The sequence below is a fragment of the Primulina huaijiensis genome, chromosome 8 (assembly GCF_012295235.1).
Source record: "Primulina huaijiensis isolate GDHJ02 chromosome 8, ASM1229523v2, whole genome shotgun sequence".
NCBI classification, from domain to species: domain Eukaryota; kingdom Viridiplantae; phylum Streptophyta; class Magnoliopsida; order Lamiales; family Gesneriaceae; genus Primulina; species Primulina huaijiensis.
In genome coordinates, this window is record NC_133313.1 from 19966885 (window position 1) to 20105645 (window position 138761).

The following is a 138761-nucleotide window of genomic DNA, read 5'->3' on the forward strand; positions in this document are numbered from 1 at the left end:
CATTATCTTTACAACTGAAAAATAAATAAATTGCGGAAACGTCTTACATGAAATTTTAAACACTAAAATTCGAAAATAATGAGAACATGGCCAAGACTAAATCTCGAAATCACCATCCCCAAAATTGTTCCGACTCTTCTTCCTCGACGTGTTCTTCTGATTTATCTGGGGAGGGGAGAGGAAGGGGTGAGTATTTTGGGAAATACTCAGCAAGTGGGGGCCGTTCGAGTACAATATATCAACATGCAAACTTCGAAACACATCATTTTCATAACATCACATGCATAACATTTATCAGACACTGAGATTCCTCAACTTTCTATGGTTTACTGATATCAGTCCCTAATTTTTATTCCTCTAAGGGGGCGAGGCCGAATCGGTTATATCCCCACCGTATGAGGGTCATGTCATGGTTGGGATTCCCTCCCATATCTAGTCGAATCATCACAGTGTCCAAAACCACATGACAACTAACACAAGAATGGAGTAGAAGAAGAAGGTGTACTCGATCGTATATATATATATATATATATTTTTAACAAAACGAAAATACATGCACCGAAAATTAAATGATTTAAAACAAGCCCACTTACCTGATCTTTGATGAGAAAAACGTGAATAGAGGGGAATCCTGCACTGGAATTTCGAACCCTAGCTTCGGGTTTGGACTGCAGCAGCGCTTCGCTTCTTCGCATACGGAGAGAACAAGCTCTCAAAAATCCTAAGAAAACTATGAGAGAAACTCGAAAATTTGGAGTAGAAAATGGTGTGAATTTTCGAGTTATAGGCCCTCCTATTTATAGGGGTTGGCTGCTATCTCGATCCAGTTTATCCGCCCGTTTGAATTTGAATCAAATCTTCATCTAGAATCGTGATCTAATCTAAATATTTATCCCTCATCCTGGATAATAATTTCGAAATTTGGATATCTTCCTTGTATAAATTTCGAAATTATGCCTTGTCCAGGCTGCAAAAATTTTGACTTTTGTGTCTAATTTTCAATATTCGGTAGACTTTTTATTTCCCAATTATATTTCTTAAATCCAAAAAATTTCCCTACCTAAATTCGAAATTTAGTGGTATTTTTTTCCAAGATAAGATTTTGATATTTTTCTCTTAAAAATCCTGGTAGTTAAACTTTTAAATTTTTCCCAAGCCTGTATTTTATCGTGCAGACTTTTCCCTATATCTCATAAGTTTCGAAAATCCTCCCTAAATCCTTCAATATTTTTCGAAAATCCTATGATATCCACTTCAAGATTTTGAAATCCAAGATTGAGTTATCTTCCTGCTTAAATCTTTATCCATGTATTTTTCTGCATATCTCCAATTACGAAAAATATACACGATATTAATTAAATTCTTGAGTTCCAAATAATGCTCAGATAAAATTATTCATTCCATTTTCAAAAATCTTGCAAATCTTGGTACAAAATATTATCATGATAAAATCTAAAATCCTGGATTTTACATGAACAACCGTGAAGTTCTTTACTCCTTCCATGGAGAAACGCTTTTAACTCTTTGATCCCTCATTTTGCTTACAAATTATACAATAATGACAAAAGTTTAGACAGAAAAACATAAGTCTTGTATCTTAATAATGATCGTTACAGCTATTTATATACAATAATAATCAAGGTCTAATTAAAGAATATTAAATAATAGAGAATATTTACTGTAATCTAAATCACACAAAATCTGAAAATACATTGCTAAATTACACAAAATAATCTTTGATTGGGAGGAGGTTTTCCAACACTCTCCCTCAAGCTGGGGAATGAATGTCGTTCATTACAAGCTTGTTTATCAGTCTATGGAAAACGGTCACGATCAATCTTTTTGGTGAGTATATCTGCAAGTTACTCCTTTGTGGAAATGAAAGGAATGAAAATCAGTCCACTATCCAGCTTTTCTTTTGTGAAGTGTTTGTCCAATCATCCTTCTTGTGCCTTGTTCCTGGAAAGCACAATGAGAACCATCGAAAACAGCACCGCAATTAGAATCAATGGGTGATCCTTGAGGGTTATTTTCTCCAACTTGTTGATCGCTGGAAGTTGTATGTCTTTTTTTGTCTCTTTGAATGTGCACATTTGTCTGTCCAATTTTTATTTGATCTTGGTGGCCGACCTTGGATTTTCCGGCATTTGTCCTCCCCCTCTTACAGTGAGGGCACCACAAAATTCGCCCGATTTCAATGAAAAATCAGGTTGTTCAAAGTTCTTCTCTTTTGTGGTTGCAAGGCTGAATTATTCAATGCGATTGACCAACTTATTTGTTTAGTTGATGAAATATTTGTCTTGATTCCATATATATTTGCATCATCTCGGACTTTGGAGTATGTTTGCTTCGGAGTCTCCGATATGTCAGCTGCAGTGGTGAGGAACATGCATGTGTCACTGATTTCAGGCAGTATGGAGTTCCATAACCAGGGCATCACCATCGAGTCTTCATCCCATGCTTGAAATTGAGGATCTCCCTCTTTTGTGCAGTACCAAGGTCCAAGTAGATGATTTAGTTTACCTTTTCCCTTCAAGAATGTGCGAACCAATTTAGACCATTTGAGGAAGTTCCCATTCAGCCTATATGTTGAGTGAATGCTATTTTTAGCTCACCGGTTTAAGTCAGATTGCTGCCCTCATTCGATGATATCTCTTTGGTGGCCTTAGCGTTGTATTACCAGGCACTACACATTTGCTTGACAACTGGTTACTTGATTGAGGGAAATAAAGAGATCAGTGATCTAACGGTGACAGAAAAAAATCACAATTTTGACCTGAAACTCTAAGATGATTAAAGCGGTTTATACACACAATTATCAAGATCTATTTGGGAATATTAAATCCTTGAGAATATTTACTCTAGTATAACACAATCTGGAAATACATCCACTAAATAAACACACAATTTTCTTTGATTGGGAGGAGATTTTCCCACAAATAACACAAGTCATTAGGAAATCGACATAAATTACAACCCCACAGCAAAAAAATCACAGCTTCTCCCCCAAACTTTTGACAGATTATTTCTGTATTCCCATCAAATACAACAAATACATAGCTCTTCTCAAATTTTACATGTAGAATTCTTCTAATCAAAACTATATTAAAAAATGGATTCTGCAACTGTTCACAAAAACTATAATACAGAGCGACAAAAAACATGTGATTTTGCCGCAGAGGGCGTTCAAGCTCTGCTACGACTACCTGCCTACATCCCCTTTACTTCTCCATGTATCATCGTCTTTGGTGATGTTTCCGGCTTGCAAATTGAACTGTTCAGTTTTGGCATAGTGCATTTTGATGGCAACCACAGGGTCTGAGATGGTGGAACACTGGCCGCCAACAATAACCCCTCTTCCAATGTTCATTTCAGCAAGCCCCCTTGACTGCTGCTGCATCCCAGGGATGATATGGTAAACATTCTGTCTTTGCATCTCAGGGAATAATGTGGGTTGTGGGTTTTTCATATTTATGGTGAAAGGCTTCTGACCTTGATTCTTTAGATAATCTGCTATTCCATTGCTGCTACATAGGTCCTTAGCTGGATAAATAGAGACACCGTTCAAAGTGCGGTCATTGCACGTAACAATTCCATGCAAGGGTGGATGCTCGATTTTCACAGCAGGAATAGAATAATTACTAAACGCAGCTGGATACTTGGACAATAAAAGGGTAGAGTCGGGTATCGGAGGGAGCCCTGCCTTCATCCCGTTTACATCCCAAAAGCTGAAATTTCTTGCCTGAATATTATCGGAACCAAGATATTTATGACGATCAAACTTCGACACAGAGGAATCAAAGCTGACATTTTGTTCATTATTAAATTTCAGACCCGACAAGGGGGAATCTGATTTGTGGTTCTGGCCATTATTGTCATCAGTTTGTTGTCCGCAAGAATTTTGTTTCTGTCGGGACGATACTAAAATCTTACCAAACAATTTCACATCACCATTCCCGGAAGGTTTTTCAAAGCTAGATGAGCAACTGGGCTGGGGTCTAGGCTGATCACACGTCTGGTCATGAACTGGATGTGGAACCTCAAACATTTTAATATGATGTCCTGAAGTATCACACTTTTTAAGCAAGGGCTCTGCATGATGGCCAGTATGTAAATTTCCATCTGGCAGAGAGGCATCTTGAGGCAGGACTGTTTTTTGGCAACCTACGCACCCATTTACCTCCTCATTCATCATTGGCACAGAAACTGGGTATCCTCTGAGAATCTGAGAGTATTCAACATGATCTGACAATGAGCGACCGGAGATATGCTGCTGCTGGCAATCACAATGGTCATCGTCGGCGCCATTAATACCAACAGATGGTAATGCATTATGATAGGACAGCTTTTGATATTTAATTGGAACGGAAAACAAGGTTGACGACCTCAAGGATGCCATGTGACCATCCTGTGGGACGGAGCGGATGTGAGATGTGTCTTCAGTAGTGCTTACAAGATCAGCTTTCTTTTGGCACCCAGAAACATTATCAACTTGCATGGAAGAATGCACATCAACAGAAGGACGAGAGGCGCTCTCAGTGTGCTGTGATACAGATTTCATCTTAGTCACTGACCATTCTGTGCCACTAACTTCAGTGGAATCAGGTTCTTTTTCTTCAACTTTCTGATAGGCCGATATATCTTCAGCTAACAAAAGATCCGACCCTTCATTCTCTTTCCCTCGATGCCCATCTGAAATCTGAATCAAAGTCATTTTCTCAGTCGTAGTTGATCCATAAGGTAGATCATGGTCATCTGCCTCTTCAACTCCTGGCAATGATTCTGTAACAGAGGATACACCCATTATTCCAATTTCTTTCACAGGCACAGTAACATCAGTCGCACCATTCTGTCCATTGAAACCTGAAAAATGTTTATCATCCAATTGAGGATTATCCAACAGCAAACTATTCACACCAAGTTCAGCATCCATGGGATCAGGGGAGTTCAACCCATTTAATTCCTCGCACCTCTTGGAATCAGGCTTCAAACTCGGTGTCCCCGATTTAACATTAGATGCAAGACTTGACTTCCAGCCGGGAGATGGGAGATTCTCTTCTCTCTTGCCCCCGGATCCCTCATTGTAAATAATGGAGCCGGTCTCCACAACACTAGCATCTTCAATGTCACTGCCACCTCCGTTAACGTCACCAGAAACTGCATTATGAAATCCAGGCAGAATCAGATCCAAACCAAGACACTTCCGGGACTTGCTAAAGAATACCTTGCACTGGTCCCTGGATCTTGTTCTGACACAGCGTGATATCATTCCAAAATCTTTGCCATAAGATGACACAGCCTGAATAAAGATTGATTTCTCCACATCAGTCCAATCATTAGGATCCATTTCCCCGCAGCTCTCATCTGAGCACTCATCATCAACAATCTGGGTAATCTCGGGATTCAAAGACCGCTTTACCGAAAAACCAGCTCTCTGACACCTTGAATCCTGATATCCATCCCCAGGGTCAAAAGAACTCGTGATGCAAGAACTCATAGCCTCAGACGATAAAGAACCACAAATACCAGCCAAAACATCAGCAGCCACCGCTTCTCTCTCATTCCCGTAAAAATCCAGACTGTTTGATCTCTGTGCTTGATCATCGTAACACCTAGATGCTTTATAGGCACTAGATGCACCCAAAGAAAATCTAGATGAGCCTTTCTGGTTCTCAATGCCATCGGCATTAGCCGCAATTGCTGAAGCTTCACCAAGTATATCTAGGGAAGCTGCCACTGCCTCACGATTCCATCTTTTCCCTGAAGCAACCAAGTATCTAGTGGATTGGGACTTGTGTTGTTTCACAGCTTCAGGCTTCTTTCTAGCTTTCTCGAAGCTATCCGATTTGTGGCTCTTGTAGTAGAACTCAACACAATCGGCTATTGTCTTATGATCCAAAAAAGATGCAATCTTCCTGAAATCTTTCCCAAAGGTGGCAAGCTTGTCAATGAAGATCTCTCTCTCTGCAGGTGTCCACGTGTTGATCATAAACCTTTCTTTTTCAACAGCACAAGGATCTTCCACCAGACCATTACTTGTGATAAACCTTGACATCCGCATCTCCTTCTTGTCCAAAATCAAAGCAGGCATCTTCAGAGCATTTCTACAGGGTTTAAACGAGGATTCAGAAAGCAACCCACTAACAAAATCAACTATATCTTCTGCAGGAACAGTTCGAGAACTACCAGCTGCAAAAATAATCAAGGAGAAACATTGGAATGTTAGGAAAAATTTGCCTAAGCATAATCAATTTTGAATCCCAATGTATCTGTAATTAGAGAAAATGAGAACAGAACATCTAAAGAATTAAAGTAACAAATCACCCCAAGCTAGACACCATCTCACGCTCAACTCATCAAGAGAATCACAAAAAAGACAAGTGTACATAACACTGTCGAGGAAGGTGAGATTAATCAGCATTCATTCCCATTAAGGAGGAAAAATTATACATGTCATATCAANTAAAAGAACTTAATTTCGACGATTAATTAAAATCTCACCTAAAAGCAGCATAAAAGGTATAAAGAAACACAACCAAATCCCCCAAAAGTGCTAGATTTTTGGGACAAATCCCCCTCACACCGCTTTTGGGTCAAAAATTCTCAACAAATTTCAGTAAAGGAATAAAAGTGAAAACAGAAATCTTTTAACATTCACATAAAGTCATACTCAGACAAACCAAATCACGCAACTATGACAAATATCTTTCCAAATGTGGGATTGGAAGTGGATAAAAACTCCACCCTGCAACAGCCAACAGATTGACTCCAATAGTGAAGTGAATTTTCGTAAAATAAATTCCTGAATAATTGGGAAGAAGCTTCTAGAGAACTTTTGACCCAAAAAAATTGTTATTTATTTATTTATTTTATTTATTTATTTATTTTTGTTTGGGGGGGTTTGGGGGGGGGGGGGTGTTCTCCTTCCTCCACCACACAAGAGAAAGATAACTTAGTTCAAAATTTCATTAAAGACTAAAACTGAACATAATACAAAAAATCTTTCCAAGTTATAGAACGACTGAAAAAAATTGAAAATTCCAGGTACTTTATAGCAGCAAGAGTGTGATAAGTGGAGAAAGCAGCCAGCATATGAAAGATTGGAAATAGATCATAACATGAGGAAAAGCACCGAAGAATAAAGAAAACAAAAGGCAAAAGGTATAAAATAATTACCAGGAGAACAAATTCGAGAGCGACCATAACGATGCTTTTTATGCCCAATCAGATCTAACTTCTTGTGAGACTTTGCTCGAAGTTTCCATGCAGAAAGTAGTCGACCTTCAATCCAAAAATGCTGAAATAGCTTATACTTAATTGTAAGAACCTTCTCCTTGAATCTGAGAAATTGCTTCTTCATAAAATATTTCTTTTTAACTGATGGAGGAATGCTTGGTCGGCAAGAGACTTCGGATCCAGCCATACACTGTTTGGAGGGCAGCAACTTATTTAAGACTTCTGAAGCTCCATTGGCATTTACTCTATTTGATGCCAATATTGAATCATAAATATCGCATATATCATCATCCATAACTCTAGCAAGATCACTGCAACTATTAATGCAAGTAGGTCCACAGTACTCCGCACAATCAATGTTTTCCTCATCACAGAGGCCAATACCTACATATTTCTCATTCAAAGTAATAGGATTCTTGACATCCAAATTCACAAAACCCTGAGTAGTCTGAGAAGGGTAGACATCATCCCCAGACGGTGACACCTCAACATAATTGGAGGTAGCACTGCTTGGGCTATCAAAATTCTCAGATTTTAACCTCACATACTCATCTTCAACTGCACCAGGTGTATTTTCAACAATCATGTCCCCAGATGAAACAAGGCGCAAAGGAGTCAGCCTTTGAGAAAAATTGGAAGCTGTACCTTGCTCCTTGCAAGGTTTCAAGTGGAATTTTCGTGGCTGCAAGCAGGATGCATCTAGGTGAGGACAGCTAACTCCAGGACGGGGTATCAATGACTTCAGTTCAGTTTCAAGTGAATCTATCTCTGTTTCCGTGATCTCAAGTGCCTTTAATGCATCAACCTTCCATAACAACAACTTGTTCATCGAGTTAGCTCCAAGATAATTGGAACTCCTGGAACTTAAATCATCTGATTGTAACAAATCACAAATCAAAGAGCTGACACTAGCAAAAGATGTAAGCTCTAACTTTTCTAGGTTAAAAATCGGTCCCTCGTCTGGAGTCTGGGACACAATACAAGGTGAGCAGCTTAAATTAGCTGTGTCATGATCTACATTGACAGCCCTACAAGATTCTTTCTCCTCAATACCTGTAATATTGAAGAAAAAGAGTTAGTTAGCCAAAAAAGAAGATAGCCATCACCAAATGAGATAATACCATTGATGATATAACCACAACCAAAAAAAATCCACACTATTCCGGTATTCCTCTGTCAAAAAATAACATGCTCAAAATAAAAGAAAATACTGTGCCTTTCACCCGCAATGCAAATTCTCTTGACAAGGAGATGAAACACAAATTACTGTTCGTATAGATAACATCAAAAATCAACTTCTCTCAAGAAAAAAAATCAAATAACGTTGAACGCACATGTTATCACAAATTCAGTAACCACACTGGTGGCCAATAGCATCACATAATGACAAGATAGGCACCACGCCCCACTCCCAGAGAGAGTAAATCTCATTAGAATGGTTGCAGTTTGCACCATAAACTATAAATATTAGCAATTTAATCATTCTCCAGAGTCCAGCTACAAGAAGTTAATTTTCCTAAACTTAGCCAATCGAAATTCAGACAAAACAGCATGAATCAACAAAAGAAAAACATGTATAACAGAACATGAAGCACAAGTGATAAGAAACAACAATGTTACGAACCTAGGAATTGCGCTTAGGCAAAATTGGACAGAAGCCCATTAACAGAAATGTTTACTCTAGAGGGTTTGGGCAAGGCCCTGGAGAAAGAGAAATAAAACGTGAAGGATGGGAGAACTGTTAGACATCGGATTATTTTGTTTTCTTGAGTTGGAGTACTAGCATAGGCTAGGGAAAAGAGAGTGAAATCTCTTTGTACAGAGGATCTCCTCTGGTAAGGAACTATATTTCCAGTTTATGATATCAATTTGCAGCTTCATTTCTTTCTTTGTTTTGTTGAATATGGTTAATTTATTGAAGAAATTTATGGTTCTAACAAACAAAACCGAGCAATAAAATTAACAATCACAGAGCAAGAAGTAATCGACATGGCCTCCAATCACAAGAAATTGATTTTTCAACGCAATTTTCGGAGGGAAATCAAATATGTCCAATTCAAGACAAAAAACAAATGACCATTGTGTTTTACTTCTTTGAACATACATGAACACCATTCTTTGTCAATTTCTAATCCCATTACATGCCTCCTATTGATGCATACCCTTTATATTGTTTTTGCAGTAACAACCATAAAACAAAAGGGTGGACAGGAAAAAAAACCAAAAAATAGCAAACTAAAGAAGAAACAGACATGTGCATAGCAATGAAAAACACATTACCTGTAGATGAGCTACAACCAACTGAAGATGGAGTGGCAGGTGAAGCATAATCAAGAAAACCTGCAACCCTGGGACTCTTATCAAGCAAGTTCATGTCATGACACTGGACTGTTTCTTCTATGTTACTGAGACCAATAACCAGTCCATTTTTTGCTGCACTGTCTTCAGGGCTATCTACTTTTTTCTTCTCATACTTAGCCAGTCCCTCGCCCCAGCCAAGCCGTGGTTTCTTCCTGGAACTAGTCTCTTCCGATGAATCTGGAGCAGCGGTCATTACACAAGCAGCAGCCTCTGCGGTAGGAGATTGAACAGGCGCCATTTTCTTTTCATGTACCTCGGCCACTGTCTCAACAGAATCCACGGCCATACTCTTTGAGCTACTTGAGCAACTGAGACTAGATCCTCTCGAAGATAAGCTGCCAGACCTCGACCATTTCAGAGGTTTCCAATCAATTGAATCCAAGGAGTTTCCTTTCTCCAATTTCCGTGTGCTTTCCAATCCATTAGAGCACAGTTCATCAGAATTGCCACCCTTCTTATCCTGCCGTTCTTTCTTTACATGGCAAGATGGCTCCAAAGGGTTTAGAGAATCGGAAGGCTGAGAGAGATTTTCGCTCTTTGGGCAGTTGGTAACACTATTTCTCTCATGACTAGTTTTGTTGTTCTCCACAAGCCTCTGATCATTAGTCTCAGTGTTAAGTCTACCAGGAGTTGATGCAGTAAAAGGTTCCCAAGAGATTGCTTTCCAGTCTTTCTGCCTGAAGGACATCCTATATTCTCTACTATTTCTCACATACCTTCCTGCATCACTGCAAGATCTGTAAGGCCGAAAATTCTCTTCTTCAAAGTTCCTGTCAATGAATCTAGACCCAAAAGGCAGAAACGCATGACTACCCTCGTCAGGATGCGTGCTCCAACCAGCTTGCCTACCATGAGCTTCAGCAGAAAACATTCAAACCCACAAAAAGGGCAAAAAATATCAATACGAGAAAAAGATGAACTTTAGCCATCAGAAAGATTAAATTTTTCCTCATAAAATATTCCTAAATAGCAAAGCGTGTTCAAATCCATCCAACACATTAAACATCCAAATCGTTTAAAATGTTTCTAGCCATATCAGATCTACTCCAAGTAATCCACCTAAACCCACCCACAGATTCTTGATGCCCATAAAACAGTCATCTCTTTTAAAAATTACTGACAAATATAACAACGTGAAAATTCATTTTTCATCGAAATATTGTCAATCACCAAAAAATCCCCAAACCCACTTCAACTAGCTAAATAGGATTTTTTTTAAAAACCTAACTTCAACTTAATTAAAGAGAATACAAATCTGTTGTTATTACCGTAAAACAAGACACCTGAGAGACATCTCTCTTAAAAAATTAAATAAAATGAAAAAGAAAAACCTACTTGGTTGCAGAATCGATAACTCACCAGGTGGTAGAGAACGAGTCCGGAAATCAGAGTACCAACGCTGCTGCTGCTGCTGCTGCTGCTGATGGTGATGGTTTTGGTGGTATGACGGCGGGTGAGCGGGCAGCGCGTTGTGATGATGTTGGTCTCGCCATCTGGGAGGCCCACCGCCTCCAAACCCGCCTCCAAAACGATTGTCCGACGCGGATCTTTCGTGCTTACGGAAATCTCTCCGATCCTGATAAGGCTCCGGCGGCATCAAATTCTACTCTACTTCTGCAGCTCCACTTAATCTCCTCCACGAACTTACACAACAAAAGGAAAATGGCAACTGGAGTCAATTGAAGGATAAAAAAGAAACTAGAAAAATGGCAAGGCAATTATCGTCAATTCCAGGGTCCAAAAGCAGATTTAAAAAAGAGCTCGCGAGCACACCCAACAACGTTAATGCACAGATTTCCCCCCCTCAAATTCTGGACTTCACAAAAGATGAAATCTTGAGGCGATAAGATTATATACTAGGTTAGAAAGGTGACAGAGAGGGGTGTTGAAGAGAAGAGAGGAATTTCTCTTTTTAGTGTGTGAGTTGTTTCTTTAATTTTTTGTGAGAGAGGAAAGAGACGAGGGTGACCGGGTGAGGAGAGAATGGAGGCCGTGCCATTAGGGTTACAATCATGTGTGCTGCTCCAGGCTTGTACGGTTGGCGCATGTACAGACATTACCCTTGATTCATGTAATATGACATTACCTTAACCAACAGTTTTATCTAATAATATATTATTTCAAAAATAGTAATAATATATTATATGTATAAATAAAAAAAATAAACTATTTGAAAATTTAATAATCATAATGTAAATACCAAAAATTTTCTTTAATTTATTATATCTGGTCCTAAATTAAGATGTCCACGATTCTTTAAAAGAAAAAATGACAAATTTACGAGAAGAAGAAGGGTTATACAATGGTCACATTGTGTTCTTAAAATAATGAGTAAGTCTTTTGTGAGACAGTCTCACGAATCTTTATCTGTGAGACGGGTCAACCCTATCGATATTCACAATAAAAAGTAACACTCTTAACATAAAAAGTAATATTTTTTCATGGATGATTCAAATAAGAGATTCGTCTCATAAAATACGACTCGTGAAACCGTCTCACACAAATTTTTGTCTAAAATAATTTGGTTTGATTTGATTTTGAATGTTTACATAATTCGGTCCCTTTCAATATTAAAAACTTCATGAACTGATAGAAAAATTTTAATGTTTTATAAAATTAAAAGCATCCAAATCGAACCTAATTTAAATTTTTAATTTTCTTTTAATTAATAAATTTATTTCAAATCCTTGAAATCTTAAGATTACTTAAATATTTTAAATGTCCTAATATGAATAAAGGTGAATAAGGTAAGGGCGGATTTTCTTTAACAGAATGAAACAAAGAAACAAGTTTGTTACATTAATTTACGGAATTTATGTCTGAAAGAATTGTGAAGGAATTATTATTTTAAAAAGAAAAAGGAAAAATAGTAACGAATTTTAAGACAAGGGTTTGACTTGAAGATATTATCTTATGTTTCGTTAGATTGGGCCCAACGTACAATGCTCCATAGCGTGGCGCAATGTAGTGTGTTGCAGAGGAGAATAGCCTCGTACGTGTGCGTGCTCGTGTGGGTTTTCGGATCTCAGCGTTATCTATCAAAGTGGAATTTAATTTATTTTGAAGTCCACGATTTATTTTTTTCTCCGGTTTTCCTCGTTTTTCAACTTTTACTTTTGCTTTCATTTTCTTACTGTTAGTGGCCGGTCCGAGCGGACCTGATGGATTAGAGTCGAGATTTGTAACCAGTCAGGATTCTGAACTCCGCGGTTCAGGTTCGGGTTCGGGTTCAAGGTCAAGTCCAACTCAAGTCTTTTGTCTTTTTTTTAAAAAATATTATTAATTATTATATTTAAATAATAATAACAAAAAAATTGTTGAAATTTGTAAGTTTAATGAATGTAAATTAAGTAAAAAAAGTTAAAGAAAACTCGAAATGATAGAATTGAGGTCGAACTCAGACTTAAAGCACACGAGAGGCATTGCTTGGAAAATCCAGGCAGCATGGTTCGCGCTAGGGGAGGCCGATTTTGGCTCTGGATTTGACCCGACGAGTGACATCAAGTGTATTTCAAGTGCTGCCCACCCATGACGGGGTTGTTGAGGTCAGGTCAATCGTTTTTTATTTTTAACATCCATCGCTTTTATTTCTTGGTTTTTTTTTTATTACCTTGTTTATTTTCCCTCTTTGTTTTGGTTTAAAAAATAAGCTCATCTTTTTTTCTCCAAAATATTTAAGTGGAGGTTTTTGTGAGATGATATTACAATTTTCGTGAGACGGATCGACTTAATTCACACTTAAAGTAAAAGTAATATATTTAATAAAAAAATAATATTTTTTATTAATTGAGTCAGGTTTGAGATTCGCTGTTTTCCATGAGTTTTTTTTTTTTTTTATATTTAATTGTCTCTTTTTGTTGCGGCAATGATTCGTTACTCCTCCAGCTACTTTCTGGAGCTTCCATCCTTTCGCAATGTACATCATGCTAATACAACGGCTCATTGTCTTGCTAGTCATGTCGTTTTGTTCGGAGTCTAGCTTCGAGTGGTTTAACTCTCATTTACCTGCTTGGTTTACCAATATTGTAATTGGAGACTCTGTTCACCATTAATAAATGATCAAGAATCAAATCGACAAAAAACAAATAATTGTTTTTGCTAAAGTTTCAATATTTATTGAATTAATAAAAATTTTAATAAAAAAATTTGGTGTGGTTCCAAATTTAGATTAAAAAAGACCCAAGAAAACGAATCAAATCGATTCTATAAATATAAAAATTGTATAATAGTCATTGTAAAAAATTAATTTACTATGAATTTTAAAATTGTAGAAATCTTTTTAATTTGTTTTGTTTTGCGTAATATTGTATTAATAGTAATATGATAGTAGAACCTTATTTTAAGAATAATCAAAATATTTATTTTTAAAAAAAAATATAGTTTAAAAATATTGTATGATTCTCCTCTTTGACAATGTCCAGCAAAATTCAATTATCCATCGGAAAATCAATCGGGATCACATAACTTATACTTATAATTTATTGAAAATTAAAGTTTATAAACTATTTTGTAACATATTTGCAAGTTTTTTTTATTAATTTCCTAAAAAAAAATATGTAACAGTAACGTTCATAAATTAGATAACAAGATCACATTACTTTTTTTTAAAAAAAATGTAGATGCATGTGGATATCAACATACATTCATATTTTGGAACATCGAGTTTTCAAAAACTGTATCTCTGATTGCTGTGTTTTCTTGCCATGACCTATATAGCTCGTCTACGGCTGCTCGCTGGTGGCCGGTTTCTCCTCGACCTATCCAGGCTTCCAATATAACAAACGGCGGAATCGACATCGAATCTCTCTCAAAATCACTTCTCAACAAAGGGACTGCTAAGTTGACAAAGTTGTATAAAAATGTATAATTAATTATTACTTGTATGTACATGTGACTGCTAAGTTGACAAAGTTTTATAAAAACGTATAATTAATTATTACTTGTATGTATATGTGTATAATTAATTATTACTTGTATATATATATATAAAATTGCTCACGAAATTTAAAGCATACTGCAGATCATGAAATTTAATCAAGCATACACAGACTTTAGACTTTCTTGTATGGAATCTGGCGTAATTTTAATGTTCCCATGTGTTTGGATTTGAAAGATTTGTTTGGCATAAAAGTACTAAATAGATGGAGATTGTGTGAATTAGACGTATGTGTTGTAACATCTTAACACAACATGCGGTGGAATAATATAATTTATCACACAATTAAAATTTGATGAATAAAATATGATATAATTAATCATGCATAAGCGTGTAATGCACAAACGTACGTACACACACTTGTGATTTGGCTTAGGACAAAAAATTCACTAAAAAAATTTGTCAGTTTACAAAATCAATACTAGTAAATAAAGAAAAACTAACTCTATTAACGAAGTGAGGGGATAAAGTGCATCAAAAACACTTATCAAACCAAATAACAAAAACTATGGATGCAAAGTTTGTGAAGACGAAATTATGTTTGATGAACAGCACATTAATCAACACTGGGAATATATGTTGTGTCTATGTCTTCAACACTCCACAACTACATGTACAGCAATACGTTTTAGCTTGATCTCTTCAAAGTAAATCATCAACTCCCGTGTTTGCTCTCTTGCGTCGTCTATATTCATCTCTTAGTCTCGACATCTATTTTTGATTATTTATAATTTTATTTTGCTCTAAAGTTTATTCCTGGAATATAATTCTATTAGATATGAAAACCAGAGTTTCATTAGAAAAAAATTATTTTAAATAAATATGTTATATCTAGAGTTTATCAAAGATCTCAATAATATAGAAATGCAAAAAATATTCATTTAAATGTGTACAATATTATAAAAAGGAAAATATAATTAAAGAATAATTATATTCCTTTCAGAATTAATGTGTCTAATTAAGTTACGAAGAATAATATAACTCGGAATACATTTATTTATCAAGGAACAAANTATATATATACATTTTTACCGATTATAGAATCCCAATATATGTTTGGTCCGCCAAAATCTTCATTAATTACAACTCACATGCATATAATTAATGAGGTAATGGTCTTGATCTTCCCATATTCTATTCAAATGTTTCTTGTAACTCACATGATGTGTTCCTTAAGTTACGATCCACAAGAACCGGTGACCATTTCCTATATAAAAAAAAAAAACTGGCGAGGCTACGTAATTAATCTAAAATTAATCGAGTCGAGCTCGAACTTGTTGAAATCATGAGAGGTGATGCTTACGACATGATCATACGTGTTTGCGGGCTTTATGTCCTATACTGGCTACTATTTCTACCTTATGTTGCTACTTCGATTAGTTTCCCATACCATAAACAGCAAGAGAGGGATAGGATCCTCAGGCTTCCCGGTCAACCCCGAAATGTCGATTTCAGACAATATTCGGGATATGTCACAGTGGATCAGACAGCGAAACGGGCTTTATTTTACTGGTTGATCGAGTCGAGCATGGAGCCCGATTCAAAGCCTCTTGTTTTGTGGCTTAATGGTGGTCCGGGATGCTCGTCCATCGCGTATGGGGCATGGGAGGAGATCGGGCCTTTTCGAGTGAGGCGCAATGGGCAGTCACTCTACTTGAGCCAACATGCATGGAACAAAGGTGGGTGGATGTTACTATAAGATCTTTTATTGTTTGAAAAGTTGAAACAAATTCTATAACACGACTCAATTTGGTTCATGCAGAAGCCAACTTACTATTTCTAGATTCACCGGCGGGGGTTGGATTCTCCTATGCAAACGCTTCATTTGATCAAACAATTGGCGACCATAGAACAGGTAATTAATTTTTTTTTTTTTTTACATATCCTAATCATTTATAAATAATTTAATAATATTTTAGATGCACTCAAAAACCTAAATATCCACATTTCAAAAAAAATAATAATAATAATTTTGGGTTATAATTATAATTCCAATCTTTTCAGTAAAAGATGCCTATGAATTCCTTACAAGATGGTTTGGAAGGTTTCCACAGTTCAAGCGTAGACCATTTTACATAGCTGGTGAAAGTTACGCAGGTACGGGTATTTAGTCAAGTAAATCAAACTTTAAAATTTCAAAATCACCCCTCATTTTCCACATAATCAAACTCTTGACCCTCATTCTTTCTTTTTTTAGGCCATTACATACCTCAACTTTCTAAAGTCATTGTTAAAAGCAACAAGGGAGTCAAGAATCCCATCATCAACTTTCAAGGTTTCTTGGTTAGTACTAGTATATCAATAGAGTTTTTACAAATAATAGACGATTCGTTCGTTCGATCAATCATAAGTACTAATCGAAAAACGAACATTTCCCTTGGGGAGATTTGATAAAAAATAAGTATTTTTGGCTAATGATACAAAATCGCATAATCCCAAATCATATCATATTTAATTATTTGCTAATTTTTTCCTAATTTATGGTCACTCTAAATATGGATGCACATGCATGCATGTTAGCTTGGAAATCCACTTATTGATGACTTCCACGACAACATTGGAGCATTTGAATTTTGGTGGAATCATGGGTTGATCGGAGACTCAACATATGAAGCATTGAACAAGTCTTGCCCAAACGACACGTTTCTATTTCCAAAAGACGAATGCTCTCAAGCTCTATCTGCTGCATTTTTAGAGTTTGGACTTATCAATCCTTACGCCATTAACCAAAAACCATGTCCCGAGCTTGGGACCCTTCCCAAAAACTTGAAATTCCCCCGGGTAAGATTGATAAATCATACATAAATACTTGTAATCATGTATATATATACATAGGTGGGATCTTACCCGGCCGCATCAATCGGTTTCGAGTATTTTGGTAAATATTGAAAATCAGATGGATCCCATATTTCTTATATATTAACCAGTTTATTTATTTATTTATTTTAGCCTTGGATATATAGAGGAAACGATCAATGCATTGTCAAGTATACAAAATTGTATATGAATCGTCCGGAGGTGCAAAAGGCTTTTCATGCCAATATTCTTGAAATCTCTCATCCTTGGGTGACTTGCAGGTATCCAAATTTGTTTACTAAATATTAACGAAAGGAAATATGTATGGTGTTCTTCTTCATATATATTTGCAGTGATATTATAAGAGAGAGCTGGGCAGATTCACCCAAATCCATGCTACCAATTTTGAAAGAACTAATAGCTGCTGGACTCAGGATATGGGTGTTTAGGTAATTGCACTCGAGTATAATCTTCTTGATTTACTCACTCGAAAAATATAATATCTAGTATATATATAATGTAAATATATTAGAAAATGAGTATTATTTCCAATTTGTAAATTTGGCAGCGGGGACAACGACGCCGTCCTGCCGCTAACTGGAACTCGTTATTCCCTCAAAGCTCTAAACCTAAAGACAAATATCAGCTGGTATGCTTGGTACGACAAACAAAAGGTCGGTAGTTTTTTGCAATCACCTCCTCGATATTTTATGTATTTTATTNATTTTTTTTTTTTTTTTTTGTTGCAATTCGAACGGTTCCATAAGTTCAAAAATAAAAATCAAACTGGCATGTGAAGTGTTTTTTTTATTACTAGCTATTGGCCACCTTTACATATATCNTTATGTCCTATACTGGCTACTATTTCTACCTTATGTTGCTACTTCGATTAGTTTCCCATACCATAAACAGCAAGAGAGGGATAGGATCCTCAGGCTTCCCGGTCAACCCCGAAATGTCGATTTCAGACAATATTCGGGATATGTCACAGTGGATCAGACAGCGAAACGGGCTTTATTTTACTGGTTGATCGAGTCGAGCATGGAGCCCGATTCAAAGCCTCTTGTTTTGTGGCTTAATGGTGGTCCGGGATGCTCGTCCATCGCGTATGGGGCATGGGAGGAGATCGGGCCTTTTCGAGTGAGGCGCAATGGGCAGTCACTCTACTTGAGCCAACATGCATGGAACAAAGGTGGGTGGATGTTACTATAAGATCTTTTATTGTTTGAAAAGTTGAAACAAATTCTATAACACGACTCAATTTGGTTCATGCAGAAGCCAACTTACTATTTCTAGATTCACCGGCGGGGGTTGGATTCTCCTATGCAAACGCTTCATTTGATCAAACAATTGGCGACCATAGAACAGGTAATTAATTTTTTTTTTTTTTTACATATCCTAATCATTTATAAATAATTTAATAATATTTTAGATGCACTCAAAAACCTAAATATCCACATTTCAAAAAAAATAATAATAATAATTTTGGGTTATAATTATAATTCCAATCTTTTCAGTAAAAGATGCCTATGAATTCCTTACAAGATGGTTTGGAAGGTTTCCACAGTTCAAGCGTAGACCATTTTACATAGCTGGTGAAAGTTACGCAGGTACGGGTATTTAGTCAAGTAAATCAAACTTTAAAATTTCAAAATCACCCCTCATTTTCCACATAATCAAACTCTTGACCCTCATTCTTTCTTTTTTTAGGCCATTACATACCTCAACTTTCTAAAGTCATTGTTAAAAGCAACAAGGGAGTCAAGAATCCCATCATCAACTTTCAAGGTTTCTTGGTTAGTACTAGTATATCAATAGAGTTTTTACAAATAATAGACGATTCGTTCGTTCGATCAATCATAAGTACTAATCGAAAAACGAACATTTCCCTTGGGGAGATTTGATAAAAAATAAGTATTTTTGGCTAATGATACAAAATCGCATAATCCCAAATCATATCATATTTAATTATTTGCTAATTTTTTCCTAATTTATGGTCACTCTAAATATGGATGCACATGCATGCATGTTAGCTTGGAAATCCACTTATTGATGACTTCCACGACAACATTGGAGCATTTGAATTTTGGTGGAATCATGGGTTGATCGGAGACTCAACATATGAAGCATTGAACAAGTCTTGCCCAAACGACACGTTTCTATTTCCAAAAGACGAATGCTCTCAAGCTCTATCTGCTGCATTTTTAGAGTTTGGACTTATCAATCCTTACGCCATTAACCAAAAACCATGTCCCGAGCTTGGGACCCTTCCCAAAAACTTGAAATTCCCCCGGGTAAGATTGATAAATCATACATAAATACTTGTAATCATGTATATATATACATAGGTGGGATCTTACCCGGCCGCATCAATCGGTTTCGAGTATTTTGGTAAATATTGAAAATCAGATGGATCCCATATTTCTTATATATTAACCAGTTTATTTATTTATTTATTTTAGCCTTGGATATATAGAGGAAACGATCAATGCATTGTCAAGTATACAAAATTGTATATGAATCGTCCGGAGGTGCAAAAGGCTTTTCATGCCAATATTCTTGAAATCTCTCATCCTTGGGTGACTTGCAGGTATCCAAATTTGTTTACTAAATATTAACGAAAGGAAATATGTATGGTGTTCTTCTTCATATATATTTGCAGTGATATTATAAGAGAGAGCTGGGCAGATTCACCCAAATCCATGCTACCAATTTTGAAAGAACTAATAGCTGCTGGACTCAGGATATGGGTGTTTAGGTAATTGCACTCGAGTATAATCTTCTTGATTTACTCACTCGAAAAATATAATATCTAGTATATATATAATGTAAATATATTAGAAAATGAGTATTATTTCCAATTTGTAAATTTGGCAGCGGGGACAACGACGCCGTCCTGCCGCTAACTGGAACTCGTTATTCCCTCAAAGCTCTAAACCTAAAGACAAATATCAGCTGGTATGCTTGGTACGACAAACAAAAGGTCGGTAGTTTTTTGCAATCACCTCCTCGATATTTTATGTATTTTATTTAGAGTAGGTCTTTTGTGAGACGGTTTCACGAATCTTTATTTGTGACACGGGTCAACCCTACCGATATTCACAATAAAAAGTAATATTCTTAGCATAAAAAATAATATTTTTTTATGTATGACCCAAATAAGATATTAGTCTCACAGAATACGACACGTAAGACCGTCTTACACAAGTTTTTGTCTTTTATTTAATTTATACTAACATACTTTAGTCAAATACTGTACTAGAATTTAATAATTTAACTTTAGATAAAAATGATTATGTGATCTATTCCGCACGTCGTTTATAGAATTTTCAGTCACAATTCATTATTTATTATATATATGATTATGCACATTTTTTAGTTCGTTCCAATTATGTTATTAGATTAGATTAAATTAAATTAAATGCATTTTTTTAATTTATTCAAAAAAATATAGGTAGGTGGATGGAGCGAAGTGTACGAAGGATTGACGTATGTGACGGTGCGAGGGGCAGGCCACGAAGTTCCATTAACAAGTCCTAAGCTCGCTTTGGTTTTATTTAGGAATTTCTTGACCAATCAGATCATGTCATCATTTCCAAATTAACTTCAGTTTTTAAATAAATTTCTGTTACTTGTGGAAACATTATAATAACTTTTCTTCTAACTAAGAATTAAGTTTAGCATGTAGGAATTCATGTTGGTGTATGTTGTGTGTCAAATAAATTTTAAATTTGTTTTATATATACATATATATTTGATGTCGTACTAAGAATCTACATACGTTACTTTACATTGAGTAAACCAACGCAATAACTTATAAACAACGTTAGTCAAGTAAATCATACAGACAACTTCGTGTGAGAAGTTCTTCCAGGAAGGTGTTGATAAGGTAATTGAACTCTTGACTATTGATCTAACGTTCATCTATAACACCAATTCGAACACTCCAAGAATGTATATTTTATTTGTGTGTGTGTGTCGCAATACTATTTTGGAATTGAAAATATATACTATATATATAAGTGAATTCTTGGAGTGGACTAAATGATGAATTGTTGGAATAAGTGAATAAGTACTAATTAAATATCTCAATTTGTCAAATACCGCGTACTTTTATAATATAGTTATGTTAAAAAAAAGCTATAATATAATACAATGAACAAGTGAATATTTAAAATTAAATAATATTATCTTTATAAGATAAGAATAAAGGCAATTAATGGAGAGCACTTGATTTAAAAAAAAAGTGGCAAAATTGTGGTTTAGATAAGGGGCAAAAGGACATTTTATTGTGATAAATTACTTTCATACATTAGAGCTAGGGTTGAGAACATCAACATGCTTAGAAAAGAAGCAAAATTGGGGTCCATTTTTTTTTTATTACACAAATTGCCCTCTGTTCTTTGCTTGCCTTGCCACATTAACTGAGAATTTGATACGTTTATTCAACTAGCTAGCTACAAGAATATATCGTCTCCAATCAAGTGGTACTCAAGATTCTTTTGACGGTATAATTGGAGCTATGAGTGAGTCTTGATCGATCACATGATCAAAACTAACGAATTTTTTTCTTCTTTTACAGAATATTTATAAAAAAATTAACATGTCGGACTAATCTTATATCTTTTTGTTATGAAAAAATTAACATAGTTTAAGAAAATTATTTGAAAATTTTATAGTTGAAAAATTCCCACCAAAGTTTCCTTAGTCTCCAATTAAGGACACTTTTGTCATTATAATCAAATGGGTGGATATCGATGATCATCAATAGTGATGTGTTAGTGTACCTTATTCATATCAAAAGCAATCCACAAAGCACAAAAAGCATAAAGTAATAAGCTTGAGTTACATTATTTCAAGAACCCATGCAGAAAAATGATAAAGCAAAAAAAAATTAAAAATTAAAAACACCATTCTCACTCACACCAATGCTATAAAAAGTAAATCAAAAAAGCTTGGTAGACCATTTAGTATTTCATTTTGTGTTCCTTGTTTGTCTTAGAAAAAATATAATTATCATACATATGAAAAATTGCGTTTCCGGCTCTATATATGTACTCATCTGCAATTTTAGTCATCTATTTTATCAAATTTTAGTGTTACTCATATAAGTTTCGGTTTTTGGCAAATTTAACCATTTTTCATTGTGAATGCTGACGTAGAAGAGCAAATGTGTTCTCATTCATATGTCACTACAAGAATAAATGCTTATGGTGACATTTATAAATGTCATCATATTCAATATTTAGTGACATTCAAGTTTTAGTGACACCTCCAACAAATATATTCTATTCCAATGTCGTCTTAAACTTCCTGATATTTTTTAATATCATTATAAGATGATAATGACAACTTTATATGTGTTACTAATTATTCATATAATGACAATTTTAAATGTCAGAAAAACTCGTGTTTTAAATACATTTATACATGTCTTGTTATTATAGTAATAATGACAAATTTATATGTCAGTTAAAATCATTTATAATGACAACTAAAAGTATCGTGTATGTTATATATAGTGACAATAACAAATGTGGGGAATATTTGGGTTGGATAAATATTGGAGGAGGAAAAATAGATAAAATAAATGTGAGAATAAAAAAACATATTAGATTAGTTATCCTGACATTTTTAATTGATGTCATTTTTTATATGGACGGAAACAATTATTTTTCTTCCTCCAATATTTATCCAACCCAAATATTCACACATTTATTTATAGTGACAAATTTTAGTTTTTTAATGATTTTTTACGATGTGGGAAAAATAATTGTTTCCTTCCATATAAAAAATGACATCAATTAAAAATGTCAGGATAACTAATCTAATATGTTTTTATAGTTTACACATTATTAATTTTTTACAAGTGTCATTAGTAAGTATTTGTAACAACATTTAATTAAAATTGTCTACAAAAAAGTGTCACAATAGTCACTTATTGTTGTAGTGTGTGTGTCGTGTCAGAAAAATGATTAAAATTGTGGGAAAAAAAATAACGGAGTAAAAAAAATTTGTCGACACAAAATACCACAATCGAGAAGAGTAAAAATATAGACAAAATGCAATTTCCTCTTTTAATTAATATTATAATTAAAATATATATTATAAATTTTTCAATACATTTATTCACAAGATTTTTGTTTAATTTGGTTATTTTACGTGAATAAAAAAATGTTTTATTTTTTTATTTTTATAAAAAAAAAAAAACAGTGAGAATAATTTTTGTTGATTGATCGATTTGAAAAGGAGAAGCCGTGGTATGCAAATATGATTCTATGAACTCTATATATACAAATGATTCTAACGTATAGGTAAAATATAGAAATTCTTTAATTTGCAAAAAATATCAGCTCTACCCTTCAACTGCGATAAAGCCATGATCATTAAAGATAAAGCTAGCAAAGCAAACAAATCATACAAGAACCAGAACACCAAAACCACCCACTAAAATCCAGGCAAATTAAACAACTACACAAGCCATGTACAGATTCAGCAACACAGTGATAGGATTTCTCAACCTCTTCACCCTCTTAGCCTCGATACCGATAATCGGAGCCGGGTTATGGATGGCAAGAAGCAGTACAACTTGTGAAAACTTCCTCCAAACGCCCCTTTTGGTGGTGGGATTCATAGTCCTGATAATATCATTAGCAGGATTCATAGGTGCATGCTTCCATGTTGCGTGGGCACTTTGGGTTTATTTAGTTATCATGCTGCTGATCATAGCAACTTTGATGGGATTAACAATCTTTGGATTCGTCGTTACAAGCCCCGGAGGCGGGATTGAAGTGCCTGGAAGGATATATAAGGAGTATCATCTGGATAAGTATTCGGGATGGTTAAGGAAAAGGATTGAGGATCCCAAGTATTGGATGACTGTTAGGAGCTGTATTTTGGGGTCCAAGACTTGTGGCCAGGTTGTTTCGTGGACTCCTTATGATTATTTGACTAAAGATATGTCTCCAGTTCAGGTAATAAATTTATTTTTTTTTTGGTTAAAGATTTCCTGATCTACGACTGCTTGGAAGCTAAATTTATTATTCCAACATAAAGCTATATTTTTAACTTTCCCCATAAACCATGTTTATAATTTGTATTCCTGATGAACATAAACTGTTTCCAATAAAACCAAGGAATTTTATTGATTTATAGTTTTAGCTTATGAACACAATCAATAAAAATATGGATGCAGTCTGGTTGTTGCAAACCCCCGACATCATGCGACTACACAACCACAACAACAGCGCAGGACGCAGACTGCTACCGATGGAACAATGCCCCGAACGTGCTGTGCTACGAGTGTGACTCATGCAAGGCCGGTGTGCTCGAAAATGTTCGTAGGGATTGGCACAAACTCGCGGTGTTGAGCATCGTGATGCTTGTTTTCCTCATCGGTATCTACTCCATCGGATGTTGTGCCTTTCAGAACGCCAAGAGGGCGGAGACCGACTACCCTTACGGCCATAATCGCATGTCCAAAGTGCGACCTAGATGGGATTTCCATTGGTAAGTCTTGCACGTGGAAACATTTTTTACAATGATACTTTTTAAAACTTAACATGCCAGCCAATTAGTGTCCCCATTCCTACCTCCTTTTATACTTCTCCCGGAATATATATAAATCCCCACAAAAAATTTACTCGAAATAGATCCCATAAATTCGAATTTTGTATGAAAAAAAGTGACATGTGGTTGCATTTTGTAGGTGGAGATGGTTGGATGACAGAAGGAACCAACTTTATTAGCCAACTAAATTGTAATTTTTTTCTTGCTTTATTTTCTAGTATGCATCCTAGCTCACCACTGTATTAGAAAAACAAAGGCCAAATATTTCTATCTGTTGTCACAATCTTTGCTAGCTTTTGTATGATAGATTGATAGATATCCACCTACTTTTTTTCTAACTGCCGTAATATTTTATTTTATTTTGAATGGAAAAATTAACCAGTTCACTAACATTCGAATAATAATTCTAATTAATATCTGAATTTAAACAGAGTTTAAATCGACGAGGCTCGTAAAGCTCGCAAGCCGGCCTCGCCTTGTTTTGGTAGGATTATGCACACACACACATATTCTCCCCAAATTAAAATGCAAATCCATACAATGAGATGCTTTCAAATATTGTTTATAAGCCTCTTTGCATGTTTCTGCACACTGAGCTTCGTCACATGTAAGGATGTTTATGTTACCATATCCAAAGCTTGGCAAAGAAATCAGCACCAAGAAAATTATTGCCCACGTACACATGGATTTCATGGTGATTTCTGCATGAACTTTGAAATTATTTATAGAAAATATTGACTTTCATGCAATTCGTTAATGAAGAAAAGTATTATCGCTATGAAATACGAAATATAATTATGAAAATGAGTAATGAAGTACATGTGCTTGCATACAATGAGGATGATTTAATGACTAGCTATATGTGGTTTTCTTTCACTTTTTAGTGGTGATTCAGGGCGCTGAAAATGAAATTAAATGATTTAATGACCATATTAATCAACACCACGAATCCGGAATCACTTCTGGTATCAATTTCATTCTTCAAACGTAAAAGAGTAAGTTTTTTGTAAGACAATCTTACATATCTTTGTTCGTGAAACGGGTCAACTATATTCATATTTACAATAAATAAATAATACTTTTGGCATGAAAAATAATATTTTTTTACGAGTGACCCAAATAGAATATATGTATCACAAAATTGACTTATGAAAACGTCTCAAAAGAGTTTTATTTTTGTGAAATTATATTTTAATATGTCACAATCCTTTGAATTGAGAGTTCTAACATCTTATTAAATTTGGTTTAAAAAAACATCTTATAAAATGTTACTATGTTACATGCATGATATTCATTACCTTATCATAGAATATCTAACGACCAAGAGAGATTTCCCATCACATTTTGATTATAGTATGTCATATTACTTACCTTGAATTCTTAATAATATTTTTACGGACATCATAGAAAAATTCGGCTCGGTATATATTATTTATATGAGTAGTGATTCATCTACTGAGACACGTGTCATCTACTGAGACGCGTGTCATTATTCATCTACGGAGTACATATGTCATGTGTTGAGTAAATAAAAACACTACTCATATAAATAACATGAAAAAACCGGAAAAATCCATAAACCATCCTCCCAAATATAGGTGAAAAAATCCATTTTTATATAGAAATTTGGAGTGGTTGGCGGAGCCTTTGGTGTCCCTGAATATTCAGCCTACCAAATCCTGCACCAACCACCTCTACAATAGCCACCACACTATTATATATGTATATTGAGCAAAGAACCCCCTTTTAACGTCTGAACTCAATCTCAACGTCAGCAAACCACCAGGCCCGACGTCGGAGACATGGCGGCGTCCCTTGCCAAGTACTTCCTCGGAGCTCCATCTGCTTCCGAGGCCTCCGCCCATCTCGGATCCCTCCACTCGTCGTCCATTCTTCCGTCTCAGAACCTCCAGCTTCCAGCTCGCAGATCCCTACCCAAACGCCTCGGTATCTGGATTACTCACATGCTTTCACTGCTTTTCTTCTCTTTTTCTTGAATTCGCTATCCAACTTTGCTGATCGCCTTTCTTGTTATTCAATCGCGCATTAAAATATTTGAACTATTGTTCGAAAACTTTTGGAGGGATGAAAGTCTTAATTGGTGTAAAGGTGTAACATGAGCTCGATTAAGATTTCGTTCTAGCTTGTGAGTTAGCTATAACTTTCCTATTTTATTTGATATGGGAAATTTTAAAATAAGTTGGTTGTGCCGACTGCTGAGGCTAATTAACTATCTTGATTCTAGATGGATTAATTAGATGTTTGGTTGGGAAATGCCTAAGCTCGACGTTTAATATCCTATATTATAAGCTAACTGAGACAAGTTTGATGCCAAGTGAAATACGTGATGTTGAATGATTTGCAAGGCCATAAAAAATGGTAATTTAAAACATTAAAACTTTGATGCGGTGAAGTCCATGGTCTTCCAATCAAATCCGTGGGTGATTGTTTCTACAGAAATGGTTTACTACGTGTTGGTCCATTTTGATTGACAGTACTTCGTTTCAAAACGAGTCAATGATTTGTTTTATTGGAAATTTATGAACATCGAAGATAGATCAATGAGTTGAGTATTTACTCATGGAAACCTTATTGTTTCTAATTGTTGCATGAAGAGAATAAGATAGATTCAAAGCAAACATTAATGTTTACCTAGAAGGTGCATTTTCAGGTGTCGTGAATTTGTTAAGGTATTAAGTTAAAAATTTTAGTCTATAAATTTTCATTTCATTTACGGATTTTTTTTGAGGATTTAATTGATTTCTGATTGATGCCAATCCTCATATGATGATCATTTGAAGATACTTTAGTTCTCCTTGTGCACTCTCTCCCACTGCCAGGGAAAAAAAACATCTATTTCATATTCATATTGTCTCTGGATACTTCTTACAACATGCTTTGAATTTTTTTATAGAAATACAGGCGTCCGGTAGCACATTTGGAACTTACTTCCGTGTTACTACATTCGGAGAATCTCATGGTGGTGGTGTGGGGTGTGTGATTGATGGATGCCCTCCTAGAATTCCCCTCACGGTAGCGGATCTTCAAGTTGATCTGGATAGGAGGTACATTTTTAGCTACTTTGTTGTTTTTTCCGGCACGATTCCAAGTTCCAACCTACTTTTGTATAAACGTAGAAAAGGGAACTACTTCTTTTGGCTCTTCTAGTCCTGTTTGTTTGTTCGCTTTTCTTGATTTTACAAGTACTATGAAACCACCGGTAACCAAGACAGGTTTTAGCTCACCCACAATAAAATGCATGTAGCTGGGTGTGATAGATGACAAAAACAGAGATAACAGTTCTTAAATCATTAAAGAATTGGAGATAAGATATGCTAGCCGTAAATTTCTTTTGCCATGTTTTGTTTCTTTTGAAATCACAGAGTTACATTCAGATCCAATTGGCTAATCTTTATTAATGAAATCAATGTCTTTAGGAGGCCTGGTCAGAGCAGAATAACTACTCCTAGAAAAGAGACCGACACATGCAAAATAGCTTCTGGAATTGCTGATGGTTAGTTCTTCATTAGGCTCCTTGAACTCTATGTTTTTCTTTCTGTGCCCTTACTGTTTTTTAGACGTGTAATACTTGTAATGTTCTGGAAAATTTAGTAACATATACTGTACTTACTGCAGGGGTAACCACTGGAGCTCCAATCAAGGTAGAAGTGCCCAATACGGATCAAAGAGGGCATGTAAGTACATGAATAGGTCTTCATTGATTGTCTAGTTTAGAACTTAATGGTACAGTTTCGACTATTTACACATGAAGATATTGAAATCTACCTAGAATTGATTCTCAAAAAGACTGTCCCATATGCAGACCCGTAGAGTGGGAAACTTTTTTACATTCTTTTTCTGAAGTAACAATTATTAATGGGTTAACTTTTGTAGTTTGCTAAAAGCTTCAAAGGATTTTTTTTCAACTGATAAATGCATTTATATGCATTATTAAAAGTTTGTTATTTCATGTTTCAGGACTACAGTGAAATGTCCCAAGCTTATAGACCATCTCATGCAGATGCAACTTATGATTTCAAATATGGCGTGAGATCAATACAGGTAACATTTCTTACAATCAAGTAATAGTAGTAACATTAGCAGCCTATTGAAGATTACTTGAAAAGTTAATCTTCACGTGCTCATGAATTATTGTTAAGTCTTAGCTCTTGCTCACACTTTCCTTTTACTTGACTGTGCCTCTGGAAATACAGGGTGGCGGGAGATCTTCTGCCAGAGAAACAATTGGAAGAGTTGCTGCTGGAGCTCTAGCAAAGAAGATTTTAAAACTTTATGCAGGAACTGAAGTCTGTCTTGCATTCACATACTTATTTGATTATGCAGCTGTGTTTCCTTTGTTTACCATGTTTTGTCCTGATAATGTTTCCTACAGGTTCTTGCTTATGTTTCACAAGTACACAAGGTTGTACTTCCAGAAGATTTGGTTGATCATGACACTGTGACACTTGATCAGGTATTCCTCTACATATTGTATGATATTGGATAAACTCTTGCAACGGTGTCTCATTTATAAATTTTGACAATAGAGTAATTTTTTTCCTTTTAATTTCATGTGGTCAGCTTTCAGGCCATTTTGGCGCAATAATGTTTTTTCAAATGTTGACAGATAGAGAATAATATTGTAAGGTGCCCAAATCCGGAGTATGCTGAGAAAATGATTGCTGCTATTGATGCTGTTAGAGTGAGAGGTGATTCCATTGGAGGTGTTGTCACCTGCATTGCTCGGAATGTTCCACGGGTAACCCCTGTATCCTACCCTGTCAAGCGACCCATTTATTTGTGTTGCATAATTTGCTGCAATACTTTCTTCTTGTAGATTTGAAAAATTCACCAAAAAGTGTCTGAACACCTGTTTGTATTTTTGTAGGGGCTTGGTTCTCCAGTCTTTGACAAACTTGAAGCAGAGCTGGCCAAAGCTGTTTTGTCGCTACCTGCGACGAAGGCCTTTGAGTTTGGCAGTGGATTTGGAGGTGCAAAATTATATGTATTTATGATTTAGAGTTTCCTTTATTTGATGACCGGCTGATAGTTTGTTAGTGTGTATAATAACTAACACGAAGAACATACATTTTTATCCCAAGTTTAATCTTCTTTTGTTGAAACTCTACCAGGTACTTTCATGACTGGCAGTGAGCATAATGATGAGTTCTACATGGATGACTCTGGCCGAATGAGGACTAAAACCAACCGATCTGGTGGGATACAGGTATAGAGTGTTTTTTTCAATGGACCACATGTATAGGTTATACCTGTCATCTTTCCAAGTTTCCTGTTTTTCATGATTCTGCTATACATTTCAGGGTGGGATATCAAATGGAGAAATCATTAACATGAGAATAGCTTTCAAGCCCACAGCCACAATCTCTGTATGTCATCTCTTTCTCTCTCTCTGGTTTCCCTGCTTTGGCTCCATCTTCTTGGGCATGCCTTCGGATCTTTTTTCTGCATGTGTCTTTGTCATCCTCTTGAAAACTAAGAATTCTTGAACAGTTTATATCACGAGGTACCGAGCCTGCATTTTTTTAGGTCAAAGTGAGCCAGGCTAGCAACCTGTGAGTCTAAATTTTACGCTACAGGACCATGCTATCAAGCAGCCGAGTCTAAATTTATTTTTATCATATCAAATTTATGAATTGCTATGCCAACAACAGTTTCCATTTACAATGTAAGCCTGATTGAACTGCATCTAAATACATGGGAAATATTAACCTACTTCGGGTATGCTATATGATATCGCCTTGTCGATGTAATAACTGGTATTTGAAAATGAAACTGCCTGTTGTGCCAAAGAGATAACAAATTTATGTTTTAAGCTATCTCATCATTTGACTGGAATCATGTTTTATATTAACCAAACCTTTGTTTTGCAATTCTCATCAATAATTTTTGCATGTTTCATGTGGGCCTGTGGACACTTTATTCAATGCTCTTTGTGAAGCCATAATCTCTTGAGCATGTGCTTGACTTATTTTGATTGATATTCGGTGTTCTGTCTATGCAGAGGAAACAGAATACTGTGAGTAGGGATAAACACGAGATGGAACTTATAGCTCGAGGACGCCATGATCCATGTGTTGTTCCTCGAGGTTACTCACTCTTTTTCAAATTTTTGTTTTTAAATATTTTTGTTCTTATTCAAACAAGGTTTCCCTTGTATTTACTTGTTTTGACCGTGGTCTCTATGTCCCAATTCGATCTCAAATTTCTCTTGGTTCTGATAAATTCTCTGCTATGCTTTCCTAATGCAGCTGTTCCCATGGTGGAAGCAATGGTGGCACTGGTGCTTGTTGATCAATTAATGGCACAACATGCACAATGTATGCTGTTTCCGATTAATCCTGCGTTACAGGAACCCCTTGAATCGACCGAAACTACGAAGGCACAGATTCCCCTTCAATAATGGCTATTGGTCTGCATTGCTTAGCTCATCACGGCACGTCAAATTCTACACTTCCCCCCCCCTAATATTGATGAATATCTTATGGAGCTGAAAGTTTTATTTGCTGCTTTACTTCTGGCGTGAGCATGCTTTTGAAAAAGATTTTGGACTTTTTGGGCGGCTCTTGTTGTGCAAACAGACACTTCATACAGTATTTTGCTATGTTATTGGTTCAAAATTTCAAAACTAAACTGCCCCCAAATTGTAATAATAATAAATAAATAAATAAAAAGTTTAAAGCTTGGCATGATATATATATATATATATATATATATATATGACAAAAACTTGTGTGAAACGATGTCACGGGTCGTATTCTGTGAGACAGATATCTTATTTGGGTCATCCATGAAAAATTATTACTTTTTATGCTAAGAATATTACTTTTTATTGTGAAGATCGGTAGAGTTGACCCGTGTGATCATCTCACAAGAGACCTACTATATATATATATATATATATATATCAAGTTAACAGTGCCACCGTGATATTTTCTGATAAGATGATTATTTTTTTTGGAATTTATATCATTTTATTTGTAAAATATTATGTAGAATTTGAATAGAAAGTTAGTGAATGATTTGATATGAAAAATCAATAAAATAAATAGGGATAGAAATTGTATTTTAATTGGATATTCGTCCAATAATTCGGAACCTCACTTTTAGAAAATCTGTGATACAATCTCTGATCCTTCGACGACTTTTTGTGCAATTGCAAGCAATCAACAAATTTTCTTTTAAAGCTTAAATCATTTCAATAGCAGGTCTATACTGTGGTCTATATTTATATTAATATTTTTGAAAAAAAAAATGATATTTTTTATTAGTGACTTAAATAAAATATTTATCTTACAAAACTGATTCGTGAGATCGTGTAACAAAATTTTTCGTGCCATTTCAACATAGGGAGGTTTTCTTAAATTAAAATTTGTATAAGATAATTCATCTAATTTTCCCAATACATACATACCATCGTGAAATTTGTTGATATGTTGGGCCAATTTAGAATGTGAGATTGATGTTACCTAAAATGGCTTCAATTCAATTCCATAGCCATTTCGTTTAGGTATCCCCATCAATGAATCGACCAGTCCAGGATTTTTATATATCCAGCTTTTTTTGATGTGAAATTTGACCAAATGAAACTAGTCTTGTAACGTATAAATAAATAATATGTCTTTTATAAGACGATCTCACGTATTTTTATTCGTAAGACGGATCAATCATGTCCATATTTACAATAAAATTAATATATTTGACTTAAAAAGTAATACTTTTTCGTAGATGACTCATATAGAATATATGTTTCACAAAATTGATCCGTGAGACCGTCTCACAAGAATTTTTGTGATAAATAAAACAATAATACAACATTCTGTATACTGCTGTTCTTTCAATGAATTATTGACCCTTATGCTTTATGTCCTTTTTCTATTAGTCTTTCTCAATTATTTTAAAGTTAATATGTTAATTATCCTATAAAAAAAATATATAATAATAATTGAGTGAAGCAAATATAGAGTCTAAAAGTGCTTATAATAAATAAACGTGTTCAAAAGATAAGCCCCTGTCTAAGCAAAGATAAAGCTGAAGTTTATTCCATTGTTTTCTATTAAAGTACAAACAAATTTGGAGTTTATAAATGCCCTAACTCATGTCATGACTGTTACGTTGTAACAATAACATTTATGTATTCTTTTAATGTTTTTTAACAGATCTCTTGTGAGATGGATCAACCTTAATGATATTCACAATAAAAAGTAATACTCTTAGCATAAAAAGTAATACTTTTTCATGAATGACCCAAATAAGATATATGTCTCACAAAATATGACCTGTGAGACCGTCTCAAACAAGTTTTTGTCTTTTTTTTAATACGAGATATAGGTTCGCCGACCCACGAAATCATTGATTAAAAGAAATTTTAAAAATAAAGTTGGACATTGGACATAGTATTTTTTTTTTTTTTTCAATAGTAGACTTTTTGTGAGACAGTTTAACTGATCTTGTTTCTTGATATGAGTTAATTCGATCTATATTTAAATTGAAAAATAATACTTTTAGTATAAAATGTAATATTTTATCATAAATTTTGTCGGGTTAAAGATATGTCTCGTAAAATTAGTATGTGTGACGATTTTACATAAATTTTTGTTTGTTTTTTTTTTCAATTGTATATATTATTTGGAAGGTATAAAGTGTAGGCCATTAGCAGCAAAGGAAAAGGAGAATTAGAGGACGCAAGTGGTTGGATGTGATTAATCTTGAAAATAGCAAGACAACAAAATTGATTAAATAAATCTGTCATTAATTTTAATGGAATAAACAATTGGCTAAGGTTTGTTCCAACATCATCTTCTTACTCGATTATTCGATGGGAAGTGGACATTATTAATTATCAAATCACCCATTAAATGTGACGAATATTAGAAAATTGGCGATTCCCCATTTTGATTATGTTTTTGAGAATGATGTATATCCATCTATATGCATAATTGTATTATTATTCAGATATATATTCACCACCAGCTTTTGTTTAATTCTAAACGTTGACTTTTGACTTGAAATGAATTTTTTTTAGCAAATTCAATTAAATTAGAATGTCTCACGTATCAATTTTACAAATTTCAATATCAAAATTTTAGCATTGATAAAATTATTGCAATTGCTAACTGGTTTTAAAAAATCATAAATCTGAAACCAATTATTACAAAATATATATATATATATATATATATATATGTGTGTGTGTGTGTGTGTGTGTGTGTTATAGCGTGTTTTGTGTAGCATAGCTTAAGCTACGAGAGTTGGATTATTTAATTAAATGTCACTGTTACATATAATAAAAAAATTCTTTCATTTTTTTTTTATAAAAACATAAGTCTCACGTAAAATATATTATAACCCCCAATTTTTAAATAACATATTGATATATTTATCTTATTTTTTTAGCTAGAGGAATGTTTTATTTGTTGCATTTCTTTGATTTATGTGAAATTATAACGGAAGAAGTACAAAAATAAATACAAGATTAAGAGATATAATAATTAAGGATTTCTTCAAATTATAATCAAGAAATTCTAACAAGAAAAAGTTTGAATAGGTCTCTTGTGAGACGGTATCATGAATCTTTATCTGTGAAACAGGTCAACCCTATCGATATTCACAATAAAAAGTAATATTCTTAGCATAAAAAGTAATATTTTTTAATGGATGACCCAAATAAGATATCTGTCTCACAAAATACGACCCGTGATACCGTCTCACACAAGTTTTTATCAAAAAATTCCCCCTAAATAATGGACCACTCCTAAAATCGTCCGTCCAAAAAATTTCCAAGAAAATATGTTCGATTAGAAAATACAGTCAAAATTGTATATCCAAAAAATAAAAATAAAAATAAAAAAATTTCCTATCTCAAAAACCCATCCCATCAATTTTTAATTTTTTTTTTTTAAAAAAAAGCACTCAATAAGTCGAAAATATTCTAAATCTAATGGGAAAAGAGTACAAACTCTGAATTGTTGGGCTTTTAGTTCGAAAATTTAGTCATTTGGGTTTTTGACAGTTTTCCTGATTTCCTATTCTTGATTCTCAATTCTTGAATCATCGCCAAACATATTCTCTTTTATTCACTATAATATAATCTGATATTCAATGTACATATATGATAATATGTAGGTATAAAAATAAAAATTGACTGCAAACAAATTACACCACCAAAATGAAAAAATTAAAAAGTACACCTCCAAGAATTTGAATGAAATGAGGAGTTTTCAAATGGGCAACTAATCTTTAAATTGATACAGAAATACAAATTGACCACCATGCCAATCAAGAATCTCACAAAGTCCACACCTTTATGCTGCACTTTCCTCCAATCTTTGCCAATTTCTCAAAAGGAAAAGCTTTCCTAAACTTTTACCTTTTTTGAAATTTGTTTCCCTACAGCAACATAAATCTTCATTTACCTGCATCCAAGATACACCCCAACATCAATAAGAAATTGGACCAAAGTTTTCCACATAAATGACACTAATAAATAATGACCATTTGGCTAATAACTCATCGGAATAAATTTCTAATTTATATATTTTTTTTAACAAAGACCATTTTGACTCCCACATGGGAAATCTTGTCAGCCCATTAAATTTTGCAGGTAAGAAGGTCCCTCCAGTCTGGGATTGTCTTGATGCACCGACAAGGATTTGATCATCTCCCAAAGTTGTAAAATGACTAAAATACACACATTCTCCTCCAAGAATCGGTGTCGGCCAGCAGACAAAATGGTTAATAGTTGTATCCCCACATCTTATTTGGCTATAAATTTCATCTCTCTGCTGTACTTGAAAGAGAGAAAAGTATGCCAACAGCCAAAAGATGGTTGTAAACATTGTTGTGTAAGTAACTATCAGAACTAGACAACATTAGAGCCCACGGGTGGTGCTGAAAATACAACACCTATATCTTGAAGTGGTTAGGATTTACAAAAATCTTGATGTGTTTTATAAGGAAAATACATTTTCTTTACGCATAAACTTATGAGTGAAAACTGAAAATACATCTTTAGTTCAAAACTCCGTATATCTTACAACGGGAGGATCCAAAAAACATTGAGATTTTTTATATATAACTTTTTGAAATTTCAAGTTCCACCTGATGCCATACTGAGAAACCTAATTCACATAATCAACTACTTAAAGTAATAAAATGGTTCTACCTTTACTGTTTTCGAGTGTAGGAAAGCACATGGGGGCCTCATAGATATAAGCAGGCAAAATAATGCAAGTAATAAATATAAAGTAAAGTGACAATTTAATACTAGTGATAAAGAATGATAAAATAGTCAAAGAGGGTGGGGCTTACCTTTATTTGACTCTTCTGGAAAGAGTGAAATTGTTCAAGAAGCTTTTGGGGTAACTTGCTTGAATGCAACAGTGGGAGCTATTCCACAACTCCTCCTCTGATGTTCAAGCACTAGCTGTTCAGCAAACCATTCGAGTTTCTCAAAATTGCTCCTCTCTCCTATCCTCTTACCCTTGAAGAGGACCGATTCGACATTTTTCTGGTTCAGCATATCATCAGCCGCGCAGATCAGCATTTTCAGTTTGCTAGGAGTAGGGTGCGACTCGATCTTCAACCCATGTTGAACCAAGTTTGTTCCATTAGCCTGCTACTCGTAAAATCAGACAAAGTATTAGCAAACACGATACCATAGATGGGATGTAAACTAGAAAGTATAGCTCAAAACCAAATAGAGATCCTTGTATAACTTTTTTTAAAAAAAAGAAAACGATATCAACAATTCAACATAGTAGTAGATCAGAACCAAGATTTTGATTATGGGCAAGACAAGTTCCATGGCAAAAAAAACGAGTAAAATAAAAAAGAATAAGGGGTTACTCATCATGCCAGGTCCCATTCCTTAATATGTTATATCAAAAGATGGACCAAGCATAATTTTTAAGTTTTCGTGAACTGCGAAGAACTAGCCACTAACACGAGGAGCCACTTCTCAACAACCTAATCAACAACTTGCAGTATACTCACAATTCAAGAAGACAAATAGGTTTTAATTAGCTTTTCCTTCCCATAGTTGTCCGATCCCCTAACCGTTCATATGGTTTAACAGTACAATATCTTTTTTTTGTCAAGTCCGTGTTATGTCAGATCATACAAATCACATATAAATAAAGGTTAGCAAGATCACAGTCACCAATATGCATATATTATAGTACACCTGGAAAAAATATCGACAGATAAAACCAATAATCTTACTATGGCCTGGACCATGAAAGAAAACGAGTAAATAGACCGCACACTATGCCGGTGATCCGAACAATCAGGCGAAGTAGAAGATTAGGAAGAACCTATTGTGGTTGGAACACTCCACTGGTTGGAAAACAGTACTGAGTTAAGGTAACAAAGTCCGTAAATGTTTAGAACACTCCATTTTGGTTGGCATAGAGGACACCAGGTTCAACCTATTGTGACCATGTTGGGAGATGAACTCTCTATCTATTACATATTATCGGATGTATGAATCTCATATATTACTTCTACATGTAAGAGTGAGTACTCCAAAGTATATTTATGCATCCAATGGTACATACTACAAATGTAGTGCTTCTTCTTGAATATGATATATGTACCACCCAATTCATTAATCAATTACAAGGACGGAACTAGAAAAGAAAAGTAATTAAGACGATTGAAGGAGATTCATTTGACTTGTTTGTTTTCTAAAAAATTAGAGTATTTTGTCTTCAGCAGATGCTGCTGGTCACTACTCTTTGGCCCGTTTGCTTCCTTCACTCAAGTGCACGTAATAAGCACACGGAAATAAATTGCATGCTCACAAAATGTCTACCTTTAGCCCATCCTCGTCCCCAACCCCCCAGCCTGCCTCATCTCACCAAAAGCTCCAAACAAAATCCCTTAATAAAATTTGTTATCGTTCACATTTCAAAAGTAAACACAGAGCTCGAAAGATACTATCATTTAGATATGTTCGATTAAAAGTTTTTCTACTCGTCACAAATCCAAATATACAATATGTTTTATTAAGATTTGGAAGAAATAAAAATTTGATTTGAAATTATAATTGAAATTCAAAATATCATTTTAACTCAAATCCCATGAAAACATTAATTTTATTTAGTTATATCAAATCAAATCAAATATCAATTCTCATTTTAAAATTGTATTATATCAAATACTCAAAATTACCAAATTTCATGGAACAAACACACCGTAAGTGTAAATGGAATATGACGGGTGAAAAGAAATTACGTTTGGAGCTCAAGATACGTAATTTCAGCACCCAAAAGGCGAAGGGCCGTACCTGAATGCGGACGTAATTGCTGCTGCGGCTCTGACCGAAAGCTAAAGCTACGGCTTGGTCAACGAACTCAGACGAGCCGTCGGCGGAAATCCTAGCCGACGGCCGAGCCCAATCTTTAGACTTCCATTTCTTGACTTCCTCATAGTCAAAGCTGCCCTCGAGAACCTGGCAGCCGCCCAGTGAAAGTACCAAAATATCCTCAACCCCTCTCACAAAAGGGAATTCCTGTTTGTTATGAAGCACGTGGGTAATAGCCGCCGCCGTGGGGTTGTTCATTGCCAACCCTCCGTCCACGCCGAAGCAACGTGTCGACCCATTAACCGACTTCATGCAAACCGGGCCGAATGACCCGGGTTCTGCTGCTGTGGCGACACACACCTCACAGAGGTTAAAATCGAAGCTGTCTGATTCCAGAGCATCTGCTCGGGAGAACAGGAACGGCGCCATACTGGCAAGGTCGTAGCAAGGAATCAAAATCGGTTTCAAAGTATTTTTCAACGTTAAGCTGCGCCCGGTTTTTTCATCCTTAAAAGCTTCCTTTATCGCCTTCTCTAAACCGAAGGTGGCAAAATCGGCGCCGCCGGTTTTCCTGAAAAGTCGCTTGAGTAGATTGCCCTTGCGATTGCGTGTTTTTGCGGGGTGGCAGATTTTATCACCCTCCGCCTCCAGAAACTTCCACGTGTCATCGGCGTGGAAAATCGGGCGGCTTTGATCGTTGGTGGCAAAAAGCATTGCCGTGAAAATACCACCTACTCCGGCCCCGGCGGCGACGTCGAAATAATCGGCGATTCTGGCGTTGGGATTGCCAGACTTACTCTTCAACGCCATTTCCAAAAACGACAGCGCTTTAGCCGATAGAACGTTCTGCATCCCACCGCCATCTATGCTGAGGATGCATATTTTCCACCTCTGGTTTTTCACTGCCTTAAGGCCGTCTTCTCCTTTAAGCACGACGTCATTTCTGAGCTGCTGCTCCGCCAGCGGCTTCGGAACCCATATCTTCTGATCATCACAGCCAAATAAAAAATTGGTTTCCAGTATCGAGAAAATCTCGTAGCTCAATTTATCCGCGTCAATACTGGGTTCTTGCAATCCAAGCGAATAACTTTTAACATTATCAACACCAATACACGCCATTTCTGAACTATTTCTCCTCCCACCAACTAATATATCAGTTTCCCCATCTCCCCATCTTTAGGATAAGAACTGGGCCTATATATGTAGCCAGGGGTTGCAGACTAAAAAAGGAGAACGGATCAAAGGATTGTTACCGGCACACGAGGAATGAGAAAGAAGATGAAGAGCGTGATAGCGGGGGAACTAGTGCAGTATTTTGCCGAGCGTCGCTCTAATTCTGCCTTTTATATCTAATAAAATAAATAATTTATACCTAACAACAATAATAGATATTGTTTGTATTAGTTTATAAACAAATATGAATAATGCATTTATTTTTCTTTTAAAAAACAATTACAATTTCAAACTTGTTTTCTCCGATAATTTATCTATATCAGATTTTTAATTCAATAACATTCTATCCTTTTTATCTTATAAAAATTGATTAAAAAATATGTGTAACAATTTTATAAAAAAATTAAAAATTAAAAAAATCATATATTAAATTAGACTGTCGATATTTTAAAATCACCAAAAGACATCGTTTTTCTAAAATTGAGGTGGTGCACAACTATTAAATGCATAGATGATGTAGTTTAGAACACTGCTTTTAAGTACCCAACCTGTATAGAGTTATCTGATATCATGTATTGATAATCAAATGTTAAATTTAATAACATTATAATAAGATAAACACATTATGTATATCATACAAAAATCAGACTAGTTGAGTATCGAATCTCGTATGGATCTGACATATCTTTATTTATGAGATATGTCAGATTTGTCTATATTTACCATAATAAATAATATTTTTGACATAAAAAAATAATAAGTTTACACGAATGGTCCAAATAAGAGATCTGTTCCAATAAAATTTATTTGTAAAGATATCTAATATCTCATTCCTTAATTATCACTTTCTAGTTTCTACTTTCATTGTAATATTATGATTAACTATTAATCAAATCTTGTTATTAATAATATATGAGCCTTAAATTTACATGAAATTTCGTAATAAACAAACCAATCATTTTAAATTGTATAAAGTCATATATCGAGTTACACTGACGTATAAATACAAGGCAAAAACTTGTGTGAGACGGTCTCACAAATCGTATTTTGTGATACGGATCTTATTTGGATCGTTCATGAAAAAATATTACTTTTTATGCTAATAGTATTACTTTTTTATTGTGAATATCGGTATGATTGACCCGTCTCACAGATAAAGATCCATGAGTACTCTAAATATAACGGTGAATGATTTATTTATTTTTCAATATAAATTTTAATTAATAATCAAATAATAAAGCTGGCAAAAAAATGTGGTCTAATGTGAAACAAAGACAATGGTTCCGTTTTCGCCGTCAAATGGTCCAGCTCAGGCCCACTACGCCTAAATCTTATCATAACGGTAATCTCGCAGGAGATTTTTGGTCAAACTTTGACTCTCGCAGGATCAAAAGTCTCAATCGAGGCAAACTCAATTTGAGCACTAGCGAGTTGCGAATAGCTTGCGAGTGACTAGTCGAAACAAGTTTAATTTAGATCAAGCTCGAACTTAACTCGAGTCATGACACCCTGTAAAGTCAAAATTAGAGCTATCAAAACTAACAGGAAGCTTCATTCTACCAAGACTCGCAAAAACATCGTTACGCTCAAAAAAGAAAAGGTATACCCTTATACATAGACATTCTAGGCGATGTAATTAGCCACCACTGAACACAAATGTTGAGCATCTAAATCTAACAACTGTAGTGGCTTCATAAAATTAAAATCTAGGATATCCCGACACAATCCAGCCCCAGACTTTTTGAATCTATATAGTTTCTTTACTTATGTAGTAGCATTTTCTGTCAGTTAAAATTGAGACGAAAGTGTTTTTACCCTCTCATAATTCATCCTTTACATCATTGCCGCTCGCTTCACGGCCTGAGGTGGAATCTGAAGAAACAGCAGTTCTGTGTTGTGAGGCCGGTTGTTGAAGCTTGAATGGAATGGATGCGTGTTTCTTTAAGAATTTGTAATAGGCAACCACTGTGCGATCGGTGTCACAAGTAATCTGCACAGAATTATAGTTTGATACATAATGGTATCAAAATAATGGTAGTGTATTCCAAATACAAGGAAGATTTTAGGATATAGAAATAAACTACTGCTTACAGGATCGAAACTCTTGTTGCCAGCTGGGAAGAAGAGAAGAGTCGGGAAACCATCTGGCTGTAAAACATACGTTGAAATTAGCATCAGACATTCTATGCAGAAATCATAGTGTATATGCGGATATGCCTAATGTCTCGAGATTTTTGAATCACTGGAAATAAAAAATTTGTCGTCCTCTGATAACTCAACATAGGACTTACCTTCTAAATTAAGGTTTACTCAAGATCTATACTTTATACTTCCCAAAGAGGAAAATCGATTGTTAGAAAACCATCGTTAAACAAAATGGGAGTACCTTGGCTCTGGGGTGCTCGTTTGTTGTCCCATCCATCTTGGCAATTACAAGGGAATCTATACCTCTCAAATGCTTGCCAAGCTTGTTGTATATAGGTTCTAAAGATTGACAGTGTGCGCACCAAGGAGCATATATCTATTTTGAAACAATAATCATAACCCACAAAAAGAAATACAAATTTGATGATCATCCCATGTTCGTTCAGGTGTAACACTACTCGTATCTATTATCTTATTGTAAGTTGCACTTGGTGTTAAATATAAAAAAATTAATTTCTAGATACTTTTTTTACTATAACATCATCACAGATGAGCTGACTTGTACCTCAAGAAGAACGTCTTTGGACTCATCCAACACAATTTCATCAAAGTTGTTGCCTACCACTATTTTGACATCCCCATCATTCTGTAAAAACAAACGACAAAAGTTGGAACGAATGTCTCAAGGATACATGTCAATGTCCGACCAATTAAAACGTACATTCTCAGGTATAGGATCTGATTTGTAGAAGGGCCGAAGATTATCTTGCAAAAAATTCTCTCCAAAAGACTAAAAGATAAACAAAATCGTTTAGACCACAATAACTCACGGTTTCAGAAATTGTTCAGTTCCACGAGAACAAGTACTAAATAACCTTGATGCTGCTAATGGTCAATTCTCCATCCAATAAAAACTTTCTGGCATCATCATTTCCTGTGTATGCAATAACCTGGATTTCAAATTCTTGTTATCAGATAAAGGTTTCATTATTTGATATATTCATGCATAAATGAAAAAAACAAAATGGCAAAATGTGAAGGGACGAGAAACAACAAAGACAACAGAGAAGATTTTAGGCAGAGATGTACCCTTGGAGAGGCTCCACTGACTCCAAAGTATTCAGAGACTTCTTTGCCAACATCTTCGTTATCCAGTTCCACATAAACACACAGAAGCTGCAATAGATTCACAAAACAATTCAAAATTGAAACATGCATCTGGTAACACAATTTGGCAAGAGCTAAAATGAATTTAGAGAAAATGGCAAGGAACCAAAATTCAGGAACCTATATGGAAAGAAACTGAAATTTGCTTCAATATGTTTAATTAAAATATCATGCTCACTTGGCTAACATATTATTCAATTTTAATCGTGCAAAAATTCTTCCACTGAAGAGGTTAGAGCCGGTCTTCAAAACAAATCAGACCAGATAGAAAACAAACCACAGGAACAAGATAATAATTCTTAGAGAAATATAGAGTTATTTAGTGAATAGATGCCATCGTAAAATTCCAAAATCAGATGCAAAACATGCTTCAGTTTTCGCCCACAAAAATGAAAAATAAAAACACAGACGAAGTTACTGAGATAATAAGAAACAGAATGTGACTTTTAAAAGTTATACTGTGATTCTGTAGATTCTGGTCTAGAGAAGAAATGTGAAAATAATCGTTAATTAAAGCATACTGATAAATACTGACGTCACCTTTCCCTTGACAGCTTTTGCTGCCTCTAGGAATTTTGGATAAAATATCTCTGAATCACTGGAAGTGGCAAAAAGTATCAACTGTGATTAAAAAAGAACAAAATTGAATCAACCTACAAATAAATTAATGCAAGGAACACAAAATAAAATTCTTCTTATCTATCGTTCAAGTGGGATTGGACAATATACCTGCTTCTTGATCGGATTCTCAAACACTTTTCGTGCACTCTCCCGTGTCAAATTGGTGACAAGAGGAAGCTTATTCTCAAATACAAAATCCGCTATTGCCGACTTAGTGAACTGGCCATCTGTACGGCCAAGGAATAATGTACATAATTACATATAAGGTTAAGTTCTCAACGAAAGACACAGAGAACTAACCAAAAATGCTAAATTTTTCAGCTTCTTTTTTAATTACAGCCAAGGCTGGACGTTTGATGAGATGATCGATGTCGAAGAGCTTCGCCACATCTGAAGATGTCGTCTGGTAAAAGCTAACATCGTCTTCGAGCTTAGAGGCAGCACCAAGTTCCTCGCTATCTGAACCCTACAAAGTTATCAGTTGATCAGTCAGGCTTGTACATGCTTCAAAAGAAATTTTGCCAAGGCACATTGATTATCGCCGTGACATGTCAGACCCACATTGAACGAGTCATGGATGAACTTCATACCAACGGAGTTAACTAAAATTTAGAAATTTTACTGATTTTAACGTCAATTATCCTCTGTAAACTTGGGAAAGACAAGCAAGAAGATTAGAAATAGTGGATAATCATACCACCAAACTTTCCAAGTAGCCCAAAACTAATTTCTCTTGAGCTGCCAAAATGCTTTGTGCCTCGTCAATCGTTGTAATATTTTGTAACACCGGTCCTATTTTTTTCTTCAACCAAGAAACAATAGAATCTCTGCAACAAAAATTATTACATTAGAAAATGTCTTGCAACCTAAGCTATCGATCATTTGTAAAACCACTGTCGGGATCATTGCTAATAAAATCAAATCTATAAACCAACAACACACGCGGTTTCAAATTAACTCATCTGATACGCGAAAGGTCAAATTTTTACTTGGTGCGGTGACCAGTATAGGGTTTTTGAATCCCATCCACGAAGAAGTATACAGTAGGAAACCCCTGCACATCAAACTTCTGCGCCAGCTCCGTCTCCTCTGTGGCATCAATCTTCGCCAGCACCACCTCCTCATCCTTAAGCTCCGTCGCCGCCTCTGCGTACTCCGGAGCCAGTGCCTGACAATGCCCGCACCACGGCGCGTAAAATTCCACCATTACAAACCTGTTCTTCTGAACGAACTCGCTGAAGTTCGATTCCTTCAGAACCACCACGTGAGTCTCGTCCAAATCCGGCGTACTGTAGCCGCCGTCATCGTCCGTGTACGTCGACAAATCATCGTCTTCCTCTAAATCGTCGTAATTCTCGTAATCTCTCGGATGGCCGTAGGGATAAGCTGAATCAGATGATTCGGCATCATTTTTCTCGTCTTGCTCAAGAAAAGTCAGATCTTCATCTTTCTCAGGTTTTAACGACTGTATCAATACACTGAAGCAAATTAAGTATAGAAAAACTGAAAGAATCACCACAGATTTCATTGCCACTACAAGAAACTCCTAAATTTTCGAGAATTCGTTAGTTTATGAGTGTAAGAATCGATTCGACGGAATGCGGATACTGCTTTTTTTTTTTTTTTTTGGAGCGGAAATATTGTGCCGGGGATCGAGGGTTGTGGCTGGAGTGACACGTGGAATTGTATAATTGGTTGACTTGAAAGTTTAACAAATAAAATACTGACACGTGTTCATTTGACTTTTAGATGCTGAGATATAAGTCGTAGGATGATTTAAGAATCTTGTAAAACAATTTGCTGAAGAAAAATTAGTAAAACAAACTTAAACTAATTTTTATTATTAAAATATTACGAAATATGTTTTTTTTGAAGAAATTACGCGTACATGTTGAGTAGATCTCTTGTGAGACGGTCTCACGAACTTTATCTTTGAGACGGGTCGACCTGACCGATATTCACAATAAAAAATAATACTCTTAACAAAAAAGTAATACTTTTTCATATATAACTCAAATAAAATATTTATCTCACAAAATACGATCCGTGAGATCGTATCACACAAGATAACTCACATCAAGAATGAAGGTTCAAATTGAATAAATTCGAGTTCCATTTGAAAAAAAATAAACATGATGAATTCGTCTTGAGTTTCACAAATTCGAATATAACCTTACAACCCTATACCTAGGCAGTAGCTCTCACAATTACTCGTTCTTTAATTGAAACATTTAATGTTGAATAAAGTGATACAAAAAAAAAAGTTGGCATCTGCTAAATCATTTTAAATCTTGTATTTTTTTACCATATTATTTATTTGTATATTGCATATAGAATATTTAAACAAACACTACAATGATTAAATCAAATTAATTTTCATATATAATTATTTATATCACTGAGAAATTGATCAAATATTATTTCTAAAAAAAAATGAATTATGCCCTAATTTGTAATCGTACATTTATAAACTAACTCAGTGATGAATTGAAATTGCGAAAATTGTGTTTGAATCTATAAATTGAAATGATTGATTTCAATTTCTTATCTTCTTTGAATTGAAAATTACAGTGAGTTTCAAATTCATTGTATATAACTTAAAGCAGTTTCAATAAAAATAGTAATATCATTTGAAATTTCATTACTCAAATCCAAGTGCAGTATAGGATAAAATATAAGCCTAGAGAAAATTTAAAATATTCGATGGGAGCTCGGAGAGTTTATCACTCATCTGCTCGAGTACACAGCCAATGCTAACAGATGTTCAAAGTCCTCAATAAACCGGAGTAGAACAGAATAGATACAGACCAACACATGTCTTGATGGTGACGACGAGGGCGATTTATGAAACAACATAATTTATAAGTTACAAGAATTTCATACCATATACTTAGCCACACACAACCATCAGCTGTCCCATCTCCACCATCAACCGCGACTCTCCGCTCTTGTCACGAGCCAATCCACAACCTCCCCAAACACAAGCTCCACATTTTCATCTGGTTCTCCCGCTAGCTGGTGCCACATTCCAGGGTAGATCTTAAGGGTCTTATCCTTGGAGGAAGCAAGGTTGTGGAGCTCCTCTGCACATGCCGGATCACACACGATGTCTTCTCCACCATGAACAATCAGAAATGGCACATCAACTTCATGGAACTTCCCTTGCACTTCCCTGCATACCCTCATGAGTTCTTGTGCTGTGGCTGCACGAGGCCTCATCAAAGGCCTCTTAGGGCTCGCAAATGCCAGTTTTCGCTTCCATTCCACCTTTAATCAGATAATCATATGAAAACATGCCACACATGCTACTTCAACTCAGGAGGGAAGAATTCCTTTGGCTTAAGTCGGTATTTTTGCATAGGAGACTGAAGTCTGAACAGCAGTCCCTCGACTAAAAATACATACATATACACTAAAAATACATATACGCTAAACGTGACCTCCTGGCTCAGGCAGTTTTATGCAAAATCACATAAGAATGTTGTGCAGTCACCTTTTGTTGCCTCCAATTTCCTGATTCCTCCCAATTCTTAAAATTTACAATAAATTCATACAATATTTTTTTCCTTTTCTCCAAGAACTTGTTAGGAAATTAGGAGATACAATTCCATAAATCGCTCATATAATATGAATTCGACATTATCAATCTAATTAGTCATTTGTCCCAAGCCTTTTCTATCACTCAGACTCTGCAAATAATTACCGAGAATTGATCTTTCAGATTCATCCGAAAAACAATGTCCATGAAACTATGAAACTTCAATGCATACCAGCAGTTTGGGTTCCTGAAAATTATTTTCCATTCCAATTCTCCTTAATAAAGCCACGAGTGAGTATTTTAAGAAATAAAATAAATTTGCCACTTTCTTAGGTCCCCGCTCTTCCATACTAACAAACCAAATAAAATTTGACGATTCAAAATTTCAAAGCGACCTCTACCTGTTTTTCTACAATTCTACCAAGTTTGAAGACAAATTTGAATTCAAACATTAGCCATCATCGTAATTAAATCTCATCAGATTTCATCGAGAAACCAAACTAAACTACAACAAATTTTATAAGAGGGGAAAAAGTTACCTTGAAGGAAACAGCAGGTATGGAGCCCCGAGTAGGCACAACGCACCACGTCGGAACCAAAAACGCAGCAAGGGAAAGGAAATGCTCCAACGGCCATGGTGGCTTAAACTTGTCACTAATCCCACACATAGCCCCGTTTAAAACGACGCCGTCGAACTTCCTATCCGGTAAAATTCCATCACGGCGAAGCGTTATCAGCAACGCAATAGCACCGCCAAGCGACTCCGCGTACATGAACGCCGGCAAATCCGGCGCAAACCTCGCGCGGAAACTATTAAAAAACAAAATACATTCATCCACGACGAGATTCATGTCCGGTAAATGAGCAATTAAGCCTTCGGAGAAGCCGTGGCCGAAGTGATCGATGGCGCACACGGCGAATCCGTGCTTGGCGATGTGCACGGAGGTGAGCTGCAAGAACCAGCTGGATTCGCCGGTGTAGCCGTGCACCACGCACACAACGCCTTTGAGCGGAGTTTCTTGCTGAATGGGGGTCCACCACTGGGTGAAGAGCTTGAGGTTTTGCCTGCTGGTGATGTAAGCAGAACCGTGGTCAACAGAATGGCGCGTGTAGAACTCCTCCGGCGTCAGCGAGCCGAAGGGGCTCGTCTCGTTGGCTTCGGCTACAGGGTGAGTGTATTTCATTTTCGAGGCTTGCTAGAATGCGCCAGGGTGGCTTGAAGCGCGACGGATACAGTGAAGCAGGAGGAGGACGGGAATAACTAAGTTAGTTGGGAGGTGAAAAACGTGTTACATTGGATTTATATCGTGATGAATTTACAATTCTACCCCCATTACAGCTGACGAATGACGATTCGTAGGATACGCCAAGGTATAAATTTAAGAATATGTATATTGTGAGACGATCTCACGGATTTTTATCTGTGAAACGGTTCAATCTTATCAATATTCACAATAAAAAATAATACTCTTAGCATAAAAAGTAATACTTTTTTTATTAATGACCCAAATAAGATATATGTTTCACAAAATACGACCCGTGAGACCGTCTCAGACAAGTTTTTGCCTAAATTTAAAATCTAAAATTTGAATTTTTTATGTATTTTAAAAATAGATTTTTTTATTAAATTTGGTTTCTTGAACATTTCTCAAAAAAACCAATTTTAAAATCAAAGACTCGGGTAAGCATGGTTCCTCCGAGCAACCAAAAATCATTTTTTGCTTCCAATCTTTCGATCGTCTCATTCATTTCCTTTTGAGTTTCTTCCCTTAATTATTTTCATTATACAAAAGGATTATCTAAGAAAACAATTTATTAAACAATCCAAAAGTAAGAAGGCTTGGTCAAATCGCATGTGAATTGTTGGTTGCAACTTCAACCCTGACCCCTCAAACATCAACTCAAAATAATCGTATGTAAAAGATTTAAAGAAATGCTACCAACTAAATTTTAAATCATCATGATGTTTTGACTCAATGATTAAGGTTAAAATACTGAGACTTGTTAATAATTGACATCAAGTTTGAATCATGTTAATTGTGGATAGTTTTTCTAATTTATACAGGTAGATTAAGTTGTTTCTTTGTATTTTATTTGTCCGAGATAAACAAGTCTTAGATCTACGTTCAAGTACCGTCAGTAGTACAGATAATTATATTATATTTTCGTAATATGAAACAAAACAATATCATACTTATATTCTAAAAAAGACTAAATATTAAATCATAATTGTTATATATGATATTTGAGAGCAGATAGTGGAAGACACTTTGGAGATTTCTACTAGGAAATGGGATTTTATCAAGCAGTACATAAGCCATTTACCTAAGTGATTGCGGGATGGAAGGCAATTATATTTGGCTTACAACATACACATAATAATCAATAAATATATACATATATATATATATATACTAGAAATAATGCACGTGCGTGGCACGTGGGAAACATATGTTAAAATAGTTAGAATTTGAAATAAAATTAGTTAACTCAACAAAAGACAATAATAATAATATTGTAAATTTTGACAATTCGTATTAATTAGCATATGTAACTAATTTAGAAAAAAAACATATTTTTTTAAAGTTTTAAAAAATATTTGGACTATTAAAATTTTTCTCATATCTTTTTTATCATATTGTTTTTTTTATCATATTGTTTTCTTTTGTTATTTGTCATATTCTCTCAATAATGCATATATTTTATTATAATATTCAATTATTAAAATCTTTTTGTCGATCAATTATATGCAATTTTTTATTTACAATGTTATTTGATTATTATTCTCTTTCATGTAAATTGACAACAATTTCTACTGGATGCTTTTACTTTCCTAGTCACTTTTAATTTATTAGACAATTATGCTTGATAACATATAAACTACACATTATTATTAGGGTGAACAAAATTTCGGTTAAACCGAATTAACCGACCGAACCGAGTCAATTCGAAAATTTGGTTCGGTTATTTCAGAAATTCGGTTTTCAAATTAAAAAAAATCGGTTAATTCGGTTCGGTTACGGTTGTCAAAATTTTGAAATCGACTAACCGATATAATAAATACTATTATTTAATATATTTTTATTATTTATCAATTTTAATATATTTTTTAATTTTTAATTTTAAAATCAGTTCTAATTATAAAAAAAATTTTGTTATATATGTGATTTTATGTTTTTATGCATTTGTGTAGATTGTAGTGTTCAAAAAAATTACATATATAATTAAAGTTAAATCATAATTTTTTTAAAAAACTAATCGGTTAATTCGGTCACCTACCGAATTAACCGATTTTAATTCGGTTCGATTTTCATCAGTTATGAAAATTAATTCGGTCGGTTCGATTATTGCTAAACATTTCGGTTTGGTCCGGTTATGACTAATTCGGTTCGGTCGGTAACAGAACCGACCGAATGCTCACCACTAATTATCATAACAATCTATCATCACATAAAAAGTACTGATGGATTGATTTAAATAAATATTGATTAAATGTTGTCATCTATTTGCAATTTATTATAATAATATTTTTGACAATAAATCACCTTTTTACTGACTCTTATGACATTTATTTTAATATTTCATATTAACTCATAAGTATAATTAGCACAATCAAATTACTAATGTCATATCTGTATTACCTCCAAAAAAATAGTATATTTAATTGTTCTAATTGTTTAAATATCGTAACGAGAACATTTGAGTACCATTATCTTGAGAAAAATTCATTGTATTTATAAAGTTTGAACGGTAAATTTAACTTTATAGTGTACATTTAATTTAGAAATTGAATTCATTGTATGACAAACACTTCTTCCATTTCTAGTTTTTTGTGTAACCCAAAAGAGTTAGAGTTGGTATCATGTGAGACCGTCTCACGGATCTTAATCTGTGAGACGGGTCAATCCTACCCATATTCACAATAAAAAGTAATACTCTTAGCATAAAAAATAGTACTTTTTCATGGATGACCCAAATAAGAGATTCGTCTCACAAATACGACCCATGAGACCGTCTCACACAAGTTTTTGCCAAAGAGTTAATATTTTTGCTCTTTTATCTTCTCCAACTCACTGTAAAAAGTTATAAAAAAATATTTATATCTATAAAAATATTTTTATATATTGTTTTTCTTGTCTATATATTTTGTTATATGTGAGAATATATTCTACTTCATTGTCTTAATTGTCATATATTTTTACTATATAATTTGTGTACATTGAAGATGAATAAGTTCATTTTGTAGTTTTTTATTACCTGGAATTAGGTTGATATATTAATATGTGATATACATAGATATAAGAATTTTCAAATTCAATTTATTCACAATGTTGTTCATAACAAAGGCCAACTCAAAATAATAAAAATTAAGATTCATAATTATTTTGAATATGATATAAAAATAATACGTGGAAACTTTTTTTGACATTTTAGTTGCAAAATACAATGATAAATGCATGTAAGTGCATTATTTAATTGTGACAATTATAACTTTATTTAAATATCTTATTTCTCACTCAAGGATCAAAATTTGTTTATTTCTTATTTTGATTATCGACAAATCCAATATTTCATTTAAATGTTTTTGTTAATAAAATTTATATACACACACAATGATAAATAAATTATTATTTTTAGTTTATCATCATAGTCTTTACCTCAATAAATACAATTTTGAACGTAGGATGTTAAATTTAATATTGACATTAGATAAATTATAGTATTCATTCTAACATTCTCTTTTTATTCTTCTCAATACATTACTCTTTTTATCTTCAAATATAATAATGNTAATACGTGGAAACTTTTTTTGACATTTTAGTTGCAAAATACAGTGATAAATTCATGTAAGTGCATTATTTAATTGTGACAATTATAACTTTATTTATATATCTTATTTCTCACTCAAGGATCAAAATTTGTTTATTTCTTATTTTGATTATCGACAAATCCAATATTTCATTCAAATGTTTTTGTTAATAAAATTTATATACACACACAATGATAAATAAATTATTATTTTTAGTTTATCATCATAGTCTTTACCTCAATAAATACAATTTTGAACGTAGGATGTTAAATTTAATATTGACATTAGATAAATTATAGTATTCATTCTAACATTCTCTTTTTATTCTTCTCAATACATTACTCTTTTTATCTTCAAATATAATAATGTATTTATTATTGTATACAAAGTATAATAATTATTTGGTTAATTGATCACATTTAAGATTAGATATTTAGAAAAAATTCTAATATATCTTTAAAGACCAATAGATGATGAAAAATTAAGAAAATGTAGAACACTACGGTGCGTAAACTTTCGCTTTGTCCTTCGTTTTTACTTCACTAATTTTGCAGTGTGACTCATTCAAGCATTAACTTTTTATGTTTTTAGTACATAGTGGCCTCCACTCTCTTACTGACTTCAATATTTAGAAGTCGGTATTAGTAGTTTATAGGTAATAGATAATTATTTAATTTTTATTTTCTGTCTTTTGATTAATTGTGTAATTTTTTATGTTCTACCTAATTCATTTTTAGAATTTTTATAATCATGATTATAAGTGTTGCACGCATACAATATAAAATTAATATATTTTAAAATGTTAATATTGAAGAGTCGAATAAATGTATTAAATCATTATTTAAGAAATTTTAGAAAAACAATATACATCAAAATTCATATTTAAAGATTAATATACAAATAAAGAATTACGATGAATATCTTATAAAATAAATGGTGTTAGCCCAAAAAGATTAAATATGATTATTGGAAATGAATTTTTCTTAATTAATTAGAAAATTTTCAGCAAATGCGCTAAATTAATTAGAATGTTTTTAATATAGTATGTCGATAAATGTTTTTTCATATGAATTAGTGATTGAGTCCTTATGAACATTTAAAAAAAATGTGTCTTTAGTTATAGTAACGTTGTCTTATAATTTAAAATAATAAATTAAACAAATTATCAAGATAAAAAATTATTTAGAAAATTCAAGAATATGTGATTACACAATTATTTTAATTGACACGCTCTTTAGTTTGCTGATTTAATAGATGTTAAATCCACAATCATTGATTTTGACAAGAATTCTTGTAAAATAAAATACAATTATAATAAATTACTTGATTGTATATGTAATAAAATTTTGTATACTTCATATATGTTTGATTTATTTCATTTATAAGGTTGAAATTTTATATATTATGATATAAGATTTGTTATACATCTTTAACATCGATAAATTCACTAAAGATTTATATATTAATTTCCGCTACCATATAATTCTGGTTTCGCCCCAGACTTTTGTGTATTCGTTTGTTTGAATTTATTATTCCTCATTTTACCAAGACACATAATATGTTAAACATGAAAGTAAATATTAATTTAAAGAGATGATAATATCTATATATTGTAATAAACATATTTACCCCTCACAATACTAATAAAACTAACTTAAAAATAATATTTTGACGAACATATTGTCAGGAATCCAAAAATACAATTAGAAAATTTTCAGCAGATGCGCTAAATTAATTAGAATGTTTTTAATATAGTATGTCGATAAATGTTTTTCCATATGAGTTAGTGATTTAGTCTTTATGAACATTTAAAAAAATGTGTCTTTAGTTATAGTAGCGGTGTCTTATAATTTAAAATAATAAATGATACAAATTATCAAGATAAAAAATTAATTAAGAAATTCAAGAATATGTGATTACTCAATTAGTTAATTGACACGCTCTTTAATTTCCTGATTTAATAGATGTTAAATCCACAATCACTGAGTTTTACAAGAATTCTTGTAGAATAAAATACAATTATAATAAATTACTTGATTGTATATGTAATAAAATTTTGTATACTTCATATATGTTTGATTTATTTCATTTATAAGGTTGAAATATTATATATTATGATATAAGATTTGTTATACATCTTTAACATCGATAAATTCACTAAAGATTTATATATTAATTTCCGCTACCATATAATTCTGGTTTCGCCCTAGACTATTGTGTATTCGTTTGTTTGAATTTATTATTCCTCATTTTACCAAGACCCATAATATGTTAAACATGAAAGTGAATATTAATTTAAAGAGATGATAATATTTAGATATTTTAATAAACATATTTACCCCTCACAATACTGATAAAACTAACTTAAAAATAATATTTTGACGAACATATTGTCAGGAATCCAAAAATACAATTAGAAAATTTTCAGCAAATGCGCTAAATTAATTAGAATGTTTTTAATATAGTATGTCGATAAATGTTTTTCCATATGAGTTAGTGATTGAGTCTTTATGAACATTTAAAAAAATGTGTCTTTAGTTATAGTACCGTTGTCTTATAATTTAAAATAATAAATGAAACAAATTATCAAGATAAAAAATTAATTAGAAAATTCAAGAATATGTGATAACTCAATTATTTTAATTGACACGCTCTTTAGTTTGCTGATTTAATAGATGTTAAATCCACAATCACTGAGTTTTACAAGAATTCTTGTAGAATAAAATACAATTATAATAAATTACTTGATTGTATATGTAATAAAATTTTGTATATTTCATATATGTTTGATTTATTTCATTTATAAGGTTGAAATTTTATATATTATGATATAAGATTTGTTATACATCTTAACATCGATAAATTCACTAAAAATTTATATATTAATTTCCGCTACCATATAATTCTGGTTTCGCCCTAGACTATTGTGTATTCGTTTGTTTGAATTTATTATTCCTCATTTTACCAAGACACATAATATGTTAAACATGAAAGTAAATATTAATTTAAAGAGATGATAATATTTAGATATTTTAATAAACATATTTACCCCTCACAATACTGATAAAACTAACTTAAAAATAATATTTTGACTAACATATTGTCAGGAATCCAAAAATACAACTCAAATGTCAACTTTGACGCTCAAGTTTGAGTGACTGTCAAAATGTCTCAAAATCCCACAATTTTTGGACAAGATAGTAACATCACAATTTTGAAATCAGACTGATATTTTTCATTTTATATCAAAAATTCATGATTGAAAATTGATAATATTATATATATAGATATTTAATATTTAATATAAACTCGTGCGAGCTCATTTAGGCTCACCTTTAATGAGTCGACAAAATTTCAACCCAACTCACTTAAACTGTTTGGCGGTGTAAGCCAAACCGACAGACCCAACCCAAATTGATTGCTCAAATCACAACGATCTTTTACCGTGTTTTATTTAAATAATTTATAAATATAAACCGCAAAAAAATTTCGGTTGCATAAAAATTTAATTTAAAAACATAAATTCTATCAAACTGTCACATGAGGACATGAAAAAAAATTAATAAGATACCAAAGAAAATTCACAATTCGATAATGAGTTATTTCTAAATTTTATTTAATTTTATTTACATAATGAAAAGATAAATAAAAAATCTAAATCATTGGATTAAAAATATTATAATGTGGGTATGCATAAAAAAAACCAAATACTAATTTACATAATGAAAATATATCATTGGATAAAAATAATATATTATAATGTGAGTAGACATAAAAAATTAAATATTAGTAATCACATATATTTAAAATATGAATAAGGAGAATGAAAAGACATACTTAAAATAATCAATTAATGTAAAGCAAACAATTAATAAGGAGACAAATGGAAATTCACATATAAAGTCACATATTTATATATATTGTCAGGAATCGAAAAATACAACTCAAATGTCAACTTTGACACTCAATTTTGAGTGACTGTCAAAATGTCTCAAAATCCCACAAAACAATTTTGAAATCAAACTGATATTTTTCATTTTATATCAAAAATTCATGATTGAAAATTGATAATATTATATATATAGATATTTAATATTTAATATAAACTCGTGCGAGCTTATTTAGGCTCACCTTTAATGAGTCGACAAAATTTCAACCCAACTCACTTAAACTGTTTGGCGGTGTAAGCCAAACCGACAGACCCAACCCAAATTGATTGCTCAAATCACAACGATCTTTTACCGTGTTTTATTTAGATAATTTATAAATATAAACCGCAAAAAAATTTCGGTTGCATAAAAATTTAATTTAAAAACATAAATTCTAGCAAACTGTCACATGAGGACTTGAAAAAAAATTAATAAGATATCAAAGAAAATTCACAATTCGATAATGAGTTATTTCTATACTTTATTTAATTTTATTTACATAATGAAAAGATAAATAAAAAATCTAAATCATTGGATTAAAAATAAAATAAAAAAACCAAATACTAATTTACATAATGAAAATATATCATTGGATAAAAATAATATATTATAATGTGAGTAGACATAAAAAATTAAATATTAATAATCACATATATTTAAAATATGAATAAGGAGAATGAAAAGACATACTTAAAATAATCAATTAATGTAAAGCAAACAATTAATAAAGAGACAAATGAAAATTCACATATAAAGTCACATATTTATATAGATAATAGATATATAGTTTTACTATGCGGTCTACTAACTGTGTTAACTTCTATGCTGATCAATAAGATAATTTATATTAGTGAATATTACCTTGTTGATGAGTACAGAGTTCGGTACGATTGAGAACTCTACGATTGACAGACAACCTAACAAACTTATATAAAAAAGTGATTTCTGGGTCTTGTCTCTGCCACCGGCTTCAGCTGCCTTCTTCCTCCATGCAAGCTGAATTAGGAGAACAAGAAACTGCCATTAGGCTTGAACACAAGTGGATCGGCAACCACTATTCCAGCTGAGTTTGGGCTCTAAGAAATCAAAGGCACACTACTAATATAAAAAAAGCCCAAATCATCTGAAGTCCCAACATTTGGTAATCAAAATCAATGAAGATTTTGGGTGGCAAAGGTACGCTGGTATTCTGTTTGTGCTGAGTCTAGGCATGGATCGGAAGTGTATATTTCATACTGATTGGACGGACTTTGTTTGAAAATTTCAATCATAATTTGAATAAAAGACACAATTGGAAAGTGAGAAATGCAAGGGTTAGCAGTTAGCACTCACCTCCACAGCAAAAGCAACAATAACAGCAGGAAAGGATCATGAGAGTTTCTCTGCAGAACAGAATAAGGCCTCCACTATTTGAATTTGATTCTGGATCGTTCTCGTCATTCAGAAGCTTCTGCTGATTCCTACAATCACCGCTGGTTCCGGACTGATTTTGCGGCCGCTGCTTTTCCGTATTCATTCGATGAAGATTCCACTCCAGCTTCTTCAAATAACCGCTGCCGAATGAGTCTCGTAGCCTCAGAGACGGCCATAGATGCATCTTTCTGCTCCGGATCTGTGTTGTTTTTCGTGAGAATATCGAATTAGGTAAACTTGTGGCGTGCTGTTAGTATTTCTATGAATTATATATATAAATATANTGCATGGCACGTGGATGACTAATAATGAAAAATATAATCATGAGATTTAGATAATATTTAAAATCGAATAACACCTTGTTTATGAGTATCTATCTAATATCTAATATTATTATAAATATATGATTTTGAATTGTGAGCTTACTATTTTATCCTTTCATTTATTTTACAATTTGTTATGTTCATGAGGTTCTTTAAGTCATTTTCTATATTAGTTTAATATATTCATTAATAGTGTACTTAATTCAATCAAAATAGTTATTAATTTGATATTACTTTTAAATTTAATTTAATTACATGTTACATATTTAAAAAAAATTTAATATTACTAACATCTATTTTATTATTATAAATATATGATTTTCATTTGTAAACTTACTATTTTATCATTTTGTTTGTTTTATAATTTGTCATGTTCATAAAGTTCTTTAAATTATTTTCTACGTTAGTTTAATGGATTATTAATAGAGTACTTATATATGGTATTTATTATTTTAATTTCATTTTTAAATTTAAATTTAATTACTTCAATTATACTTTGACATCAAATTCATAGAAAATTACTATAAAATTGTTATAAATTAAAAAAATTGTTATTATTCCGAATATTAAGGTAATAATGAGAAGACGAATAGAGACGAGTGAGGTTGAATAAGATTAAATTATTAATAAATATTAAGATCATATAAAACATCTTTTTCTCATTTAAAATAAAGATATTTTTAGACTACTTACGTATTAACATAGATACATGATTGAGAGAAAATGTTTGTATGTAAGTGATTTCAATACAAATATTTAAGCATTTAGTCAATTTTGATATATGATGCTAAAAAAATATCTCTAAACAATATCTATTAATTAATATCTATTAAATATATGACTTTCATTTGTGAGCTTACTATTTTATCATTTTTTTTGTTTTATAATTCGTCATATTCATGATGTTATTTAAGTCATTTTTTATGTTAGTTTAAAAAGATCATTAATATTGTATTAAATTCAATCAAACTAATTATTATTTTAATTGGTTAAATTTATACATTGTAGTCAAATTCATGAAAATTTTTACTATATTAATGATAGATAATAATGGGAAGACGAAGGGAGATGAGACGGATTGAATAAAAATAAATTATTAACAAATATTAAGGTCATATAAAACTTCTTTCTCATATTTAGAATAGAGATATTTTCAGGCTCTTTATGTGTCAATTGAGATACGTGATTCAAAGAAATGTTTGTATGTAACTGATTTCAAACACTTTTTTAAGCCAGTTGGTCAATTTTTTTTATATGCTGCTAAATAAATATTATTAAATAATATGCTTCATTTGATCATTTAATGTTCTTGCAATGAGATGAGTTTTTTACAATAGCGTTAACAAATTTTATTGTTATATGTCATTTGTGTTGATTATGTTGTATGGATGTCATATAAAATGTCAATATTTTCTCAAATAATAAAATCGTTTTTCGAAAAGAAAAAATTTTTCATCCAGAAAAAGAAATACATGAAAAACAAAATGTACACAATTCTCATTCTATTTATAATGGTATGAGAACAATTCTAGAGCTTTGTGGACACAATAGATCAACTTTATAATGCACTTTTCTCTAATATTATCTCGATATATTCCAATGTGGCTAAGAGGTTGTTTTTGTCTCTTTTTTAGTTAAAGTGGCTAATCAGCTAATTCATAAAATATAAGATTGTAGCATTGAAAACTCCTCGCCAAATAAATTAACTTAGCCAAATAGTGAAATACAAATACAATTCTACAATATTTCATCAAATTAATCTTGGCTATCATAAAATGCTCATGAAATTTAAACAGTTGTATTATTAGATGATATATTGAATAAAACAAATACTTATATCTACATTTGAATGATATCTCATATGCATATCTTAATTACGTTATTCGTGTCTCTTCTCAAAAATTTTAAAATATAATAATTAATTTTGTATATCGTTCCACGAGATATAAAATATTATAAAAAAAATGTAAACTCGATAGAAGAAAATTTATTTTGTTTCGATGAATAATATAATATTATGTTCTAGACACAACAAATGAGATTGAAACTATATTATCCTCATGATATGATGAACGTAATCATTGTTCCAAAGCTTCTAAAAATATGATTAACGAGATAACTTTCCTGAATTACGTCAAATTAAACGAGGACACGGTTCTAATATATTTCAATTTGAACAGATTTTCAAGTTATATTTCTTCCGGTCATTGAGAAATAATTGTTAAAAATTTATTAACATTATAGCTATATGTTAATAATATTGATATTACAAATATGACGATGTTTGAAGAAATTACCACACCGTTCATTGATTATGTTGTTGAAGGATATATATGTTATACATAATTTTACTCACAAGTGAAAACCTATCACGACTAAAAGAATTTTTTCTTAGGAGTTACAGTTCATGATTGTCATAAACTGAAAATCATTCAACAAAAAAAACAAATATTCGGAAATATAAGATTACCGGATAAAAATAATGTAGAAAACTGAAAAAATGTCATGATAGGGAAGCAAACTACAAGCATGTCAGATTCCAGATGATGATTCTAAATAACATAATAAGTGTTAAAGATGATAATATACTTGTTGAGTATACCAAAATGGTTATACACATATTATCAAAACTACGACAATAAGTTGTTGAGGTATCAAAATCAACCAAGAAGCATATTGATAAATGTGTCGTGTGGATAAGATAACTTTTTCCGATTCATATACCGTCTATGATCATGATTTTTATATACACATATTATCAAAACTACGACAAAGAGTTGTTGAGTTATCAAAATCAACCAAGAAGCATATTGATAAATGTGTCGTGTGGATAAGATAACTTTTTCCGATTCATATGCCGTCTATGATCATGATTTTTACTTTTGTGGTTTTGTTTGTTTCAATTGATAAATGCTACTAGCCATATTTTAATTCATTTAAATATTATCAAAATTTCATTCATATATTTTCAGCAGTTTAATTGCTTACGTGCAACACACGTGCATTTTTCTAGTCAATCTAAATATTTAAATAACAAAAAAAATGCATTATGACAATAAATCATATATATTCATTTATTTATATGATACTTTCAATCTGCGTGATTATGAAATAATGATAGATCTCTCAAATTAACAAAGATATTTTTCATCCAAATATAATTTACAATGAAAAAACAATAAAAATAAAAATAACATGATAATGAATTTTAACAAAACCAAAACAACTATGTACTTGAATAGAGTAAATATAGACAAAAGTTTGTCAAATAAAATTCTCGTAATTAACTAAATTATCATAATAATGTTAAAATAAAACCACTAAACCTTTATTAAGTTAAATATCAATTGTGATTTTGCGAACTTTTAACCCACTCATAGAAGGAAGAAAATATATAATCACTAAGATAAAATGAAACTCTAAAAAATACAATGCATTAAACAAATTAATGTAATAAAACTAAATTAAATATAGACTAATATATACTTTGGGTGAGAAGAGCTCAAAATAACTATCAAAATAAAATAAAACCATTAAACTTTTATTAAGTTAAATATCAATTGTGATTTTACGAACTTTTAACCCACTCATAGAAGGAGGAAAATAGATAATCATTAAAATAAAATGAAACACTAAAAGATACAATGCATTAAATAAATTAATGTAATAAAACTAAAATAAATATAGACCAGTATATACTTTGGGTGATAATAGCTCAAAATAATCATCAAAATAAATCCTTAGAGATCAATATGTATTTTCAAATTTTGTGAAAAATGACCAATATAATTTAGTAAATAACTAACCCATATAACCAATATATACTTTGGATGATAAGAACTCAAAATAACCATCAAAATAAATCTTTAGAGATCGACATGTATTTTCAAATTTTATGAAAAGTGACAAATATAATTTACTAAATAACTAACACATATAAGAAAACAACTTGCTAAGTTAAATAAATAAATAGAAAAGGACAAACATGAAAATTCATAATTGAAAGTGATAAACTTATATGTAATAATAAGTAGAAAGTTATAAATATATTTTACTAATTAATTAATCCATATAAGAAAACAACTTGTTAAGTTAAATTAAATAAATAGAAAATAACAATCATGAAAATTCACAATTGAAAGTAGTATATTTAAATGTAAATAGATTATAAGAGTAATAAATTTTTATTTTATAATATTTGGTTTTAATTAAAAGGTAATATAAAAATTTCAAGAAATGAATGATGTTGATTAAAAATAAGGTGATACTTTGCAGTAAAAAAATAATAGATTGTATATAAAAAGTAATATTTTTATGTATCAGATAGGAGATTTGTCTCATAAAACTGATTCATTAGAATATATCTTAGAAGTTTTTGGGTATTATATAATTAAAATAATATTTATTTATTTCACATAAAAAATTTACACCGCTGCCAATTTGTATAAAGAATAATTAATTGACAATCCAAAGCAACACCCAAAATCCAAATCAAAGTAGAAATCTCATGAAAACAAAATCAAAGTGAAAATGGGAAATGTAATAATGCTTATACATAAATTAATAACAGCAGCACGTATTAATGATAGAATTTGTTAGTTTTTTTTTTCTATTTCTTTAAACAAAAATAATAATATTGATATAGTATTAATTTTAAAAAAACACAGTATTAAGTATATAAATGTAACTATTATTTTTAGTTAAATTTAAATTTCATGTAACTATTATTTTTTGAGTGATGCTACATGTACAACCAAATTTATACAACAATTCTTACAACACAAAAAATTCAATACAAAAATTTCATTTATCAACATCTCACGATAAATTCAATGCAAAATATCACGATATAATAACAAAATTTCACGATTTAATTGTCGTAAATATCGTAGTACGATATTTGAGTTGTACCTTTAGTATTATTCTTATTTTTTAGTTAAATTATAAATTTAACTTCATTTTACCTTAGGTAAAATTTTTTTTACCGTAGTTCAAAAAATTTCCTATTTTATTAACATTGATAAAATATTAAAATAAATATATTAAGGAAAAATAAATAAATAAAACATCAAAATTTTGTATATGTATATAATATTAAAATAAATATATTAAGGAAAAATAAATAAATAAAACATCAAAATTTTGTATATGTATATAATATTAAAATAAATATATTAAGGAAAAATAAATAAATAAAACATCAAAATTTTATATATGTATATAAATTATTTAAAAATACAAATCGATGATTTTCAGATCTCTCTGGTGGCCTTTTCTGTCTGTAATTTTATAGCCTTCAACTCGAATTCCGTGCTAAGAAACCACTCTCTCGCATGTAATTATGACGCCAAATTCGCAGTTTCCATGTGATGATTAAGCACCACTCAACCCCCATTTTCCCCCACTCCCCAAACCCCACCCCTCTTCACACACTACACACACCAAGTGTCCCGGCCTACTCTGTGGCATTGACTGTATCAAGAAAACAAGAAAGCATGAAGACCCATTTCAAATTTACACATTTACGGTTTTTTTGGGTGCAGAAATTTTGAGGAATTGTGTTGAATAGATAAAAACTGGTTACAAACTTAAGTCCCGTTTAATAAAGGAGAGATCTTTGGTAGTTGTGCTGGATTTTATTTCCGATTATGAAGGCTAAAGGGACGGCGGCGGCTGTATTGAACCCGAACCCTGTTGTTTCTTTTGATTACAAGAGGTACAGAACTGGCTACGTGTTGCCTTGTTTTCATCACTCCACGTGTCCATTTTCTTGATTTTTTGGTATCATTTTTTAGGAATTCTTGAATTGGTGTCTCTGTGATCCGTCGCTCTACATTGTAGACTCTGCTTCGTATTATTCAGATATCTTTAAATAAAATTTCATCTTTATATTTCTTATTAAATTCGGATTTTCCAATTGTAGTGTGCTTGTTCTCTGGATCAATTACGTTTTGAAAGGAATTTAATATGAGAAAAATTTCTGGTGAAACTGTTTGTTTTTTATGGGTCTTTAACTTCAGATTATACCGACAAAGTGTGAATATTTGTCATTCAGGTTTGAGATTTGAATGTGTACACACACACACACACACACACACACACTCTACATGAGAGTGAATTTGCTTTATTTTTTTGAGAACACATAAGAATCTAGATGTGTAAACGCTGGTCGTTATCTTTGTGAAAATTGTGATAGTGATTCTACTATCTTCAGTTTTTCACCTGTTTTTTCTGAATTCTTATGCTTGATCCAATGACAATGAGAAATAGACGTGGATATTTATTTTTTAAAGAAAGGGAATTGTCTGTTACAGGAAAAACAATTCAGCTAATATCTAGATGGGAGCTTTATCTGAAGTCTTGCTTTTACTTTGTTTTATGTTTATAAGTAATCAAAGCCTAAAAGAAAGTTTAAAGTCTCTGCGGCATATCAGAAAGAATTATTACTGAAGTTCAATTTCCTCAAAATTTTACAGGGATGCTTATGGGTTTGCAGTGAGACCTCAACATTTGCAAAGATACCGGGAGTATGCTAATATTTACAAGGTTTTGCTTCCTCTGAGCAAACTTAATCTTCTGAAACTCGGTGCCTTTTTAGTTAATTTGAAAAGAAAATAATTTTCGAAATTGACATGTTTTTTTTGCTCACACTAGTTAATAAAGGAAAAAAATTCTTTTCAATTTGGTGTGGTTTTAGGAAGAGGAGGAGGAGAGATCAGATAGGTGGGAGGACTTCTTGGAAAGGCAAGCTGAGTCAGTTCAATTGGGTGGGAATCTCTCCGACAAAGATAATGCCATAAAGTCCAATGTTGAATCAACCAACATAAAGAATGATGATTCTGATAGCAAGAAACCTAATTCCGATAGCTTTACCGAAGAAAACAAGAAAGTGCAGTTTACTACAGAGACAAAAATTCATCGTATACAAATATGGACTGAGATCAGACCATCTCTCTGTGCCATCGAGGACATGATGAGCTGTCGCGTGACAGCAAAAATCAATGTGGTGAAAAAAGAACTAGCTTCTGTTGATGGAAAGCGGCTCCCTGCAATCGAAGAAGCTAGGCCTGGAAAAGGAGCATCTGAAGATGATTCTGACGAAGAATTTTATGATTTGGAGAGATCAGAGTCAGATCCCGTTCAAGACATCCCTTCATGTGACACTACTCATTCCCCTGCAACGGATTCTACCGGCAATGAAACTTTTCTCAAATCTCTACCCCCTTGGAAGGAAGAACTACAATGTCTTGTTCAAGGAGGAGTCCCGATGGCGCTTAGGGGAGAGGTGTAGTAAACATTCTTGATTTTCATTTTGCTTTTTCTCTAGCACGTTTTATTCACTCTTTCGCTTCGACTTGCAGTTGTGGCAGGCCTTTGTTGGTGTTAGAAAACGTCGAATTGAGAGATACTATAGCGATTTGCTTGCTTCGGATATAAATATAGAAAGCCAACATACGGCACCTGAGGACAAGAGTCATGAGCCAAATCTAGGGCGTAGAGGTGTGCCTGAAAAATGGAAAGGGCAGATTGAGAAGGTTATTTATTCTGAACTTGTGAAGTTGCTGTACTAGTACTTCTAATTGCTTAAAATTTCACTTCCACAAGTAAACCTTGTTTCACTTGACATGCAGGATTTGCCTCGAACTTTTCCTGGACATCCTGCTTTGGATGAGGATGGTAGAAATGCTTTAAGGCGCTTATTGACAGCATATGCTCGGCATAATCCCTCCGTGGGCTACTGCCAGGTATTTATATCAGAAAGATTTTTCTCATCTTTAACATGTCAGGCTCACGGAGACATGAGTGGCTAGTTTTTAAAATACTTATCCTCACTGTTTCACTTTTCCTTATGATGGCCCATATATGCTCTATCCTGTTTGTCTAGTTCCCATTTTTGAAGTATACTCTTTTGTTTCTTCTGTTCTATTTTTTACTGGTGATTTATTAGAGGTGAGTTGGTTCTGGGGATGTTGATGAGGGTGGGGGTTGGGACTTGGCTTTAGGTCAAGGAAAGATGTTTATATATTTTAGATTCACAAACGTGGCTCTGAATTTGATTAGGGGATTAATTTGTCATTGTAAGTACCACAATTGTATTTCTGAGTGTTTATTTGACTACTTGTGCTATTCTGATCAACTCCACCAGAATTTCATTTTGTTTTATACTTGCAAGTTGTCATTTTGTTCATTTGCAAGCATCTCATTATACTTGGGACAAAATCCATGGGATGATTGCTTGATTTTTCTTAACAACTCATTTGTTGCCATTACTGAAGCATTGAAGAGTCTTGTCGGTGTTTTGGTTTCTGTGTTGTTATTGATGGCTCCTCTACTTTCTTTCGAAAAGATTTTTAAGTGGAGGCTATTCATGTTCCCTATGCCACAAGATAAACCCATGTGGGGTTTTTTTTTAAAATAAACATTTTGCATATTAAATCTTTGATTCAATTTTCTATTTGAGGTCGTGAATCATCTTAAGAATATCTCTTGCTTTGGGGCATTGCTGATGTTTACTTCCAACTTATGCAGGCCATGAATTTCTTCGCTGGCTTGTTATTGCTTTTGATGCCAGAGGAAAATGCATTTTGGTTTGTTTCAATTATGGTTCACTTTTTTTGCTTGGTATTTCTTCTGTTTTTTTTAAGAGGAGCTAACTATGCAACTAATATTACCTTGCACACCAACTTTCATTTTACTATCTAATGGATGGATTATATATTTTATACATTGTTGATGTTATGTTTCTATGTCTTTGTCATGAACATGTAGTAAACTATTCAGAATGTAAGAAGTTCCTTGATTTTCAGGACTTTAATGGGACTCCTAGATGACTATTTTGATGGGTATTATTCAGAAGAAATGATCGAGGCTCAGGTACTCCTTTCTGTTCTTTGATTAGGAGTTCTTTCTATAGATTTAGATATGAATTTTGAAGATTTCATCTGTTGCATCGCATTTTGGCAGGTTGACCAACTTGTTCTTGAGGAGTTGGTTCGAGAAAAGTTTCCAAAATTGGGTTTGTCTTATTTAATAATTTGTTGTTCACAGCTATCTGAATCAGATTTTAAAATCATCATGTCTTTCTGGTCCTCGTTAACTTTATATCTGCTGCAGTAAACCATCTGGATTACTTGGGAGTGCAGGTGGCATGGGTGGCTGGGCCGTGGTTTCTCTCAATATTTATGAACATGCTTCCATGGGAAAGTGGTCTGGTTCTTTGTCTCGAACATTCAAAGTTGATATAAATAACCTTTTGGCAGTTTAGATGCTACCGACTCTTCATGTTATAATTGGTCGTATCACAAATATATGAACTCCCCTCCCTTTCTCCTTATTAGCTTTAGAGCAATCCATTTTTTTTAGGAAGAAGCTTTATATCTGATGAATTTTATCTTCTTTCAGTTCTTCGGGTCTGGGACGTGCTTTTGTTTCAAGGAAATCGTGTAATGCTTTTTCGGACCGCACTTTCTTTAATGGAGTTATATGGTAATGGGTCATGACATTCTTTCTTTAATCATTTTGATAAATTTCCAGAAAATCTGTCATCTGCATGTGATATCTCTATGAATAGCGGCTGCCTTGGTCTTTTGGNTTCTAAAATACATCCTCTCCCTAATTTATTTTATAATTTATAGTATTTATTCAATAAATCATATGATGTGATGGATATATGTAATGTGTGAAACCTAATGTGTGCTCAGTTACTAGTACGTATAAACTAACATGTTAACATTTCTGTGTCTTACGTGTATAAACTTATGCTTACCATTTTGCAGGATCAAACTTACCTTTGTTCAGTTTCGTGCAGGACCTGCATTAGTTACAGCCAAGGATGCTGGAGATGCTGTTACTCTTCTTCAGTCATTAGCTGGCTCCACATTTGATAGCAGTCAACTTGTCTTGACGGCTTGCATGGGTTACCATAATGTTAACGAGACAAGATTACAGGACCTGAGAAATAAACACCGACCAGCTGTCAAGGCTGTTTTAGAAGAAAGATCGAAGGGGGTTCGAATTTGGAAGGATTCCCAGGGCCTGGCTTCAAAATTGTACAATTTCAAACAAGATCCTGGTTCAATGATGGTCGGTGCTGGTAAACCAGGACAATCAGATGTACAAACGAACAGTGGCGAGTCTCGCCTGGATGTTTCATCTGACAACGTGAATGGGTTGTATATGAGTTTAAATGGGAACGACGAGATTGATTCTGTAAAAAATATTGAAGATCAGGTAGATATTCTTTTCAAGCCATATAATACCATGGTCCCTACCATAATGAGTTTATACCCTTTGCTTGACCAGAATTTTTAAAGTCTCCTTTACCTTGACTTATCTGTTGTTGTTCCTGCATCATCTAATAGAAATATTAGGCGTGAATCGGGTATATTCATAGATATTTTTTAGGATGGAAATTTTTTATAATGCTATAAGTTGTTTTTGTTTACAATTGCGTCGACTTGCTTACAAATCAACAAAAACACAATTCGGGAAAGGGTCTTTATACTACATGAAAACGTTAAAACTTGATTTTGCTCCTCTCTTTCTCTTTCACAAAAATATTTTGGACATTAAAAAAAGTTAGTTTTCTTTATGTGCAGTACTCTGTACAGTTAGTTTTCTTTACGTGCAGTACTCTGTACAGATTGCTTGTTATACAGCGTTGAGCCTTTATTTTTAGTCAGTCACAAATGAACTTATTGAAACCTTTTCAAGTTTTTAAATCTTCTCTACTCAGGTGGTATGGCTTAAGGTTGAATTGTGCAAGCTTCTGGAAGAAAAACAATCCGCTGAACTAAGGTGAACACAAGCTTGTATTTCTATCGAGTTTCATCTACTTCTGCTGAAGTCTGGATGTGCGGTACCCTTGTCCCCACATGAGTTAAAGATCAAATTTTAAAATGTTTTATAAAGGTTTACAATGGACTTCTATGGTAACTTAGATTAACCAATTTCATAAAGTGAAGACGGAATAGAAAAAGTAGTTGTAGTAGCCCATTGTGCGATCGCGTAGGTGGCCTGATCCCGAGGTGTGACATGAAGGCAGTATCCTCTCATTGTTTTCGTTCTATTGGGTAATTATTGTATGCTATAGAGGAGATAACATCTCAAGTTATCATATAATTTAGTTATTAATCCATAACACTCCTATAATAATAAAAATCCCATTATATATCATGTTGATGCTTATAAGTTGGCATTCTAACTACCATCCATTTGTTGAATCAATCTGTCTCCATTTCGTCATGTATTGATAAAGATTTGACTCTAAATCTTAAGTAGCTTATATAGAAATAATAACTGATAGAGATTTAGAAGCAGATTATATAGAAATAGTAACTGATAGCCGATAGGTTAAAATTCTGGAATGTGAACAGTTTATTCAAAACTTTGTTGAAAATAACACTTCCTAATTAAATGCCCCTGAACATATTTGCTTATGGCCAGAATATCATTTTTCCTGTTGACGAGTGATATAATTACCATGTTGGTAAAAATTTGTGCTAAATGAGTTGCATATCTATGATTGAATTACACTTCTTACTCTTTAATTTTTACACCCTCGTATTTGTTGTACAGAGCCGAAGAACTAGAAACTGCATTGATGGAGATGGTTAAGCAGGACAATCGACGACAACTAAGTGCTAGGGTGTGCGACAATCTCTGTGAACTCATCTCCTGTGCTTGCGTATATATTTGGAAGCATGATCTAGAGGATGCATGCCGTTGATAACCCTCAACTTCCAAATTTACTATATTTGTTTTTTTTCCTTTTGATGGATATTTCTCTCGTTCCTCTCCACGTGATTTTATTTCTTTGCTAACTGGTGGATACCTTAATTTCAGTCATATTTCTGGTCGACTGATGACATATGAATGCTGCATAATTGATTACATAGGGTATTTTCATGGTGAAGTTTTGGGAAAGATGCTTCTCTTTTAGGGTATTGACTGTATATTTAGGTTTGATAGATGATAGTTTTTTCCTTAATGATTTATGAATCTAACGAATGTTTTATTCTGTCGTAGAATTTGGCCTGATTTCTAATGCAAATATTTAAGTGGTCGAATCTTTATTTGTTTTCTACCTTATAGTGGTACTTTGATTGGACTAATCTATCAAGAGGATTGTTTCAGTTTTGGCACTTAGGCGAGTTATTGCCTTGGTTCCTGGAAGTAGCATTGTTAATGTGTATTAAAGATGTACAAAATATAGATATGAACTAACAATTTTCAAACTTCTTGGTACTCCATTGTCTCCGGAGTGGATAAGATCAGCAGTCTTTTAAAAATTTAACCAGTGATTTGTTTTGGATTGCGTCTTTACCTTTGAGATTTGCATTGAATTGTCCAAGCGAATTTACGAGTATCCGATTTTGGCTTTTAACAAATTTAGGTTGAACAATTAGAGCGAGAGCTCTCTGAGCTTCAGCAGGCCTATGATGGTAAGCAGGAACAGGAAAACGCCATGCTTCTGGTAATAATATTGCTATAAAATTCAGTGTAGAAAATGTTACTGATTCTTGATCTTGTAATTGTTCATTTTGTCATGGTGGTTAAATCTTTGGATTTTCTACAGATCTTAATGAGAGTAGAACAAGAACAGAAGGTGACCGAGGATGCTCGTAGATTCGCTGAGCAAGATGCTGCTGCCCAGAGATATGCCTCTCAAGTGCTTCAGGTTTTACCTCTTTTGAGATTGCTTGCATACTTGTGTGATATATTTTTCTAAGCACTCATTGTAAAAATGTTGGAAACAAAACCTGATGATATTATAAGAAGATAAATCCTTATTACCTCTTATAATTTGTTTTGTAATGAATTCTTCCAAATTTTCATTAATACGTTGACTTGTTTCAAAATTAATGCTTGCTTTGCCATAATTTGCTTTACTGTTTTTTTTAGCATTACTGTTTTAATTTTAAAGATATTGATATGGCCATGCACAGGAAAAATATGAAGAAGCAACTGCTGCTCTTGCGGAGATGGAACAGAGAGCCGTTATGGCAGAGTCCATGCTTGAGGCAACTTTACAGTACCAGTCTGGGCAAACCAAAGTGCAACCTTCTCCACGGTATCTCACTAGTTTCCTCGATATAATTTTCTTTAACCATTTGCAAGTTCAAAACCGATTTTATTTTGTATGTTTGTGGTATGCATTTCTTGCATCTTTTTTCTGTCCTTCCAAAGTTTTTGTGCCCCTTTTCATTCTCCTCATACTCTTCCTGTAAATTCCTTACTTTAGAAAAGAATTCGGTTTATCCGATGTGTGTGGTTTTTTCAGATCTACGCAACAAGATTCTTCTGTCATTCGAAGTAATCAAGATCCTTCTCCAGAAATTCAGGCAAGAAAAGTAAGCTTACTATCTAGACCATTTGGGCTAGGATGGCGCGACAGGAACAAGGCAAGTCAGTGCTTCCACTTCTCTTTCGATGTTTAATATGATTTATATGTTCCATGGTTTTTTATATGGGTTGATTGTTTGGTGCTCATTACCCATCCTTGCTGCATTCATAGTCTATTACTACCATGTTTCATTAGTATTTCGATTATACATGTTCGTGTAACTAAGCTATGCTAGCTTTTGATATACTGAACTTTGACCTAATCACATCTACACTTTTTGGAGGTTTGAGAAAAATAATATGGCCATCCCTAGAGGATATTAAAAATCTTACAGCTTTTGGTAAACTGTATAGAAGAAAGAAAAGCCTGAAAGACGAGGGTTTAGGCATAGAGCCTCGAACCTTGGGGGTTGGGGGGTTCATTTTTAGCACATTTCCAAAAGTTTTAAATAATTACGTCAACTCTTTTTGAGTTCTTAACCCTACCCTGGCTAAAAGGAAAAAACGCATAGGTCACAGGCAAATTGTAGCGTGTCATTTTAATTATTCAAGTCTTTTGATGTGTCTATATAAATCACACCTTTATGGGTCATTAATCTAATCTACTATCGTAAGTTTCTGTTCCAAGGGTCGGAACCGTGGCAATCTCTGGAATTTTTGTTGGGATATTCGTATACGAACTATAGAAATAGCTACCAATTCCGACACTGACCACTTTCTGTTAAAAAAAAAAACACAAATGCAACAGGCAAAGTCAACGAGTGTTGAGGAACCCAATGATGGAAGAACATCAAACGAGGGACAGAGTTCGAGCACTGAACATGAGAGAACAAATGATCATCTGGTCGAAGAGAAGAAAAAACACTTGAATGGTGGTACTGTTGTCACAGGGAATACTCGTAAGAACCCTAAACCTTTGTTCTCGTGTCTCTTAAGTGACGCATTTATCCAGGAAGGTGCTTCAAGAACCATATAAAGATTCTGGTTCCGTTCGTTTAGCACATGAGAGGACATATATAGACGGTTACTGTTTGTTTGTTCATTCATTGACAATAATAGGTTGGTAAAGATAATAAGTCAAAGAGCTATCTTGTCAAATTTTAAGCCAAGTTGTAAAGTCTTTGCTGTAGCTAAGGTACTCAAATCTTCTTTATAGTAGTGGAATATGATAACAATGGTAATTGTTGAGTGAAAATTATCACATATTTTTGTTTTAAAAAAATTGCTTGGTTGTGATGGAATAGTTGTGGTGTTTGTTGTCTTCTGTGTCAGTCTCTCGTATTTCTTGGACGAATTCTGTTTGGAACGGATTAATTATCAGAATATCAGGGTGATGAAGCAGCCTTAACATCATCAATTGGACGAGGAATTCCCTGTTGATCTCTTTCACACCATCCTCAATATCATTTTGCTTCATTCTTGCGTTCTCCTGCGTGAAAATTGCGAACTGGTTGAGTTGCATTCAATGCAATATCATTTCGATGAATTCAAAAAAAAACATAGTAGTATTTTCCAGGAAGTTTGAGGTCCCTTGTTGCAGCTGGGAGCTGAAGTTTCACAAATTAAGGATGGACCCACCATTTCATTCAAACGAGTATAATAAAATTTGATTTCTTTATCATTATAATTTTTGGAATAATTGAGAAAGTCTAATGGATCTGCCACTTTGATAAGATAACAAACCTGTCTAGTCTTTTCGAGGTGTCCGTTACACGAGTCATGAAACGTATGCCGGATGAAGCGTTAATTCACCTGCATTAAGGAATTCAAGCTAGTTACCATCCAAAAGAGATTAGATATGATACTGATAATCATTACTGTAGAATATCAAGGCAAGAAATAGTGAGGATCCATGGCCTCCAAGCCACGGTTGATCATAGCAGACTTCGAAAAATGAAGGATTAAGATTGATGATATCAGAGCCAGAATTTGATCCATCAGAGCAACTGCTCGGACTCCCTGATTGTTGATGACAAAGTTTCCAAATCTGACCCCTCTTCGAAACAGCAGCTGCCAGTCTCCCCCGGTCGTCGTACACCTTGGGCATCTTTTCCCATGAGAATGTTGTTATTTCAATGGCTGAGACAAAATGCATGACTCCATGTCTATCGGAAGTCTTTAGGAATTGATTTTTTTTTTCTCTGCCTGCAAGTCTTTGAGGAAATACAATGTTAAATTTAGCATGTATATATGCTAGCAATGACTTGCTTCACAGCTGGAATAAGTGTCAATCTCCTTGTCCATTTCCAGGTACAAATATATATACATATATTTATGTATATGCATATATACCACCCGTAATATCTTAGGCAATTTACAAACAGCCTGTTATTTTGTCTACTTCCTTGTACCTGTTTTTCTAGGAATCTTACAGTGGATACGAGCTCTTAATTTTATTTGGACCTATAGAAATTTCAGCATGACCTCTATGTAAATAAGATATACCGAAAAATCAAAACAACACAAACGATATTTATATAGACAACAAACGCATGCAGAGCCGGACATCTTCGATCACATCAAATAAAATTCAATCATCAATGCACATACCCATTGTTTTGTCTTTCTTTTTCACGACAATATGGAAGCTCCCCAAGATGACATACCCGGTTAGATGTAACCCGTATCAAGAAGATTTTGCAACTGCTTTTTGAATTCTTTCAATTATGTCAGAGCTAACCGATAAGATGCTCTTGAAATTGGATTTGCGCCTTGCATTATTCAATACTGTAATATATTTTTCATCGGGAAATACATCATGAAATTCCTTGACAACTTGAATTTTATAAACTTTTAATCCTTCTTCTTCTTGAGTTGCATCAACCGCATAAATCATATCTTTCATTATGTACCGATAACAATTTAAACATATGCGTTATTGTACTAATGGAATGCGAGACTTTATATCATTGTCATAGAAATTGCATTTATTACGATAGCACGATCGGAATCTCACAATTACATGAAAACAGTTAACAATAGCTCGATAATTCGTCAGATCATCAATTCCGATAATATAGTCAAAGTCGAACATAAAATAACTTAATTAAATTGGTTATATATCAGAACGTCATCAATGAATACAACAACAAATTTGTCTATAAATTCGATATTCACCAATACATATATTTAACACACTGATTAAATTTTGACTTAATTATTTTAATTTCTCTCTTTAAAATAATTATTATTAATTATTGTCAAATGACATCGGTCCATACACATCATGTATTCCATTTATCGGAAAAATATACTGAAAAAACACTTCAATCAAATTCCTCAATTCATTCTTTAATTCTGCACCATTTTTTTGACAGAAATAGTATGGTGACGCAAGTAGTAGGTTCATGGATCATGTTTGAGTGCCTAAACTCGATCCACGACAACATCACAGCATGCAGCTTCGTGGCTTCAATCCCCACCGGGGTTCAGTTCTGGGAAGCAATGTAATTTATGGCTGTAGCCACATCTGTCATGGAAGGTCGGGCATCGGGATTGGTCTGAAGGCACATAGCAGCCGTAGCAAGAGCCTGATACAGGCCCCTAATTGGGTACCGACCTTGCAGCATGGGATCAGCCATCTGCATGAATTTTCTTCGATCTCCAAATAAAGGATGAGCCTGCAAAAGAGCAAGAGCAGTTAAAACGTCTGAGTAATATTCTGCAGGAATAACATGATTCCACGTATATTATAGACTTACTCTATCAGGAATTCTCATTATAGATCAGTCACCTGCTTAATCTGAGTACACCAGCCACCCCTCTTAATTGGGTGCTAACTCTTGCTAGTGAAATTGGGTTCCCTTAACTGTAGTAAATACTCGTGTTTCGCCACCAACCGGTCCCAATTTGGCCAATCCAAAATGAGATAGCTTGGGATGATACTCTTCACCGAGTAAAATATTTGAGCTCTTCACATTTCGGTGAATAACAGGTGGATTTGCCATATCATGCATATATGCCAAGCACTTTGCTACACCAGCGGCTATTTTAATTCTCGTGTTCCAGTCAAGCGGTGTTTTCTCAGGTTGAAGGCCTGTAATGTGCAAGCATTGAGTATTTTACAGGGTAGAAAAACAATGTTCGGATAGAACTGTAGGTCAACTCAAGCATATTGTAAGCAACAAGGATGGTAAAATAAGAGACACGACAGAAGTTTTGTCAATAAGTAGCCACAGAATTTCCTAGTGAACGGAGTCATGGCCAGCAAATATTTTACATAAATGGCAACTTCAGAAAAAAATGGCACAAACAAGTGTTATTTTAGTGAATGCTTCATTGCTTTGTTGTAATAACAAAAATGATAGATGCTGAAAGTGTCATGATCATTATACCATGTAGATGGTCATCCAAAGATCCAAATGGCATGTATTCATGAACTAAAAATCTATGGTTACCATCAGCACAATACCCTATGAGGTTCACCATGTTTGGGTGGTGAAGTAAACTCAGCATCAACACTTCAATTAGACATTCCCGGTTCCCTTGCAAACCAATTTGCTTTACAGCCCCGACCTAAAAGAAAAAACACGCAGGGTTCTGGTTTTAGTGATCGAACTCTATGATGCATTGATAAAAGTTGCATTTCATGAGTGTATGCGTGTGTATGAGAAAATTCAAAGGTGAATAAGAGGTGAGTGATACAACGTGAAAACACTCGAAGGCACCATGTACACAAAGAATCACATGAATTACTCCATTGCTTCAAGAAAACACATGTGACTGTTCCATAAAGTTAGAATGAGCGAGAATAGTAGTTTTCAACTCTCCAATATGGATGGATAGTGAAAAAGGTGCGAAACTTTATATTTTACTGAAAGCTTAGAACAGTATATATGGTCAAGGATAAAAGCCAGCCTTCTCCAAACAGAATTTCTAAGCTATCTATGTATGGAATAAGATGCATTCAATTACGAAAAGGAAGCATTTCTATCCAGATATGTTCATTAAAGCAGGTAAAAGTAACAAAAAAACCTGTTTACCGCCCTTAAGTCGACCTTTATACAACCTTCCAAATCCACCTTCACTCAAAATCAAATCTGGTCTAAAATCCTTAGTAGCAGCAGCCAATTCACGAAAAGTAAATGAGCGTGGACGGATATGAATCGATTCCTCATGATCCGTTGAAGTTTTTTTTATCTTCAGCTCTTCTGCAAGCGACACGAAAACCAATCAGATGGAAAAATAATCGACAGAAGATCAAGAAATAGTGGTGAATGGCCATCACATAACTATTGTCCGCTTCCATTTTATAAAGAGAGATGGACCTTCAAGTCCTGAGAAGTCAAAGTGATCATCATTGAAGCAAGTAGAGCTCGATTCGGAGCAGGTGCTCGGACTCCTCGAGTGTTGGTGGAAAAGTTCCCAAAGTTGCTGTTTCTTCATTACTGCAGCCACCAGCCTCTCCCAGTTGTCGTACACCCATGACATCTCCTCCTTCTAAGCTTCTAAGAAAACACTTGGTAATGCTTGTTTCTATCAGTTCAACGTTTAATGTCGGGAATCCATTTATCAGATGCTTGTTGGAGATCCTAGTTTTTGCTTCCTGTAAACAAATCCTTCGTCCATTTTCCCACGGTTCTAACAGCTGGCATTAGACCATTCCAAATAATTGTACGAGTAATTGCATGGCAGTTTCCTACTTTTAATAATTGATTGATTATCTTATCTTATTACAAATGTCCATCACATAACCAACAAACGGCCGGCCAAAAAATGATCGATATCGGAGTTTCCGTTTTTTCTTATCTTAAAATTTAGCCTTTCCGAAGGAAATTTAATTCATTTTTCATGAGAAATATAAGCAAAATATTGCCACAAACTAAAAACCAGTAACTTTTTTCCCCTCACTATAAAATGAACAATAAGGCTATCCACTTTTTCGCCTAGAAAATTATGATTTTGAAATCGAACTTTTGCGCGATCTATATATCAAAATATCAAAAACTCGTGAGCCACCTTGTAAGTTTATTATTTATTTATAAATTGAGTATATGTTCATTGAAATATTATGATACTTGAATATTTATATATTAAATAAAAATTACCGAAAATATTCAATAAGAATATTCATGTCCTAAAAGTCCCGAATAATTCTTATTTTATCTAAAAAAAATTATTCTAACGCATTTGAAGCCGACAAAATCTAAAAGTATCGGAATTCTTAATTTTGTTCCCAAATACCCTTTTTATCAGGTTGATTAAAATCAACACAAATTTAATAAAAAAATTATTAATTAAATGATATATTTTTCAATGAATTAGATATACAAGAAATTAAATCTTTATAATAATTCAATACAATTAAAATAAATAAGAATTTTAAAGTTAAACAAAATGAATTAGATAATAAAATTGTGCAGCAGCTTCCTTAGAAAAGAAATAAAAAAAAACGTCTCTTCATCGGCATTAGTGCAAAACGAATACCAAGACGATGGTTGTTAGCACAAATAACTATGTTCTATGAAATTTAACATAGTACAGAGCGATGCACAATTTAAAGCAGTGTCCCATATGCATTACGTCTAAATAAACCCGAGTCCTAAAACAAATTACACAAAAATCATATGACTAAAGCATCAACAACAATTTAATATCATGAATATCAGCTGGTACTATGTTTAAAGTACAAGATAATGAATCACAATGGATTTAAAGAAAATCACAAAATAGGAGATGATAATGGCAACTAGCATAGAGATAATGTCAAAATACATTTCATACATTTCCTCGATCACACGCAAAAAAAGTTCGTATCACATAGGCACAATATAGCATGGAAGGAATAATAAAAATAACTGGTACCATAAATTCCACCCCAGAAAATCATATTTATATAATCAATCGTGCTTCCTTTGCAAGCCAGCAAGCTTGGATCCATGGAGAAGTAGTGTTGCTGAATGATACTTCCACGTTAATACATCAATTGGCATAAACCATGTCATTCCGCCTGGCTGGTCTGTCAGGAATGGAACCTGGTTTAAACTTTGAGGCTTCATGTCTTGCAAGCTCCGGAGGAACAGGACTGTTGCTCTGAATTAGCATTTGCTTGAGATCGTAGAAAACTTCTGTGTCATGTAGAGTCAAGAATGTTGTAGCTACACCAGTCTTCCCAGCACGACCGGTTCTCCCGATACGGTGGGTGTAGGCTTCAATATTGCCTGGCATGTCATGGTTTATGACATGCGCCACATCAGGTATATCAATACCACGTCCTGCAACATCAGTAGCAACCAATACATTGTATCGCTTGGTCCTAAAACCTTCAAGGCTTATTTCTCTCTGTTCTTGTGACTTTCCACCGTGCAATGTGGTCACTCGGTAACCTTCTTTATCCAATGTTTTTGCAACATTGTCAGCAACCTTTTTCGTGTTAACAAACACAATAGCTGTCTTATCTGCTAGTTCATCCAGCAATTTTTTCAATCTATGCATTTTATCATTCTCCTTCATCATCATAACATGTTGAGAAATGAGCTCTGTGGCTTTTCCTGCTGTGCCGATATTGACAACAACTGGATTTCTCAAGTACTTCCTTGCCAGCCGCTCTACAGCTGGTGGCATAGTAGCACTGAACATATAAGTAGTTCTATAAATCCTTTTCTCGTCAAGTTCTTCATCTTCGTTCTCTGGTTTCAAGTTACTCGAAGGCATGGCATCTAATACACCGACAACTTGTGGTTCAAAACCCATATCAATCATTCGGTCAGCCTCATCAAGAACAACATAATTACACTGATTCAACACCGCATACCGCCTCTCCAAACAGTCAATAAGACGTCCAGGCGTTGCAATCACTACTTCACATCCTTGCCTAATCCTAAACCCCTGTTCTTCTATGGATTGCCCGCCTACAATAGAAACAACCTTGATTCCCAAATAATGAGCAAATTTGACAGTCTCATCCTCGATCTGTTGTGCAAGCTCACGAGTAGGAGCCATAACAACAGCATAAGGCCCCTCAGCATCATTCTCCTCACTCATCGGAGGAAGTCTACTTATGTAAGTCAGCATAGGAAGAACAAATGCAGCCGTTTTACCTGAACCAGTCTCAGCAATGCCAATGACATCTCTCTGCTGCAGTCCGAGGGGAATGGCAGCCATCTGAATGGGAGATGGAGTTTTGTAACCAGCCCTTTCGACAGCCTTCAACAATTCAGGAGTCAACTTGCTTTCAGCCCAGCTCCTCATAGGACGCGGAATTCTTGAACCCTTGTAAGAAATGTTGAAATCTTCTCTGAAAATTCTCCAGTCCCTCTCCGTCATCTCCTCAAGCTTCTTCTCAGACCAATGTCTATCAACCCTCATATCAAACGTATCATATGAATCAGCAGCAAGCTCCTTCTTCTTTTGAGCAGCAGCTTCCTCACGTGTCTCCTCAATCCCTTCCTTCTTGCGAATCTCATCACGAAGCTCCTTCTCGTTCATAGCAGCAAGTTTTTTCTGCTCCCTGCGGTCCATTCCAGCACGAAGTCCACGGCCAAAGAGGAGACGGGCTTCATGAGGATTCTGGTAAAGGGAATTCATGTCACGAGATGTGTCCTCAGTGTTTTCCCAGTCGAAGGAGAATCGGAACTTCTCACTTGGTTTAATAACCCGTTTCTTAGGTTTTTTCGATCCCAAGTACTGCTCCTTAATAGCAGCAAGCTCAACTTCACGCTCCCTCTCAGCCAATTTCTCCAATCGAGCACGGTCCCGCGCCTTATGCTCTTCCTCTCGTTCTTTCTCTCTGTTTCGACGCTCGTTGAACCTGTCCCTCTCCCTCTCCCGCTCACGCTCGCGCTCACTCTCCCTATCCCTATCCCTATCCCGTTTCCGACGCTCAGAATCCCGGTCACGGTCTCGATCACCTGAAGATGGTGGTTTTGACTCATCTCCATCGTTGGATTGAAGGAGGAGCTCAGACCGACGCTTCAGTTGAGCAACTTCTTCCTCGCGGCGTTGCAGAGCAAGTTTCTGACGCTCCTCTTTGGTCAGAAAAACCGGCTTCTTCGCGACGTCTGCTTTTTCGTTGGATGCCATCGGAATTCAACAACTGAAATAGGAATTTAGGGTTCTGCAAAGGTTCGGTGATTTCAGGAGAACAAAAACAATCCGATGGGCCCAAATAAATAGTAAGCCCACAAATTGCGCGGCAATTCATTTCTTAACGACGGCCCCTTTAATCTTCTTTTTCTTTTTGTTATGCTCTTGGAATATTTTATTTTTTAACTTCGATCAACTTTTTTTAAATTATTTTTTTTACAAAAATTAATTGATTAAAGTTATTTAACCAATTTTTCTTTTTACTACTCCCCTGCCTCTTGTCAAAATTAAATCATAATTTTTTTCACACACTGATCCATATCTTTTAATTATAACCATTATTTTTACCTTCATTTTCCATTACTTTTCAAAATATATTTTATTATTATTATTATTAGAATTCGATTATAATCTTCTAAAATTTAAAATAATCGTATACTGTAATTATTGACCATACTTTTATTTATCGAAAATAAACCCCAAATGTACATTTTTTTTTATATAGAAACTTCGATATAATTTACTTCTCATTAAATTTTTTTTTTCTTTACCATAGTGAATCGATTACTTTCAATTAATTTTTCTAATCTGCATGAACATAAATCGGAAAAATGAAGATAAGCTAATGCTATCTTGGAAAAAGAGATTCAGCTTTGTGATATCAAAACAAATTAGAACAATTCAGCTCACATTAATTTTTAGCACCGTCATTTGCATAAATATTTTCATATCATGAACTCATGCTAGGGATAAATGAGAAGCATACAACACTTTAGACTAGAATGATTTTTGCTTCTTTCATTTGATGAATGCACATATATATTATAATCATGATTGCTTGCTAACACATGTTTAGCATATTTACCAAGTGAAAGCTAGTTGCATTAGTGGAATCATTAAAAACATCATAGAAGTGAAAGGATCAGTTTCATAATTTCACAAAGAAAATAAAACTTCATCGGACCTCAAACTTCAAGAATCCTTCAAGAACATCCAAGAGTAAAGGGTCGGTCATTGTCTCCATTCCTGTTCAGATCATACCCATTTTTTATGCTGAATTCTTTTAGCTCGGATTTCCAGGAATCTTTTGGCTGAAAAAGAAAAAAAGAAAATTTAACAAATGATGTTTACATGATGTCATGGAGAAAACATTCAAAGAGAGTGATGGGTAAAATAACCAAAGTAACAACAGATTGTGGGAAATACCAAATTGCTCTCTGGCAAGTAGACTTTCATTGGCCTAAACGGCTTCCCTACTAACACTCACCTCCAAAATAATGGCAACAAGCCAACAACAACATCGTAAAACGGTGAAAACAACCAGGCCTTCGTCACAGCGAGGCAGTTGCCCTCGGGCGTAACCCTCCGACAGCTAATGTTTGGCTCAGTGACGGTGGTCGACACGGTAGCAGTCACACCCTCGCCCTGACGACACTATTTCATGGCCATGATCACGAGATTGATGGAACAGTTAGTTTCTTTGGAGTTCACATAACGACTACTCCTATTTCGCATATAACGATGATCGGTAGAACCGGCAAACATGAGAACGCTATAGGGTATGCCACCATTGAGACTTTCCCCACGACAATCAGCGCGACGGTATGAAAACATATGCTACACGTGGATGTTACATTTGTGTTCCAAATCGTGTTATATTTTGTTAATACAAATTTCATTTGCAAAAATTATTAAAAATAAATGTATTAAACATCGTGAATAAAAATAAAAGAATAAATCAAAACATTCGATTCATCTATTTTTTAATTAAAAAAATCATCAATATATTGTTTTAATAATTTATCGTGATTGAGATACAATTTATTATCGATTTAAAAAAAACATATGAATCGAATGTTTTATCAATGACTAATTGTATTTTGTTTATATAATTAATTGTATTTTGTTCGTACATGTCTAATAAGTTTAGTTTTTAATAATTTGTGCCAAATATAATATGATTTGAAACACTAAATATAGCAGATGATTTCGTCCTCACTACCAGTCGGCCGGAAACAATCACACATCTCACACTTTATCTTGCCCCATAGTGGTTTTTTTTGGCCTCTCTATTTTCTGGGTGATCTTGATATGTTTTTTTCATGGTTTATCTTATTTGGTTTGTGCGTTCAATGATTTTGTGAAATGCATTTATATGTTAGTTAGTCTTCCTTTTCATCATTATTATAACTAGTGTATTTTCTATGATACACGTGGTGTTTTTCCCAAGTGTCAATCATCGCTTCTCCAATATTTTATTTATTTTAGTAATAATTATATATATCAGGAAATTATATCATGATTTGTGAAGCATCCAATAAAACAATTTTGAATTTAAATTTAGTTAAAAAATGTGTCCAATAAAATAATATTTAAACTACTTAATGAGGTTCACAAGCCTTGTGCATGCTGAAAAAACTACTTAATAAAATAAATGAAAGCATTTTAAATTTATTCAATCCAATATTGATTGATAAATTAGACAAGTGCAATTTAAGTTGAAGTAGGTCTCATGTGAGACGGTCTTACGAATCTTTTTATACGAGACGGGTCAACCCTACCGATATTCACAATAAAAAGCAACACTTTTTCATGAATGACCCAAATAAGAGATTCGTCTCACAAAATACGATCTGTGAGATCGTCTCACACCAGTTTTTATATTTAAGTTGAAAGGGCTAAAATCTAAATTCAAATACTATAATACCATACATAATTTAATGTTTTCATACTAATGAATCAGATTGAATCATGTTACTCGGGGAACTGGAATTTTAGACCCCACTGCCTAGTGGATTTTGGTTGGACTCTCTTGCCAACTTACCGCCTAACCTGTGAAATTAAAATTTAATAGTTTTTTGTAATATTAATTAATTGAGTATGTTTTTTTTTGACATTTTCATAGATCTTTATTCATAAGTAGATCAATATTCATCATATTTACGATAAAAAATAATATTTTTGATATCTTTTTATGTGTGACCTAACCGTCTCACAAGAGTTTTTGTTTAATAGATTAGTGGACGGACCCACACGACGATAATTATATCTTATGTATAAAATAAATTTAAATATATGATAAAACTAAAAATTATTCGATAAATTTAATTATTTTATTTTTAAAAAATGATTTTTTGGAAGAAGTTGATCCGAAATGTGAAGTAATAATTTGTGCGAGTATTTATAAAAAATAAATTCCAATATAAAAAATAAATTATTTATAATCATTGAGTAGTAATAAAGAAGTCACCTTCCTCATCTCTCCGTCGTCCGATCGTAACTTCTCCCTATTTCCAGATTTCTTCAATCAACCAACCAATCCCCTTTCTTCTTCCCCAAGCGCGCCAAATACAAATCCAACGCCCAGGTACTCTAAACCCAACCCCCCACCGCCACACTGAAATATGTATGTATATACGCGTGCTAATTTCTAGTAATTATGCTTGTATGAGGTCAAATCAATCACGCATGTCTGCAAGTTTCAAGCTTTATGATTTTTTATAGCGATGTTTCTTGTTAATCTGATGATATTTTTGTGTTTTTTGAATTGTTTTTTGTTGTTTTTCGTTTTCGGAATTTTTACTGTGCTAGGGTTTGGATTAGGAATGGCTGAGAGTCCTGGTGGGTTTGCCGGTGGAAGTGGCAGCCACGATAGCGGCGGTGGGGATCACAGTCCGCAGTCTAGCGTGAAAGAGCAGGATCGCTTCCTTCCGATTGCAAATATTGGTCGAATCATGAAGAAAGCGTTGCCTGCGAATGGAAAGATAGCGAAGGATGCGAAGGACACGGTTCAGGAATGCGTCTCCGAGTTTATCAGCTTCGTCACAAGCGAGTACGTTCACTACAAGCTAAGGGTATCTTGTATTTTAACTGAACGTGGAATTTTTGTGTTTCTATTGTAAAATAAATTTGTCTGAGCCTCATTACTCTCGTTTGTCTGTGAATTGCCGGTATATTTGTCCTGATATATGTTAGGAGAATGCATCGAATTGTTGTAGCATATGTTTCTTATTTTTTGTGCTATTATGTCCATCTTGGTTATTGGGAAGAAGCTTATGTTCTATTTGTGAGGAGGGTATTACTATTTTTGTTCCTTGTTGTAATGTTTATTTGTGTTGTGTGGTATGACTCATTTGAATAGAAGAATGATTGGCGGTGTGATATTGTTGTACAACGGTTTATCTATGCTTTCAAATTACATAAAGTTTTGATTTTGTGACAAAAAATTTGGTAATAGATGAATCAGCTTTATCTTTGATTAGATAACAGGTATTTGGTTCATGTGAGAAGTGAAGCATTTTTTGTACGAGTGTTTTGGTTTGGAATCAACTTTAACCGTTGCGTTGATTTTTTCTGGAAGCTAGCATCTCACTATTAATTGCCATCCGCTCATGTTCTCTGACCTCAATCACTTCTCTTGCCTTGCCTCTTCAATGCACACAGCTCTTAAATTGTGTTGTCTGAGTTACATGATCTTTTGATGTTAGTTCCAATATAACAGACCTTCCTAGAACTGCAAATAAAGATCATACTATTGAGTAAAGGCTGATCGCGAGGAGTTTCCAATGCCTAATATAGATTTTATTAGCATGTTCGTAACGTTACTAAATCAAATCCTTTCATGGATCAACTAGTGCCCGACATACGAAAATACGGTGGGGAAAAAATTTCCAAGTATGTTCTAAATTATCATAGTTCTTTCCTGGATTAGAAATTGAAATCTGGCTTCCCTACCTCCAAGTAAAGTGCATGCATAATCCTTTTTAATTTTCTCTTGCGTCCTTTGAAAATGAGTTAGTGCATCTTGATAAGCTGGGCCAATAATATTGGTTCTAGAATGAATTAGTTAAAAGCTGAAAACGGGAGTACACTTAACTATTTAAGAGAATATGTCCTTTTCATCCATACATACAGCCACAATCATGTTCAAATCACCATTCAGTTAATACTTTTCCCATGACTATTTTTTTTAAAATGATTTTGTCTACAAATGTTTTCGATTCAATTTTATGTTTTATACTTGCTCAGTAGAGGAGGTGGGTGACAACTGACCAAGAAAGTAGCCTTCAGGGTAATCTCTCAGCAGGAAGAGCAATTCAAACATATCCACACAATTTTTTGTTTGGTTAAAAATACCTTAGCTCCGGAATACATCATGTATTTTCATTCTACTCTTGGATATTTGATTGGTTACTTTTTGTGCCTAAATCTGTTTGATCTATTAATTTGATGCGGTCCTTATTAGTTTCATCTCAAAAGTAGATTTAATTTGCCTTTCGTGTGTGGTTCTTAATTGATTACAGTATGCGGGTTATTTTATTAACTTCTTTAGTTTTATGAATATGGTTTTGACTTTACCTCGTGTTCGTTGGATAGAGCTAGTGACAAGTGCCAAAAAGAGAAAAGAAAGACAATAAACGGGGATGATTTGTTGTGGGCAATGGCAACATTAGGTTTCGAGGATTATATTGCCCCGCTGAAGGCATATTTGGCTAGGTACAGAGAGGTACTATCTTATTTTCGGTTGTTATCTAGTAACCTTTTTTTCCCATGGGAGGTTATTACTGTCCCACTCAGTCCATGTTCAGGACACGGCAAATGTAAGAAGGCCGGTAGATTCTTACACTATTATCTGTTTTTATGTATTTTTGGATTTCCTTGGCTTTTTTCACCGCAATTTAAAGTTGATTAATGAGATGATCATCTAATTCGCTCACCCTTTTTGCCTTGGTATATTTGGTGGAATGACTGCTATATTTTCAGTTAGAGGTATGCAAATCAGCTTCTTCTTCAACTTTTCTCGACTTCATTTAGTCGCTCTATGGTGATAGTTTGTTGACAATTGTCAGGGTGACGCTAAGGGATCTGCTAGAGTTGGAGATGGATCCTCCTCTAAGAAAGACACAATCGGAACTCAGCTGCCTTCCGAGTCACAGGTTAGCTTATAAATTCCTTTGTGCTTTGTTAGCTTTGTAGTTGTCAGTAACGGCAGAGATAGGGGTAGTCAACAGGGGATATCATCCTAAGTTTTCAAATTTCACGTAACCAAATCTTTTTAAGTTTTTGTATTGATGGCTACGAAATTGAAACGTATTTCTTGTCACTGTGTTACATTGGCAGTTTGTTCATCAAGCTCCTTTTCCACAAGGCTTCAGCTACTCAAGTTCCCAAATCAAATTTTGAGTAAGGCCTCAGCTACTCAAACGCAAATTAAATTGGTCAATATGCGGATATTATTAAAGCTGTAGCAATATATCCAAAGTGAAGAAATAATTACGTTCAATTTCATACCTTGAAAACGAAATCCAACTAAACTATTGCATTTCATCCCACTATTTTACTCATTTTTAGGCATGCAGATATATTAATCATTTAGTTTCGTGAGTAATTAATTAGCCACCATGTATCGTCGAATTAACTATGTAATATTTTTTTACCAAAAAAAAAAAAACGTAAAAAGTTAATTTTAAATAAATCGTCCCTCCCGTCCTCCAATCCCCAAATGGCCAAGTTCATGGCATACGAGCGTGCCGCGTTTTATTTAGGAATTAAGTGTTATTATTATTATTATTATAATAATAATTTGTGTGTGTAAATTTTGAGACCCGAGTCAAGAGGACACGACACGTTTGTTCTACGTGTTATAATTTCAATGCTTTAAATACTCAAGAGCCTACACCTGCTCTTACCCTTGGCTCTTATTACTTTGGTTGAGCTCTCTTCCGATATCTGTACATATTTTCGACCAAAGGGTGAAGTTGATTCATTCAATTATGGGTTCTGAAACATTTCTTGAAGTGATTTTGGCAATTCTCTTACCACCTGTTGGAGTCTTCCTTAGATACGGATGCGGAGTAATCTTTTTTTTTTTTTGTTTCAGATTCAATTATTTGCTCCTAATGCTCAAGTACATTGTTTACGTTGTAGTATCTTGAATTATGTGTAGGATTTCTGAAATTTATTTATTTTGGATTTCAGGTGGAATTTTGGTTCGATTTGTTGCTGACAGTGCTGGGATACATACCGGGGATTATCTACGCAATTTACGTACTAGTTGGATAACTAATGTCGCTCTGGTGGGCTGTATGGAGAAGGATTTAATTTTTAAGCTAAGCCGTGTTTATATTATGAAGTTTCAAAGAATGATTATGATGTCAAACTGCATAGTGAGTTTACATTTTATATATATATAGTTTTATGTGTGTGTGTGTTTGTTTTTTTTTATATATATATATATAAAACAAACACACACACACACACACACACTCTCTCTTACACTTACGTGGTATAAATGACAAATACTAATGGGATAAACGTGCATATGATGATTAAGAGTGGGATTGTGATGAGTTATTGATATGATTGGTTAGGTGTGTCGTAAACGAGTGATTTAATATCTTAATAAATGACTCTTTTGGAGAAAGGTTACGAAAATGGTGAATCTATAAACAAAATAGATTTTTTGCAAAAAATTATATAAAATTATTATTTACCCCTTTGTTTTGTACTGTTATAAAATTATATGATTGTAGTGTCTGGTTGAGTCGATTATATTGAAGACATAACAATGTAATAGATTTGAGTGATTTGTGCACGCCTACGATCGATCCTCAGAGATGTTATAATGAGTTCAATGCTTGCATAATCACAGAAACGAAGTTTTTCTTCTTCTGTTTTTATATTATTATAATTAATTTCAAATTATTTTTTATTCTTAATATAATTCTTGTAACCATTCAAAATTTTGATCGATTATTTTACCATGTGTATGAATTAATAATAGTATTTTACAATTTTCATATGTTTTATTAACAATTTTAAAAAGAAATTAAATATTAAAACAATCATTTAACTTTTCGATGGGCCCTTGGTAGTCTGAAATCCCGGCCGTTGTTTTAAAGCCCAGTCTTAGCCATGGCGCCAGGGTTTGAAACCTCGGTCTGGCCCAACCATAATTAACTTGTAGAGAGTTCTGAATAATTGAATGTGAAAACAGCAGCATACATGAACCACTCAACTATACCATTTATTGGAAAAAGCGGCAGATCCCACTTTCCAATCTCCTCTCAAATTAAGTTCTCAACATTAGCTCTGTTTCAGCCAGATTCAGAATGTGAACAAGAGAACAAAGACCTCCACCGATTTTCTGGTGTTATCCAAGACAAAAATGAGACAATCTCCGTTCTCCACCGCATTGATCGTGATGCTTTGTTATTGGACGTCAGATTCTATATTCAGCTCCTCAAGAAATTTACGGATTTGGGAAAGCTCAGAGAAGGGAAAATGGTTCACAAGCATGTCATTGACGCGAAATATAAGAATTTCATTGTTTTGCAGAACACGATCGTTAACATGTATGCGAAATGCGGTGATATGCTGATGGCGCGAAAAGCGTTTGATGAAATGCTCGAAAGGGACTTGGTGTCTTACACCGTGTTGATCTCTGGGTATTCACAGAATCGCGAGTCAAAGGAGGCGTTGCGGTTGTTTCTGATTATGATACAGACTGGAATGAAGCCGAATCAGTTTACATTTGGAAGTGCTCTGAAGGCTGCTGGAGGCTTTCAGAGTGATGGAATTGGAAGAGGGATTCATACGGCTTGCATGAAGTGTGGGTTGGGGAACGATGTTTATGTTGGGAGCGCGTTGGTTGATATGTACACTCGGTGTGGGAGGTTGGAGGAGGCAAAAGTTGTGTTTGATGGGTTGAAGAGTAAGAATGAGGTATCCTGGAATGCTTTGATTGCAGCATATGCAAGGAAAGGAGAGGGACATAATGCTGTGAAGATGTTCCTGGATATGAAACGGCAAGGTTTTGAACCAACCCATTTCACGTGCTCGAGTGTTTTTTCCGCTTGTGCAAGTACTGGAGCTTTAGAACAGGGAAAATGGGTGCATGCCGACATGGTGAAGTTGGGACAGAAGCTTGTTGCTTTTGTGGGTAATACTCTTATTGATATGTATGGTAAAGCAGGAAGCATCGAGGATGCAAAGAAGGTGTTTGATCGACTACTGAAGAAGGATGTAGTTTCTTGGAACTCGATGCTTACTGCTTATGCACAGCATGGGTTTGGGAAGGAAACGATAGATCTTTTTAAAGAAATGCGCAGGATGAGGTTTCATCCAAATGAAGTTACTTTCCTTTGCGTGCTTAATGCTTGCAGCCACTCTGGGCTTTTGGAACAAGGATTGTGTTATTTTGAATTGATGAAGATGTACAAGATCGAGCCAGATGTGACACATTATGTGGCAACTGTTGATTTAATGGGTCGAGCAGGTCAACTTGATCGAGCTGTGACGTTCATAAGAGAAATGAAGATTGAACCTACTGCAGCTGTTTGGAAAGCCTTGCTTGGAGCCAGTAGAATGCACAAGAACATGGAATTGGGGGTGTTTGCCGCCGAGCATGCAATTAAACTTGATCCCCATGATTCCGGCCCGCATATGTTGTTGGCTAACATATATGCTTCTGCAGGTAGATTGAGTGATGCTGCAAGAGTGAGAAAGATGATGAATGAAAGAGGAGTGAAGAAGGAACCTGCTTGTAGTTGGGTGGAGATTGAGAATGTTGTCCATTTGTTTGTTGTTGATGATGATACCCACCCTCAAAGAGATGATATTCGTTTAATGTGGGAGAAGATCACTAATGAAATCAAGAAAATTGGATATGTCCCGGATACTAACCATGTATTATGGTTTGTAGACCAGGAAGAGCGAGAAAAGAGGTTGCAATATCACAGTGAGAAGCTTGCTCTAGCGTTTGCTCTTCTAAACACTCCACCTGGATCCCCTATCAGGATAAAGAAGAACATTCGAGTATGTGGTGATTGTCATACTGCATTCAAGTTTGTATCTAAGGTGGTACACAGAGAAATAATCTTGAGAGACACGAATAGGTTCCATCATTTTCATGATGGTTGCTGCTCTTGCCGAGATTACTGGTAGTGGTAGAGTTGAAGCCCATTATTTTTGGGACTGATTGTTGAAGGCACAGAGTATCTCATGTTGATGATATGCTAATGTGTTCCAATAAACTTGGTGGAAAATGTTGTCTTCCATGTAAGTTACTATCTTTTGAGCCTTTTCATGCATTTCTTCTCTCGACTGGACCATGTACTCTGGAAACAAGGGCCAAGAAGAAGGTGAATGATCTTCTATCTCAATCTGTTTTTTTTCTCTCCTTGCCATTCGGTTCAAACAAAATGCAATGATCCGTTTTCAGTGAATAGTTGTGTTTACTATTTGTTGAATGCTTATTGATTTTTGGCTAATTGGTGTTTTTTAATGTTTTGAGCTTGAACTGCTAATTATATATGATTCATTTTCCCAGAAACTCCGATTCGTGTGAGAATAATGTAAAATTTTTTATGGGTTTTTAATAAATTAATTGTGTAATACTGTGGTCTTCAATGATTTAGGGAGTAAACAAAATTTTTTTATCGAGTTGATATTTGTGGGATTTTGTTTTTATTCGGGGTGAGGATTGAAGAATGATATTTTGTAGTGACCTGATGATTTATACGCGTGGTGTTAGTTTTTTTCGCTGTAGATTCATATTCTCGCTGTAAAATTTCATGTTCTTGACTGAAGATAATGTGCCAGATTCTTTCTTTTGTTATCTGCACCGTGTGGTGTTGGTTTTTTGATTCACTTAAACTTAGATCAATTTAAGTTCGATGAAACACAAATTAAGAGAAAAGTTGCTCAAAATTTATGCCTAATTTTTCTTAATGCAAGTATCAAGCCTATATGATTGAGTCATCCCGGTAAATTAAAATTTTGTGTTCCATCGTCCGTATTCTTAGCGTGATACTTTATTGTTTCCCAGTAAATTGAAACCCTACTTTATCTTCTTTGATGGCAGCTGCTGAGTTCATTGAAATGACTTGCTGAAGCTAGAGAGCTTTCTTGAAGTGCAACAAGAATGATCCGAACCCTGAGAAATATTATGGAGGCATTTTTGGGATTAATTTACTGAATTTATTGATTATCTGCATTGATAAATTCAGTAAATTAATCCAAAAGTTATGTCTCCATAAAAAGAAATGCCTTGACAAAGGATGCCAAGCTACTCAATACCTGCATCATCCGTAAGTTATTTGTTAATCCTAGTATATGCCATGGATAACTGAGAAGATATAATACATCGTTTGGACAAGTATTTTAAAAACGTTTTTAGTGTTTTATAAATTCAAAAACTTGAAGTATGGGTTTAGACAAGATTTTGTAAAAGTTCATAAAAATGTTTTTTAAAAAATTGTTCTCTTAATATAATTATAATTTTCAAAGAATAGTTTAGATAAGTTTTTTTTGGTGTTTTTAGAATAGTAGAGAAAGTTGTTCAAACAGTTTTAACGTTAAAACATTTTTATAGAATAATTGTTCAAACAAATATCTATTCTTAAATCAATTTTTTAAATTTTTTTGTAAAAATACTTTTATAAAAAAGTTTTATAAGTATTTGTCCAAAAAAAGCTATAATCATTCTTTATATATATTCGGTTATAAAGAAATCGGGAATAATTTAAAGAGAGTCCGTAGTACAAAGATAATCCTTGTTTATGGGTATGTGTGTGCCTCATGGTGTGTTTTTGATCTAATATATCGGAACCACGACAGGTTTATAAAACTTAACATGTTCCATGTATGGGGTTTGGTTATTTATTTTTCAAACTCGAGTTCGATTCGTGAAAATATCGAGTTACTCAACTCAATAGTGTTTGTAGTCTAATTTTGAGGTTTAAATTTTTTATTTATACGGATAAAAAAACACTTAAATCAATAATAATTGTAATAGATAATAATATATAGCTACTCGAGTAGTTCGTGGGCTGTTTGAGTAGAAACAATTAAAACTCGAGTTTTGATCGAGTCGTTCACAAGATAATAATATATAGTGTCATGTCTGGTCGAATCGATATCGCGAATACAAAACAATGCAATTCCAAAATATGTAGATACTATTTGCTGTTGAGGGCCTAGTAATGGATCAGTAATTCATGTGCACGACTAATTATAATCTACAATACTGCAGAGATGAGATATCTTCAACACGTGCAATGTTGAGTTCGAATTTTAGGCTGGATGCTTGTAAATTATCCGACATATGAATCTTAATTATGTCACGAGGAAGCATTGTTCGAGAAAGTAGAAAGTGTGCCCATTGGTCGTGCCTCTGTTTTGAAAATTATAACTTTTCTTGGAATGTATTTCGAATTGATTATTTCTTGCAATTTAAACTGTCGTTTTTTAATGACGCATTGTATGATGAAAACGACTAAGTTCTTGGATATGTCCTGATCAAAGTATCAAGGATTTATGTTTCTTTTCAATAGTATTTCAGTCGTGTGAGTGACCATTTTGTGAACTAATTCCTTTGTTAAAAATTAGAAACTTTTATTAACAAGAGATGGGAATGGGATACATACATGGATGAAAATGAAGTGAAATATCAAACTTGTACAAATTTGAATTTTGTCAAGTAAATATTTCATTAGTAGTAGTAGATAAAATAAACATACAACTAGGATGAAAACATTTACAGCCAAATTACAAATTCGAACTTTTTTTTTTGGGGTTAAAATTGCAAATTTGAAATCGAGTCTAATCAAAAGCTGGACACTGGTACTTGTATATATCTAATCTAGAAGGAGAAAAAGGACGTTATGAATGCAAGGGCAAATTGCCATGGCTTCAAGCCTGCAAATCCAAAACCCCTTTCTTCATCCCCAAATCACCAATGAAACCCTAATTTTGAAATTAACAACCGAAAAACTATGCCCACCTCGACTGTCATCCCAAAGCCTCCGCCTTTATCGAATCCCGCGGAGCTCGTTACAAGCATCACTGCCCTGCTCAAAAAGTTCGCCGCCAACGCGGAACCACTTCCCTCTGCTCTCCGTTCATATCTCCCATACTTAACACCACCTATTATTCATTCCATCCTCTCCTCCCCTTCCCTCCACCGCCACCCTTCCGCCCTCCTCTCCTTTTTGTCATGGGCTCGTTCTCATTGTACTCTGATGCCGTTTACTCCTTTGCCCATTTCGGCTCTTGTCTCGGTTCTGTCTTCTCTGATTTCCCACCATAAATTCAGTGACGCGAAGAGCATTCTTCGCGATCATATTCTCTCCGACCACCCTCACCACCACCTCCATAGTCACCTCCTCCACCCGGCTCCACCCCTCCCGCGTCCCTCAAAAGCTCTTCTGGATACGTGCATTTCCGCCTACTGCGGATCCGGGTTTCCACACCTTGCCTCGCAGATTTTCAAGAAAATGAAGCGGCATAAGCTCCGCCCGAACTTATTGACCGTCAATTCCCTGCTCAGCTCACTGGTAAAGAAATCCTCTTCTTCACGTTCTACTCATTTTTGGAAAGAATTGTTTAATGACGCATTGGAGCTTGGAATTGAACCAAATGTAATTACTTTAAATATTTTAATTAGTGGGTACTGTTTAGAGTATGAGTTTAAGAATGCCGTGGAGTTATTGAGCAGGATGGAGAAATATTTTAAGTGTAAGCCGGACCATGCGAGTTATAACACTATTTTAGATGCCTTGTGCAAGAAGGGGAGGCTGCAAGAGGTGCGGGATCTATTGTTGGATATGAAGAACAATGGGCTCAAGCCGAATAGAAATACATATAATATTTTGGTTAATGGGTATTGCAAGATGGGGTGGTTGGAAGATGTCACAAAGGTTGTTGAATTGATGACTGACGATAATTTTTTGCCTGATAATTGGACATACAATATGTTGATCAGTGGGATGTGTAACATGGGGAAGATTGATGATGCATTTAAGCTGAGAGATGACATGGTGGGGTTGAAACTGTTGCCAGATGTGGTTACTTATAATACTTTGATTAATGGGTGTTTTGAAGAAAAAAGGAGTTCCGAGGCTTTCAAATTGGTAGATGAAATGGTAGAGAAAGGAGTGACACAAAATGAGATTACTCACAACATCCTGATTAAGTGGTATTGTAGGGAAGGGAGAATGACTGATGCCAGTGAGATGGTTAAGAGGATGGAAGAAGCTGGATTTTCACCAGATTGTGTTACGTACAATACTTTGATGAGTGGATTTTGTAAAACGGGTAATTGGGCAGAGGCATTTGGAGTGATGAATCAAATGGCTGGGAAAGGTTTGAAAATGGATATTGTGACACTTAACACTGCTTTGCACAATTTATGTGGAGAAAGGAGGGTTGATGATGCATATGAGTTACTGAGTTCTGCGAATAAGAGTGGCTATATTCTTGATGAAGTGAGCTATGGTACATTGATTGTTGGATATTTCAAAGAAGAAAATGTTGAGAAAGCTATGAAAGTTTGGGGTGAAATGAAGAAGAAAGAGATAATTCCTAGCATTGTCACATATAATTCTGTGATAGGAGGGCTGTGCAAATCGGGTAAAATGGAGGTAGCAATGACCAAGCTGAATGAGCTATTAGAGAATGCATTGGTGCCTAATGAAATCACATACAACACAATCATACATGGGTACTGCTGGGAGGGAAATATAGAGAAAGCTTTTGAATTTCATAACAAGATGGTTGAAAAATCATTTAAACCTGATGTATATACGTGTAACATTCTTCTCCAAGGTTTGTGCACGGAAGGTATGCTTGGAAAAGCCATTAATCTCTTCCACTCATGGGTTTCCAAGGGTAAGAATCTTGATGCTGTAACGTACAACACATTGATAGCAGCCTTGTGTAAAGACAGGAGACTTGAGGATGCCTTAGGCCTTGCTGCTGAAATGGAAGAAAAGAAATTAGGGCCTGATAGTTATACATACAATGCTATTGTTGGTGCTCTTTATGACGCTGGAAGAACTAAAGAAGCCGAGGAGCATTTGTCAAAAATGATTGAGAGGGATATAGTGATTCAGTTTTCAAAGCATGGTAATGATGAAAATGTTGCTACTAGAGAACCTTCTGATGAGTCAGATTCAAATTCTATAGCTTATTCAGAACAGATTGAAAAGCATTGCTCTGAAAGGAGATACAAAGATGCCATGCAAATTTACATGGAACAGATTCAAAAGGGTGTTAGTGTGCGTAAGTCTACCTATATAGCATTAATGAATGGACTCATCAAGAGGAGGAAAGGTATCCTGAGGGCTGTGTAATGGTTTTTTCCCTCTCCTTGGATCTTTCAAATGTGAATGCTTGGCCTTTTTCCCTTGATCGTTGTGAACAAGAATCTAGGCATCGATAGCAGGTGCATCATTTGCCTTTTTCCGTCGATCGTTTTGAACAAGAATCTATGCATTTATAGCAGGTGCATGCTCTTAACTCTCTTCTGAAATCCTAAATAACTTTAGCTTTCGTCATTTTTTAATGTGAGGACCCTATATCACGAGTCTTAGAAGATAGTAAACTGTATGCGTAAATTAGATGTATTGATATTAGTTTGTACATGATATGGACCTCATTAGTTTCTAAGTGCAGTTTCTTGAATGTTGTGACATGTACTGCAATAATAAAAATAGACACTGAACAGAAGTGCATTTTTGCTTTTCAACCGCTGTAAATCTACTGGCTCTAAGATGGACCTTGTAAGTCTCGTGTACATGGCAGCTTCTGAGGCAATCAGCTCAGTTTGAAACATAAAAAGATTTGATGGTTCCATAACTTTTCACTGTTTCATGGCTCCGAGTTCTTTTATAATGTGATCAGCTAGATATTCAAAAGTGATACATTGCGGAACATTCACTACTTTAATGTGGAGGCGACTTCAAGTTGAAATGCGGGAGCCTTTGCAATTGATCTGCAGTGGAGGTTAGCATGCTGTTCCCTGATATTCAAAGAAATATACAAAGAAACCAAGTGCTTCAGAGAGGTTGAACCGACCTGACATAATAAGGTCAGAAATTTCCAAAGGGATATAAACGGGGTCTTGAATGATTCGACCTTTCCATAACCATGTCACTTAAATTCATTGATGCAAGAGGGGCAGATAGTGTAACCATATATACTCAATATCTATGTATATAACTCAAATCCCAACTTGCCAGCTAAATTTCGATAGGTTTACTCATTATATTTCATTTCTGCAAGTTGTACTTGATGATATGGCTGCTTCACTGCATCCCCTTTTGTTCACCAACATCGTTATTTATATGCGAAAAGAACAACCCAAAATAAGACAATTATTCTCCCTCGTTAAGTTTTCATCATAAACAAATCTGGACAGCAAAATTTTTGAGGTCTATGTGCATTGACAACGTATAGTTAAGTTATGTTCATTGACAAAAAACTTGCAGCTGAGTTTGGTGACAATATTCAATGGTACCCTCCGCAAATGGCAATGTGTACACAAGTGAAAGCAGGAAACGGCGATGAAAGTGAATTAATTAAAGACGTGTGGAAGCGGGGCCTTACATATCTACTCCAACTACATTATGTTTACTTTAAATATGGAATTCATATTTCATCTTATATTTTATTTATAACAATAATAATAATAATAATATATACATGATTGAAACTCTTTGCAACATAATAAATGTTAACAAACTCATTCTTTCTAGACTAGATAACTTGTCCACGGCGTTGGAGTCGAAATCGGAAACTTTTAGGATAATACACATTTCATATCACATATGTTTTTTCACGTTGCTCAATATATTGTATCACAGTGAAAAAATGACGCGACTTTCCTCGTAGTCATTGAATCAAATGCCAGGGTTGTAACAATATGCTAGTATAGGAACAAACCAATATAATATGAAATTATGCATGAGACCCACAGCGATAATTAATTTTTCCTTCGACTGAAACCTAACCAAGGTTGACCAATCTTCAAAGAAAGATGGAAAACTGACTTTTAATCCACATTATATCGAAACAAAGCGAAGTAAACGAAAAGTCGCTAATTTTTGAGACTTCAAACTGAAGTCGCATTCTCATCGAACACGAGCCCCAACGGTTCCTTGACTACCGTATAAACAAACGCCACGTCGTAATTGCTAGATGGCGTAACGCTCTCTCTTATTGGTTGGCTCCAGCTGAATCGTCATTTTCCCTGGTTAAAAGTCGGCACCGGATAAGTAGAACCGGACGGTAAACTAGGCCACGTGTTATTCTTTCTAGCATAAATTACTACATCGGAATTATACGATTAATTAGTGCATTAAATTAGGTACCGCAAATCATAGTGGTCCCATTTATTATGTTCGAGCAGTACTTCTTTCATATACGTATTCAGTTTGTATTTTTAGGGGAAAAAAATCTATATTTAAAACGTATATTTGAGACGGATGAAATATACGATCGTATGCGAGAGACGTGCATAAATATTATTATACAAGAGTAGATCTTACAGTGTTCATGTTTTATCAAATAGTATGATCAGATCTTAATTTTATAGCAAATTAAAGGTGGGTAAATGTTGCTGTCGGAAAACAATTGAAGAACATTTTTGTGCATCGACGTTGCTTGTCAACCTTTTCGACTATCCAATTATTTTTCATTCATTTTACTAAAGTGTCAATTTATTTTCTTTTTTGAAGAGTTATATAACATTAATTTCAACCAACTTCAAACAATTTTGAAATACAATTATAAAAACAAAGGCAAACATTTAATTCAACAAAGTTTATAAATATAATAATTCGTACCATTCTTTATAGTTTTATATCTAATCTACACCTATCAATTATATACGTTGATTTTTTTTTTTTATAATATTGTTGGATGTTAAATAAACTATATAATAGTTACTATACACGCATTTTACGTGTTCATATATAATAAAGTTCCGACTTCAAAAAATATCAAAGTTTGTTGAATAAATATTCTAATAATTTAATTGAAATTATTTTTTAGAGCAAATTTTTAGAGATATAATATGAAAATTGTCTTCCAAATCATTGTTCATACATGTGATTTGGGTGCATGGCAAGGTCTTTAGTCTTTAATTATTGATGAGGTTGAAATTTAAAGTCATTTAAGTATGATTTATTCCATTATTAGTAATATAAAAAGAACTTTATCTAATGCCTTTTCACGACTGCTGTTGGATATCAAATTTGTCAGTTCTCATAAGTCATAACTAACCGTCCTTGACAGATAAAATGAGACTTGACTGAATCCAAAAAAGTTAGGATAAAATTCGGTATAAAATATTAAAAATATAGTAATAATATATAATATTTGAGTACATGTTGTTTCAGATCTGGTACTAATATATGATTTTTTTAGTACTCAAACATGTATAATAAATATTGATATTAAATGACACATTTGTTTTTTCGGATGAAAATAGATACAAAACATTGAAAATACGATATTGATATATGATATGCGTGCATCAGCCGTTTCAGATAATAATATCTGATTTTTGTGTACTCAAATATGTGTAGCAAATCTTGATATTAATAAAATTATTCTAATTTCATACTCGTGCAATTCGATGTTACAATGGTGACCTCCAAATTTTATGAATTTAAAGTTTTTTGCTTTCTTTTTTTCACACTCATTCAATAAAATAATAATTCGGATGTACATTTAAAGCATTCATGCAATTCGATGTCACAATCGATTTCAATATATTTTTATTTGATAATCGAAAAATATCAATTTTTTAAAAAAAAATTATGACCTTTTTGTATATTACGTCATACGAGAGACCTCCCTTCAACACCCCAGCTATGTATGTACGTCTCCCACTATAAATACTAGACCATTCTTCAAATGAACTAAGCACGGGAAACGAACGAATTGGCATGATTACTGGATGCACTGAAAACTCCACCACCACCGCTACGGCTGCGGCTGCGGCTGCGGCGGCGGCGGAAGGTAGTCCCTCGTCATCCTCCCTATCTCATGCGTCATCAATTTCATCTCCTCCGCAGCCAGGGATCATTCTCAGCCCATGCGCTGCCTGCAAGATCCTCCGCCGCAGATGCGCGGAGAAATGCGTGCTGGCCCCGTATTTCCCCCCAACCGAACCACTGAAATTCACAATCGCACATCGAGTTTTCGGTGCTAGCAACATAATCAAGTTGTTGCAGGTATTAATTTACCCCCCGCGACAGCTAGCTAGCTATGTACATTCGTTCATCTTTTCTACTTCATGCTTTCGACTCTTGATCCACCAAGAAAATTGATTTTATTTCATTTCTTTAATTTCAGGTAAATACTCAAATTCACGAAAATCTATCATTTAAAAAACTCATTAAATTTTGTATTGAATACATATCCTACTTAATTTGTTCGAGAAAACGAGACTATTTTTAATAAATTTCCCTAAAATTGCGAGAAAAAATTGTGCCAAGGCTACCCCTTTATCCATTGGATTAATTATTTTTAAAATAATTACAATAAGATTTGAAAATTCTATTCTGTAAAATTTTTAAATAATTGATTTATTAAATTAATCATAAGATATGAAAATTTTAGCGTATGTTAATTATACCAAATTATATGATATTAAAATATAAAAAATTGACAAGTCGATCTTATTTAAATAAATAATAGTTTCTACTTGTCCACATAATTTAAATTAAAAGGACGGAGCAATAAAGGGAAAAAAATGGCAGAAAACATAAGCTTGGAGAGCCGTCATAGTCAACGAACAAGTTGTTTAGTCTATATTAATTAATGGCTCCAATAATAAAATAGTTAAATTTTTATATATTTATTCAATAAATTCGGAAGCACTTCCCATTTAGGCTCAGTCACATTTTCAAGAAAATATATTGAAATCGCAAAGAGATAAACATATTGATCAATGTATACATATGCTACATTTTAGGAGCTTCCGGATTATCAAAGAGCGGATGCGGTGAACAGCATGGTATACGAAGCGAACGCGAGGGTTAGGGATCCGGTGTACGGCTGCGCGGGCGCTATTTGCCAGCTTCAAAAACAGATAAACGAGCTCCAAGCTGAACTGGCCAAGGCACAGGCACAAGTCTTGAACATGCAATGCCAGAATGCGAATTTATTCGAACTAATTTACAAAGAGATGGCAGCTACACAAGTATTACTACACCATGATGATCAACAACAACCTGCAGTAGCACTGCCAAATATCTATTACGACAATTCCAGTAATTTTTGCCTGGACGACAGTTTCTTGGGCCTTTGGACATGATTCATTATTGGAAAATTGTATCTTAATGGCCGAAATATCAATTATAATTATATTTAGTATTCGATTTCTAATTTATTTATCCATGGTCTGTATTTTGAGCGGACTACATATGTTTAGTATGCATGACATGCATGAAGTGACAAATTTTATCGAATGAAAAAAGTCCATTATTTTATATTAAATTTTTACAACAAACTACAATAATGAGCATGGTTCGTAGTAATACATCCTTCAAATTTAAAATGTAAAATTTGAAATTTCATGCTAAGAGTACTGATTCACTAGCTTTATAAAAAAATATAGGTTAATCTCTTGTGAGACAGTTTCACTGATCTTTTTTTGTGAGACGGATCAACCTGATTCGTACTTAAAATTAAAAAATTAATGTTTTAGTAAAAAAAAAATAATTTTTTTTCATGAATCGGATCAATTTAGAGATCTGTCTCACAAAATTAACAAATGTGATTACATACGATTAATTTTTCTCCATCCGATCGAGGTACATATATATTGGGACCATCAAGATGGTGGGTTAATAAACACATGGTTGCATTTTTCATTTGAAAATTCGCTCAAATCCAATTATAATTTTCTTCCTAAGTTCAATTTTTTTTTTGGACAACCTAAATGTAAATTTCACATCGAGAAAATTTTAAATACTTCATGTCTAATAGAGAGAGGATAGATTACAATAAGAAAGCCCCACTTTTGACTTTTTCATGTCTTTAAAGTTAATTTATAGATTATAGATACTTTTGTATGATTTGTTCTTGGAAGTCCATCACAAGCTAGAAAAATATTCTTGGAATCAAGTGAACATCGGATACCTTGTGTTTTATTTATTCGTTTGGCAATTAATCACATTGGAAGTGACAAAAAAGCAAGATAATTATCATATTCACGCAGTCGCGAGAATCAAGAAAATTCAAAATTGACTTTTGTGACTCCATATGTGTTAAATTATTCAAACCAAGTTCTAATTTGAGTCAAGAATGACAATTTAAGAACTAATATCCTACATTATATAAGTTTGAAAATAGTTATTTTTTTAATTATCACGGGTTCGGAAAATGTATATCAAGTTCTTTTTTTTTTATTTTTATTACATCTGGCTCGAAGTTATTTAAATATCAAGTACTTAAGATCGAATTCGAACATATTTATTTAATATAGATAAGTAGGGTTATTGTAACTAATTAGGATGGGTTCAATGGGAACAAGAAGACTAATTGTTGGAAATCTGCTATATGTAATTATGAACTGCAAATAGTTGAAGTGAAGACAAAAGGAGTTTGGTTGGACATGCAAACTTTATAGCTTTTAATTAATTAATGTTTTTCAAACTTAAATCACATTGTATACTATTTATTTCTTTTGGTTTTTTCCTACTTTCTTCCACGTTCAAGCAGTCTTTTTTTGTCGACTTTGGTCTCCTCTTCCTATTTGAAACTTAAATATCAAATTATTTTGGTCTCAATATTCTAACTCTCATTGATTGTTCTTTTGTATGGATAAAATANAGTTTTTTTTTTAGAAAAATGAAATTCGTAAATTGTTTTAAAATTAAAAAAAAATTTCTTAAAGGCTCAAAGTTTTCTATGGTAATTCTATCGATAATCATTGTACTTATTTTGGCACCAAAAAAGGTAAAGAAAAGAAAACGAAAAATTGAATTGTATATGGAATCGATTGACTTTCGAAACACAACGCGGAAACATAGTAGAAAATTTTGTGGTCAAAATCCATACCTAATGTCCCAACGAGTGTTTCCTTTTCCTTTTTAAATATTTTATTTGAAACTTTAATACCTCCCTTTTCACACTGTGATAAGCTTCGTTTGACATTTTATTGTGAATGTTTACCCTTATATAACATAATCAATTCGATCATCTCGATTTTAAAAACCTTAGAATTTAGATGAACAGATTTGAAGTTAGAGATTTCAAATCAATAATGACAATTTTATTGGTTTGTTTGGACAAATCTGCTTCACAAAATATTTCAAATACTAAATAATTATTTTTTAATAATTGTAGTGAATTTTAAATTCATCACAACATCGAGTCATTCCAAATTTTTTTTTATAAAATGTTTCGTCTAATCCAAACACTTTAATCCAAACATAAACTTAGATCATGGTTTACTTATCAAGATTTTTGAAGTTTTTGCACAATCAGCTAACGGATCATGTTGCTCTCTAGGAAGGTGCTCATAACTTCACTCTAGACCTAACTGTAGTAGAAGTTTTGCAAGCAATACACTACGGTTAGGCAATAAGAATTGTTGATCGAAGAGTGTTCTTCTATTATCTGTTTTAAGCAACTTCGTTTTTTGCATCTAGTTTTCGTTTGGTTGATTTTGATGCATTTTAATTCCTTGGAGTGTCAAGGAATTTGGTTTTGTTATTTTCACTAGTATTGTTTTGTGTAAACGATTTACATATTTTTCTAGTGAATTTTTGTCATGAGACATTACACAATTTTTATACTTGTGCATAATTTAAATCCGGTCCCTATTTATTCAAGTTATAATTGTTTGTTAAATAATTAATTTAAGCTGCATGTTTGTGCTCGTATTGACAACACCAGAGCACAACACTAACTTCTGATACACACAATATATTAATTTTCCGTACTTTTATAATCAATAGCCCCTTCAAACCTCAATCCCAATGAATCTTGCTCGCCATCTTATTGATCAAATATGTCGCTCGACGCCTGAATGTTTTCAACAAGTTAAACATAACCAACATAACTTAAATTTTTTTTAATCCAAGTTAACATGATCACTCGGAAAAATGTCAATTTAGTGAACAAAACAGTAAATTTTGGATGATACACGGTGAACATGACCTATATATACCTAGGGAAAAAATCTCAAAAAATTCCTTGCCTCCAGTTTTTTATATGCCACACTCTTTACAAAACTACAAGAGAAGAAAGACTTGACTATCTTTGCAAGGCTGGTTCTCCAATTTCTGTGTTTTTGTCCATTGCCTTTTTTGCGAGCTCATAGCCAGCAAAATTCATGGCACCCAAAGGAGCAATCCAAAAGAATCGAGGGACGGCTCCTTTGAATAATCCAAGGGGGCCTTCGTGGTGTAAAATAGAGAACGCAACCATAGATAATGTTACATGTCGACCAGGAGCAGCCGTCATTGTTCTGGTTTTTATTACATCGAATGGAGTTGTTAAAACAGCAGCGAGGCCACCAGACAAAGCACCCACTGCTATCGTTTCCCACGGTTCTAGCTCCCGTTCTATAATTTTCTGGGCAGCCTGAAACCATAAGAATTGGAGTTTCAGATACGGATAAAAATGTGTCGTAAAGTCGGTTTATAATTTGAATCATGAATATATAAAGTTGCAACCAAGTAGAGGACTGGCTGCGCATTCACTCCCTAGCCTTCCTTTTAACTCGCACCTTCTTTACTTGTAGTTGAACCATGAGTAAAGAAACGTGCAACTAAAAGTTTGTGGTTTCCATTCGCTGTTCCAGCCCGACTCAAACTTCAATCAATCAAGACATGGGTAAAAAAGAACATTGTCATTGGCCAAGTTTCTTTCGTGACACCTTTTGTTGTTTGTCGGATCAAATGTTTGCCACTGTCCGGAAGTTGAGATAGGGTGAAATAGGCAATTGTTACTACATAATATTGTTTGATAGACCGACCGATTTGATATTTTGATTAACTAAAGGAGTGATTCAAGGTGCTGGAACCCCAAAATACTAGAGAAGAAATACCATGACAATAACATATATGACAGAATTGTTTAAATATATAACTTGGAATCGAGATTAACTCATACCTTCTTTGATTCAGCATAAATGCCAATGCCTGCAACATAGAACGGAACCTCTCGGAAGAGAGTGACACCAGTCCCACGAAAAAAACCCCCAAGACCATCTTGCTGCCAAGTCCCGACAATGGCTTCCCCTACGTTGCTGAATAGACCAGCCTGCAACCTTTGTTTCATCACCTCACATGGTATCCGGACTGCTGTGCCAAGAAAGGTGCTACAAACTGATGCTATCGATTGAACCTGAAACACCACACATTAAATTTGATATCGAAACATACAAATATATCAATGGCTTACACAAGAAACCACGTTGATTTCAAAATCGGCTATTTATACAATTTAGTCAATAGCATCTTTAAACTAGACTTCCACAAATGAAGAAATTAGTACAACCAAGCACTGGTGAATCTATGCATACCTGTAATTCTGAAAGAGTTGGTGCAACATTTACTAAAGCAAGCTTGCTTGCTTCGAAAATTCCAGTTCGCAAACCATGGCTGCACTAATAATCAAATTAATATCCAGGAAAAGGAAGAAATAATAACATTTAATGTAAGAGAAACCCTGGTAACTGAATCGTACCTTGAAAATTGATCGATTATAGCTGGAACAGACCCCCTATATAATCCACGGACTCCAAGTTGAGGAAGCTTCGACAATATTTCCGGGAGGCTAAGGGTTGAAGCTTGTACCCGTGTCTGGAGAACAATTAGAAACCAGTGAGATAGCATTACTGAACAAAGGATTAAAAAGGTGCCAGAATATATTTGCTATGTACTCATCGGTCATTTTTATTCCCTTGGACCTGTTCCATACAATCAAGAACTAAAACTAATCCTTAAAAAATTGCCCACACAGACAAGCTTAAATTGTTTATTCATTTATTCCTTTCTCAATATCTTACCTTAATTGTGTCAATAGGATGCAATAATGAAGTGGATAATGCACAAGAAAGCCCACCAACCAATGCGGATTTTAGGACACTGCCAGCAGGAATTTCCACAGGAGGAGGAACGGAAACCACAGTAGCAGCTTCAAACCATATACTTCTTTACATCATAAATAGCCCTGGTTAGTAGCTGCATACAAAACAAAAGGCCTCTATCTACAAAATCATGATACAAGACCACTCACTCTTGGATGCATGAAGCAACACTATCTTACTTAATATTTCATGTTTTACAAAAGTTAAGCTAATAATCCAAGTTAAAATATGTCTGGTGCATTTTCTTAATAACCCTCCTACTTTGAGAGGATGATTAAGGGGGGGAAAACCATAAACTACCGTGGATCTTCTTGAAGCCGGTCTGATGGGAGCAAAAGCATAAAGTTCCTGAAATGCCCATAGGATACAGATTCTTCGGTGTTATCATTAAGAAAACGCATCATGGCAACAGCATTATCTTCATTCACAGGAAGATCTGCATTCTTCAGTGATGCCAAGATTTCACTTTTCTTTAGCATCCCTGACTTACTCAAACAGAGACTTGTAAAGGCCCGAAGAATGGTTGGTTCTTTCTGTTCCATCAAGGACAAGAACTGTTTCCAACCAAAAGATTTCGAGAAAAACTGATTCCTAGCACCGCGCATAAATTCGATAGCGTATCTCTTAGGCAGTTTTCTCTTTCTCATAGCAACTTCAACATCTTCTAGAGTAACCTGACCATCACCATCTCTATCCAACTCCTGGAAAAACCTCTTTCCTGAAGAATGAGAGACATATATTGAGATTCTCAACGAGACTCATTTCAATATCTAATAGCAACTGGCAAGTATATTGAATTTTTAGATTACAAACGAGTGGTTTTAAATATAATTACATGGCATAGAATCTGTCTCCTGATAATCCCCAGCATATTTGCAATAGAACTTTATTAACTAAAATGTAATAACCTTCAACAAAAATCTTAATAAAGGACACTACTAGACAGACATACAAAAACTAATAACTGGCCGCCTAGTAGAAGGTCTTCCAATATTAATACTCTATTTTATGGTTAAGTACTACTGAGTATTGAGAATGGAAAAGTGGAGATATAGCTATGATCACATGTTCGAAACGGTGCACATGAAAGAAAAGTATGCTAAATAGATTCGTCTACCTTCGGCTTCTGTGTATCTGAAAAAATCCTGCACCGAGAAAAGTTTCTCCTTGTCAGGATGGTCTTCTTTTACTGGTCTCCCTATCTGAGGCAGAAATTCAATTAATTCCATAAATGACACATTAGATAGGGTTGATCTCAAACGCTCAAGGTTGGATAACGGAATCCTTAGAAACCCATTGGCCAAATTTCGCAGTGAGGTGCCTCCTTTATCTTCCCCATTAACTGCATGACTAACTCCCTTATCCCCTACATCGAAAAGAGAAGGCATTTCGATCATACCAGAGGGCACCCCTCCAACTCGGGCAAACATTAATTTCCCCAAAAATCCATTCACATCCGCTCTTTTACCTTCTAAAATACTAATAAGAACCTTAAAGTAGTTAACCTTATCTATAGGAGTAGGAGGTAAAGTTTTGTGCTCGATATTTTTACACACATTTTCTGAAACAGCCCCATCAAACTTCGGAAAATGACTCAACTGATCAAAAGCAACCCCAACAAAATACTCTATCGACAAATCTTTTCTTTCTTTAACCTCGGACTCCAGATGATTGATTTCCCTAGAAATATAAGGTTCCATTTCCACTCGCACCCCTGACTCACAAGAAATGCTATCACCGCCGCTTGTCCGAATTCGAGTTCTCCCAAACTTGAATGGCATGGGGAAGCCGTGAATAAAACCGTTCATCAAGAAAGACCATGCCACCTCAAGGTGCAAACAATTTCCATCCTCTTTCCCACCATTAACTCTTCCAAATCTCTGCTTCAGCCCTTTCTTCGGCACATTCAAATTATGATTCTCAACACCATTGTTATGCGCATTATCGACAGATTTTTCCCGAAAAATCCCAACAAATATCTTCATCGGAACTTTCCCTTTCATCCCTCGGTCATCACCATTTACAGCCACAAAATGATCAGTACCCGCACCACCACCCTTTCTTTTCACATTTAACTGAGCTGCGACCAGCTCTATATTAGTACTATTAACGTCACCATTCGAGTCCCCATTCACATAAACCCCATTAAAACAAAGCTCAATTTTCTTCGCAACCTTTCGGAAATTCAATTCAAGGGGTGAAAAAACATTCTTAAGTACCTGAATCGGATTCAAGAATGACTCCAATGTATCATTCCCCCGAACCATCATCACTAATACCCAATTTCAATCAATGCATGAAAAAATCCCACAAATCGAATCAGAGTTCCCAACAAAATCAGCACTTATTCCCTTACTACCACCACCATAAAAACCAAGAAAATCGAAATGAATGAACACCCACCAAGTAAAAACGGCACCTTTTCAATTCCTCCTCCTCCAGCAATTTAATAATTTATTTAGTGTTGTCATGTCGAGAAGGGTTGTCAGTTTTTGATTCCCGTCTGCCTCAGTTGTGTGTGTACTGTACACATATATCTACAGACACATGTAAAATGTGTACGTGTTTGGGGTTTTTCCGGCTGAAATTTAAGCACGAATATGTGTTTCTTGCACATGTATACACTTGCTGTACAGAAGGAGAGAGAAATCGGATAATGAATGTTTAGAGTCAGCAAATAAATTAATTTCACATAAAAGGGAATTTATGTGGCTATTAAGTTTTCGGATAAAGATTTTCTTTGATTTTACATTTTCCCAATAACGAATCTGACCCATCTGACGTATGACCAATAATTAGCTATTCACGTAATTTCGTGGATTGAATATTTTATTTAGATCATCCATAAAAAAATATTACTTTTTATGTTAATAGTATTATTTTTTATTGTGAATATCGATAAGATTGATCCGTTTCACAGATAAAGATTCATGATATCGTCTCGTAAAAAACTTATTCATAATTAACTGACGAGGTTCTTTTGTCCTTTACATTTGGCTTCTCTACAATTTTTAGAGTAGGCTTGCCTGATATGAATAGAATCTATTTATATAATAAAAAATAATATTTTTTTACCTAATTTATTATATTTCTTTATAAATTAAGTATGATAAGAAATTTATTTTATAAAATATTAATGAAATAGTTTTATAATAGTTTTTTAAAATTTTTAACAAAGAAAAAATGGATTAAAAAAATCTTTGAATTATCTTTAAAATATTTTAAAAAAATTATGTGAGAAATTAGAGATTTTTAAATTAAGATTGGTCGACAATATGTTTGATAAATAATATTTAGATTTTTTTTATTTCAATCGACAGTCCATGCACCCTTTGGTTGCAGCAATAAGTCAATAAATTTTTTAATATGTTTTATTATGTCATCGTTGACTCATGTGCAATGGCAAGAATACCCTTAGCTTTAAGGGCATTCTGGGTAATTGAACTCATTGATTGAGTAGATAACTTCGTAATAAATAGTTTAATTTAATTTAACTTGATATTGAGCAATCAAACATATATTTAATTATAACTAAAATATTTTACGTTTTATTTTTAGGAAAAAAAAATTTATTTTTTTTGTAAAATAAAATTCGGAAAGACGGTCTGTTTTTTTTTTTTTTTGAAACATAAAGACGGTCTGTTAAATTACGTGAAATTATTAATATTCGATGGGTCAAAATTGTTGTTGGTCACATTGAAATATGATGAAATTATAAAATTATAAAAGTTAAATTGTACCATACTTTAATAAATTAAGTTAATTTTTTTAAAAAAATGAAATTTAACTAATATATAATAAACAGAATTCGGCTTATCCGTTAGCGACGGATTAACATACCTCATCGCTAATTTTCCTTCGGTCATACAGATCGTGATAATTTACCCAGTGAAAATATTCAATTTCTTTTTTAGTGTCAAATGTCTGGACGAAACCTCGTTTCAGAAATTAATCCTGGCCATTAAACTCATCCCATCGGATTTTAAGTTGATTCTAACCATTCTTGTAATTTCCAATTCTTACATATTTCTAATGAAATTGTAATTAATATGATAAAATTTGTCATCTTTTCGCCAAGTAAACAATTTTTAAGGTTTGCCCTCAAATCTCGATTAACTAAAACCAACCAACCAATTTGAAACAATATAAACTTCAAGAAACAATGGTCTACAAAACATCAACTTCCTCGACAACTTTCCAACCATGCATCATCAACGAAAACACATCCTCCTCTGTCACGCCTCCGCTGATTTTCCATTCCGGATACCTTCGTCTTTTCCAGAGAAGACGAATGGATCCGACCATCCCGACCCCGACCGCCTGTTCCACCGTGATGTCCTCCTCAGTCTCCTCTCAAATACCACCACCCACCCCTTCAAACATACTCGAGATCAGCTTGATATCGGCTCAAGACCTAGCCCCCATAACGAAATCCATGCGGACGTACGCAACGACATGGATCCACCCGAACCGCAAGCTCACCACCCGAACCGATCAAAATGGCCTCACGAACCCTACTTGGAATGACAAGTTCGCGTTCCGTGTGGACAATGAGATCCTCATGTCGGAAAATGGGACCGTGACCGTGGAAATCTACACGGTTTCCTGGTTTCGCGATGTCCTGGTGGGGATCGTGCAGGTCCTAATCAACGATCTCGTCACCCCTGCAGTTAGAATGTCGCAAAACCACCCGAAGAACACCCGTTTTGTTGCCCTACAAGTTCGCAGACCATCCGGCAGCCCACAGGGCATACTCAACATGGGAATTGCCCTGCTTGACAGCACAATGAGAAGCATGCCATTGAACAACTATCCAAGCGATAAACAACTGAATCCTCTCAGCCTGCAACAACATAAAAACGAATACGATCGCGAGGAAGAACAACACAGAGAACTTACTTCAAGAATCCAACTGTGGCGTTCATTAAGCGTGGGGTCTGAGGTTAACAACGAGGATTTTCCATTAAAGCCCGGATCAGTAAACAACGGATCAATGGTTAATGGATCTGTTTGCAATGGTTCCGCTGTAAATGAGTCAGAAGCGTGTTCCGATATAGGCCCATCTGCTTCAATCGTGGCAGCTGAGTTAGCCAAGAAGTTGCAACCACCATCAAACCCCAAGAAAGTGCACAAAACTGCACGAGATATTGAGGAAACAGGCAGCTCCATTCTTGAGGATTTGACAATCGAAGAAGCGAAAACGAAAGGGTATAGATTTACTTCAAGAAGAGAAAGATGGAGGAAGGAAATGAATCCGGGTGAAAAGATTGATGCAGATCATGATGATTATGATCCGTCCGAGATATCAAATAATAGCAACAGACATTCACGTAGGAACTCGGATGGGGGACTCTTTTCATGTTTTGGAAATGCATACGGGATCGAGTTCACTATCGTATGTGGGGCTAGTAATAATGCGAGTAGTAAGAAACTCATCGATGGCAAGAGTAGAAAGAAGAGATCGAGTGAGGCCAATTCAGCGTAGCTCATTGATTATCAGGAACGGACATCGCTAATAAGGGGTGCAGATCAGGTAGCAGTCGGATTTGGCGATACAAAGTCGTTCGCCTTCTTCTTCTTCGATTTTGCTCAGATGTTTTATATCATTAAAGTGTTCCCTATTGTTATAAATTCCCATTTTCTTGATATTTCGAGTTTGATTTTCTTTCTTTTTTCTTAGAAATCGTTAATTGTTAACATGCATGCATGTTGAGATTCCTTCGAACTGTGAGAGTGGACGGTTCAGTAAAGTTCGAGTCTTGGACCGAGTTCTTCTTTAATTTGCTCATGGGAATTTGTTTATTTGCTTTATGAAATGTTTTTTTGGTAGTTGTTATTCTCTCCAACAAGAAATGGGGGTTGTCTGAAATGGATATGGATGTTAAAATATATTATTGTTAGCTCTCAGAGGTAGATTAGTCATTTCACTCTTTTTGTATTTACCGTAACTATATAAACATAATTCTTTATATTTTTTATTCAGATTTTACAATACTGCGACTTGAATTTTTCGTTAATCACTCTCTATTTGTTCAATGGAAACTTTATATTTTGTATCATTTTATACGTTGGCTATTTTTTGTCATCAAAATTTTGTCATTGACATTTGCTTCCTTACAATTATGATTATATACACAGTCATATTTTAGTTTCAGAATGTTACATTTGCTTTTTACATAGTTTTAGTTCATTTTCCATGTTTCGTTAATTTGCCATCGGCGTGACACTTATGTGTCGAGTCATAACCACCATTAAAACATGATTTTGATAATCATAAAGGATTAAAATTGCAAAAAATCAAATATAAAGAACGAAAAAAAAACTATTTGTATGATACAATACCTAAAAGAAACCTAAAACTTAATTAACTTTTAGTGAAACTTTTTTTAATTCCAAAATTTCCCCACACAAATTTGATTATAATTTTGTATGTAAATTTTATTATTCAATTTCAGAAAAGAAAAATGATTGTGTTTTATTTAATAAATCATTATCTATTTTTTTTTTTATCGAACAGAGCTACAAAACTGGGCTTCACCCCTCTTTTCTTCTTTGCTTCGGTAGTGAATCACATACTCTTTAAAATTAAAGGGCAGACATACACGCCTTATTTGAGACTACTAAGGTAGGTAGTGGACTCTTTCTGACTGGGACAAGCGGGCCGTGTCTGAATTCAGAGCGGAGTAGACTCATTTTTGTTCGAGCTGCTCCCACACATTTGGTTTTGATTTTTGAAGAAGGTTTCTCTCTAAATTAATAATATTTTGACTCAGTTCCAACTTGGACCAACGTGTTAAATTAATAAATTCGATAAATTAATAAATTCGATATTTTTTTAGAAGACTTTTATATAAATCAATAGTTCGGTCAAAATTATAGATTAATAATTCTTTATAATTACAAATATAACTAGAATAATTTAGTAAAATATGATTTTATTTGTATGAAGAACATGTATCGTTTTACCAAAATTTATAGACGAGAGTAAATGTTTAACGCTAATAATTTAAAATGTACATCAGCTCGATCACCACGGTTCGCTCGCTCTTATAACAAGATAATTATTATACCGAAACAACATTGTTATTTGTTTTTCTTTGAATTTAAATTTATTTGGATTTCATATCTAACTTTTCTTATTATATGTTGTACCGTTTTATTTTAGGTTTATAATAAATTTTTAATTTTAAATAAGTGACACTCATAAAATTAAATTATTTTACGTACTAAATATATAAAAACATATTATTATTAATATAAAATAATAATAATTTAAATTTCTTAAAAAATTTGAAATTGAATTTATTTAATTTAAAGTAAGAATAAGATGAATGAGTGGACAGCGAGACCTACAAATAATGAGTGTGAATGTTAAAATGAATGTGAGAGAATAGATGTGTTAATGTAATGTGTATGTGGCATGTGGACCTTACGATTTTTGATGAAGTGGTGGGTGTTGGGTGCTCTCATAGATGCAAGTGACTTGTATTGATGTTAGACGTTGAATTTTACTCGGTTAGTAACACAATTAATATTTTTTAATTATTAAAAATCTCAATATCATTTACTTATTTTTATAAATATATATGTACAACAAATCTTATTACTTTTTATGAAATCAAAATATATGATATGGACGTCATTGAATTACAATGATTTTTTTATTTAATTAGATCTATGATTCAAAATATATGATATGGACACCATTGAAATACCATGATTTTTTATTTAATTAGATCCATGTTCGTTGAATAGAAAAAATAATTTCTAAAATAGTAATATATTAATTTATCGATTAATTTAATATCTCTAAATCAATAAAATATATTTTTAATTGATAGAAANTTTTTTATTCTTCAGTTCAATTTCCCCAAAAAAAAAATAATTTGCTAAATTTGTAGGGGTGATTGGGTCATTTCAGATGCTTATAAAAATATCCACTATCGCATAAATATTATCGGTCCCGAAAATCAGCGCCCTCGATGCTTTGGGTTTCAACGGTCCAGATTCACTGTGTGACGATAGTAGGAACTAGTAGTTATTAGTCGTCCTCTTCTCTCAAAAACCCTAGAAACAACCATCCCCGCAGCCCCTCTTATAACGTGAACGCCATTAATTAACTGGAAATAAATAAATTCTTGAAATTGCGGTTATCATAGATGAGATGAAAGGAATCTTTTGAATCGGCTTGCTATCCAGGTATTGTTTTCCTTTTTTCTTCAATTTTATACGTGGAAATCTATTGGTATTTTGGTTCGTTGGCTTGAAAATATAAAGATTTTTTTTGGAAGTGTTTTTGTTTTTTTAATTTTTTTTCGTATTTTATTGCATTCTATAGTGTTTTCTTTTCTTTATGTAGAGCCGGGCGAAGGATGATGTAAAATGGAGTGCAAAATATCCAAGGTGTGTGATGGTCCGAGTTGAATCGAGTTGGAATCTTTTTTGGTTCTGGGGGGGAGCGTGAAAAAGGCAATAATGGCTTGGAAGGAGTGTACCGGGTTCGAATGTTGTTGAGACCTAATTGGGACACCGTCTTTGTCTGTTTTAGGATTCTTGAGATCGCGTCTGGGTTTATAAAATTGCTATTTAAGGAGAGAAAAGTGTCATCTTCATAAAAAAGATACCCTTTTTCTCTGGATTTGGCCAAAACCTGTTCTGGGTCTCTGTCTTATTGACTCGGTGAGGGGATTTCTTTCTGATTTAGTCTGATTTCATACTTCTAATTTTTTTTATTAAACTTGCAAGATTGCTTTGTCTAGAAGACATTAAAAACAAGGATTTGACTCTATCTCAGAGGTTAGAAACTTCGACTTGGGCTAATTTTTGGTGTTTAATTTTGTGGGACTTTCAATGTGAAGGGGAAAGTGAATTTGGGGTCTGTGCTACTTTGTAGCAACAAGAGCAAGTCGATGCCTTCAGTAGGAATGAGACGCAGCACAAGGGTTCTTGGAGCAAGAGTTTTGCGGTCAGGCAGGCGGCTGTGGACTGAACCGCCACATGAAGATGGCAAGCTCATTAGAGCAGTTAGGGAAAATGAGTGGATTGATATTCTTGATGGCTCGATGGGTGGAGTGGATGCTGGTGATCCGTGTAAGGGTGCATGTCAGAGAAACGGTAATGGCAATGCGATGGACATTGTTGAGGAGCATAAAGTAGAAGAAGATGCACATACGGATGTTGGAGATGTGAAAAACGTGGACAGAATGCAAGGAATTGTGTATGTTAGAAAAAGAAAGAGGGAAGCATTGAAAAGCTGTGGGTCTTGTGAGGATAAGAGGTTTGGGAAGAAGTTTTTCAGGAAAAAGTTGAGGGAAAAACACAGAGCCGCTGCTCCATCAGAAACTGGTGGTGGCTTTTCCGTTGACACTGCTGCACATCAAAAGCTCGCTATTGTTGTCGCTGTCAAACCCTCTTATGACAGCAGTCATTGGATTTCTTCCTTCTTGTGTTCAGTACTGTGCTATATGAGGAGGGTCAACATTAGATTACGACTGCTTTCTGTGTTTGTACATTCAAAACCCATATTTGATGCTTATTCTTCACATGGTATACTTTTTCTGCAGGTAAAATTTCTCAATCAATTTATTCATTTCGATTTTTTTTTGTAAAGTCATGGGTTTATAAGTAAGGATCTCTTGTTAAAATTTGCATTAGTTAATTGTTCTTTGTTTTCTCGTTTCCAAGTAAAATTCTTGTGAAATTAAATGATCAATCTTACTTTTGCACACATATATTATTGAGAAACTTAGTGATTATTTAAATAAGAATAGAGGTGAGTAATGAGATGCTAGGATCGAAATCAAGGTACAAGGATCTCCATTCACCTTTTTTTTAAACCTGAATCAATGCTCACTTGAAATTCTTAATAATTTTTATACTTCTTGTTATAGGGGTCAGCTCCAGTCAAGAGTTCTGGTTTATGCATAATTTCAGGATCCAGGTCCTTGATACCCATGTTTGCTGTGGATTTTTCTGCAGTTCCCTTTTGCTTTATGTATTTGCATTCAAGTATGCAGCTGAGATCGGCACGATTGGCCTATGTGTCTGTTGTGGTTCCGTTGGGCGTCAATGAGAACTTTGAAGAAGTAACATCTCAAATTTCTCTCGGGAAAGATACATGTAATAGCAATTCTCTTGTATCCAGTATTGTTGGTTTAAGGCGGAGGGATTTGTCTACGTCAACTGGTGGATTGCCTAAATTGGCTCTTCGAAGTATGCAATATCGAAATAGTAGACATGTCCAGAAAAGGAGTTCTCTTAGACGTAAGAGAGGAAGACCACCTTCTGCTTTTCGGGCTAAAAAATCACATGGACCTTTGGCTTCAGATCTTTTACGGTTTAGACAGAATGCAACTCGATCCTCTTCTGCAGCACCTAGTCGGACGCTTAGGAGTTTTGCTAAGACAAGTCCCTCCAAGTACATTAAAGAACTAAAATTTACTCTTGGGATGGATGAGAGCCGTCCCTCCACCCATTCCAAGGATTTGAAAGCTGCTAGGAGGCTTATACCGCAAAACACAGGTGCTAGTTTTTGTTCAGCAAACTTATTAATCATTGAAACAGATAAGTGTTACAGGGAAGAAGGAGCTATCATCATTTTAGAACTATCTGCTTCAAAACAATGGGTTCTTGCTGTTATGAAGGAGGGGGTGAAACGATACAGCCTCACTACACAGAGTGTCATGAGGCCATCTTGTTCTAATCGCTTCACTCATGCAACATTATGGTCAGAAGATGGGGGTTGGAAGCTTGAGTTTCCTAATAGGCTAGACTGGTTAATTTTCAAAGAACTTTATAAAGAATGCTCGGACCGAAATGTACAGTCACCTACCGCTAGTATCATTCCTGTTCCTGGGGTGCAAGTGGTATCCAGTTCTGTTCAAAACAATTATATACCATATGTGAGACCTGATTCATATATCACTGTAAAAGATGATGAACTAGCAAGGGCGATGATCAAGAGGACTGCCAATTATGACATGGACTCAGATGACGAGAAGTGGCTAAATGAATTCAATGATACTCTGTCCTCGGATGGGGAGATTCATGAACTTGTAACGCCTGAGCGATTTGAGTTGGTTGTTGATGCCCTTGAAAAAGGTTTTCATTGCAATGGGGATGATCATTCTGACGAGAAAGCAGCATATGATTTTTGCATGCATTTGGAGAGAAAGGAATTTATAGAGGCTATCCATAAGTACTGGATTAAAAAGCGGAGACAGAAACAATCAGCACTTGTCAGGATTTTCCAGGTAAAATTAATAATGATTCTAATGCTGCAATTTTAAGTTGTGGAGCGTGTTTGCCTGTTATGATTGGAATATAGAGTATAGTTATTATATTGGGTAGAAAATTACAATTTATTATGAGATTGACTTTATGTACTTTCTGTAAATTAGAAAAGCAATAATTTTCCACGCACTTTTTAATCATTGCTGTATGTAGTACTGGCTTCTTTCCCTGCCTCATTGGGTTTCCGATTTTTTTGTATTTGAGTTGTAGGAGGGTATTGTTACGATTGGGTCTCCAACCCAAGACCATTTGATTCTGAATTTACCTTCTCAATTTCATTGGCAGCTACACAAGCCTAGAAGAACTCAAGTGATACCCAGGTCCATTTTACGGAAGAAAAGATCATTCAAACGTCAGGCAAGTCAAGCTGGGAGAGAAAAGCAACGAACTTTTCTTCAAGGTTAGTGTAGCCTTCAAAAGTATCATTTAATGCGAAATCGGAAACACATCATTCATTTTTAAATCTAACATTTTTGTTCAACCGATTTGTTCAATTTGGTTGAGTTTTGTACGGAGTTATCCCAACTGAAGGTAATTGTAAACTTTGGATTGTACAGAAATGGTAGCTGAAAGAGACACTTCGGAACACAAGAATAACTTACTCAAATTGCAAGAAGCTAGAGCCATCGCTGACAGATCTGAGCTGTCAGCCATTTTAAAGCGTCAAAGAGCTCAAATCCTCATGGAAAATGCTGACTTAACTACATATAAAGCTATAATGGCTCTTAGAATAGCCGAAGCAGCTGAAATTGTGGAGGCCCCTGGTGCGGTTGCATCATTTTTCTTGGTCCCTTGACCGAGTAACAGTAATCTGAATTCCATTTCAGATGGCCGTTTTTTTTGGAGCTGGAAGAGAGGAATTACAGCCTTGTGGTGGCCTGTTTTTGGCGAAGCCGTTAGATGTCAATCTTATGAAAGAACTGTTGTAGTGTTGTATAGAATTCGATTCGTAGTTGCAGTGTAGTAGGTGGTATATTTTGGTTTCTTGAAAAAGTAAAGAAGCAAAAAAACATAGGAAATTGTTTTTATCATAAATGGTCGGGGTCTGTCAATGGTGGTGGAATTCTTGTGTACACTTGACGACACATGTCCTAAACTCAGTACATTTTGTACGACTGCAATTTAGAACTGTAGCTCATAGATTTAGCCAATAATTTATTGCTTTTTCTTGTACGTGGATTTTTAGAGCTGGGTTTTCTTTGTGCTTGTAGATTTTGACCATAATTTCTTACGTCTCTAATGCAAATATGTTCTTGTAGAAAGTAAACTTGGTTGTATGATCAACTCTAGGCTTTAACTGCTTTAAAATGCTACAAGAAAAACACAGAACACGAGCTTCACGCATAGAAAAGACAGGTACTTGTCAAGATTTAGGAAACATGAAATTTACAGTACTATAGAAGCCCTATGACCGGTGAATGTGCAAATATTAGACTCTCTTTATTTACAGTGTATCCCCAAATTTGGCTCACACTTTTTCGGCGAGGCTTTGCTTCGCCCAGCATTGTCACAATGTCTCTCATCGATGGCCTGTCTTTGGGAAGCTTAGCAGTGCAAAGAGCTGCAATTTTGAGGACCAGAAGCATCTCTTCTTGAACATACTTGCATTGGCCAGAGACGTTAGCGTCTAATACCTGTTCCGAAACTATATTGTTTGCTTTTCTTCGAACCCAGTCTACTATATCAACGGAGTCGCCAAATGAAGGATCTAATGGCATTTTACCTGTCAAGAGCTCCAAGAGTACGACCCCAAAACTATATACGTCACTCTTCTCGTCAACCTTCAGGGTGTATCCATATTCTGAAAAAAATCAAAACCAAGATTTTTTCTCAAGATTAATTTCACAAAATGGGAGACATTTTAAAAGGGATTCTCCACAGTTTTGGTTTGCAAGAATCAACTAACCTGGTGCTATGTATCCATAAGATCCAGCCACCATGGAAACAGTCTCATTCTTGTGATGCATTGTTCTAGCCAACCCGAAATCAGCGATTCTTGCCTCAAAATCCGAATCCAACAAGATGTTATTCGACTTCACATCACGGTGAATCACAGGTGGATGACAATCGTAGTGAAGGTAAGAAAGTCCTTGTGCTACACCAAGTGCAACATTATACCTCGACACCCAATCCACCAGCATTTTCCCTGCCTGTTTCCCATGTAATGCTTCGCCAAGACTCCCATTCGACATGTATTCGGACACCATCATGATATCAGTCTCATTGTGCAGATATCCCAATAATCTTACTATGTTCCTATGCCTCAGTTTTCCTAAAAGATCCACTTCAGCAAAAAGATCATCTGCAGTTTCTACATCAGTTTCTGATCTCCATAGCTTTTTCACAGCAACTATGCTGTGCGGCCGATGAATTTCAGCTTTGTACACAATTCCGGTACCGCCTACTCCAATCACATTTGATTCCTTTAAACATGATAGTATATCGGCACTTGTGAAATTTAGCCTCTGGAATGCTACAAGCCTCCAAGGCCATTCGGTGTTGTTTTTCTTGAACCAATCAGTGAACGAATTGCTACACAAATACCACCTTTTATAGAGCTGCCTCGATGTAAAAGCTAAGATTCCTACCACTAAAATTATTGATATTCCGACAAGAAGTCCTACAACAGTATGATTTAAGCGAACTTTTCTCTGCGCAGGTGCATTCGTGACGGCTTTAGAACACGGGGTAAGTACACCACCACATAGACCAGAGTTACCGATAAGATCGTTTGGATTAATGGTCATTAAGATACCGTTGCTCGGAACAGGACCCTCGAGCTTGTTGTAGGACAGGTTGATCATTTCAAGAGCCGGGGAGTTTCCAAAATTTTCTGGTATTCTTCCAACAAGTGAATTGTTTGACAAATCAAGAATCGATAGAGTCGGCATTGAGGCTAAGGACTTTGGAATTTCTCCATCGAATTGATTGCATTTGAGATTAAGAGTCACCATTTTTTCACATGAAGCTATATTCTCAGGTATTTTTCCCGAGAAATGGTTGTTTGAAAGATCAAGTGATGAAAGTGATTCACAGTCTTGAAACTCATCCAGGATGTTCCCTTGCAGATTGTTATTCGAAACCGTGAAGGTTTGAAGAGTTGGCACGGAGAGAATATTCGAAGGCAACGAAGAATATAGACGATTCCCAGAAAAATCAATGAACGAAAGTGAAGCAGATAAAGTAAAATCTTGAGGAATTTCACCCGTGAAATTGTTATAAGCCAATTCTAGCCTTTGAAGTTTTGGAAGATTTCCAAAACCAGAAGGGATTGAACCTGAAAGATGATTGTTTTGGATCCGAACGCGAACCAAAGACGAACAATTTGATAGGTTCATTGGGATTAAACCTGAGAAAGAGTTATTAAAGATAATGAGCTTCGTGAGATTCCCAGAGTCGCATAAACCAGGTGGAATCTCACCAGACAGCGAATTTGATGAAACATCCAACCACTGTAAAGGAGAGTTTTTTCCAAGATTTGACGGCAAGAAGCCAGTTAAAGAATTCTTCCACAGCTCAAGAACTTCAAGTTTTTTCAAATCTCCTAGCCCTTCCGGAATAGGACCCGTCAATTCATTGCACATAAGATTCAGCAGCTGCAGATTCTTGATACCTGAAACCTGGTACGGTATCTCTCCTGAAAGATGGTTATCGGAAAGATCCAAATACACTAGACTTGTCATGTTCCCTATCTCAGGTGGGATTCTTCCTTCAAAACTGTTTTGATACAAGTAAACAGTGGTCAACTTTTTCAAATTTCCCAATTCTCCTGGAATTTGACCACTCAATGTGCCAACAGCCAAATCAAGATAATGAAGATTCGTCAAATTACCGAACTCTCCTGGAATTTGTCCTTGGAACTGATTATATCCCATTATAATAGTTTCCAAAGACGACAATTTACCGAGCTCGACCGGAATCTTTGCAGTTAAATTATTACCAGAAAGGCCAAGAAACCTCAACTTCTGCAGGTTCTGGAAAGAAACTGGAATCGACCCTTCGAAAAAACTCCCTCTAAAATCCAGGATTTCAAGCAAGGTTCCATTTCCAAGATCCTCCGGTAAGAAACCTACGAAATTGTTGCTTGATGCATTAATACTGGTTAATCCTTGAATCCCTCCAAGGCCAATAGGGAAATTCCCCACAAAATTGTTCTGGCTCACATCAATGCTCACCAATGAAGTGATATTGGATAAAGATTTCGGCAGCGAAGATGAGAAATCGTTGCAGCATAGATTCAGAGTCTTCAGATTACCCAATTCTTGAATTTGATCAGGTACTCGGCCACTAAGGTTCATATTGGAGAGGTCTAACTTTTCGACATAGCCCTTGGAGTTGCAGAAAATACCGGTCCAGTTACAATGTGGCAAACTGGTTTTCGCTTCATGGACTGGCATTTTCCAGTCTTTTAAGTGATCAAATGTATCAATGAAGCTGGATTTTAAGGAAAGCAAGGATGATAACTCAAAATTTGGAACATCATCGGCAAAAACAAAAGAGAAACTGATGTAACAGTAGAAGAACAGGAAGAGGTTGCAGCATTGCATTTTCTTCATAGTACTTCTACCACTTTTTTTCCCCTTTTCCTGAATTTTCCCTTAGTTTTCTTGAACCATTTCAGATTCTTGGATAAAGGGATTTTGATGATTGATATGCAGAGTTCTGTGAATAAAAGAAGATCAATGGTTGATTAACATAGAAAAGTTCTATTATTATAAGAAAATGGGACCCTTTTCCATGTGCATGTATTTTGTATCAAGGATAAGGGGACCCTCGAACTTTCATGTGAGGGCTAATAATATATATTTATATTCTTTAATTAAATTTTATAATTTTTTTAAAAATTTAATATTGAATGGCTAGCTAGCTATATTCGCCAACAAAGATGAATCCAATGATTAACTACTAATTAAGCAGTAATTAAAGAGAGTTCGTGAGGTCTTGGAATTTGGAAAACACAGCTATCAATCTTGCATCTAATGACTGTGAAACTTTGGACTGATTTACGAATGTTCCGACATCAAAACATGTAAGGAATGTGTTTTAAAGTATTGACTAATTTCCCTCAATAAAATGGTACTTTTTCATCATCCATCAATTTGAGGTCAACTCGAGTTAATATTTAAGGTGAATGTGATCTTTATACTTACCACACACATGTGTAGCTGTTCTTGTTTTTATTTACGTTAAAAACATATTATACATTTTTCACAGCATATATTGTTTTAATTTATGATATGTAAATATCATTTTTATATTCCAATTTATGACCATTTGTTGGTTTGATATACGTTTACTTTCTTAAACTAATATATACAGAGAAAATTATATTTTTGATCTCGTAATTTGTGACGTAAACCTGGACGTTTGCAGCTGAAGTTTCCTTAGGAAATTGAGAACCTCCAAGATGTCGATGAAAGGAACCTGGACTATATTATTAAGAAGGAATTCTTCGTTGCATGCACAGAACATCCAGGACTTTAATTCCTTGTGTAAACATGGACTAAACATCTCGTAGAACTTAGAACAATTTCAGGAATAAAAAACATGCAGAAACGAGAATACACTAACAGATCAAACAAACAATGCACAAGAGATTTACGTGGTTCGATAGCAAATGATCTACATCCACGAAAGAGCATCACTTTCTTTTATTAATCAAGAACCGAGTCAATTTAAAAGATTCATGTTCAACAAAGTTATAGAATATATCTCTACAACCAACCAATCTTCTTCTTCACTCTCAATCATATTTGTGTACCCCGCTTTTATCTTAATATATAGAGGTGTTTTTTGAGTGTAACATTAATGATTTTCTTTATCTCTTAATTCTGTTCTTGACACCATACGTTTAAATACATGTTTACTGGATATATGCTTCTTCTGTCAACCCCTAACACCCCTTCCACCCGAGTGTTATGAGCTTTTCCCTATCAACAACCAACCAGTGATAGCCTGTGGTTTCAGTGCCAACAGCTGAAACTCATCTCCTCCTCACACCCTTAGGTGGCATGCCAACTTGGAAGACACTCAGACAGCTCATCAACATGCATGTTTTTCATTTTTTGATCTTGTTATTTATCAATTCACAGTCTTATTCTATTAACTTGAACTTTTTCAATTTTATTTCTTTTTCATCAGAGCACTGACATAACTAACATCTGACAGTACTTTTTCAATGTTAGTCGTCACGTCATCAATTTTTGGTGGCACACCGTCATTTTTCAATGTCATTTCAGCACTTTAATAAAAAAAATGTCAAATAAAATTATACAAATTAATAGAATAAGACTGTAACATGATTAACAATAAAAAAAATACAAATTACAAAACTAAAAATATATTTTTCCCTCGTATATAACTATTAACGAAGAAGGTTACAATCCATAATTCGATAAAATTATAGGAGCATATACAAATAGCTAGTCGCAGCAATAATTTCTCATGACACGACACTAATTCATAATTATTTGGCTAATAAATTTTCCATATATACCAAAATCCATAATTGGGTTGGCTAATAATAATAAACAGTTCGCATTAGTGTCATCTGACTTGAATAAATATGAAGAGTGCTGTTTTTATTTTAATTTAATCCGAATAAATGTATGGATTGTTACTAGCATTGGTCTATTATTGCATTTGACATTATATCATGCAAAAAGGGTGTCAAAGAATCTCTACATGTTAGGGAAATCATTCACAATTAAACACCAAATCATACTACTTTTTCTCCAATTCATTCACAAGATCATATCAATATTAGAGAGGTTTCTAATAGGGATTTATGTATATATTTGAATATTTGAAGACAGTCCCGCAGATTCTTGGTAAGCCACATGCGACCCATTTGGCTGATTCAATCTTTTGTGAATTAAAAATAGGAATGAGTTGCATAAAATAATGAAAAATAGATGATAATGCATTGAGAAAGAACAATAGGGGTTGGATGGCATGTGAGTAGGGACCTGTAAATTCAGCAGCGTTGGAAATTAACTAAATTATATATGTGCATTGAATCTATTCGTGGTGGGGAAGGGACGGACATCTGCTCATTGTCACATTCTGCGGCCTTCTTGCTTTTTTTTTTTAAAGCAGAATGTGACAATGAGCTTTTTTTAAAAAAAAAAAAAAATTAAAGGAATTTGAAAATTTAGTATTTAAATTTATATTGAGTAAAAAAAAAAATGTATGAACTTTCAGAATTTAAAATGGATATACTTTAATTAAAGGGAGAGGAAAAAGTGCATTCATTAAGCATAACCTATATAATATGAGTAGATATCTTGTGAGACGGTCTGACGAATCTTTATCTATGAAACTGGTCAACCCTACCGATATTCACAATAAAAAGTAATATTTTTTCATGGATGACCCAAATAAGAGATCCGTCTCACAAAATACGACCCGTAAGACCGTCTCACAAAAGTTTTTGTAATATAATATAACCAAAGAAAAAACATTTTTATGGAATCATATTTTAAAGTTGTTCGTTAATATTTTCCATTCGGACTAAATATGGCTAAACTTGTTTCGAATATTAGGCCACACACATACTATATTATTAAGTGTAAGACTCTTAGAGTAACTACCTTAAAAGATACCAAAATATTTAATTACATAATTACCCTGCTGAAAACCTCATCATGGCACTCAATATTTTGTATAGAAAAAATCTAAACAAATATTTTCTTTTAAATTGAACAACTCTTCTAAATTGAAAATAATGTCGTGTTAATTGTTTGATTTTAATATTTGATCAAATTAATAATAATAATAACACATGCAACGCGTGTGTATTTTTACTAGTATATTATTAGAATAATGCTAAAGCTACAACCAATAAATCATTACAGCAATATTTACAACCATTATATCGTGAGATTTTACTGTTATATCGCGAGATTTTGTATTCAATATATAGTGAGATTTTGACAAATTGAAGTTTTGCATTGAATTTTTGTATTGTACAAATTGATGTACAAATATGGATGTACATGTAGCATCACTCATATTATTAAGTTTAAGACACCTAGAGTAACTAATTTTTGATATCATGGTCTGTTTTAATAATTATATATATTAATAAAGTATTAAAACTTTAATGTAAGTCACATGTAGTGTGGGGACCCGGACGCTAATTCAATTCTTAATCATCATTCGGATCAATTTACTAATCAAGTAATTTGGGTCATAAAATTTTTTTTCTTTAAATGCGGAACGTAGTGAAATAAATCTCATATACATATCAATATAAAGGTACAAGTCTTGTACAACATACATTCATCTAAATCTAAGGTTCAAAAACTAATTATCAAGTGTTCAAACCCTATTTACATCGAAGTCCGTAGTCTCCACTCTAATCACGATCTCTCCTCATCTCTTTGACCCTGATCATGTCCCACCTGTTGCCATGCACACATACAAACACGACAACAGCCGGATAATTCCGGTGAGAAATACATCCCAGTATAAATCAACAAAACATGCAATCATATAATCGATATAAAAGCATGAAACAAATATCAATAACATGTATTAAATCTGAAAACATAAATCGATATAAAACTGTAAATAACTCGTGACTCTACAGCTCAGACTAGACTCATTCCTAGTCTAGGGATCCCGGTTTCTAGACGTTGGCATACTATATCGAATCTCAGTAATAGAAATAAATCCACTCCTAATCAAACATCGATATAAACCAAACATCTAGTGTCTTGACCTATCCGTCAAAGACTTTGGCACCTCCGCCAATAACTCCTCTGTGACAATGTGCAATGGGCCAGTGACTACTCTATCACAGTCTGGCACCTCTGTCACAAGACCAATCGTCTAATCACGCTTTCTATAAATCAATAGAACAAGCATATCAATTCAAATCAATGCATATAATAACAATAAGTATGTGGTTTAGGGAAACTCAAGTTATATCTAACTCGAGTCATTCTCCCGGGTTCGACATTGACTTATACCTTTCTTTCGTAGTCTCGGTCTGAAGCAATATAAGTGCTGAACTCAAGACTGTCTCTGTAAATCTGAAATGACATATCGAGAATAATAATATCACCATTCCATTCCCAATTCAATATTGAATCTGATTACTCTGAATTTAATGCAAATCAACGGCATAACGGCACAATCCCGATATCCCCGTCAATACAATAGCAACATATATCAATTACAAACCATAACCCATATCCGTTACAATCTGTAATCAATCCATACTCCAAATCTGTTCAATTTCAATCGATAAAATTAGAAAATCATAACAATTCCAAAATCAACTTGTTCTTCGATCTGACTTCGATTCTACGATGTCTAGTATTCCCAGAACACATACTAATGATCAAATTATAATTCTCCCAATACATAAATTTCAAAACATATCAGAAAGTAATGAAACTTACGTCCTTGTGTAGTAGGTGACGAGAGGAGCACAGAACTGTGTTCGGATTTAAATTCTGCTAAACGGATCTTGTACAATCGAATTCTAAGGGATTTAAGAAAACTTGAGAATTAGCTATGAGAGCTCTCGGGTTTCTCCTCAATTCTGAAATGAGAATGAAGGTAATATACATCCAAGTTGCATGGTGAAGACAAGTGTCCCACTCAAATCCATTAATTGCAATTTAGCCCTTGAAATCTTCACTATTTGCAATTTGGTCCTCACAACTCTTTTTAATTCAATTTCAATCCTATGGAATTGTAACACCATGGAATATGACTAAACATTCCAAAGATTCATAAATTAAATAATCTCGGATTAAAATGATAACATCTCGGGCCTTACATGTAGTTTTGTGAATAGAGTCTTTGTTTCTTAATTATCAAGTTGTTGGTTCAATTCTTACTTGGGTTTTTTTCCTTTCCTTTTTCTATTTATTTTTTTAAATTAATATATCAAAATTACAGTGTAATTCCTTATTATTTCTTATAATTGTATTTTGATTTTCATTTAAATATAAACAAAATGAATTAAAAAAAATATTGTACAATGCACACAACGCGTGCGTCGGTGCACTAGTATATATTTATAGATGAGGTGAAATTTAGAAAATCATGTTTTGAATCATAAGCTGATTATAAATAAAATTCCCATTTTTTAAGAACAAAAAAAAGTGATAGTCAGCATGATTTTATTTGATACGACTTAGTTTGCAGTTGAAAATTCACATGTAATTCACTAAATTTTGATGTTTTTTTTACACAAAATTTTGATGTTTTAAAAGTTATAGATATATCGTTGTAAAAATATATCGACCCATTTCATGGATATAAATACGTGAAACCGTCTTATAAGATACCTACTCTAAATATAAGTATATATAATTTATTCTTAATTATGAATTTTATGCAGGTAATATCTAGTTTTTCTGATATTAAATTTCATAAATGAAATGCATGTTTTACCGTACAAATGTATTAATGGCAACGACGGATGTATTATAAAATTTTATTAATCCCGAAACAATTTGAACATAATTTTTAAAAATAAATTCCTCATTATTATTTTTTTTCATTTCTTTTAACATCTTACTCGACAATAATTTTCAAAGTATGATCATCAATAAGTAAAAAGTTTGGAGATATTTCAATTCAGATCACGTTGGAGTAGTGACGGGCCGCAATAATTTTACAAGTCATTAGCAAATTTAATTTTTAGATATAAAAAAATGAAATTATCCCAACAGAAAACATTTACCTTTGATAAAATGTTTGTACTACGTACTCTTACTGCTAAATTTAAAGACACGTGAAATCAATTGGATAGTACCATGTTATTAGTTTGTCTGAGATTGCAGCTGAATTCAATTCATACCTGCTTAATTACCACAATTACTATTAATAAATTACACCATAACTATCGCACAATTATTTGTACTTTAGTTTGATTTTCTCGCAACATATAAATAAATATATACTAGCGTTGCGTGGGCATAATAGTTGCATGCATACATAAAATAACATTTTGTTATCATATTTTTTAATAATTAATTTAAATTTAAATTTAAATTTAAATTAAAGAATATTAATATAAATAAAAAATATTTATAATTTGTGTAGAATGAGATATATAAATTAGGGAGACTTAAAAAAAATGAAACTTGGAAGTTATAAGAATATTTATAGAAGACTTCACCAAGACACCAAAATGTTTAATCTAATGGTTTTAACTTTCATATAGTATTTAATCTAATGGTTTTAACTTTCATATAGTACTAGTGCACCGACGCACGCGTATAATATTTTTTTATAATTCATTTGATTTATATTTAAATGAGAATCAAAATNTATATATATAGATGTAACATCCTACTTCGATTCGATTAATTCGTAGATATGATTCAGTTTTATAAAAATTGCATCCTCGATTTTGATTTGCTTGTTTTTTCAAACGAAAATTGACGCAAAAAATGTGTTCAATTAGTAATAGATAATGCCGGATTCTTTTTTTGTCTATTTTCTCTTGATCATAAGTCAGAAGTTCATAAATTTAACTCATAATTTTTATCAGTCAATTTATTATATAGATATGCATTAACTATATAATTCATGTATGGTAACATAGTTATTGATAAGTATATTTTAAATAACTTTGAATTATTTAATATTGTAAAATCTATTAAAATGTACGTGAATGCAGCCCTTGAAATACGTACGTTGATTAACTTTCCTTATCTATACTCAACGTGAGAACTATAGAATCTCCTCATTTGATAACCAATCCATGCAGATCCAGTTCAACATGTTATTACTGTCATTCCTACCAAGTCGGAAAAGTTCATCAATTTCCTGTTACCGACGAAATGAAGGGGTGGTAAAAAAAAAACCCTAAATTTGTGATTTTATTATAAGTTCTAATTATAAAACGAAAAATGATTCTTAAACCTCTTTCACGCTCATGTTATTTCGAGGTATTGAAGAAGAAAAAACAGCAAAATCCAATCCAAGTTTATCGTAATCGATTAGTTAACACTTAACATGTTAGTTAACTGCATTATGAAACACCTAATAAATAATTGGTTTATCAAATTATTTACCGAGAAGATCAAGAAGATAAGAAGAAGAAGGAAGCAAAATTACTTAACTGTTTGGAATTTCTTAAGACAACCTTAAAAAATTGTCAACATTCCATATTAACTATTCGGACCATTTTTGGCCAGAAATAACAAGCCATGAAATTAAAGAAACAAAACAAACGAAAATAAAATTAAGCCAAGCATTAGACTTGCCAAGAAGTTTCACATCCCTTCAAATCCAACCATTTCTGATTCAACTTCTTCAAGTTTCTGATTCTGCAAGTTCACATCCCAACATGACCGAATTAGGAATCAAACGATCGACGATAAATTTCTTCCAGGGCTCGTTTGGCATCATCTCGAACATATTCTCTGATCTGGCTTCAAATTAATGGTGGATTAAGAGTTGAGAACGAAGGAGAAAAGGAGGTGTAAGAGTTTGGAAAACATGGCATATCTTGTTATATAGACGAATATATTTGTGGAAGTGCATGAGAAGTGTTTCTTTTTTAAGGTGATCCTGCAATCTACTATCCTTTTAAGTATACTCACTATAACAAAAACGCTAAAAGACAACGGATTTTATCCGTTGTCGCAGATCATTTAAAACTGTTGTAACTGATAGTGTTGTTGAAAGTGCGTTCAGACGAATAAATCGTTTTAAGTAAGCTTTGTGCGANCTCATGCGACTATTTTGTGTCAATTTCGATAATATTAAACAAATTAGATGCACTAAAACGAGGAACAAATAATTGTCCAAGTAGAGAATCCTAGAAAAGAATGGTGACAAAGTTTATGTGTGGATTCTTAAGATACACGTACAAATAAATTTTCATTTTAAATTATAAGAAATTAGACACTAAAAAGCAATATTCAAACTTCGTTATTATTTAGAATACATCCAAAGCCATCGATCCCATTAAGAGAATCACCTATAAGTCTTAACAAAGTGTCGTGGAGTCGATAAACATAAACTTTTTTCAAGGGACCCAGCAAACTCTTGAATCTTTATCCATTAAACAACAAAATTATTGGAGGAGCTTAGTAGGGTCCAACTCTAATTCCCTACTTTCGATCACTTTGTTATGTTTGTCTTTTTATAATTTTTATTATCCATCTTGTCAAATTTTATTTCATGTTGAAATTTAATATTTTAATATTGAATATTTGAATATTGGATGTTGAATATTTGAATGTTGAAAATTAGATAAAATTAGGTATTGAATATTGAAATTTGTGTGTGATGATGAAGGTAATGATGTAATTTATTTTTGGATTATTTGTAAAAATTTTCTATAAATAGATCTCTTATTTGTGAAGAAAATCACAATTGAGTTGAGAGAAAAATATTATAAAGTGTATAGTGTGATAATTTTGAGAGTTTGAGATTTTTACTTTTTATCGTAAATTTTTAATTTTTCACAACATTTCAAATCATTTTTTGGAATTTTAATAATTTTCTGATATGGCGTTAATATGACATCATTGAAGTATTTTTACGTGTATAGTATCAGGTAAACACTTGCAAAAAAACAAATTTATAGAACAAAAAAATATATTTTTCTAAAAAAAATAAAATAAAACAAGCTCTCTGTTTGCGTGGTGGAATGGATCTTCTGGGATTTTCTTTTGTTTTCTTATGTTGTACGGAGGGTGAGAATTATTTTTCAATTGATTTGCCTAAGTGGATACCATAAGATGTATGTAGTGACCTTTAACTATTTAGGTTGGAATTTGAAAAAATAAAGTGGCAATCCAACTACATATAGTGTGTCGATCTTATCCTTTCAAACATATGTACTACAGAATTAACCCGTGAAACGATCTCATATAAGTTTTTGTAAAATATATAAACATTTAATTGTGTGAATAAAAACTCAGCATGACCAAACAAGTAATTATTTCATGGGATTTGGTGAGATTTGAAATTAAAAATCATATTTTGAGTATTTGTGTATAATAGAATTTTAAAACGAGATTGATATTTGATGGAATTTTATATAACTAAATGAAATCTTAACAAAAATGAAAGAGTTTCATGTGATTTGGATTATATGAACAAAATAACTTTTTTTTTTCAACTATTAAAATGTCATTTTCTCAAAAAAAAAATATTTAATTCACTTTATCTTACAATTAAAAATTTTATATTAAAATGATTTAAAAATATTTATATATTTTAAAATTAAGTAAATTTTTTATTTTTCTTACCATCCTAGATTTTTTAAATACTAAAAACCTATTTTATCATAATAATGACTTTATCTCAGAACTCATTTCATTATTGAAAAATTTATTTAATAAAATATATATATATATATTCTTTATATTTAAAAATCATTTTTCTTATATATCATATATAAACAACATGAAAGTATAAAAAAATAATAAGTAAAACAAATTATTTTAAATATCAAATAATATTAATTTTATTATCAAATCCAATTCTTAAATATACAAAAACTTGTGTGAGACGGTCTCACAGGTCGTATTTTGTGAGACAGATCTCTTATTTGGGTTATCTGTGAAAAATATTACTTTTTATGCTAAGAGTATTACTTTTTATTGTGAATATCGGTATGGTTGATCTGTCTCACATATAAAGATTCGTGAGACCATCTCATAAGAAACCTAATCTCTTAAATAACATCAGTCAAATACCACAATAGAATTCTAAATTCATGGATTTCAAATCCAAATCCAATTCCAAATCTCATTTTTAATTCTTCCAAACATAAAAAAAAATAAACACTTAATAATATTCACAATTTTTAATATTTAAAAATCTTATACTTTTGTAGCTCCTTTATTAATCCATTAATTTACTTCTCTAATTCTCTATATTTACTTTTACAATGTAATTTTGGTTTTTCTTTCGTATAACACTAAAAATTAAATAAGACACTGATGATAATAATAACAACTAAAATAGGGAAATAAAATTTACACTACCAATAAATACACTAGTCCAATACAAACAAAAACTCCTTCAAAAAAACAAAGTGGAAATTTTTTTTTTTGAAATTATATAATTCCAAACTCTCAACCAATTGACCAACGCATATTTCAGATTTTATTTAAAAAAATTAATTTCGTAATTATGGGCAATTTTGACTTTTTCCAGGCCCACCATAGTAAAAGTATGTGCCCCAATCATTGTTGAACGAGCTCTTGATGTTGTAACAATGTGTGTTCTCAGCTAGTGTTGTTATTTCTTGGGCCGAGCTTAGGCTGTTGTCCGAGTCAACGATCTCGATATTTCTAAAATAGCTCGCTCGAGCAAACCCATCATCGGCAAAATGGCCCGAGCCCATTTGAGTCGATGTGTGCTCGTCGTCGGCCTGAGAGTTCACAATCTCTCCTCCCCATTCGACCATCGTGGCCCGGTCCGATAAATGGGTGAAGATTTCAGCAGGCCAGTAACCCACCAATGTGCTGTCTCCTAAGCCCATCCACCAATGGCCCAACTTCGGATCCTGCATAATGAACAAAGAAAATTAAAGTTGTATTTAATTAGTTTTAATCAAAAAGATTTGTTATTTTAGACCTTCCACACGAGGATGGTAATGTCGTATTGGTCTCCGTTGACAGATGACACCGGAGATATGGCAGCTCCGATCGCTATTCGACTACTTGTTTGCACAAAACCCGAACACAAAAGATTGTAACACCCTGTCGCTTGATATGCATCGCTCTGCAAATTAAGATTAAAAAAATGTTAATAATCACCAACTTTTAATAATAATATAATTAAATTTTTTAGGGTTTAAAGATAATTTCTCATTAATGCAAGATCTAAAAATGTATTACATGGACCATAAACCTATTAATACCTATACTGCAAAAAAATTTCATGAATGGCAAGTCAGAAGAATAGTATGGGAAAACAATTGGTGTCCCACTTATTAATGAATTTTATGTTTTCCAAGATATATTCTCCAGTTTATAATTTTGACTTGTCATGCTAGAATTTATATAATAAGAATTTTGAATGAGATCCCTCAATAATATATTATTATTATTTGGACCACCAACATTCATGTTGTGGAAGATGAATAGTCACTTTTCATGGTTAATGTGCTCTAAAATCTTCATGTGCTTGCCCCTCTTTTAACATTTTCAAGGCTAGCTTTAAGAAATATTTTATTCCCCTTTAGTAATTTATTAATGTTTAAGGGTGATGAAGGTTGGGCAACCTAGCAAAAACTTTTCTGATTTGGATCTTTTGGTGTCATTGAAAACACTGCACCAGATACTGTGTATTTTTTAAACGATCGAGATGATCACTTGATCATCAACAATTTTTCAATTTTATCTGACACTATGTGAGGTCCATCAGACGATGGAGTGACTATCTCGTGCAAAAAATACACAACATCAGATGTTATGTTTGTTGTATACAGTTATAACATATGATCCAAATCCAAACTTTTCTAGAGTAAATAAAGTTGGTTGGATCGAGTTGAAGTTAAAATATAACATATAATAAACTTAAATATCTTTCTAAAAATTATATGAAAAAAATAATTAATCCGTAAAATCTCATAATTCTTTTCATCATTTCATTAATTATAAATGGAAGACTTTAGCATTGTTTTACTTGAAGAAATTAAGATAATAATGCAAAAAACTTGGCATGAAAATAGATCAGAGAACTAACCGTCCAATAGGTGAATAATCTTGGCCTGTTGTCACCATATAACTCTGGACTAACCTGAATCATAAGTACAACCATTAACATTAATCTAAAACAAATATTTAGAAAAATAGGAATTTTTTTGAAAAGAATTTACATGAATGTATGAAAGCAGATTTTGTGTATGGTTTACCTGCCAACCAGCTTCAATGCTGTTTAGTTCTGAACCATTAAATGATCCAGAGAGAACCCAAATCTGAGAGAGACTGAACTCGTTTACCAATTCTATCGATGGATTCCACACGTTAATCGTCGCTTTTGCCCCGTATATCTCTTCTGATGGTTTTGTGTAGGCTATAGCATGCTAGTTTCATTTTAAACAAATGAAACATTAAAGTTATTCCGACATATATATTATTGCATCGATCTTACAAATATATGTAATGTCTGTGTTTCATGCATATGGAGAATGAAAAAGGATGTATATAACAGACCTCATGGCCATTGCCGCTGACGACGTCAGGCGCATCGAACCGACGGGAAGCGAGGAGCGGCGATTTGATTTGTTTCTTGCCATACTCATATAAAGACTTAGCCCTCAACACATCGCGGACTGTGCTTCGCCTGATAGATACTGTTCCTTTCGGGCACTTTTCCCCCTTTTGGTGCCACATTTGCCATTTAGCCCCTTTGGTCTTTAACCTTCCACCAATACGACTGGTGGTGTTAATATCTTTGTGAGCCAATCCTTGTGTTTTGGCCATTTTCATCATCTTTGGCATTTCTGGCCGAACTCTCTGTATGCGGGTTGTCGAGGATGATTCAAATGACCAATTAGTGTATATATGTGAGAAGAATAGATTTCTTTTACTCCTACGTACAAGTACTGTTATTGGATTTTTGTGTGTGAAAAAGAGTCGTCACAAAGAGACGAAATTCGAGTTCAGTGATGCGCACCTGAATCTTGTGATTCTTAAGAAGAGGATGATCCAAAGCCGGCTGTTTTCTTTTATGCACACAGTCGATAATATCTCCATCTGGGCTCTGAAAATAATAAAGAGAAAACCGACCAAATACTGAAAATTTCCACACACACAGACTCACACATCTAGAAATATGTAGTATGAGTTCATCATGATAAATAAATTAACTATATACAGACACCTGAATAGTGAATACAGGAGGCTTATTAATCCTTTTCAAATGCCTCTGAATCCTTCCAAGCCTCAAACTACTAACTTGTCTGTATCCTGTTTGCTTCAAATCCGTACTGGAAATGGCCAAAGATTTTTCGGAGAAAATGACAAGAAAGGATGACAAAAGCAGATTATAAATAAGAAAAATTGACAACCCCCCAAATTTGCTTACACAAACAGTGGCCATTTCATTCAGTGTAATCTAATTGAGAAAAAAAAGAAGGAAATCAAAACCAAGAATAATGTTGATCAGAAACCATTACTGGGAAAAAACAGACACTCTTCCCAGACCACACTCTCCTCTTTAAACCCTAAAACAGTCCTACACGAAATTAAACTTTGAAAATGACCTCTATCCAATTCTTCCCGTCAGTATCACCACCCCCTTTCTCTCTCGCATTAAACACACACAGATATGTATGTAATATATTTTTACAGGGTTACATGTAATACCCAGTAATTTTTTGGAGGAAAGAAGGAAAATTAACGCAAATTTTGAATATATATACACGCACAAAGGCGGCCATCATGACAAATCTCCTGTCCCGCCAGCTCCGATTCATTGTATGCACATGGATATATCATATATACATATACATACACTATGAGAGAGAGAGAGATCGTTACAGAGAATTAAGTAGAGGTTGGTGGAAGACAATTAAGATTAAGCTGAGAGGCGCACACACATCCAGATCAACATCATGATTACCTGCATGCACCTGTGTGTATATATATATATATATATTATATGTATGTATCTTTAAAGTTTTTGTTTTTACAGTCAAAGGAAGTTAAGCGCCATGAAAATTAAAGCAACAGGAAGGATTCTGAATGATTAAAGAGAACAATTGAAGAAAAGGCCCATAAGCATAATCACAGCGTAATAAATCGTCCAAACCAACCTCTTTCTCCATGTATTTATTACACTTACTTGATTATAAACACCTGTCTGTGCCAACACACAATCTTCGCCATTAATTTTTCTCAAAAACCCATTCTCATCATTTTCCCTTTCCTAAACTTAGCTAGCTGTGTTCTTTGTGGGGGTTTGTTAATATCATAATTGCTTTGTTTCCTGATATACTTTGTAGCCATTGGGACTCAACGATCGAGCCTGACCAAGGTTTGAGTTATTTATGCATTTGGGGAGAAATTTGTATTTTCTTCACAATTAAATGCTTATAAAATAAAATGGAAAAATAATTTTTCCCACCAAACTTTCTATATTTTGGGTTTTTTCCATTAAATTTTCAAATTTTGGTTTTTGGTACACTAATTTTTAATTTTTACTATTTTGGTCCAATTTTTGACATAACATATATCACGTCAATATTTTTTGATATCACGTCAGCATTTTTTATGTCATGTCAGTATTTTCTAGTCTTACATCAACATTTTGCAGTGTCATGTTCACACTCTAATTAAATAAGCCTGAAAGCCAAAAATATTTAAAATTAAAGCAACAAAACAAACTTTAAAAATTCAATTGACCAAAACTCAAATTAAGAAAAGTGACAGCACCCAAACAAATATATTTTAGAATGATCCAAACAGTTTTTCCTAAATCTCACGTATGTCGAAAACTACTCAACTCAGTTAAAGATTATGATTCAAAGACGTTGTCATGTTTCGGGTTTTTTAAACCTTGTGATATGATTAATACATTTTTTTGGTTACATATGTTAATAATTTTTGTGAGATTAGATCATTTTCTAATTTATTAATATTGCGCACACATTCATCGAGTGAAAAAAAACTTGCAAGTGTAACTCTTTAATTACTGCCCGAGCTTGGAAATCTCGAATTCGGGTTCACACAATTTCGTGTCATATTGATAGGGATCATAATGGGACGGGGCGGGCCATCCCCGAATTCCAATTATCACCCCGCCCCAATACCAACTTTTTCGGGTTAGGAGAATTCTCAAACCCGAAACTTCGGGAATCAATTTCTCATCCCCGCCCCCATCCCCGTTTCAAAAATATTAATATGGTAAGTTGACGACGGATTCGGAGATTTTTTCAAACAAAAACTAATTATTATCTATTATTATTAGAGATAATATTAATATTAATATCAATATTAATAATAATAATAAAATAATAATAATAATATTATATATTATTAATACTAATAATACTATTATTTTATTATTGATATTATTTTCATGACGGGTTCTGGGGTGGAGATAGTAATCCTATGCCCGTCCCGAACTACATCGGAGATTTTAAAAATCCCCAAACCCGAAAAAATCGAAGATCACCGTTCCCGTTTCAAATTTTTCCCGTGGGACCTCAAATCCGTGAAGAAAGTTTTCGTTCCTACCTATTGACTTCACTGTCCTCTATCAGACGGCCTAACTACAATTTTCTTTAAATAATAATATCTCGAACAAACTTTATTTGATCATCCACTTCATTTTAATTAATTTTTAAAAATGTACATATAAATTTAAATTTTTTTTTCCTTGCTCCTTTGGTTACAAGTGACGCTTGAAATAGAATTTATATTCTATTTTTGAAATATCTTTAAATATGGGTCGCTCGAAATAAAGAAATTACCTTGAACTGATTGTTTCGTAATTGACAAATCATGGCTATATTATTTATTGTAACATTATAGAAGAAGTCAAAAAGTCAAGCCAACCCCAAACCATCGGCACAAGAAACACACTTTAATTTCCAAGATAAAAAGAAGCCTTTCATTCGGCATTTCTTAAAAAGTTTGAACGGTAAGAATCAACGCAACAATATTGAGATACAATTAGAGCTCGCCAAAGTACAAGAAAATGAACATATATAAAGCACAAATAATTGAAGAGAAGAATATCGATTAGGCCCTGGAGTCCAACGCCATGGCAGCCCTCAGATTCATTGGGTGCATGTACTTATCGGTCCCGGACAATATTTGTTGGACAATGAGTCTGTTGGCCCGTTCCGTTGGGTGGAATGGATCCCAAAATACATATTCGTCTCTATTAGGACATAAGTTCGAAAACGGAGTACAAAGCCCGATTCCATTATACGGGCCTTGCCCACAACAAGCTATCTTTGAGGTCGTAAATCCTGAGCGCACAATGCGAAACAATGAGCGTGTGTAGGGAACACATTACATATTAATCATGTAGAAAAAAAAAATTCAATGAAACGGAGCTAATTACCAAAATTTTGTGGATTGGAAATGAAATCCATGTGCATTTGATTGGTGTTAGCAGCAAGGAAGACATTATCTCCAATCTCTTGATTGAGTTGATCAAGCATTTTGACCAGTTGAGGGTTGAAGAGTGATGCCGCGTGCTGTAATTCTTCCGCGCATTCGCCATTCACACTATGTTGTGCCAATTCTGCAGGCACGCACCCTAACGGTCCAGTTCCAGTGACTAAGACCCTCCGAGCCCCAAATTCATACAATCTCTGCATTGTTACGCCGATGCGAAAATCGTAATTTTTAAATAATATATATGTATCAAATCAAAAGGAGAAATTAAATCACCTGTAACACTTTCTTGTACTCGGAGATCACGAATGGGACGTATTTTGGAAGTGGGTATTGAAGAGATCGGACGGAATATGGCACCAAATAATAATTGTTCACAAAATCATTGCCTCCCAAAGTCATCAAAACAAGAGCTTCTTGCACTAGTTTGCCTGCCTCATCTTCTCCAATGAGTGCGCCCACTCTTTGCTGGTACTGTTTAAAATAGTCCAGTTGTTGATAAATCCGTATAATATTCACCTGTATATATAATTATTTATTATATATTAGGCATTATTTAATCAAAATACATACATAGAAAAGAAGTGACAAGTCAATATATATGAAAACTTACGAACTGAATGCCAGTGTCATTAAGTATCCCAACCCCAGCGGAAGCAAAGTTGGCACCGATTAATAATTTTTGGCCCCGAAGCTCTGGACTAAAGTAGGGCAACGTGGCTTCCCAACCCATCTCTTCACCTAATTATTGATCAATCATAGTACATTATCGTAAAACATGCCATGCATGATCATTTATTTTTTGTCAACATGTAAAAAAAAGTAAAAAAGAGTCAACTCGTAGTAAATATGGAAAAATGAAGAACTTTACTAATTATATCTGGGATATTGAGGCCATTGGAGAAGCGTCCGGTAGGTGTATGAGAAGGGTAGTCGATGCCGTAAGGCGGTGAATCGGCCCTTGCAGTGGTGACTAGGTAGTTGTTGTTGCCATTGTCCACCAACGAGTCACCAAATACGAAGAATGCCTTTGCTTCTGCGAAATCGACCTGATTTCCTAGTGCCAAAATCAGTGCAAAAACAACAAAACTTTTGATGTTGTCCATTAAATCAACAATTTTGGTTGAAGCACAAAACGATATGAACTAGAGATCAAAGACAAAAATAGAGAATTTGAATGAATTATTTTTAAGTAAAAGAATCTGTATTTGTGCTTGAATTGGTACGAAATGGATGGGTATATATATGCATTGAAGCCTTCATACCCCATCTAATAATGGGCAGTTGCAATTATTATTAGTAGGTTAAAAGGAAAATAATGGTCATAACTCTTAACTCACGAAAGCAATGTAAGTATAGTGTATTTTAGGATCTGTACGAGTTTTGAAGATTTTATTGCAAATAACTTTAGTTCCAACATACACTTATTTCAAATACTAAAGCATCCTCAGATTAAAATAATTTACTTCTCATGTATTTTTTTCAATTATTAACTTGCATTTAATTTCTTTTACACAATTTTTTCAACAGTAACAATGTAACATAATGCTACGTATATAGGAATCGCAATGGGGCGAAGCGGGTTTGCCATCCCCGAACCCGAACACAACCCGAAAAAATTGGGGATCCCCGTTCCGTTTCGGGTTTTTCCCGTGGGGTACCAAACCCGTGGGGAAAGTTATCATCTCTATACGTATATACACAATTACTCTATAAGTAAGCATATCGTATTCTAATTTTCTAAAATCCAAGATCCAAGGAAAAGGAAATGTATCCATTGGATTGGCAACGCGT

General features: G+C 33.9%; 22 protein-coding genes across 35 annotated transcripts; 12 read left to right on the top strand and 10 right to left on the bottom strand.

The window, feature by feature from the left end:
* Positions 1–2892: 2892 nt before the first annotated feature.
* Positions 2893–11572, bottom strand: LOC140982767 (uncharacterized). 2 transcript variants are annotated; one of them, XM_073449459.1, is made up of 5 exons: positions 11371–11572; positions 10957–11240; positions 9517–10452; positions 7177–8289; positions 2893–6189 (listed from the first exon to the last, which is right to left on the bottom strand). In XM_073449459.1, the coding sequence occupies exons 2-5, from the start codon at positions 11192–11194 to the stop codon at positions 3203–3205; spliced, it is 5274 nt and encodes a 1757-aa protein (XP_073305560.1). In that variant the 5' UTR covers positions 11195–11240; positions 11371–11572; the 3' UTR covers positions 2893–3202. The 2 variants fall into 2 exon arrangements, with proteins under 2 accessions (XP_073305560.1, XP_073305559.1); XM_073449458.1 differs by having other exon boundaries at positions 10957–11572.
* Positions 11573–15801: 4229 nt separating this feature from the next.
* LOC140983234 (serine carboxypeptidase-like 28) lies at positions 15802–17782 on the top strand. Its single transcript, XM_073450191.1, has 7 exons — positions 15802–16212; positions 16296–16388; positions 16538–16630; positions 16731–16816; positions 17054–17314; positions 17483–17610; positions 17683–17782. Exons 1-7 carry the CDS (start codon positions 15819–15821, stop codon positions 17780–17782), a joined length of 1155 nt encoding a protein of 384 aa, XP_073306292.1. The 5' UTR covers positions 15802–15818.
* Positions 17783–18183: 401 nt separating this feature from the next.
* On the top strand, positions 18184–21004 carry LOC140983177 (serine carboxypeptidase-like 28). Its single transcript, XM_073450106.1, has 9 exons — positions 18184–18521; positions 18605–18697; positions 18847–18939; positions 19040–19125; positions 19363–19623; positions 19792–19919; positions 19992–20087; positions 20207–20312; positions 20784–21004. Exons 1-9 carry the CDS (start codon positions 18371–18373, stop codon positions 20931–20933), a joined length of 1164 nt encoding a protein of 387 aa, XP_073306207.1. The 5' UTR covers positions 18184–18370; the 3' UTR covers positions 20934–21004.
* A 2637-nt stretch (positions 21005–23641) lies between these two features.
* LOC140982347 (tetraspanin-6-like) lies at positions 23642–25220 on the top strand. The gene is made up of 3 exons (XM_073448827.1): positions 23642–24303; positions 24525–24838; positions 25038–25220. Exons 1-3 carry the CDS (start codon positions 23812–23814, stop codon positions 25075–25077), a joined length of 846 nt encoding a protein of 281 aa, XP_073304928.1. The 5' UTR covers positions 23642–23811; the 3' UTR covers positions 25078–25220.
* A 1372-nt stretch (positions 25221–26592) lies between these two features.
* Positions 26593–31590, top strand: LOC140982280 (chorismate synthase 2, chloroplastic). Its single transcript, XM_073448740.1, has 13 exons — positions 26593–26845; positions 27813–27963; positions 28336–28412; positions 28535–28593; positions 28877–28960; positions 29113–29205; positions 29292–29372; positions 29526–29657; positions 29787–29889; positions 30031–30125; positions 30220–30285; positions 30921–31005; positions 31168–31590. Exons 1-13 carry the CDS (start codon positions 26701–26703, stop codon positions 31317–31319), a joined length of 1323 nt encoding a protein of 440 aa, XP_073304841.1. The 5' UTR covers positions 26593–26700; the 3' UTR covers positions 31320–31590.
* A 3376-nt stretch (positions 31591–34966) lies between these two features.
* LOC140982279 (patatin-like protein 7) lies at positions 34967–39569 on the bottom strand. 2 transcript variants are annotated; one of them, XM_073448738.1, is made up of 3 exons: positions 38205–39569; positions 36227–36533; positions 34967–35331 (listed from the first exon to the last, which is right to left on the bottom strand). In XM_073448738.1, the coding sequence occupies exons 1-2, from the start codon at positions 39339–39341 to the stop codon at positions 36261–36263; spliced, it is 1410 nt and encodes a 469-aa protein (XP_073304839.1). In that variant the 5' UTR covers positions 39342–39569; the 3' UTR covers positions 34967–35331; positions 36227–36260. The 2 variants fall into 2 exon arrangements, with proteins under 2 accessions (XP_073304839.1, XP_073304840.1); XM_073448739.1 differs by having other exon boundaries at positions 36227–36530; positions 38205–39566.
* Positions 39570–40936: 1367 nt separating this feature from the next.
* On the bottom strand, positions 40937–44948 carry LOC140983357 (protein disulfide isomerase-like 1-3). Its single transcript, XM_073450381.1, has 12 exons — positions 44318–44948; positions 44026–44155; positions 43629–43794; positions 43437–43555; positions 43248–43328; positions 42630–42716; positions 42416–42490; positions 42262–42330; positions 42106–42186; positions 41782–41916; positions 41487–41543; positions 40937–41385 (listed from the first exon to the last, which is right to left on the bottom strand). Exons 1-12 carry the CDS (start codon positions 44854–44856, stop codon positions 41215–41217), a joined length of 1710 nt encoding a protein of 569 aa, XP_073306482.1. The 5' UTR covers positions 44857–44948; the 3' UTR covers positions 40937–41214.
* A 1025-nt stretch (positions 44949–45973) lies between these two features.
* On the bottom strand, positions 45974–48146 carry LOC140983445 (caffeoylshikimate esterase-like). Its single transcript, XM_073450506.1, has 2 exons — positions 47406–48146; positions 45974–46595 (listed from the first exon to the last, which is right to left on the bottom strand). Exons 1-2 carry the CDS (start codon positions 48048–48050, stop codon positions 46257–46259), a joined length of 984 nt encoding a protein of 327 aa, XP_073306607.1. The 5' UTR covers positions 48051–48146; the 3' UTR covers positions 45974–46256.
* A 14458-nt stretch (positions 48147–62604) lies between these two features.
* Positions 62605–71896, top strand: LOC140982717 (uncharacterized). The gene is made up of 18 exons (XM_073449377.1): positions 62605–63057; positions 63818–63887; positions 64039–64626; positions 64703–64876; positions 64973–65086; positions 65871–65929; positions 66149–66215; positions 66306–66357; positions 66456–66548; positions 66744–66827; positions 67150–67571; positions 68077–68138; positions 68919–68988; positions 69736–69816; positions 69919–70020; positions 70289–70413; positions 70624–70744; positions 71434–71896. The coding sequence occupies exons 1-18, from the start codon at positions 62990–62992 to the stop codon at positions 71659–71661; spliced, it is 2580 nt and encodes an 859-aa protein (XP_073305478.1). The 5' UTR covers positions 62605–62989; the 3' UTR covers positions 71662–71896.
* Positions 71897–74113: 2217 nt separating this feature from the next.
* LOC140982157 (serine/threonine-protein kinase PBL27-like) lies at positions 74114–76115 on the bottom strand. Its single transcript, XM_073448573.1, has 5 exons — positions 75953–76115; positions 75660–75835; positions 75020–75200; positions 74525–74721; positions 74114–74305 (listed from the first exon to the last, which is right to left on the bottom strand). The coding sequence occupies exons 1-5, from the start codon at positions 76113–76115 to the stop codon at positions 74114–74116; spliced, it is 909 nt and encodes a 302-aa protein (XP_073304674.1).
* Positions 74468–79804, bottom strand: LOC140982672 (DEAD-box ATP-dependent RNA helicase 21). 5 transcript variants are annotated; one of them, XR_012176333.1, is made up of 5 exons: positions 77490–79804; positions 75953–76230; positions 75660–75835; positions 75020–75200; positions 74468–74721 (listed from the first exon to the last, which is right to left on the bottom strand). XR_012176333.1 is itself a non-coding variant. In XM_073449315.1 (1 exon), exon 1 carries the CDS (start codon positions 79704–79706, stop codon positions 77607–77609), a length of 2100 nt encoding a protein of 699 aa, XP_073305416.1. In that variant the 5' UTR covers positions 79707–79804; the 3' UTR covers positions 77237–77606. The 5 variants fall into 5 exon arrangements, 1 of the variants encoding a protein (XP_073305416.1); XR_012176334.1 differs by having other exon boundaries at positions 74473–74721; positions 75097–75200; XR_012176332.1 differs by lacking the exons at positions 75660–75835; positions 75953–76230 and having other exon boundaries at positions 74475–74721.
* Positions 79805–82936: 3132 nt separating this feature from the next.
* On the top strand, positions 82937–86914 carry LOC140982301 (nuclear transcription factor Y subunit B-1-like). Of its 3 annotated transcripts, XM_073448770.1 has the most exons (7): positions 82937–83076; positions 83301–83541; positions 85086–85215; positions 85473–85478; positions 85559–85645; positions 85830–85892; positions 86688–86914. In XM_073448770.1, the coding sequence occupies exons 2-6, from the start codon at positions 83315–83317 to the stop codon at positions 85890–85892; spliced, it is 513 nt and encodes a 170-aa protein (XP_073304871.1). In that variant the 5' UTR covers positions 82937–83076; positions 83301–83314; the 3' UTR covers positions 86688–86914. The 3 variants fall into 3 exon arrangements, 1 of the variants encoding a protein (XP_073304871.1); XR_012176235.1 differs by having other exon boundaries at positions 85086–85478; positions 86688–86855; XR_012176236.1 differs by having other exon boundaries at positions 83313–83541; positions 85086–85478; positions 86688–86855.
* Positions 86303–86914, top strand: LOC140982302 (salt stress-induced hydrophobic peptide ESI3-like). The gene is made up of 2 exons (XM_073448771.1): positions 86303–86563; positions 86688–86914. The coding sequence occupies exons 1-2, from the start codon at positions 86483–86485 to the stop codon at positions 86769–86771; spliced, it is 165 nt and encodes a 54-aa protein (XP_073304872.1). The 5' UTR covers positions 86303–86482; the 3' UTR covers positions 86772–86914.
* Positions 86915–87623: 709 nt separating this feature from the next.
* On the top strand, positions 87624–90759 carry LOC140982393 (pentatricopeptide repeat-containing protein At3g24000, mitochondrial). 2 transcript variants are annotated; one of them, XM_073448871.1, is made up of 2 exons: positions 87624–89851; positions 90574–90759. In XM_073448871.1, the coding sequence occupies exon 1, from the start codon at positions 87714–87716 to the stop codon at positions 89652–89654; it is 1941 nt and encodes a 646-aa protein (XP_073304972.1). In that variant the 5' UTR covers positions 87624–87713; the 3' UTR covers positions 89655–89851; positions 90574–90759. The 2 variants fall into 2 exon arrangements, with proteins under 2 accessions (XP_073304972.1, XP_073304973.1); XM_073448872.1 differs by having other exon boundaries at positions 90538–90675.
* A 1575-nt stretch (positions 90760–92334) lies between these two features.
* LOC140982392 (uncharacterized) lies at positions 92335–95840 on the top strand. Of its 3 annotated transcripts, none has more exons than XM_073448870.1 (2): positions 92335–94839; positions 95295–95840. In XM_073448870.1, exons 1-2 carry the CDS (start codon positions 92486–92488, stop codon positions 95299–95301), a joined length of 2361 nt encoding a protein of 786 aa, XP_073304971.1. In that variant the 5' UTR covers positions 92335–92485; the 3' UTR covers positions 95302–95840. The 3 variants fall into 3 exon arrangements, 1 of the variants encoding a protein (XP_073304971.1); XR_012176254.1 differs by having other exon boundaries at positions 92336–94935; XR_012176253.1 differs by having other exon boundaries at positions 92336–94995; positions 95295–95839.
* A 2584-nt stretch (positions 95841–98424) lies between these two features.
* Positions 98425–99964, top strand: LOC140982394 (LOB domain-containing protein 1-like). Its single transcript, XM_073448873.1, has 2 exons — positions 98425–98731; positions 99475–99964. Exons 1-2 carry the CDS (start codon positions 98444–98446, stop codon positions 99814–99816), a joined length of 630 nt encoding a protein of 209 aa, XP_073304974.1. The 5' UTR covers positions 98425–98443; the 3' UTR covers positions 99817–99964.
* Positions 99965–102597: 2633 nt separating this feature from the next.
* On the bottom strand, positions 102598–107292 carry LOC140982391 (uncharacterized). Of its 2 annotated transcripts, none has more exons than XM_073448869.1 (7): positions 105722–107292; positions 104905–105322; positions 104524–104665; positions 104202–104317; positions 104038–104116; positions 103626–103859; positions 102598–103094 (listed from the first exon to the last, which is right to left on the bottom strand). In XM_073448869.1, the coding sequence occupies exons 1-7, from the start codon at positions 106872–106874 to the stop codon at positions 102765–102767; spliced, it is 2472 nt and encodes an 823-aa protein (XP_073304970.1). In that variant the 5' UTR covers positions 106875–107292; the 3' UTR covers positions 102598–102764. The 2 variants fall into 2 exon arrangements, with proteins under 2 accessions (XP_073304970.1, XP_073304969.1); XM_073448868.1 differs by having other exon boundaries at positions 104524–104668; positions 105722–107291.
* A 1474-nt stretch (positions 107293–108766) lies between these two features.
* On the top strand, positions 108767–110089 carry LOC140982158 (uncharacterized). Its single transcript, XM_073448574.1, has one exon. The coding sequence runs from the start codon at positions 108767–108769 to the stop codon at positions 110087–110089; it is 1323 nt and encodes a 440-aa protein (XP_073304675.1).
* Positions 110090–112651: 2562 nt separating this feature from the next.
* LOC140983001 (uncharacterized) lies at positions 112652–117050 on the top strand. Of its 2 annotated transcripts, XM_073449846.1 has the most exons (6): positions 112652–112803; positions 112964–113283; positions 113463–114167; positions 114495–115856; positions 116182–116296; positions 116454–117050. In XM_073449846.1, the coding sequence occupies exons 3-6, from the start codon at positions 113514–113516 to the stop codon at positions 116690–116692; spliced, it is 2370 nt and encodes a 789-aa protein (XP_073305947.1). In that variant the 5' UTR covers positions 112652–112803; positions 112964–113283; positions 113463–113513; the 3' UTR covers positions 116693–117050. The 2 variants fall into 2 exon arrangements, with proteins under 2 accessions (XP_073305947.1, XP_073305945.1); XM_073449844.1 differs by having other exon boundaries at positions 112964–114167.
* On the bottom strand, positions 116916–120581 carry LOC140983000 (uncharacterized). The gene is made up of 2 exons (XM_073449843.1): positions 117803–120581; positions 116916–117697 (listed from the first exon to the last, which is right to left on the bottom strand). The coding sequence occupies exons 1-2, from the start codon at positions 120450–120452 to the stop codon at positions 117291–117293; spliced, it is 3057 nt and encodes a 1018-aa protein (XP_073305944.1). The 5' UTR covers positions 120453–120581; the 3' UTR covers positions 116916–117290.
* A 10409-nt stretch (positions 120582–130990) lies between these two features.
* On the bottom strand, positions 130991–134438 carry LOC140982314 (protein neprosin-like). Its single transcript, XM_073448792.1, has 7 exons — positions 133720–134438; positions 133513–133599; positions 133050–133352; positions 132749–132919; positions 132580–132633; positions 131467–131613; positions 130991–131395 (listed from the first exon to the last, which is right to left on the bottom strand). The coding sequence occupies exons 1-7, from the start codon at positions 133936–133938 to the stop codon at positions 131018–131020; spliced, it is 1359 nt and encodes a 452-aa protein (XP_073304893.1). The 5' UTR covers positions 133939–134438; the 3' UTR covers positions 130991–131017.
* A 1986-nt stretch (positions 134439–136424) lies between these two features.
* LOC140983046 (GDSL esterase/lipase At5g33370-like) lies at positions 136425–138152 on the bottom strand. The gene is made up of 5 exons (XM_073449923.1): positions 137839–138152; positions 137581–137708; positions 137244–137486; positions 136912–137164; positions 136425–136816 (listed from the first exon to the last, which is right to left on the bottom strand). Exons 1-5 carry the CDS (start codon positions 138071–138073, stop codon positions 136584–136586), a joined length of 1092 nt encoding a protein of 363 aa, XP_073306024.1. The 5' UTR covers positions 138074–138152; the 3' UTR covers positions 136425–136583.
* Between the last annotated feature and the right edge of the window lie 609 nt (positions 138153–138761).

Bases quoted from the DNA above. Each gene is read 5' to 3' on its own strand.
- LOC140983177 (XM_073450106.1), top strand. From the start codon at position 18,371: ATGGAGCCCGATTCAAAGCCTCTTGTTTTGTGGCTTAATGGTGGTCCG. The intron at 18,522-18,604 runs GTGGGTGGATGT...TGGTTCATGCAG, and splicing joins CCAACATGCATGGAACAAAG to AAGCCAACTTACTATTTCTA. The intron at 20,313-20,783 runs GTCGGTAGTTTT...AAAAAAATATAG, and splicing joins CTTGGTACGACAAACAAAAG to GTAGGTGGATGGAGCGAAGT.
- LOC140982717 (XM_073449377.1), top strand. From the start codon at position 62,990: ATGAAGGCTAAAGGGACGGCGGCGGCTGTATTGAACCCGAACCCTGTT. The intron at 68,139-68,918 runs GTGAACACAAGC...TTTGTTGTACAG, and splicing joins AAACAATCCGCTGAACTAAG to AGCCGAAGAACTAGAAACTG. The intron at 69,817-69,918 runs GTAATAATATTG...GATTTTCTACAG, and splicing joins AGGAAAACGCCATGCTTCTG to ATCTTAATGAGAGTAGAACA.
- LOC140983357 (XM_073450381.1), bottom strand. From the start codon at position 44,856: ATGAAATCTGTGGTGATTCTTTCAGTTTTTCTATACTTAATTTGCTTC. The intron at 43,329-43,436 runs GTATATTGTCCA...TTTTAATCACAG, and splicing joins AGAATCCGATCAAGAAGCAG to TTGATACTTTTTGCCACTTC. The intron at 41,917-42,105 runs GTACAAGTCAGC...GTTTCAAAATAG, and splicing joins CCAAAGACGTTCTTCTTGAG to ATATATGCTCCTTGGTGCGC.
- LOC140982394 (XM_073448873.1), top strand. From the start codon at position 98,444: ATGATTACTGGATGCACTGAAAACTCCACCACCACCGCTACGGCTGCG. The intron at 98,732-99,474 runs GTATTAATTTAC...GCTACATTTTAG, and splicing joins ACATAATCAAGTTGTTGCAG to GAGCTTCCGGATTATCAAAG.
- LOC140983000 (XM_073449843.1), bottom strand. From the start codon at position 120,452: ATGAAGAAAATGCAATGCTGCAACCTCTTCCTGTTCTTCTACTGTTAC. The intron at 117,698-117,802 runs GTTAGTTGATTC...GATTTTTTTCAG, and splicing joins TTATGGATACATAGCACCAG to AATATGGATACACCCTGAAG.
- LOC140982301 (XM_073448770.1), top strand. From the start codon at position 83,315: ATGGCTGAGAGTCCTGGTGGGTTTGCCGGTGGAAGTGGCAGCCACGAT. The intron at 83,542-85,085 runs GTACGTTCACTA...TTCGTTGGATAG, and splicing joins ATCAGCTTCGTCACAAGCGA to AGCTAGTGACAAGTGCCAAA. The intron at 85,646-85,829 runs GTTAGCTTATAA...TTACATTGGCAG, and splicing joins AGCTGCCTTCCGAGTCACAG to TTTGTTCATCAAGCTCCTTT.
- LOC140982672 (XM_073449315.1), bottom strand. From the start codon at position 79,706: ATGGCATCCAACGAAAAAGCAGACGTCGCGAAGAAGCCGGTTTTTCTG.
- LOC140982347 (XM_073448827.1), top strand. From the start codon at position 23,812: ATGTACAGATTCAGCAACACAGTGATAGGATTTCTCAACCTCTTCACC. The intron at 24,304-24,524 runs GTAATAAATTTA...ATATGGATGCAG, and splicing joins AAGATATGTCTCCAGTTCAG to TCTGGTTGTTGCAAACCCCC. The intron at 24,839-25,037 runs GTAAGTCTTGCA...TGCATTTTGTAG, and splicing joins CCTAGATGGGATTTCCATTG to GTGGAGATGGTTGGATGACA.
- LOC140982767 (XM_073449459.1), bottom strand. From the start codon at position 11,194: ATGCCGCCGGAGCCTTATCAGGATCGGAGAGATTTCCGTAAGCACGAA. The intron at 10,453-10,956 runs GTGAGTTATCGA...TTTCTGCTGAAG, and splicing joins GACTCGTTCTCTACCACCTG to CTCATGGTAGGCAAGCTGGT. The intron at 8,290-9,516 runs GTAATGTGTTTT...TCAATATTACAG, and splicing joins TGGTTGTAGCTCATCTACAG to GTATTGAGGAGAAAGAATCT.
- LOC140983046 (XM_073449923.1), bottom strand. From the start codon at position 138,073: ATGGACAACATCAAAAGTTTTGTTGTTTTTGCACTGATTTTGGCACTA. The intron at 137,709-137,838 runs GTAAAGTTCTTC...ATCAATAATTAG, and splicing joins CAATATCCCAGATATAATTA to GTGAAGAGATGGGTTGGGAA. The intron at 136,817-136,911 runs GTAATTAGCTCC...TTGTGCGCTCAG, and splicing joins TTCCAATCCACAAAATTTTG to GATTTACGACCTCAAAGATA.
- LOC140982393 (XM_073448871.1), top strand. From the start codon at position 87,714: ATGAACCACTCAACTATACCATTTATTGGAAAAAGCGGCAGATCCCAC.
- LOC140982279 (XM_073448738.1), bottom strand. From the start codon at position 39,341: ATGGCGTGTATTGGTGTTGATAATGTTAAAAGTTATTCGCTTGGATTG. The intron at 36,534-38,204 runs GTACGGCCCTTC...TTTTACGAGTAG, and splicing joins GCAATTACGTCCGCATTCAG to CAGGCTAATGGAACAAACTT.
- LOC140982158 (XM_073448574.1), top strand. From the start codon at position 108,767: ATGGTCTACAAAACATCAACTTCCTCGACAACTTTCCAACCATGCATC.
- LOC140982302 (XM_073448771.1), top strand. From the start codon at position 86,483: ATGGGTTCTGAAACATTTCTTGAAGTGATTTTGGCAATTCTCTTACCA. The intron at 86,564-86,687 runs GTAATCTTTTTT...TTTGGATTTCAG, and splicing joins TCCTTAGATACGGATGCGGA to GTGGAATTTTGGTTCGATTT.
- LOC140982280 (XM_073448740.1), top strand. From the start codon at position 26,701: ATGGCGGCGTCCCTTGCCAAGTACTTCCTCGGAGCTCCATCTGCTTCC. The intron at 26,846-27,812 runs GTATCTGGATTA...ATTTTTTTATAG, and splicing joins ATCCCTACCCAAACGCCTCG to AAATACAGGCGTCCGGTAGC. The intron at 27,964-28,335 runs GTACATTTTTAG...CAATGTCTTTAG, and splicing joins CAAGTTGATCTGGATAGGAG to GAGGCCTGGTCAGAGCAGAA.
- LOC140983001 (XM_073449844.1), top strand. From the start codon at position 113,514: ATGCCTTCAGTAGGAATGAGACGCAGCACAAGGGTTCTTGGAGCAAGA. The intron at 114,168-114,494 runs GTAAAATTTCTC...TTCTTGTTATAG, and splicing joins ATGGTATACTTTTTCTGCAG to GGGTCAGCTCCAGTCAAGAG. The intron at 116,297-116,453 runs GTTAGTGTAGCC...TGGATTGTACAG, and splicing joins GCAACGAACTTTTCTTCAAG to AAATGGTAGCTGAAAGAGAC.
- LOC140983445 (XM_073450506.1), bottom strand. From the start codon at position 48,050: ATGAAATACACTCACCCTGTAGCCGAAGCCAACGAGACGAGCCCCTTC. The intron at 46,596-47,405 runs GTAACTTTTTCC...ATCTGATTAAAG, and splicing joins TACCTGCTGTTTCCTTCAAG to GTGGAATGGAAGCGAAAACT.
- LOC140982314 (XM_073448792.1), bottom strand. From the start codon at position 133,938: ATGGCCACTGTTTGTGTAAGCAAATTTGGGGGGTTGTCAATTTTTCTT. The intron at 133,353-133,512 runs GTGCGCATCACT...ACCCGCATACAG, and splicing joins TTAAGAATCACAAGATTCAG to AGAGTTCGGCCAGAAATGCC. The intron at 132,634-132,748 runs GTAAACCATACA...CTTATGATTCAG, and splicing joins GCATTGAAGCTGGTTGGCAG to GTTAGTCCAGAGTTATATGG.
- LOC140982391 (XM_073448868.1), bottom strand. From the start codon at position 106,874: ATGATGGTTCGGGGGAATGATACATTGGAGTCATTCTTGAATCCGATT. The intron at 105,323-105,721 runs GTAGACGAATCT...CTCATTCTTCAG, and splicing joins CAGATACACAGAAGCCGAAG to GAAAGAGGTTTTTCCAGGAG. The intron at 104,318-104,523 runs GTAAGATATTGA...ATTGTTCTCCAG, and splicing joins ATCCTATTGACACAATTAAG to ACACGGGTACAAGCTTCAAC.
- LOC140982392 (XM_073448870.1), top strand. From the start codon at position 92,486: ATGCCCACCTCGACTGTCATCCCAAAGCCTCCGCCTTTATCGAATCCC.
- LOC140983234 (XM_073450191.1), top strand. From the start codon at position 15,819: ATGAGAGGTGATGCTTACGACATGATCATACGTGTTTGCGGGCTTTAT. The intron at 16,631-16,730 runs GTACGGGTATTT...TTCTTTTTTTAG, and splicing joins AGCTGGTGAAAGTTACGCAG to GCCATTACATACCTCAACTT. The intron at 17,315-17,482 runs GTAAGATTGATA...TATTTATTTTAG, and splicing joins AAAACTTGAAATTCCCCCGG to CCTTGGATATATAGAGGAAA.
- LOC140982157 (XM_073448573.1), bottom strand. From the start codon at position 76,115: ATGTCATGGGTGTACGACAACTGGGAGAGGCTGGTGGCTGCAGTAATG. The intron at 74,722-75,019 runs GTATAATGATCA...TGCACATTACAG, and splicing joins TTTGGATGACCATCTACATG to GCCTTCAACCTGAGAAAACA. The intron at 74,306-74,524 runs GTTGGTGGCGAA...GCTCTTTTGCAG, and splicing joins GATTGGCCAAATTGGGACCG to GCTCATCCTTTATTTGGAGA.